Source organism: Salmo salar, chromosome ssa01 (genome assembly GCF_905237065.1).
Source record: "Salmo salar chromosome ssa01, Ssal_v3.1, whole genome shotgun sequence".
Classification (NCBI taxonomy): domain Eukaryota; kingdom Metazoa; phylum Chordata; class Actinopteri; order Salmoniformes; family Salmonidae; genus Salmo; species Salmo salar.
In genome coordinates, this window is record NC_059442.1 from 57,069,516 (window position 1) to 57,181,702 (window position 112,187).

Genomic DNA, 112,187 nt, shown 5'->3' on the forward strand with positions numbered 1-112,187 from the left:
AACAGACAAGCGTTTCGGGCCAGGTGGCTTTAGACGGGGGGGGAGGGGGGGGGGGCATATCCGTCCCCTCATATTCGGGAGTCATTCAATAGCTCCGCTATCAAGGTCTCTCCATGCTGACAGATAGCCTCTCGCACCCCGCATTGTGTCCAGATTACTAGCGGTTAAGGGAGAAAGCATCTCACAGCTGCACCGCCTGGTTCAATGTGTTACCTTTCAACCCCCCTTAAATGGGCGGCTATTTCAAAGTCACCACTGGGCATGAGCAAATTTAGCGCTCCTCAGCCAACGTAACAATGAGCCCTGGGATTAGGTTACAACAAACAGGCCACATCCCCTGGGACACCATCCCGCCTCTGCCTCGGGCAGGGGACGGGCAACACATTTGCCAGAATGCAGCAGGGGGACACTGGCACGTCCGGCCCACCTCAAAGTGACAGGAGCGGAGCATCCCAGCAATGGAACGTTAATTCTCGCTCCCTGCTTGTAGCACACAGGGGGACGGAGGGTGTTAATGACTAGAGTGATATCTCCTTTCAAAACAAATATCTGGAAAGAGCAAAGAAGAACGAAAACTGGCCACTCGGACTTGTTGCATCAAAGTTGTTGGCCACTGTGTCTCAAGTGTCTTTCAGACAGTCAGGTGACTACTTCAGGCTGTGCATCTCTCTGAAGAGGACCTTACCTGAGCTCTGTGGGGCAACCGAATGTGAGTTCAGCTGCTCTCGCTCCGTCTATTCGGTTTCAGCTAACAGAGTGGTATGGTTGCACCTATCCAGGAGGGCTTACAGAGGGATCGGGACAAAGCGGATAGTCAGATGTCTGGCAGATTAAGAGGGCTTCGGGACCTCTGCTTTTTTTGGGGGAGTGACCCGTGTAATAAAAAGTGATTCCTGACATCAAGGCCAGTAAGACAAGCTTGAGTCTCTCTGTTGAGGTGATGCTGAACACCTTTTTCCTTTCCTAGAATGAACACTGGACCTGGCTTTGGAAAATGTTAGAGGTTTAAACTGAGGTTTCTCTGTGGTTTGGCGCTGATAGAAAAACACTTGCCGGGTGTTTTATGGACAATAAAATATCCACACAACCAGCTTAGCTATCTGATATTCCATACAGCCGCCAGAGCAGTCTGACACAGAATCAATCTGAGAACGTGTTTGGGAAGAGTTTTAGGACTCTGTGCACAGGAAAGGAAGAGTGAGTGAGTGAGTGAGTGAGTGAGTGAGTGAGTGAGTGAGTGAGTGAGTGAGTGAGTGAGTGAGTGAGTGAGTGAGTGAGTGAGTGAGTGAGTGAGTGAGTGAGTGAGTGAGTGAGAGTTACAGGATAGCGAATAGCGGAGTCAGTGAGTGAGCACTTATCGTCCGTCCTCGGGGACAGAAACTTTCCACCAGCGCAATCCAACAACTTCTGTTCAAAGACCCCGAGAGCTGGTGGCTGCTGTCTGTTTTCTCTCTCTCCTTCTCCTCTCAATTTCTTCCACTTGGAGGGGCAATAAATAGCCACAGGTGTGTGGAACTGCTATCTAATCTGAACTTCATTTAACACTGCTACAAACAAGATATCCGGCAAAGGCGATAGAAAAAAAGCTGTGACCCTCCCTCACTCTCTGTCGCGCTCTCTCTCTCTCAGCTCAATGAGGAAGTGAAACGAGTGTGTGGCCTGGAGAGTCAGGTCTACACCCAGAGGAGAGGGTGAGGCGTGGAGCAGCCAGAGAGGGTGTGAAGTGGGGTGGACGTGTGTCTCCTTGTCGTCCAGCTAGAGGGGGAGCAGTGGCTTCTCCAGCCTGTCTGCAGCTCACCACACATTAAAATAACCCAACACCCACCAGAGGGGAGGCTGCTGACCAGCCGGTGTGAGGACTGGACACGCTTCAAGAGAGGAGCCCACCACCAGACTGATAGATTGGAGTGTAGGAGCACACTACGGGAGAGCTTTTCTATACTTTTACAGAGTGAAGGACTGAGAGGAGTTTATTTGCCAAACAAGGTAAGAACTGAAATCCTTTCACATAGAATACGAAGACATATTTAATGTAGATCATTGTGTTTTGCTTGCAAAAGTGTCTGTGGGCAAAAGGTTGAGAGCAACCTACTAAGTATATTAAAGGGAGAGTTCACCCAAATTACAAAATGGCGTATTGGTTTTCTGTACGCAGTCTATGGACAAGGTATGACAACAATCCAAGTTTTGTTAACCTGGCCACTGTGTTAAATGCTAACTTTTTAGCATTTGTGACAACAATCCAATGCATGTCAATGGTACCTACAGTTGAAGTCGGAAGTTTACATACACTTGTATGTTTTTCAACCACTCCACAAACTTCTTGTTAACAAACTATAGTGTTGGTAAGTCGGTTAGGACATCTACCTTGTGCAATTTTTCCAACAATTGTTTACAGACAGATTATTTCACTGTATCACAATTCCAGTGGGTCAGAAGTTTACATACACTAAGTTGACTGTGACTTTAAACAGCTTGCAAAATTCCAGAAAATTATGTCATGGCTTTAGAAGCTTCTGATAGGCTAATTGACATCATTTGAGTCAATTGGAGGTGTACCTGTGGATGTATTTCAAGGCCTACTGTCAAACTCAGTACCTCTTTGCTTGACATCTTGGGAAAATCAAAAGAAATCAGCCAAGACCTAAGAAAGGAAATTGTAGACCTCCACAAGTCTGGTTCATCCTTGGGAGCAATTTCCAAACGCCTGAAAGTACCACGTTCATCTGTACAAACAATAGTACGCAAGTATAAACACCATGGGACCACGCAGCCGTCATACCGCTCAGGAAGGAGACGTGTTCTGTCTCCCAGAGATGAATGTACTTTGGTGCGAAAAGTGCAAATCAATCCAAGAACAGCAGCAAAGGACCTTGTGAAGATGCTGGAGGAAACAGGTACAAAAGTATCTATATCCACAGTAAAATCAGTCCTATATCGACATAACCTGAAAGGCAGCTCAGCAAGGAAGAAGCCACTGCTCCAAAACCGCCATAAAAAAAGCCACACTACCGTTTGCAACTGCACATGGGGACAAAGATAGTACTTTTTGGAGAAATGTCCTCTGGTCTGATGAAACAAAAATAGAACTGTTTGGCCATAATGACCATCCTTATGTTTGGAGGAAAAAGGGGGAGGCTTGCAAGCCGAAGAAGACCATCCCAACCGTGAAGCACGGGGATGGCAGCATCATGTTGTGGGGGTGCTTTGCGGCAGGAGGGACTGGTGCACTTCACAAAATAGATGGCATCATGAGGCAGGAAAAGTATGTGGATATATTGAAGCAATATCTCAAGACATCAGTCAGGATGTCAAAGCTTGGTTGCAAATGGGTATTCCAAGTGGACAATGACCCCAAGCGTACTTCCAAAGTTGTGGCAAAATGGCTTAAGGACAAGAAAGTCAAGGTATTGGAGTGGCCATCACAAAGCCCTGACCTCAATCCTATAGAAAATGTGTGGGCAGAACTTAAAAAGCGTGTGCGAGCAAGGAGGCCTACAAACCTGACTCAGTTACACCAGCTCTGTCAGGAGGAATGGGCCAAAATTCATCCAACTTATTTTGGGAAGCTTGTGGAAGGCTACCCGAAATGTTTGACCCAAGTTAAACAATTTAAAGGCAATGTTACCAAATCCTAATTAAGTGTATGTAAACTTCTGACCCACTGGGAATGTGATGAAGGAAATAAAAACTGAAATAAATAATTCTCTCTATTGTTATTCTGACATTTCACATTCTTAAAATAAAGTGGTGATCCTAACTGACCTAAGACAGGGAATTTTTACGAGGATTAAATGTCAGGAATTGTGAAAAACAGAGTTTAAATGTGTTTAGCTAAGGTGTACGTAAACTTCCGACTTCAACTGTATATTAACATGTTTGGCTTTATGTCCAAATCATCCTAAAGTATCTAGAAATTGATTGTGTGACTCAATTTAGATACTTGAAGATGATTTGGACGAAAATACTAATGAAAATACTAAAGTTTCAGGTATTTTACCCTGTTGAGACATGCTTTTGGTTCCTGGGGTCGAGTTATATTTTAAGCTCACTGACTTGCTCTGCTCACTTGGGATTCATTGTCCAGATCGAAAGCCACAGGCAAACAAATGTGGTGTCCATAACAAGGAGACTTCAGTGGCCAGTAAATCAGTTAATAAATACTTTCTAATAAAAAGGCAACAAGAGTCTATAATCTGCTTTCACTGGCCCTCATAATGCATTCTCTGGAACCAGACTAGGAGTCGGGGCGACACGGCTTAGTGTAGACAGGTGTGTGTGTAGCCTACAGATGCGCGTGTCTGTTTGGGTGTTTGTGAGAAGCGCTGGTGAGAGAAAGACTTTGTATTTATGAGAAAGTACTTCATAGTTGTCTGCAGCAGCGGTTCCCTTTTCTGTTCAAGGGACAACCAAATCATGTCAAAAGCTCTTTTGAGGACCACCATTCGCGGAGTCTCGGAATTCGTTTAACATAAAATACTGTATCTTGGTGATCAAATTTAGTACATTTTTCCAGTGAATGTAACAAATTAAAGGCATATTTTTATAATTATTATAAACAATTTGCATTGTGAAAAGTATGTAAAACTCCTTATAATACCTACTACCAACTGTTATTATTGTTGCATGATTTTAGTTTATTTATTTTATCAACAAAGAAATGCAGACCACCTGCAGAACCCCCACAGTTTGGTAACCACTGGTCTACAGCATATGTGAGATAAGGACACTTCCTGTTCTCACAGATCTTGCGTCAGCCCACTTGCTTTTGATTTAATGTCCTTCAATTAACAGCAACGTAGACATGCAGGGCACATCAACAGAAATCCTGTATCAGAGACACTCATTTGCCAAGGCTCTATCATGTTATATGCTGGCGGAAACAGTGCAGGGCTGGATATCCTCTATCCTCCTTCACCGTCACACAATCCCATCTCTCTGCCTCCTATGCTCTACAGATGCTTCCTAGTGATTTGTAGGAGCTGACAGAACCCAAGCCAGGGAGTATGTAACACACTTAGGGGTTGTTATTGGTAATATCAGTCCCAAAGGATTCTCGGGCTCAGCCATTGACATGTCAGACTCCAAGTCTGTAGGACATTACTATTACAGCTTTATGAAAATGAAGCAGGTGAAAGCGAAATGACTCATTGTGCACCACATGCCCTGCGATGAGGCAATATGCTGAAGACCCTTGTGGAGATTGGCCAGAAAGCCCTCTCTTTCGCACTGCCTCCCAAATGTTAGCAGCATCGGTCCTCTGTTTCCATAGCAGCCATTGACCCCTGTGAAGATCAACCAGTGTTCTGGTGGGGTTCCTAGTAACTGGATTATTCACTTCCAGGGCTCATAGCACGTGAGAGGCCTTTCAAGGCACTCCTGTTCTGATAAAAGGAGGACGAGCCACACTGCCCAAACAATAAAGACAAATATTCAGTTTACGCAAGAAGCCTTTTCCTCCCTCAGACGCTGTATTCTCACTCCAAATCCAAAATAAAGGAAAAAAAGGTGGCAGTGCAGTGACTCATACTAAAAAGCTGAGTAGAGTTACCTTTCACAACAGACCCGTGCGTAACAGGGCAGGTCTATAGAGTTAGAAATTACAAAGGAGAGGCAAACTCTTCATGTTCTGCCTTGGGCCAATGGTAGTGCTCCAAGAGCATGTCACAAAGTATATACAGTTGAAGTCGGAAGTGTACATACACTTAGGTTGGAGTCATTAAAACTTTTGTGATACATTGAATTATATGTGGAATAAACAATTGTCGGAAAAATTACTTGTATCATGCACAAAGTAGATGTCCTAAACGACTTACCAAAACTATAGTTTGTTAACAAGACATTTGTGAAGCAAGGAAAGGAAGAAGCCACTTCCTCAGCAAGGAAGAAGCCACTGCTCCAAAACCGCCATAAAAAAGCCAGACTACGGTTTGCAACTGCACATGGGGACAAGATCGTACTTTTTGGAGAAATGTCCTCTGGTCTGATGAAACAAAAATAGAACTGTTTGGCCATAATGACCATCCTTATGTTTGAAAGAACACCATCCCAACCGTGAAGCATGGGGGTGGCAGCATCATGTTGTGGGGGTGCTTTGCTGCAGGAGGGACTGGTGCACTTCACAAAATAGATGGCACCATGAGGTAGAAAAATTATGTGGATATATTGAAGCAGCATCTCAAGACATCAGTCAGGATGTTAAAGCTTGGTCGCAAATGGGTCTCCAAATGCACAATGACCCCAAGCATATTTCCAAAGTTGTGGCAAAATGGCTTAAGGACAACAAAGCCAAGGTATTGGAGTGGCCATCACAAAGCCCTGAACTATAGACAATTTGTGGGCAGACCTGAAAAAGTGTGTGCGAGCAAGGAGGCCTACAAACCTGACTCAGTTACACCAGCTCTGTCAGGAAGAATGGGCCAAAATTCACCCAACTTATTGTGGGAAGCTTGTGGAAGGCTACCCGAAATGTTTGACCCAAGTTAAACAATTTAAAGGCAATGCTACCATATACTAAATGAGTGTATGTAAACCTCTGACCCACTGGGATTGTGATGAAACAAATAAAAGCTGAAATAAATAATTCTCTCACATTTCACATTTTTTAAATAAAGTGGTGATCCTAACTGACCTAAAACAGGGATTTTTTACTAGGATTAAATGTCAGGAATTGTGAAAAACTGAGTTTAAATGTATTTGGCTAAGGTGTATGTAAACTTCCGACTTCAACTGTAATTCCATAAACATTGATTTGTATTCAGTATTTTTTGGGGGACGTTACTGTTGCTTTTGTAATGCCTAGAGGATTTAGAGGCCTGACAAATGTCTTTCCATTTTCCTGAGCTTGACGCCATGTGTAACCAGAACACATCTTGATTTGAATAGCTCTGGGCAGAGAGTACAACTTTAAAAGCCAGAGTAAACCAGAAAGATCCTTCATCATGTACAAAGAACATATGGGAAAATGTATTCAATAAAGTCAAGTATTCTGGTGAAGTCGAGTTACATAACAGGACAATAGCATGTGAAGGTCTATTCCAGTTTTCCCACTGGTGTTCTATCAGCCTAGTCTGAATGATAACAATTGTAATTCCAAGACAACTGTGGGAAAAGCACACAGACAGTAGCCGCTCAACTTAACATTTTAACCATTGATGATGTGAAGGTTCGTACTTCTCTCAGTGATACATTTTGTCCCAGAAATTTGCGCAAAACAATGTGATTTCAGTCAGAATCAAAGCGGGTAACAGCACAATATATTGGACACACATAACGCGTGTTTTCCTATCTAAGCTGATTAGGAATGACAACAAAATGACCATATTTTCATTTGGAGGCATTACACTGAGAAAAACAAAACAAATGACAACAAACTTTTGTAATCTCTCTTTTTGTTGTGTGTAATGCATGCAAGTGTTCATTTAGCAATTTTCTAAATTGCAGTCATTGACATCAAATGTGGTTATTTTGAATCGATGGGGTTTGGCAGGCTTATTAGAGAATAAAAGACTAACAGAAGCCATATACTCTCTGAAGAGAGCTACAGAGTGAATGCAATTACTTTTGTTTTTCATGTGGAGCAGATGCATCATAATCATGCTGTCTGAAAAGGGAGTCACTCAAATGTACATATCAAAATGCCTGGTCGGAGGGGTACAACAATAGGCATGCCATTATCCCAATATAAACACAATGTAGGCAGGCAGCAGAAAGCAGAACAGTTGAGTGCGCTTCTCCATTCATCTGAATTTGGAGGATATTATTTGTACACGGAGAGGGAGCCAGGACAACACTAACCCACTGAGCACAGATGTGAGTTCAACGTCTTGTTTTGATTTACATTTGGTTGAGTTTTCAACTCGCATGAATTCAACAAAAAATGGCAGGTTGTCATTGGATTTAGGTCAAAAGTTGGGTGAAAAAAAGACAACAATTACCTTAAGTTGCTGACTTTTTGCAAATCCACTCAATTTTCGTCATTGCATAGATTTTTTGGGGTTGAAATGATGTGGAAACAACATTGATTCAACAACCTTTTGCCCAGTGGGAAGGCTGTTTGGGTTGAGTGAAGTGGATGAAATTCATTGATGTGTCACAGGAGCTGTTGTGGGCTCCAGGAGTCAAATTCCATTTACAGCAGATGTGCAAGCTACACACCCAGGGTGACTGGCTTTATAATGTGGTTTATTTCATTTATATACAGGCTTTCAGGGCTTCTTACAAGTGAAATGGGACTGCAGCCACTTGTAAAAACATGCGCCTGTAACCATTGTCTCTTAAAAACAATGATTTGCCGTCGTTAGCTGGACTAAACCAGACAGTAAAGTTAACACGAACGGTGCAACAGAATTCTGATTGACATGGGAGATAAAATACATATTTCGGGTAAATGTTCTTTCTTTCACAATATGCAGTAAAACACAAGTACAAAGACACACTGTCAACAGGCAGTCACGCATTTACAATAAACACACGCAGACGTACACTACGTGCACATACACACACAGGCAGACGTACACGACGTGTGCACGTGCACACACACACACACACACACACACACACACACACACACACACACACACACACACACACACACACACACACACACACACACACACACAGGCAGAGACGTCCACTACGTGCGCACGCAAACACACACACACACACACACATCAGCAGAAGGCAGTCATCCAGGCATGTAGGTGCCTGTTTTCTAAGGCACACAGTCGTGATATTGTGGAGATAATCCTCTGAAAAATGATCCTTTTCTTACTATCACCTGCAGTGGAACGTGTGGGCACAGCAACCGTCCAACCTCAGGAGCCTGATCTGTCGCTACAGCAACAGGCATCCACTGACAAGCTCCCCATTTCTAGGAGGTACAGAATACCAAGAAGAACACACAAGGGAGCTTGCTCGATACTCATCTCAAATGTGTTTCTCCAGTCTAGGAGGTTGAGATTTTGAGAAACAACGACAGAGATCGATCACTCAATCTATGTTTGTGAGTCCATTGTCGAGTAGAAAGACAGGTGATTATTAGACGTGATGGCTGTCTAATGGATATAGACATTAATGGTGCCTGTCTCTTTAAGAGTTGGTCCTTGGCAGGTCTGTGCTGTTAAGTGGGGAGGTGGATCCCTGCCTGTCTTTATTCTGCCTCTTGTTTCTCTGACAGGCTTTTTGATCAACAAACTCCTCCGTGCTGCCTGCTCCTGAATGTGTGTCTGTGTAGCTCTAACATGTGTTTTTTACTGTTTGTGAGAGCACGTGTACCTACTCGCTCTACCCGAGGACTCTTATTCAGTGGTGAGGTGACCACCTTCAGCACAGGTGTGTAACATACGTACAATGTGTGTGTGTGTGTGTGTGTGTGTGTGTGTGTGTGTGTGTGTGTGTGTGTGTGTGTGTGTGTGTGTGTGTGTGTGTGTGTGTGTGTGTGTGTGTGTGTGTGTGTGTGTGTGTGTGTGTGTGTGTGTGTGTGTGTATAGGTCATTTTAACCTTCTTTAGGCAATATATTGTATCGTTTAGCAAATTAACCAGAATCAGAATTGCTGATTAGGGTTGTGGCATACAGTACATGAAAATGTGTGTGGGCATCTTGGTGAGTTATCTAATCTTGGTTAGATGGTGATTTTATGTTTATGCTAAATTGTGGCCTGCAATTTGCATATTTAAAGAACATCTTGTTATCTTCTTTTTGTCTTAAAACTGAATTAAAAACATGTTTGCCACAAACCTACATGGAAAACGCACATTTCAAGTACAGTAATGTAATAAGTAAGATCGAATGAGTAAGACTGAATGAAACAAAACCAAGTGCATCCTTATTTTGATTCGACGCCTACACAGTGTGGGTTTGATTGAATTCGACACAAAGTGGTGGAGTAATCAATGACAGTTAGCATTTGAAAATCAGCCTCGATGGTCTTGTTATGATTCAATTTACCATGTACGCAATATGGTCAACAATTATCAGTGTTGGATTACAGTCAGTATTCTGAATACTGCGAGGGATGTTCTTTCTGGATGTTTTATCCTCGACACTCCATTGGTGGTTCAGTGACATAAGGACGTACTTCCAAATAGCCTAACACAAATAGCACTTCCAATAAAGGGTTAATTGTGAAGAAAAAATATGATGGTGCCAAGAATATCACAGGAGATCCTAAACTCCCACCTCGGCTATTTCCTACAGACGCACCGTAACGACAATCAGTAATTTACAGTCGCCACAGTGATAGAGCAACATTTACCTAAGAATACTATATAGTGAGAACAGGAGCGGGTGAGGTGAAGTACAGGTAAAGTGTTTTTGATTCCTGTGATAGAATTTAATTCAGCAGTTGATCACAAAACATTTATGTTATAGCCAAAGGAGAAAAGGGACAGAAGGTAGGTCTTAATCAAGATAGCTGCACTCAAGTATCTACTTAAAGCAGGTAACAGAGTAATCTTGTGGAAGGTCTATTGCAGTCGGACCTGTATCTGATTGATGAAGAGCCAGGCTGAGACGTGCTGCCCGCTGTTAGAATGTGTCCCCTGCTCTAGCTGTGAGCCCACAGGAAATACCCTCACATCTCTCTGCCAGTCTCTATCAATGTACTGAGAGAGATGGGCCCTATCCAAATCCCTGTGGGAAACACATAGGGGACATTGAAAATGTATCTTCAGAAAGGAGAACAAGTGAGAAATGGAAGGATCTAATTGTCATAGATGTAGATTTTGTGTCAGAAAGGCCAGTACATGTTACATTTGACGTACATTCCCGGTCAAAAGTTTTAGAACACCTACTCATTCGAGGGTTTTTCTTTATTTTTTACTATTTTATACATTGGAGAATAATAGTGAAGACATCAAAACTATGAAATAACACATACGGAATCATGTAGTAACCAAAAAAGTGTTAAACAAATAAAAATATATTTTATATATGAAATTCTTCAAATAGCCACCCTTTTCCTTGATGACCGCTTTGCACACACTTGGCATTCTCTCAACCAGCTTCATGAGGTAGTCACCTATAATGCATTTAAATTAACAGGTGTGCCTTCTTAAAAGTTAATTTGTGGAATTTATTTTCTTCTTAGTGCGTTTGAGCCAATCAGTTGTGTTGTGACAAGGTATACAGAAGATAGCCCTATTTGGTAAAAGACCATGTCCATATTATGGCAAGAACAGCTCAAATAAGCAAAGAGAAACGACAGTCCATCATTACTTTAAGACTTGAAGGTCAGTCAATACAGAACATTTCAAGAACTTTGAAAGTTTCTTCAAGTGCAGTTGCAAAACCCATCAAGTGCTATGATGAAACTGGCTCTCATGAGGACTGCCACAAGAAAGGAAGACCCAGAGTTACCTCTGCTGCAGAGGATAAGTTCATTAGAGTTACACTGTCTGTGATTTATTTAGAATTCAAGGCACACTTAAGCAGCATGGCTACCACAGCATTCTGCAGCGATACGCCATCCCATCTGGTTTGGGCTTAGTGGGACTTTAATTTGTTTTTCAACAGGACAATAACCCCACACACACACCTCCAGGCTGTGTAAGGGCAATTTGACCAAGAAGGAGAGTGATGGAGTGCTGCATCAGATGACCTGGCTTCCACAATCCCCCAACAACCAAATTGAAATGGTTTGGGATGAGTCTGACCAGAGCTCTAGAGGCTCCTGTGGTGGGCCGAGCGAATGGTGCGCCTGGCTTCCGGGTTAAGCGAGCAGTGCGTCAAGAAGCAGTGTGGCTTGGCAGGGTCATGTTTCAGAGGAAGTATGGCTCTCAACCTTTGCCTCTCCCGAGTCCGTACAGGAGTTGCAGTGATGGGACAAGACTAACTACCAATTGGATATCATGAAATTGGGGAGAAAAATGGGTAAAAAATCTAACAAAAAAGAATAGGGCCCATCTTGGCTCTCATTAGCAGCTCACAAAGTTCCAATAGGCTATAGCGGGAACAGGGAAGGGGCCAGTTGTTGCCCAGCAGCCACATTCACAACGGCAATTCAATGGAATCCCAGAATGACAATTGGGAGATTACTGAGAAGTATATGAAAACTCCAGCCAAGTGTAAGGCTGAAAGGTATAGCTCCCGACCCCTTGCTCTTAGTTTGCTCCATTCCAGGGAAAGCTGGAAAGGTCAACTTGCCATTGCATAGAAAAGTGAGAACAGCACCTTCATCTGGATAAGACATTTAGATGGACCTGGATAGGGTCGAGTCAGCTGACTGCCAAGTGGATATCAAAAATGTTCAAGTGCTGTGTGGCGGCAATGCAAATGTGATATACCTGAGTCACTGCATACTCTAGCCATTTAAATGGTTTAGCAGACTGCTGTAAGCAAAGAGAACACGGTCACATGTCAGATAGGTAACTAATAGCAACGATACAACACGGTTGGAGGAGCAGGTCTATGCAGTAACCTTGGATGCAGTATCACTGCAATAATCTCAAGAAGACGTAATGGTAAGTGGGTAGATTTGTATGTTGGGTGGCGCTGAGAGAGAGAGGTGGCACTGGAGTGGTGTGGTCTTGTTGTAAATGTCCAGTGTTAAAGATTCACACAATGTTGTAAATTATTGAGTGAGTGTCAGTTGCCTGTCGAGGTGATCGGGTTTCTTTCAGTTTGATCTTTGGAGGAGTTGGAGGAGTGTTTCAGCACTCCTGACTTAACTCCTGACTAACAGCATGCTTAATTTTGATACTGAGCATGCAAAGACTGAGTAAGCAAAGCCCCTCTTCTGAGTTCTGGAACTACTGAGAAATAAAGCTAAGTAGTATGGGGAAAGAGATGACACTAGGTTTTGTTGGCATCAACCGTTGGAACTGTTTCTCTCCAGGACCAACACTTGTCCTTGAATGCCATCATGTCTGAGCTGATTTATAACTGGGACACCTGGTTAAGTGTCCTTTATCGAAACGATGACAGCAGAATAAGAGTTATGAGCCGAGATGTAATAAACCTGCAGGCCTCCGCGACGGAATGTCTCACTCTTGTTCTGTAACCTTCGGAGACCCCTTTGTGGCCACAAAGCATGTTTACCTTATGGAAGAGTTGGGACGATAAACCGACACCGACCATACTGATCACTTTTTGCAGGCATTTTGCTGATATCGTTCATTACGATAAGTAGCCTGTACTAGAGAAATGTGAACTATACTACAGAAATGTGAACTTTGAAAGGAAATAAGTTCGCTAATATGGGTGGTTGTTAATGGGACAATTGATGGCTACAACCATCAAATTAGAAGTAGTAGTTTAAAGGATAAAAACTGTGGTGCACATTAACGTTATAAACGTATCGTTCTATTTATCGTTATCGCATCAATTCATACAATTTATTGCAATATGTATTTTTGTCCATATCGCCCAGCTCTATCTTATGGTAGAGATTTATGTCATGCCAAAGATAGATGTCCCTTCATTCGAGTCCTGTGTATCGGCACAAGGTTAACCTCCTAAAGCCTAAGGAGGAATCTTCTGTGCTCCATTTCAGATCCCCTTTGCACCATGCCTCTGAGAGACTCAGTCACGCTGCTGCTCTGGAGTTGCTGCGTAGTACTGCTTGTCCACCAATGCGAGGGTCAAGGTAAGGCATTTGCTGCATGTCAATCGGTGCCCTACATCCTATAGTACATACAGTGGGTTCCGAAATGATCTATATGCAAATAGACCATTGCCATATATGGATCTGTGCCATTCACTTTGAACTGGACTGTTTTTACAGCATGAGCGGTCATGAGTAGATGCACTTGTTTTGAGATCAAAACGAGAGCTAAATGTAGCGACGTGTGCACATTTGTACACATGTTCATATCCTTTGCTAGTTAGTGAGTTATTAGCCCAGTTTGTAGTCCTCAATGATTGCTTCCTACAAGAGCACAAAACGTGTACATTTCTAGACAGCTTTGAAAAGTGAGTCAGGTAAAGAGTTGTATTTTTTATTTTATTTTTGTCTTAAAGGGGCATTGTTGCATTTTGAGACAGGCTTGAATAAGCTAAGTAGCCAATATGCAGAGGGTAGCATAATTTGACTCATTCTCTGTAATAATTGTATTGGAATAATGATGCATTTACTTTTTGTAAAGTGGTTTCATGCATCAAACAACACAACATTTTCAGTCACCTCCTTGTCTGAAGGACAAGTGGATAAACAGGTTAATGTCAAGCCCTGCATGTTTTTTTCAAACGTCACATGGGCCTACATTGAACATCACACATTGGCTGCTACTGTAGGCTGAATGAAAGAACAGCTGTTTCCATGTTAAAATGTTATGGGATGCATTTTCTCCATTGTTTTTGATGGTAGGCCACTCTGGTAGGCCTACATTATGATCAAATAGTCACAGTAGCCTACTTGACCACTGTTAAACTAACTTAAAGCAGGTACAACCTCAGTGTTCACAGTAAACGCGCCCGGAAGTTGCACAGAATAGTCACAATGTTCAAGTTTGCACTCAGCAGACCTGAAATTAGCTCAGTGCCAACATTTTTTTGAGAGAACATTGATTGTATGCTAAATCGATTGTCATTTGGCCACAAAATTACTAAAATATATATCTCAAAAAGATAGGGGTCAAAATGAATCACACCTGTTTTCAATACCTCACCTGCGAGGATAACGGCACTGAGCCTTTTTCTAGAATGTTTTATGAGTTTGAGAACACACTGGGAGGGATCTTAGACCATTCCTCCATACAGAATCCTTCCAGATCCTTGATATCCTTCGTCTGGACTGTCCTCTTCAATTCAAACCACAGGTTTTCAATGGGTTTGAAGCCTGGGATGGCCATTGCAAAATGTTGATTTTGTGGCCAATTAACCATTTCTTTAGCATACAATATAGCTCAGTATTTGAATTATTTATTTTATCCAGTAATTTTTTGCTCATCTTTATCAAGGATGTCAATAATTTCGAACCCTACGGAATATGTACTCCTAGACAGAGAGCCCTGGCAACTGTGCATGTGAGTGCATCTGATACTGTATGCTGGGTAACTATCAGGTTTAAGCCAAAGGATCAATACAATTCCTGCTGATAAAAGTAAACAAAACTCTGTTAAAACATACATCAGAAGTAGTTTGATATAGAATTATTAAATACAACATTTAAATCAAAAGAAACAAGCACACTTTATCATTTAAAAAAAGAAAACCGTTGTGTGTAACAGCGAATGTGTAGACTCAATAAAACATTGTTTAAAGCACGAAGTACAGAGATTCAATTTATGCATTTCAATTTAAACTTTGAACATTTCTGTCTGTGCATGAAGAATCATGTTCTTGAATCAGTCATAATCTGCCCTCAGTACGGAGTGCAATATCACAAACAGAGATGCTTTTTCTCTCCTTCTCCCTTCGCTGTGAAATTCCTGTCTGGTTAAAGAATGTGATTCATTTTTGCATCGCCCCCTAGGGTGAGAAGGGAAGCCGTGATGTGGTAGGAGGCATTGTGACAAAAGGTGTAACACGTGTGTCAGAAGACAGGAATGCCCTCTGTGTTACAGCAGTAGTCAATAGCCATGGGGTTTGCTTTAAGGATAAAGGGTCATAGAGCCTATCCTGGCCTGTCTACCTCTTCAGGCCTCGCCAAGAGCCTCGGAGCCATGGGATAAGGCAGTTGATGATCCCTGCTCGACCGTCCTACCTAAATATTTTTCTAGCAGCACAAGCAGCTGGAGTGGATACAGAGATTGAATGATCCTTAATTTCTCAAGGATCTGGTTACGATTCTCTCAGCTCCTTCAGACGCTGGTGCCCCCTCGCACATCCCTCCTCACCCCCTTCCTCCTTAATCTGGATTTAGGGCATGCGGGCTCGTGGGCTGGCGGCCGGCACGCGGCCCGTCTTGGGATCAAAATGGAGGAAACCAAAACCTGTGCTGCGTGTATAACTGGCACCAAAGCACTTGCTGAGGCATGGAGCAGGGGAGGATGGGAGGGGGGGGGATAAAGTTTCATGGCCAGGAGTAAATTTAGATCCCTCTGGTTTTAACATGAAGAGACTCAGTGAGGCCCGGTGTGTAAAGTACCCCTCCAGAGGAGCACTGGGCAGACTGGGGAAGAAAACAGCACCTGTCCCCCCATGATTAGATGGTAAATCAGAAGCTCTTAAAGAACACTGCTCCAAACAAAGGACAGTGTGTTTAACAGTTGGTGGTCCAGTCATTATTTCCCATGATTATCTGGTGATACATAAGCTAGTGACAAGGCCCTGGTCCAAAGCCTGGATACATACGATATCACCACCCAGCATTCTATGAATGACAAGTTGACAACTGAATAAGTTACTACAATACTACAGTATACTGTATATACACAGTTGTCATTGTTAATATTCTGGCAATGTTTATACTGTATAGAATTTTTTGTTATCTTGCTCAATAATCAGTCAGCTGGGGGACTTCGTACTGATTAGTTTAGGACTATTTTTCCTGATTCCAAGTCTTCCGGGATGTATTCTGTTGCCGATTCTCAGCCCTGGGTCTAGTTGGGGCATGTGTGTCTTCATGGTTCCAGAATTATCAGAGCTGGAGGGAACCTACTACAAACACACAAAGCCCACCACAGGGACAGGGAATGGGGCTGAACAGACAGGCTTCCCTGGCAGACAGTGCTTGGGACTAGTCTTCTCTGACTTGCTGCAGGGCCAGCAGCAGGAATGAGAGGCAGGCGGGAGGGCTGCTGTACTTTCCTGGACCTCTGAGAGCAGGCTGACTTGTCTCATCTGTCTGTCCACACTCTGCAGTGATCAGACGGCTGTTTGTCCGTCTACCCTGGCATGCTCATTCCCTCCCTACGGACATGTGCATGATATGTGCAGTATGGCTACCCAAGCCTTTGGCGCATGTCCATCCTGCATACTCCTTCTCCTCTCTGTCCCTCTCACTCTTCTCACTCATTGTGATGCTCACTGTGGTCCAACTCAAACTGCAGGCTAGTTCCACTTCCATCCCCTTAAATTCTCAATGTGTCTTTCTTCCTACCAGATATAACACACTTCACACAGCGCTTCAAGAGCCTTTGAAGTTTACTCTAATAAACCATGCAGAAAAAAGTTGAGGAAAAAAAGGGCCTCCATGCAACTTTACCACTAGGGATGAGAAATTACAGAAATATTCTCATCTAAACCTGAGGAACTGGCAGCATGGGGTAAATGGCACCTGAAGGATTGTTGATGGTGTGTACTGTGACATCCTCCATGCCGTTTAATGACACCGTACAGAACAAGCAAATGGCTGGATCAGGGCTCAATTAAATTGTTCTTGCTTTGCGTACACAGTAGCATTTTCACATATTTCTTTCCGGTGGTCATATAAAATTGCAAAACGGTCCTGGACAGACACGGATATATAATGGAAGTTTTATTTAAATTCAGCCTTAAGTCATATAAGATGCGACAAGTGTGTTGTTATATTCAACGAAACATGCTTTTAAAAGAGCACAGTTTCATTTTTGCATGTCAAAAAACATAAATTAGGTCTCTGAAAATAACAGCTTACTGCAATATTCCCATTGTCTGTGGGATTTCTTATGTTTTTTTATAGCTTCCCTGTTTAGAATACATGAGCTAACGCATTTCATTGTTCAAGGTCCGCTTTGTTGCCACGGACACAGGGCTTACTGCAGCCAACTGTCGTGTTGTTTATGGAAAATGCCTGCAATTCCACATCAATCCAATGACTTTCTGCAGCATTGTATGCATTCACAACTGAAGGATATCTCAATTGTCTTACGGTACATATAACTGCCAAAGCTACACTATTCTAAATGTCGAGATGTGAAGACGCAACAATAAGAAATATAGTCAGTTGAGCTGAGAAACTAAAGCTAACAGACTAGGCTATACGAGAAAATGTACTATTGTATATCAAAGAAAGAATTTGTATAAAGTACTGCTCAGGTAACAAAGAGAATAGCTGTTTTACTGTAAGAACTCTGCTCTACAAATCTCTCTGTATAGTGACAGGGTTCGGGTACAGTACTACAGTGTGGGAGGCGAGACAAGGAGGGATTGTGAATTCCAGTGGTGTTTGGGCAGAGTATATGCGGGCGGAGACATGACTGTACGGCATTCCTCTCCTCCCACCGCACGCGCTCCCCTCGTGCGGCTCACCGCTACCACACGCACCCCACACACCCTACCTGGCAAGCCCCCATTATTTACTACAGCCAAGTACAGACAGTACATAGGTATGCCTAAGGCCGGCCAAATCAACTAGTAACAACAGCTGATGACAATAAGAGATTAATCACATATCCCTTTAGTAGTAAATTCTTGCCAGTTCATGGGGATGTTTAATAACTCAGCAATGCAGCTTAAGTTACCTTTCTGAAACCAATAGCATATAATTCATAGTCAGATACAATCATATAAAACCCCAAGTGAAATCAAAGTGTGTGACTCATCATGTGGGCATTCGTCTATCCGTCCCCACTCCCAAGGTTTCAAGTTTCAAGTTTTATTAGTCGAATGTACAGGATACACATGGTATACAATGTCCAACGAAGTGCTTATTGTAGGTTCCTTCTTGACAATGCAACGACAATAAGAAATTTATAAAAGATAAGAACACAAACATGAAGTAAACGGCTCAGTAGAAGAAACATTTTAGCATAAGTATAATACAGGAAGGCACAGTTTACAGTACAATTGTCACGGCTGTCAGAATGATCGGACCAAAATGCAGCGTCGGTTTCGTTCCACATATTTATTTAGATTGTGAAACTTAATGCAATACAAAAATAAACTGAAGGACAAAACAACAAACCGTGATGCAGGAGAAACAAACACTACTCACAAAATATAATCACCCACAAAAACAGGTGGACAAACATCAACTTAAATATGACCTCCAATTAGAGTCAACGACAACCGGCTGCCTCTAATTGGAGGTCATGCCAAACAAAAACCAACATAGAAATACAAAACTAGAAACTGAACATAAAAATAGAAAAACAGACAAACACCCCCTGTCACGCCCTGACCTACTCTACCATAGAAAATAACAACTTACTATGGTCAGGACGTGACAACAATATTTACATGTATCAGGGATGGGGGGATTGGGGGGAAAGTGTTTAAATTGAACAGTATTAGCAAGAGTAAATGAGTGGGTGTGTGCGTGTGTTCTAAGGTGAGGAAAGTCAGTGCAGGTGGTTAGTCCAGTTTAAGTGTTCAGCAGTGATGGTTTGTAGATAGAAACTGTCTCTGAGCCTGTTGATATCAGACCTCATGCTCCAATACCATCTGCCCGACGGCAAGGGAGTGAACAGCTCATATCTACGATGATGATGCAGGACTTCCTCAGGCACTGTTTCAAGTGTATGTCCTGGATGGGTGGGTACACAGCCCCAGTGATGTACTGGGCTGTCTTCACTACTCGCTGGAGGTCCTTGCGGTCGTGACAAAGCAATTCCTGTACCAGGCCGTGATGCAACTGGTGAGGATGCTCTGTATAGTGCAGCGGTAGTATTTGGAGAGGACCCAGGGTGATATTCCGAATTTCTTCAGCAGTCTTAGGGAGCAGAGGCGCTGTTGCGCCCTCTTGACTAGAGTGGTGGTGTTGATGGTCCATGTCAAGTCATCGGTGACGTGGACACCAAGGAACTTAAAACTGCTGACTCTCTCTACTGCAGTCCCGTGGATGTGGGTCGGGCGTGTTCCCTCCTCTGCTTCCTGAAGGCAAAAATCTATTGCTGATGTTGAGGAAGAGGTTGATGTCCTGGCACCACAATGCTAGTTCCCTTACCTCCTCCAGCTCGTCGTTGTTGGTTATCAGGCCTACAACCGTGGTGTCGTCAGCAGACTTGATGATGGAGTTGGCGTCGTGCAAAGCCACACAGCCGTGGGTGAACAGGGAGTACAGCAGAGGACTGAGGACACACCCCTGGAGAGTCAATGAGAAGAAGGTATTGTCTAGATGGCGCCAACGTAGAGAAGGGCGACATCTTACGAGTTCCAACCCATCGTTGCTATTTAGTGACTTCTTTCATGTTAATATTTATGTTTTTTTGTGAAGAAAGTTCATACTATTATCAAATATGACGCCATGCACTTCTGGACATCAGATCGACAGTTACTAACCTTGATTTTGACTTCAAATCCGACTTGAGAAATGGGTCCTTGGCGCCCTCCAGCCAGTGTCTACACTCCTCTAATGCCAACTTCAATGCCAGGAGCTCCCAATCGCTAGTTCCCCTCTGCAGGAGACAGTTTCTTTGAGTAATATGCACATGGATACAATTTTTGTGGATTACCTTGTCGTTTGGACAGGAAAGCCCCCAGGCCCACTTCTGAAGCGTCCACCTCCACCACGAATGGCAGCATAGGATCTGGGTGTTTGAGCAACGGGTGGAGGTGAAACGTTCCTTCAGTCGGTGGAAGGCTTCGTTGGCTGCAGAACTCCACCCCAACTTATGGTGACCACCCTTGAGGAGAGAGGTAAGAGGATAGAGCTATAGGCGATAGAGCTAAAGTTATTGATGAAACGGCGGTAGAAGTTGGCAAACCCCAAAAACCGTTGTAACCCATTTATGGTGGTTGGGACTGGCCATGCTCTGACAGCATCTACCTTTTTACCGTCCATCATCACTCCTTGCGGGCTGATCTGGTAACCCACAAAGGAGACAGCTTCCTGATGGAATTGACACTTCTTTGCTTTGAAATATAATTGGTTAGTATACCAGCGAGGTCAAGCGCCGGAGTGGAGGAGCGGGAGTAGACGTGACAGTATGGAACATTTCTTGGATCTTTTATTTCAGCTCATGAAACATGATACCAACACTTTACATGTTGAGTTTATATTTTTGTTCAGTGTAAATATATTTATAAACCTGGTGGTTTGAGCCCTGAATGCTGATTGGCTGATATATGGTCTGATATACCATGGCTACCACGGGTAAGACAAAAAATGTATTTTTACTGCTCTAATTACATTGGTAACCAGTTTATAATAGCAATAAGACACCACGGAAGTTTGTGGTATATCAAATCAAATGTTATTAGTCACAGGCGCTGAACACAACAGGTGTAGACCTTACTTACTTACTTACAAGCCCCTAACCAACAATACAGTTTTAAAAAATTGCCTTAAGAATAAGAAACAAAAGTAACAAGTAATTAAAGAGCAGCAGTAAAATAACAATAGCGAGACTATATACAGAGGGTACCGGTACAGAGTCAATGGGTGGGGGCATCGGTTAGTTGAGGTAATATGTACATATAGGTAGAGTTATTAAAGTGACTATGCATAGATGATAACAACAGAGAGTAGCAGCGGTGTGAAAGAGGGGAAGGGGGGGGCAATGCACATAGTCCAGGTAGCCATTTGATTAGGTGTTTAGGAGTCTTATGGCTTGGGGGTAGAAGCTGTTTAGAAGCCTCTTTACCCGAGACTTGGCACTCCGGTACCGCTTGCCATGCGGTAGCAGAGAGAACAGTCTATGACAAGGGTGGCTGGAGTCTTTGACCATTTTTAGGGCCTTCCTCTGACACCGCCTGGTATAGAGGTCCCGGATGGCAGGAAGCTTGGCCCCAGTGATGTACTGGGCCATTCGCTCTACCCTCTGTTCTGTAGTTCCTTGCGGTCGGAGGCCGAGCAGTTGCCATACCAGGCAGTGATGGAGCCAGTCAGGATGCTCTCGATGGTGCAGCTTCAGAACCTTTTGAGGATCTGAGAACCCATGTCAAATCTTTTCAGTCTCCTGAGGGGGAATAGGTTTTTTCGTGCCCTCTTCACGACTGTCTTGGTGTGCTTGGACCATGTTAGCTTGTTGGTGATGTGGACACCAAGGAACTTGAAGCTCTCAACCTGCTCCAGTGCAGCCCTGTTGATGAGAATGGGGGCGTGCTCGGTCCTCTTTTTCCTGTAGTCCACAATCATCTCCTTTGTCTTGATCACGTTCAAGGAGAGGTTGTTGTCCTGGCACCACACCTCCTCCCTTTAGGCTGTCTCGTCGTTGTCGGTGATCAGGCCTACCACTGTTGTGTCTTCGGCAAACTTCATGATGGTGTTGGAGTCATGCCTGGCCATGCAGTCATGAGTGAACAGGGAGTACAGGAGGGGACTGAGCACGCACCCCTGAGGGGGCCCTGTGTTGAGGATCAGCGTGGCGGATGTGTTGTTACCTACCCTTACCACCTGGGGGCGGCCCGTCAGGAAATCCAGGATCCAGTTGCAGAGGGAGGTGTTTAGTCCCAGGGTCCTTCGCTTATTGATGAGCTTTGAGGGCACTATGGTGTTGAACGCTGAGCTGTAGTCAATGAATAGCATTCTCACATAGGTGTTCCTTTTGTCCAGGTAGGAAAGGGCAGTGTGGAGTGCAATAGAGATTGCATCATCTGTGGATCTGTTGGGGTGGTATGCAATATGGCCAATATACCACAGCTAAGGGCTGTATCCTGGCACTCCGCGTTGTGTCGTGCATATGAATAGCCCTTAGCCGTGGTATATAGGTCATATAACACACCCACATGTGTCTTATTGCTTAAATATACACAATATTTTGTTGCACCCCCTTTTGCCCTCAGAACAGCCTCAATTCGTTGGGGCATGGACTCTAGAAAGTGTCGAAAGCGTTCCACAGGGATGCTGGCCCATGTTGACTCCAATACTTCCGACAGTTGTGTCAAGTTGGCTGGATGTCCTTTTGGTGGTGGACCAGAAACTGTTCATTGTGAAAAACCCAGCAGCGTTGCAGTTCTTGACACACTCAAACTGGTGCGCCTGGCACCTACTACCATACCTCATTCAAAGGCAAATCTTTTGTCTTGCCCATTCACCCTCTGAATGGCACACATACACAATCCATGTCTCATTTGTCCCAAGTTTAAAAAATCCTTCATTAACCTGTCTCCTCCACTTCATCTACACTGATTGAAGTGGATTTAAGAAGTGACATCAATAAGGGATCATAGCTTTCACCTGGATTCACCTGGTCAGTCCATGTCACGGAAATAGCTGGTGTTCCTAATGTTTTGTACACCTGTGTGTGTGTGTGTGTGTGTGTGTGTGTGTGTGTGTGTGTGTGTGTGTGTGCGTTCAGAAGTTTGGGGTCACTTAGAAATGTCCTTGCTTTTGAAAGAAAAGCACATTTTTTGGTCCATTAAAATAAGATCAAATTGATCAGAAATACAGTGTAGACATTGTTAATGTTGCAAATGACTACTGTAGCTGGAAACAGCAGATTTTTTATGGAATATCTATATAGGCATACAGAGTCCCATTATCAGCAACCATCACTCCTGTGTTCCAATGGCATGTTGTGCTAGCTAATCCAAGTTTATCATTTTAAAAGGCTAATTGATCATTAGAAAACCCTTTTGCAATTATGTTAGCACAGCTGAAAACTGTTTGTGCTGATTAAAGAAGCAATAAAACTGGCCTTCTTTAGACTAGTTGAGTATCTGGAGCATCAGCATTTGTGGGTTCGATTACAGGCTCAAAATGGCTAGAAACAAAGAACTTTCTTATGAAACTCATCAGTCTATTCTTGTTCTGAGAAATGAAGGCTATTCCATGTGAGAAATTGCCAACAAACTGAAGATCTCATACAATGCTGTGTACTACTCCATTCACAGAACAGCACAAACTGGCTCTAACCAGAATAGAAAGAGGAGTGGGAGACCCCGGTGCACAACTGAGCAAGAGGACAAGTACATTAGAGTGTCTAGTTTGAGAAACAGACACCCCACAAGTTCTCAACTGGCAGCTTCATTAAATAGTACCCGCAAAACACCAGTCTCAACGTCAACAGTGAAGAGGTGACTCCGGGATGTTGGCCCTCTAGACAGAGTTCCTCTGTCCAGTGTCTGTGTTCTTTTGCCCATCTTAATCTTTTATTTTTATTGGCGAATCTGAGATATGGACTTTTATTTGCAACTCTGCCTAGAAGGCCAGCATCCCGGAGTTGCCTCTTCACTGTTGAGGTTGAGACTGGTGTTTTGCGGGTACTATTTCCAGCTACAATAGTCATTTACAACATGAACAATGTCTACACTGTATTTCTGATCTATTTTATTTTATTTTAATAGACAAAAAAAAGTGTTTTTCTTTCAAAAACAAGGACATTTCTAAGTGATATACACACACACACACACACACACACACACCAGTCGCGGCCGGTGGTAAAAGACCAAGTCCATATTATGGCAAAAACAGCTCAAATAAGCAAAGAGAAACGACAGTCCATCATTACTTTAAGACATGAAGGTCAGTCAATCCGGAACATTTCAAGAACTTTGAAAGTTTCTTCAAGTGCGGTCACGAAAACCATCAAGCACTATGATGAAACTGGCTCTCATGAGGACCGCCACAGGAAAGGAAGACCCAGAGTTACCTCTGCTGCAGAGGATAAGTTCATTAGAGTTAGCCTCAGAAATTGCAGGCCAAATAAATGTTTCACTGAGTATAAGTAACAGACACATCTCAACATCAACTGTTCAGAGGAGACTGCGTGAATCAGGCCTTCATGGTCGAAATGCTGCAAAGAAAGCACTACTAAAGGACACCAATAAGAAGAGACTTGTTTGGGACAAGAAACAAGAGTCCTTTGGTCTGGAGTCCAGTTTTGGTTCCAACCAGAATAGGTGAACGGATGATCTCTGCATGTGTGGTTCCCACCGTGAAGCATGGAGGAGGAGGTGTGATGGTGCTTTTCTGGTGACACTGTCAGTGATTTATTTAGAATTCAAGGCACACTTAACCAGCATGGTTATCAGAGCATTCTGCAGCAATACACCATCCCATCTGGTTTGCACTTAAAGGGACTATCATGTTTTTTCAACAGGACAATGACCCAACACACCTCCAGGCTGTGTAAGGGCTATTTGACCAAGAAGGAGAGTGATGGAGTGCTGCATCAGATGACCTGGCCTCCACAATAACCCAACCTCAACCCAATTGAGATGGTTTGGGATGAGTTGGACCGCAGAGTGAAGGAAAAGCAACCAAAAAGGGCTCAGCACATGTGGGAACTCCTTCAAGAGTGTTGGGAAAGAATTCCAGGTGAAGCTGGTTGAGAGAATGCCAAGAGTGTGCAAAGCTGTCATCAAGGCAAAGGGTGGCTACTTTGAAGAATCTCACATATAAAATATATTTTGATTTGTTTAACACTTTTTTGGTTACTACCTGATTCCATATGCATTATTTCATAGTGTTGATGTCTTCACTATTATTCTACAATGTAGAAAATAGTAAAAATAAAGAAAAACCCTTGAATGAGTAGGTGTGTCCAAACGTTTGACTGGTACTGTACATACACACACACAAACAAAAAATGTTTTAAAAAATGCTTAGGCGGCCCGGCTAAGGATTTCAACGGCAGAAAAATCCATGATGTTGTAAGGAAACACCACACACGTGGACAACCGTCCGCCTAGGGTTAGAGGTCATAGTGCCATTAACATCCCATCGAGCCCTGAAATCCCTCAAATACACAACCGGCTGTCATACAGACACGCTTATTCTGACTTGACAATTACTGAACCACCAGTATACTTCTCAGCAATTGTGGTAGAATTGTGAGGAATAAACTCCCTGAATTAAAACATTCTGTTGACCTGCCTATATCACAAATACTGTTTCAAATACAGCACTGTCATGATCTCAATTAAGCTTTATAGTGCATAACATTTTGTTGTTTCCAGCTGCTGCTGGAGGAATAAAGCTGTGGGGTATATGCTTACAAAAAGTTGAAATATTACAGATAAGGAACATTCATCTGTTCAATGAATAGGCATATCTAATTAATGACAACTATTAAGTCTGAATGTCGGGCAATTACTGGTAAATCTTGGATCTGTCTCTGAAGCAAGTGTTTGCTTTCTCTTACAGCTCTAAATTGCACGTGTAATGTGACCAACAGTCGGTGTGACGAGAATGCGGTGTGCAGGTGAGGTGAAACACGATGCTGAACGACATCTGAACAGTGATATGTATCTTACTAAAGCATGTTTCTAAAAATAGATATTTGAATATGTTGACAGGGTAAAAGATGGTACACTGGTAGTGATGACTCCATCGTATTTCAGATATGAATATGCTAACTATGTCAAGCATACAGTATATGACAATACCCTGCTGTAGACAGCTTGGCTGTCGAGACGTTGTTATTCAATTATTGCATCCGAGTTCCTAGAGAGTACGGTTCTCTTTTTCTTTTTCGAGCATATATGACAAACCTATAAAGCCATCGTTCAGGCCCACAATTTTCTGGTGTCATGCCTATGTCCTTATCACTCCCTAGAGAAGGTCACACTCAAAATATATGAGTGTTTCTACAAAATAACAGATAAAGTACCGTACAGAGCGGGGCATTGCAGAAGTTATTTTGTTAAGTATGGGCGCCCTCCTGTGTCCATCGTGGAGCGGCTCCGCATTATTTGATAATGCCACTGTATATAAGAGAATATCTCCCTTATCATGAGGCTGTGTCGGCTACAGAGTTGAGACCTGATCTAATTGGCTGCGCTGTATTCCAGCTGTGACCCGGGTTGGGAGGGGCAGCAGTGCGGCGTCTGTGTTAGAATGCCAGGCTGTGTCCATGGATCATGTCACCAACCCTGGCAATGCACATGCGAGCCGGGATGGACGGGACGCTTCTGCGACAAAGGTGACAGAAAACATTTGTATGTATCCGACAATCATAATCTTATTTGTTGAGTGAGTGGTAGCGCAGTACTTATTCACCACTTCTCTCCTCTGCTTCAGATATCCATGTGTGTACAAATGAGGCACCTTGCCAGAACGGCGCCACTTGTTACACGAACATTTCAGGCGAATACTCCTGCCTCTGCCCCAGTGGATTTTACGGGAGGAACTGTGAGCACAAGACAGGACCCTGTCATAAGATCGGCAGGTGAGTTCTATGGAACAATTTTCTCTCTGGCCTACTGCTTCTGTCTTAATCAAAACAAATCACTGTGAACTAAAAGGTCAAACCCAACCAGTGGCTCAACATACACGTTTATAGGAATGAGTGGACATTTCAGACTATCACACGGGAAACTAGCTGCACTGTGTGTGTGAATTTCGATAATCAGTATTTCTCTCAGAGCCTGTTCGATGAGTGTGTTTCAGTGTGTGTGTTAGGTGTGTGTGTGTGTGTGTGTGTGTGTGTTTTGACTGTGGCATCCCAGCCGGCCCCCTGATGGCAGTCAAACACATGCAGACTGGCACTGGCCGTGTAGCAGCCTGTTCAATTTGTATCCACTGGAGAGCAATCATGTGAGTTAATGGGCTCATTGTCGGCCAAGTGAGTGGCCTCTAGTACTAACAAACACATTGTAGCAAGTTATCTACACTACAGCCTCCATGGAGTCCCCAAATCACTGGCTAAGCGGTTACCAGGGAAACCATGCAGGCCAAAGCGCAGACTCTGGGGTAGATTTGTCTTAACGTGCCAAATCAATGCCTGATTGAATGTAAACAGTGATTCTCACAGAGCAAGCTCCACACATTTACTTACAAATCAGTTGGAGGCCCAGGTCCATATGAAAAGGCTTGGGTTGAGGAATCAATTCAGCATTGAAAATCTATTCAGTTATTCAGAACATTCCCTCTTGGTTTTTAGTGCTTCTGTTTTTATTTTTCAGGTCTCCATGTAAGAATAGAGGGCAGTGTGAGGACAGTAGTGGCTATGCACCGGAACTCTCCTGCCGCTGCCTGGCAGGCTTCAGCGGGCCGCGTTGCGAGACCAACATGGACGACTGCCTGATGCGTCCCTGTGCCAACGGTGCCACCTGCCTGGATGGCATCAACCGCTTCTCCTGCCTCTGTCCAGAGGGCTTCACGGGCCGGTTCTGCACCATCAACCTGGATGACTGTGCCAGTCAGCCCTGCCTCAACGGAGGGCGCTGCCTGGACCGCGCAAGCACCTTCCACTGCCTCTGCAAAGCTGGGTTCACTGGCAGGACCTGCGAAGTTCCCCTACGGAGCCCAGAGAGCCAAGCACCCATCAGGAGCTCCCATGGCTGGGCTGGGGGAGGAGAGGGCTGGGGCAGGGTGACTCAGGCCAGGCCAGACCAGATCACAACAGGGGGGAACCATTCTCAGGGCAGCAGTAACAGTAATAGTGGAGACAGGCTGCTGAAGATCTCTGTGAAGGAGGTGGTGACCCAGTGGGGGTCGTCTGGCCTGTCGGAGGTGCAGCTCATCACCTTGCTGGTGCTGGGGGGCATGACACTGGGCGTGGTGGCGCTCACAGCTAGCCTGGTGCTGAGGGGGCATTGGCAGGACCGCTGTGCCAGCTGCCAGTGCGGTCCCACCCCCCGCCTGCACCCACTAAGACACAGAGACCGCCAGCCGACCCCGCAGAGCCACCTAGTCACAGTGGAGCAGGAGTGTAAGATCAGCTTCCTGCACACGCCCACGGCCCCCGAACTGGAGAAGAAGAAACTGAACACTGAGGTGATTTAGGCTAGATATACCATCTCCACAGCCCTGAACACAGGACAGGAGCAGAGAACAGACTGCTTTCAGCAGAGGGAAAGCCATGCTCTAAATCCCAGCCCTGCCTCCATGACTGATTGTCTTCAGTACTGACAGTCAAAATACAGACAACATACCAATCTAGGAATCGATACCTAGAAAGACGCAGGACCAAGAAGAGACCAGTGGGTATGTTCAAGGAGAAATGCTAGGAGAACGTGTTTGACACTCCTAACAAAAAGAGCATGGTCCTAATATGACGGATTATTGCTTGACCACAGGGGTAAGAGGTGCATAACGATAAAGTATACTCAAGTTTTTTGGTGACATTTGTCACGGACAATTCATGTGTAATTTGTCCATTCTCCAAATCTGCTGTTGCGGTTACTTGGCATGAACTGCATGTAAGATAGGCGTACTGACAAGACAGCTTTGGAATGTTAGCCGAGACAATGCCCTTGCCATGTCAACCAAATTGGTGTACCGGTATTTGTCAATGCTGTTGTAGTCACAATATTTGGCCAAAATGTTAGACTTGAATGCAGATGTGCAATCCGCCCATATATTTCCAAATGGGCTCAGACATCACAGCCTCTGAACAAATTCCCTGCTTACAGCTCCGCAGCGTGCAGAATTCAGACAGAAAGAAATATTACCTGAGTTCATGTCATGTTTCAACATTGTACTTTTTATATGATTGGCTAAAGAACTGCAGCATATACTTTGTTAAATTATAATTGTATTATTTTGTAAAAAGTAATGTCTATTATGTCAACATTGAAACCTAATTGTAATCTGCTATTGCTGTATGATGGTTACAGATGTAGGATCTTAATTTGAGCCAGTTTGCTACAGTAGGAAAATAATCCTGCAGCATCAAGAAATGTGAATTATTATGTGGATTATAATTAATGGACATTTTTGTAAGGGAAAATCAACTCTGAAATTACTAAATGGAAATTAAACTTCTGACGCCTATTTAAACTTCAAATACACACGTTTTACATATCCTGCGTTGCAGCAAAGTTCCCCAAAAACAGGGTAATCAAATTCCCTTCCATTTCCTAAATTAAGATCCTAAATCTGTAATAGCGAATAAGAATATGGATTTGCGCAACTGTATTTTGAAGTTGTAAATGTAATTTATTGTCTGCAATTTATTTGTGGAATGTGTACGTGTTCTTTTTTGCAATGAGTCTTATTTTTTATACTGAATTGTGTGCAATAAAGTTGTGAACTATTTCCTGTACAGTGCTGGTATAACTGCCCAAATGCTTCCACTTCAGTGTAGATATGATACAGACAACAGGTAACAGTTACAGAAGATCTAAGAACACGTACCTGTCTTTATCCCTAAATTACATGACCACTGCGTGACAGCTCAATTCAATCAAGCAATTGAAAACCACAAATGTATTGTCCATTTACCTTTGACACAAAACAGGTTTCCATCCAACCCTTTTATGGGAGTAAAGTACATGTAGGATAAAAAAAAATGTCACGACAGGCCTGATGGAAACAGCTCATTTTGTCGGTAAACTTTCCAAATGTCGACAAAACTAAAACGCTAGACAAGGTGGGATGCTGGGTGGTCCTCTCACTACAACTCAGGAAAGCATACAGTTTATTAGGTTACAGATGAAACAAGTTAAGATGAACTTCACAGGGTGGTGAAAGTGCACGGTAGTGAGCTTGATGCTCCTTTCCAATAAATAGCGATGGTTTTATTCTGCTGACATGATGATAGATGCTTGGCTAAGGTTTGACAAAGAAAAATCTCGCTCTTTTTGTCCACAACGATCTCATTATGTGTAGGTTATACCCGCACTGAATCTGCGAGCTGTTGCCTAGAGCGCACGTGCCAAGACCAGAGTGGGCATATTCACTATATAGAATTTAAAAAGTGACAAAACGATCAGTAGAGTTGAAAATGCGATTTAAGTGTGTTTTTATTCGGTACATGGGAATTTAACCGCAAAAGTGATTTTATGTGCACTACAATATTAATGCACAGCCTTTTATACACAAGTCAATTTGATGGAAACTTTTCTGCTGGGAAAGTGCGCATACTGTTTTTGTCGATTTTTGAATATTCACATGAAAATCTGTCGCCAATTGGATGGAAATCTAGCTACTGTCCCTTTGCTACGTAGTGTGAAATATAAAAACAGAATTCTGAAACTATTTTCCAGGAGACAACCACCAATGGTTCAGACTCAGCTCCTCATGCCACTACTGTAATAGGTGACCTGCAGTCGTTTTTACATCATTTTCAAGACCCGTGTAGCTTCCGTGAATCTCAGCGCTCTTATCCCACCATCAACATTTCCTCAACTCCCAAACACCTTAATTTGCCAAATCATGCCTGGTGAAATGTGACCTGACCCCACCCTGGCATAATATCCAACAGAGGAAGTTATGGAGATCCCAAGAATAACCTGAAACTAGAGTCCTCACTTCCTGTAGGAAAGAGCTCCAGACAGTTTCCCTCCTCAGGTTCACCACACAAGAGAGTGAGAGCTACTCTGTAACATGCATGTCATTGCAACACAAGTTACAAGATAGCATTGTTGCAACACACCAAAATGAATATAATTTTACCAATTGAAAAGTCAGGGATCGAACCATACAAAAAGTATATATATATATTTAAAAAAAATGGAACAACATGAGAATCCCTAAACTAGCAGCCGCACAAGGTAGTGGAGTTGTCCTTACTCTCATTGAGGTTCACTGACCTAAGGCCAGATATTCTGTGCCTAATCACCGCCGATGAGGATTTATCCCTGAAGCAGATGGTTTGCTACGTGAGCCTAATGGTGTGCCTCCAACTGGGTACAGCCTCATCACTGTGCTCTGTCAACTGGTGCTGATGTGATACAAATGGGAACTGTTTACTGATGGTCCATAAACAGCCATTGCATTCAGATCCCATAAAATATGAGCGAGTGAACCTGAGAAGACCAATCAAGTTGTTTTAGGAGAGAGGTGCAACATCCCTCCTTGGCTGATATTACTCCTCTAAGGCCTGTTATTGGCAGCAATGAAAATGAATGTCTTAACTTTGTAATAAACACAAACAGTTATGATACTCAAGATTGCCAGAGACAGGCCTAGTGTGAACCAAAAACTATTTCTTCTTTCTCTAAAGCCGGCTGGTTCCTAGGTCATCTGTCACAGTTTAGGGATGAAACAAGGACTTGGAGAGGATTATGATACAGTTTCAGAGGTGATGGAAGTGCAGAGTACTGACAACTCGGTCTGTGTGGGCAACAACGCTTGTGCCACAATGGCAGCTGCCTCTTTAGGGACATATGGCAGAAATGTATTCCCCTGTGTAGAAAGGCCTCTGCCATCCTTCCACAGCTCCGCTGCCTGTTAACATTCAAGTCAAGCTGGCACCACTCCACTATTAAATCTATCCTTATAGGAATACAGAGCTATAAGGTAGTAGACTAAATAGAGCCCAAGCTTGAAATACTGAATGAATCATTCACCTGCTCTGGTACTAAACACATTTTCTTGTTGTGTCAGTGAGAAATAGCTCACAAAGTCAATGTGTCAACCATCTGTCCATTTTAGGATATCATGAATTTTTCTACGAAAGAGCCCTGCTTGGTTTTTAAAAGGGAGCAAGTGACACCCAGTGGACAAAGAGGTACCCGCATCTACTGATTACCACAACGAGCAAACCACAACGACCAAACCACAACGAGCAAAAAAGCCCATGCGCCATGGATGTGAGCTTTATGATTTAGGTTTACAAGCCTTCAAACAAAGTGTCATGAAATCAGTAAAAAGACAAAACATGCACTTACAGTATGTAGAACATATATTCATAATACGTCATATGTATAAAATCTCTACAAAAACCTTGATTCATAAAAAAATTTGAGAAACCATTGAGAGACAGCAAAGTGGGAATTATAACTATATATTTTCTTATACTTTGACGGCACCTTAGATGTGCAGTTTGACTGTCTCAGACTTTGGCGAGTCTGTTTAAGTACTCTTCCAGGGTGCCTTCCACCTCCTCCTCATTGTAGTCTCGCACCCGTCATCGGCCCCTCTGATCATGCCGCTGGACATGAAGATATGTCTTCTATCATACATGGTCAAATCAACATAAAGTTGTGACTGTTTCAAATGTGTGATTGTTTAACTGTTTACAGCTTGCCGTGATATTTATTATATCATTAAGTTACACATAATGATGCTAATTTTAAATCAACGACGCACCAAATACTAATCGTTACTGGTTACTAGGTATTTTTTCTCAAAGTCTTACTGTAATCTTACATTTTCCAGAAGGAGGGTCGGGCAAAGACAGAGGATCTTCTTGTGCATGTCCAGTGCCCTTCCCAGCTCGTACCCAAATCCAAGAGAGGGCTGTGTCACTTCAGCTATTATCACTCACATCAGAGAAGAGTGAAGTTTAGCTTGCTTTGAACCATTTACTTGCAACTGAATGATAGAGCCAAACTTTGCTATTCTGAAATAAATCTCTTTAAATTAATACTGACAGAGTAGATTACTAATGCATGCACATTCAATAAAAATAAAAAAGACCGACATTGAAATATTTTCATTTTAGGCAAACTTGTCCTCACCACCAGACATCACAAGCCATCTCATATCGTGTTGTGGATCAACTTCTCTCCATCCTACACAGCATCCTCACTTAGGACGATCTGGGCGCAAGGTTCAAACAAATGTTGACAACTTCATAACCACCACAGTACACAGTTAAGTCATAATGCAATAAATTAGTCAAAAGAAATACTTAACTGTCCAGAAAACAACAAGCAAGTTGAGCTCAAGGTGGTAGCAAACTACACAAATCCTTACAGGAAAATAAAGAATACATTTCTGTCAGACATTTGTGGCATAGATAATTAAGATGTCTTATCTACATAATATGCTTATATGATTGAACTGTTGAACTCTTGTCATTAGAATATATCTCTTCGGACTCTGGCGTTGGCAGTTGCACTTCCTCCCTCATATGGGCCTCAGTCACCTGGGGCCCAGAGAGGGGAGAAGTCAGGCTTGTCTTTCACATGTCCCTGGTGCTATGCAGAATATCAGAAAGAGAAGAGGACAGGAGGGAACATTGTCTTCATATGTGAATGTGTCTTTACCCATTTTAAACCATGTGATTCATGGGGAACCAATTACTTGTCTCCACAATGTCTGTGCGCCATTCACTCCCTCCTTTGGACTTGGGGGAGATGTGGTGGTTAATTTCTTTACTATCAAAATAGGAGAGACAAACTTATCACACAAGTCAGAGTTAGCCCCGAGACAAAAGTACAAAGGCATTTTATAGCCAAGATACACCCCTTTCAACCTACATGACGAACAACAGATGTATAAAATGGGTCACAAGGTTAAGATTTGTATGAAAGATACTTATAATTCACAGCAGACAGTATCTGCTGTGTCAACAGTTTTCTTTCATTGTACATACCAGGGTATGGCCCTGGGGTCATCTCTCCCTGGTACTATAGAGAACAGAAACATTAACTCATGCTCTGGAATGCGGTCTCTTTAGGTTTTATCACCCAAAAGACATTGTAAATCTCCTGGCAGTGTTATCTCCCAGAGGCCCATCCTCAGGAGAACTCACACACAGATGAGCGTTCTAACAACCCCTTATTTTGTTGCATAAAGCAATCATTTGATGCAATCCAAGTATTATAACATAATCTTGCAATTTTCCACCATAGAGATAAATTCTGAGATAAGATGTGTGGGGGAGTGTCTGGAACCATTGTACGTCATCTCTGATGTAGCACCTATCCTCGGAGTGTATTTTTATCTCATCCATATAATATATTCTTATTCCATTCCTTTACTTAGATTTGTGTGTATTAGGGTTCTGTTGTGGAATTGTTAGATTACTTGTTAGATCCTGCTGCACTGTCGGAACTAGAAGCATATTCATTTCGCTACACTCGCAATAACATCTGCTAACCATGTGTATGTGACCAATACAATTTCACGACTGCCTTGGTGTGTTTGGACCATGATAGTTTGTTGGTGATGTGGACAACAAGGAACTAGAAACTCTCGACCCGCTCCACTACAGCCCCGTCGATGTTAAATGGGGGCCTGTTCTGCCCGCCTTTTCCTGTAGTCCACGATCAGCTCCTTTGTCTTGCTCACATTGAGGGAGAGGTTGTTGTCCTTGCACCACTTGCCATGTCTCTGACCTACTCCCTATAGGCTGTCTCATCGTTGTCGGTGATCAGGCCTACAACTGTTGTGTCGTCAGCAAACTTTATGATGGTGTTGGAGTCGTGTTTGGCCACGCAGTCGTGGGTGAACAGCGAGTACAGGAGGGGACTAAACACACATCCCTGAGTGGCGCCAGTGTTGAGGATCAGCGTGGCACACGTATTGTTGCTTACTCTTACCACCTGGGGGGGGGCAGCCCGTCAGGAAGTCCAGGATCCAGTTGCAGAGGGAGGTGTTTAGTCCCAGGGTCCTTAGGTTGGGGATGAGCTTTGTGGGCACTATGGTGTTGAACGCTGAGCTGTAGTAAATGAACAGCATTCTCACATAGGTGTTCCTTTTGTCCAGGTGGGAAAGGGCAGTGTGGAGTGCGATTGAGATTGTCATCTGTGGATCTGTTGGGGCGGTATGCGAATTGGAGTGGGACTCGGGCATCCAGAATGATGCTGTTGATGTGAGCCATGACCAGCTTTTCAAAGCACTTCATGGCTACCGACGTGAGTGCTACAGGGCGGTAATCATTTAGGCAGGTTACCTTTGCCTCCTTTGGCACAGGGACTATGGTGGTCTACTTGAAACATGTAGGTATTACAGACTCGGTCAGGGAGAGGTTGAAAATGTCAGTGAAGACACTTGCCAGTTGGTATGTGCATGCTTTGAGTACACGTCCTGATAAACCCTTCTGGCACTGCGGCTTTGTGAATGTTGACCTATTTAAAGGCCTAGCTGACATCGAATACCGAGAGCGTTATCACACAGTCGTCCGGAACAGTTGGTGCTCTCATGCTTGCTTCAGTGTTGCTTGCCTCGAAGCGAGTATAAAAGGCATTTAGCTCATCTGGTAGTCCCACGTCACTGGGCAGCTCGCAGCTGGGTTTCCCTTTGTAGTCTAATGGTTTGCAAGCCCTGCCACATCTGACGAGAGTTTGAATCGTACTACATCAGCTCTATCGTAGTCCTGTATTGATGCTTTGCCTGTTTGATTGTCCGTCGGTGGGCATAGCGGGATTTCTTATAATCTTCCGGGTAAGAGTCCCGCTCCTTGAAAGTGGCAGGTCTACCCTTTAGCTCAGTACGTATGTTGCCTGTAATCCATGGCTTCTGGTTGGGGTATGTATGTACGGTCACTGTGGGGACGATGTCCTCGATGCACTTATTGATGAAGCCAGTGACTGATGTGGTGTACTCCTCCATCAGAAGAATCCCGGAACATATTCCAGTCTGTGCTAGCAAAACAGTCCTGTAGCTTAACATCTGCTTCACCTGACCACTTTCTTATTGACCGAGCCACTGGTGCTTCCTGCTTTAGTTGTTTGTTTGTAAGCAGGAATCAGGAGGAAAGAATTATGGTCAGATTTGCCAAATGGAGGGTGAGGGAGAGTTTTGTGTGTGGAGTAAAGATGGTCTAGAGTTGTTTTCCCTCTGGTTGCACATTTAACATGCTGGTAGAAATTAAGTAAAACAGATGAGTTTTCCTGCATTAAAGTCCCCGGGCAATAGGAGCGCCGCCTCTGGGTGAGCATTTTTCTGTTTACTTATGGCCATATACTGCTCATTGAGTGCGGTCTTAGTGCCAGCATCGGTTTGTGGTGGTATGTAGACAGCTCAGAAAATACAGATGAAAACTCTCTTGGTAAATAGTGTGGTCTACAGCTTATCATGAGATACTCTACCTCAGGCGAGCAAAACCTAGAGACTTCCTTAGATTTTGTGCACCAGCTGTTTACAAATATACATAGACCGCCACCCCTTGTCTTACCCGAGGCCGCTGTTCAGTCCTTTCAAAAAAGCTTAAAACCCGCTACCCGTATGTTTTTCTTGTTGTCTTTCAGCCACGACTTGGTGAAACATAAGATACAGTTTTTAATGTCCTGTTGGTAGTATATACACGTGATCATAGTTCGTCTATTTTATTATCGATTGATTGTACATTGGCTAATAGGACGGATGGTGAAGGTAGATGACCATCTCGGCGGCGGATACTAACAAGGCACCTGGATCTTCGTCCACGATACCTCCGTCTCTGTCTCCTGCGAATTACGGGGATGAGGGCCTTGTGGGGTGTCTGTAGTAAATCCTTCCCGTCAGACTTGTTGAAGAAAAAGTATTCCTCCAGTATGGGGTGAGTAATCGCTGTTTTGATATCTAGAAGCTCTTTTTGGTCATAAGACACGGTGGCAGAAACATTATGTACAAAATAACTTCCAAATAATGCGAAAAAAACATACACAACCGCACAATTGGTTACAGGATCGTAAAACGGCAGCCATCTCCTTCGGCGCCATTTTTGTCACAAAGGGTGATTAAAAAAAAAAACTCTCGACCAGTTAAATAGGTCCTAAACCAATTTAGAACTGGACCGCAGATGCCAACCCATTACTCCAGTCTGTCCAAAAGGACATCATGGTCAATAGTGTCGAATGCGGCACTTAAATCCAAGAGTACAAGGACAGGGATTTGTTTGGCATCTGTGTTGGCTCTAAGATCATTTACCACTTTAACTAAGGCTATCTCTGTGCTGTGGTGGGCCCGAAAACCATATTGGAATTTTCCAACAACTAAAAAAATCAAATACAGTTGGCACTTAAATAATTTTGCTGTTCGAAATCAAATTTCTCCAGAATTTTGCTTAAGAATATAAGGTTGGAGATTGGCTGAACATTGACAAAAGCTGAAGAATCTAGGTTTCTTTTCTTCAGAAGGGGTTTCGCCATAGCAGTTTTTAGGGAGTGATTAACAAGGGCGTGATTAACAAAAGCTTACACTTCTTCAGATATGCAATTAAAAACTGGTGGGGATAGGATTGAGAAGGCAGGTTGAAAGCTCAAGTTGTGATATCACTTTCCTGAGCATGTCCGTATCAACCAGGGAAAATAAATCCATAGTGCTTTTGCGTGGTAGGCTAGGACACATATCAAACTTCACATCAGGTCTTGCTTGACTGATAAAATAACAAACATTAGGCGGGTTATCTCTGAAATATGCCGCAAACTTAAAAGTTCACATAGGTTTGCGGGGTTAGGATTTATCAGGTCATCAATGTGTTTGGTTACTACAGGCTTTTTGGACCGTGAAGACCTCCATCTAGTCTGTTGTCCCCTGCAGAAATTGGACAGTTTGACGAGCTGAGCTGGTGATCCCTCTTCTCTGCGTCTGGGGGCATAGTGTGCATAAACAGGGCACACATCAACAGCCTGAGGAAGGAGGAGAATATGGTCAGAGGGAGAGTTACTGGGTGAAAAGGGGTTTCCCTAGCCAATTGTGTCAAAATATATTGGATGGGAATTTTGACTAGACGACGCCATTGTAAGTAAGTCAAACACTTGTGCAACTAGAGAGATATATAACACATGCATACATTCCCTATGTTTACCTTCTGAGCTGCCTTGTGGACAGGGTTGAAGGCTCACTTGTCTGTGGCATTCACACATTCATTGAACTTGATCAGGAGGCCATGTGCTGTCGAAGAGACAGAGAGAAGAGAAGACAGAAGAGACACAAGTGACAGAGAGGAGAGCAGCGAGAGAGAGAGAGAGGAGACATGACACTCACGCCAATGAGGAAGTATGGTAAAAATCATCCCTCTTTGCAGGGCTTCCTCCTGGGCGGCACCCTACCGTTGTCTCTGTATTCTCCATTCTTATTGCAGATAAGATACCAACCAATTAAAGGCCGCCAGGTGGGTAGGGCTGACATGCTGCCTCCGAGTCAGGTCACCTGAATATAACGAACTATATCAAAACGCAGCACACCCAGTGGCACACAATAACATTAACACTGGAGCAGTATTTAGAGTTCAATTCACACTCAATGTCCAATAACTACTCGTGATGAATAGTTATGTTGCAGCTGCGACAGTCACACCATACAGTAAGTAGTCCTGCAGAAGGGAGAGGGAAAGGGCACACGCACACAGGTGATTATCTGAGCATTTTAAAATAAATGATAAATGAATGGTCTGTCTTGGTTTGAAGCCCCTCACCACGTCAAGGTAAAGGCCATGAGTGGGTCGTTAGGAGACAAAAACTAAATGTTAGTTAAGAACCACAAGGAGGTTGGTGAGGGGAGGACGGCTCAAAATAATGGCTGGAATGGAGTAAATGGAATGGTATCGAACACATGGAAATCATGTGTGTGATGTGTTTGATACCATTCATTTAACTCCAGCCATTACTAGGAGCCCATCCTCCAATGTGCCACCGGCCTCCTGTGTTAAGAACATTGATGCGGCAAAGCGATTCATCAAATCAAATGTTTCCAGTTTGTCTCCTACTGACCTCAAGTTACACTTGAGTGTTCTGGGTGATTCCATCACAGTGTAGTTGTGTTCAGCATATGGGGAATCCAGAACGGCATAACCACGATCAATAGTCTGACGCCACACTTTACTCACATACGTCCACCTTCACAGCTATATCATTGTGATGTAGGCCAACATCTGTATTAAATAAGCTAGAAAAGGAAGCAATCCTTTTTGTTATTAGTTGCATAGCTGTTTCAATTTATACTAAACATTTCACAAAGAAAGGCCAACCTACCTGGTGACAAATTAAACCAACAGTGAAATGGTTACCAGTACAAGTACAGTGTCTTCAGAAAGTATTCATAGCCCTTGATTTATTCCACATTTTGTTGTGTTACAGCCTGAATTCAAAATGGATTACATAGATTTTGTCTCACCCATTTACACACAATACCTCATAGTTAAAAGGTGAAGGCATGTTTTTTGAAATGTTTGCAAAAAAAATTCTAATTTACATAAGTATTCACAAAAAATCAAATCAAATTGTATTGGTCACACACATTTAATAGACGTTATTGCAGGTGTAGCGAAATGCTTGAGTTCATAGCTCCAACAGTGCAGTGGTATCTAACAATTCACACAAATCTAAAAGTAAAAGAATTAAGAAATATATAAATATTAGATTGCTCAATGTTGGAATGGCATTGACTAAAATACAGTAGAATACAGTATATACATATGAGATGACTAAAGCAGTATGTAAACATTATTCAAGTGACTAGTGTTCCATTATTAAAGTGGCCAGTGATTCTAATTATATGTAAATAGGGCAGCAGCCTCTAATGTGCTAGTGATGGCTATTTAACAGTCTGATGGCCTTGAGATAGAAGCTGTTTTTCAGTCTCTCGGTCCCAGCTTTGATGTACCTGTACTGACCTCGCTTTCTGGATGATAGCGGGGTGAACAGGCCATGGCTCGGGTGGTTGATGTCCTTGATGATCTTTTTGGCCTTCCTGTGACATCGGATGCTGTAGGTGTCCTGGAGGGCAGGTAGTTGACCCCCTGTGATGCGTTTGGCAGACTGCACTACCCTCTGGTGAGCCCTGCGGTTGCGGGCGATGCAGTTGTTGTATCAGGCGGTGATACAGCCCCACAGGTTGCTCTCAATTGTGCATTTGTAAAAGTTTGTGAGGGTGTTAGGTGCCAAGACACATTTCTTGGCACCTAACACCTTTCTTGGCACCTTTCTGTTGCACCTTCTTCACCTCACTGTCTGTGTGGGTGGAACCTTTCAGATCGTCAGTGACGTGTACACCGAGGAACCTAAGCTTTCCGCCTCCTCCACTGCGGTCCCGTCGATGTGGATAGGGGCGTGCTCCCTCTGCTGTTTCCTGAAGTCCACGATCAGCTCCTTTTGTTTTGTTAACGTTGAGTGAGAGGTTATTTTCCTGGCACCATTCTCCCAGGGCCCTCACCTCCTCCATGTCCACACAGTCATGGGTGAACAGGGAGTACTGGAGGGGGCTGAGAATGCATCCTTGTGGGGCCCAGTGTTGAGGGTCAGCGAAGTGGAGATGTTATTTCCTACTTTCACCACCAGGAAGTCCAGGACCCAGTTGTACATGGCGGGGTTGAGACCCAGTGCCTTCAGCTTAATGATGAGCTTGAAGGGTACTATGGTGTTGAATACTAAGCTATAGTCAATGAACAGTATTCTTACATAGGTATTCCTCTTGTCCAGATGGGATAGGGCAGTGTGCAGTGCGATGGCGATTGCATCGTCTGTGGATCTATTGGGGCGGTAAACAAATTGAAGTGGATCTAGGGTGTCAGGTAAGGTAGAGGTGATATGATCCTTAACTAGCCTCTCAAAGCACTTCATGATGACAAAAGTGAGTGCTACAGGGCGATAGTCATTTAGTTCAGTTACCTTTGCTTTCTTGGGTACAGGAACAATGGTGGACATCTTGAAGCAAGTGGGGACAGCAGACTGGGATAGGGAGGGATTGAATATGTCGGTAAACACTCCAGCCAGCTGGTCTGCGCATGCTCTGAGGACACGACTAGGGATGCCGTCTGGACCAGCAGCCTTGTGAGGGTTAACACGCTTAAATGTCTTACTTACTTACAGAGAAGGAGAGCCCACAGTCCTTGGTAGTGGGTCACGTCGGTGGCACTGTGTTATCCTCAAAGAAGGTGTTTGTCTTGCTTCCAGACAAGCTATCTGTGTCCGCGACGTGGCTGATTTTCCCTTTGTATTCCGTGATTGCCTGTAGACCCCGCCACATACGTCTCATGTCTGAGCTGTTGAATTGCGACTCTACTGACGTTTTGCCTGTTTGGTTGCCTTACGGGGGGAATAACTACACCGTTTGTATTCGGCCATATTCCCTGTCACCTTGCCCTGGTTAAATGCGGTGGTTCACGCTTTCAGTTTTGCGTGAATGCTGCCATCTATCCACGGTTTCTGATATGAGTCAATACAATACACCTGAGTCAATACATGTTAGCGATTTACAGCTGTGAGTCTTTCTGAGTACGTCTCCAAGGGCTTTGTACACCTGGATTGAACAATATTTGCACATTCTTTTAAAAATTGCTGATTGTTGATCATTGCTATACAACCATTTTCAAGTGGTCAAAACAGTAACTAGGCCACTCAGAAACATTCAATGTCTTGGTAAGCAACTCCAGTGTATATTTGGACTTCTGTTTTAGATTATTGTCCTGATGAAAGGTGAATTAGTCTACCAGTCTCTGTTGGAAAGCAGACAGAACCAGGTTTTCCTCTAGGATTTTGTTTGTGCTTAGCTCTTTTCCATTTATTTTTATCCCCCCCAAAAAAACTCTGTAGTTCTTGCCGATGACAACCATACCCATAACATGATGCAGCCATAACCATGCTTGAAAATACGAAGAGTGATATTCAGTGATGTGTTGGATTTTCCCCAAACATAAAGCTTTGTTTTCAGGACATAAAATAAAAGAAATGGCCAATTTTTTTGCAGTTTTACTTTAGTGCCTTATTGCAAACAAGATGCATGTTTTAGAATATTTTATTCTGTACAGGCTTCCTTCTTTTCTCTGTCAATTAGGTTAGTATTGTGGAGTAATTACAATGTTGTTGATTTATCCTCAGTTTTTAAAGTCACCATTGGCCTCATGGTGAAATCACTAAGCGGTATCCTTCTTCTCCGGCAGCTGATTTAGGAAAGACACCTGTATCTTTGTAGTGACTGGGTGTATTTTTACACCATCCAAAGTGTAATAATTTCCCAATGCTCAAAGGGTTATTCAATGTCTGTTTTTTTTATTTTGTTTCCCCCGGATCTACCAATAGTTGCCCTTCTCTGCGAGGCATTGAAAAATCTACCTGGTCTTTGTGGTTGAAATTCACTGCTCGACTGAGGGACCTTATAGATAATTGTATGTCTGGGAGAGAGATGGAAGATGGAAATAATGTTAAACAAAATTATTGCACAGAGTGAGTCCATGTAACTTATTATGTGACTTGTTAAGCCAATTATTACTCCTGAACTTATTTAGGCTTGCCATAACAAAGGGGTTGAATACTTATTGTAGCAAGACAATTCTAAAACAATTTCACTTTGAAATTAGGGGGTATTGTGTGTATGCCAGTAACACAAAATCTTAAATTAAATCTATTTTAAATTCAGTCTGTAACTAGGGCTGGGCGATATATCGAATTAATTCTAATTTATGTTTTTGTCCTATATTCCAAATGCCTGTACCGCAAGAGTCAAGGTTTTGTTATTTTTCGTTTATGTCAACTTGCTTCTGTTGGGCCGGCAGGTATCCTAGTGGTTAGAGCGTTGGACTAGTAACTGAAATGTTGCAAGATCGAATCCTTGAGCTGTCAAGGTAAAAATCTGTCGTTCTGCCCCTGAACAAGGCAGTTAACCCACTGTTCCTAGGCCGTCATTGAAAATAACAATTTGTTCTTAACTGACTTGCCTAGTTAAATAAAGTTTAAAAATAAAATACACATCTCCCTGGGATATTACATCATTTATGCAGCAGTATACAAGACATTTGCACTCACCGTTGTTGTGCTGTGCTCTCGAATGTGGCGCGGCGGTCCTTCTTGTGGGCAAACTTTGTGATTAACCTGGCATTCTCTGGATTGATGGTGCTTTCAAGACAACTGGGAACTTGTAAAAAAACAAGATCGAATCATGACATCAGTGATCTTCATGACGGCGCTCTAAAAAAGAGGTCCGAGTTCCCGACCTGGAATTCCGAGATGGATGACCGTTCTAACCGTTCAGCACGAGCTTGTTTTTTTACAAGTTCCCAGTTGTCTTGAACTCACTGAAGTCTGAGATTTCCCAGTTCCGAGTTTCCAGTTGTTTTGAACACGGCAGAAGTCATGCTGTCTTGAACACGGCAGAAGTCATGCTGGATTGACAGCATGGCCAATGTATAAAATATTTTCTGTCCCGTGGTGTTGTGTGTAAATGTTTATACTTTTAAGTTTGGAAAAGAGAGACCCCTTCAGACAGATGTTTTAAATCCTTAAACCCTGCTTGTCTGGCTTGCTAGCTAAGATTGTGAAAGTATGACGTTGACATGATCCGTCCAATCAAAGCTACTGTAGCTATAACGTGATTTGACCTCATTTATCTGTGGCCAATGACCTTGAGCCTTCTTGGATGGGCACTTCTAATGTAAATCTATGGCAGCACCCACGGGGGCTTGAACTGCCTAGCTCTCCCTGTAGATTTGGCAGTGATGTGGTGTCCCAATAAGCGACAGAACACTGAGCCAATCACAGCGCAACTAGAGAACATTACCAACCCCTACGCTCTGTATTTTCCGCTGGCTGCCCCACCACCACAGAAAGCACTGAGCTAGGCTGAAACACCTCCATTTTGGAGCCGCCTTAAGAAAGAGATCATGTTTGTATGCGGCTTTATTAACTCAAGGAAAATTATTATTATTCTTTTTATATTGTTTGCAAATTGATGTGACACAAATGAAAGCCAAAATAACAGGCAAAAAATAATAATAATATATATATAAACTCAGCAAAAAAAGAAATGTCCTCACTGTCAACTGCATTTATTTTCAGCAAACTTAACGTGTAAATATTTGTTGAATCTTGTTATGTTCATACAACTGAGACATGTGACTAACAGCAATGGCATAATGCGTCCCTGAACAAAGGGGGGGGGGGCACAAGCTGCAATAAGTACTGCAGTGCATCTCCTCCTCATGGACTGCACCAGTTGTGCCAGTTCTTGCTGTGAGATGTTACCCCACTCTTCCACCAAGGCACCTGCAAGTTCCCGGACATTTCTGGGGGGGAATGGCCCTAGCCCTCACCCTCCGATCCAACAGGTCCCAGACATGCTCAATGGGAGATCCGGGCTCTTCGCCCCATCACCCGTGGTGAGACAAAACCGTGACTCGTCAGTGAAGAGCACTTTTTGCCAGTCCTGTCTGGTCCAGCGATGGTGGGTTTGTGCCCATAGGCGACATTGTTGCTGGTGATGTCTGGTGACAACCTGCCTTATAACAGGCCTAGAAGCCCTCAGTCCTGCCTCTCTCAGCCTATTGCGGACAGTCTGAGCACTGATGGAGGGATTGTGCGTTCCTGGTGTAACTCGGGCAGTTGTTGTTGCCATCCTGTACCTGTCCTGCAGGTGTGATGTTTGGCTGTACCGATCCTGTGCAGGTGTTGTTACACGTGGTCTGCCACTGCGAGGACGATCAGCTGTCCGTCCTGTCTCCCTGTAGCGCTGTCTTAGGCGTCTCACAGTACGGACATTGCAATTTATTGCCCTGGCCACATCTGCAGTCCTCATGCCTTCTTGCAGCATGCCTAAGGCACATTCATGCAGATGAGCAGGGACCCTGGGTCTCTTTCTTCTAGTGTTTTTCAGAGTCAGCAGAAAGGCCTCTTTAGTGTCCTAAGTTTTCATAACTGTGACCTTAATTGCCTACCGTCTGTAAGCTGTTAGTGTCTTACCGAGTGGATGTTCATTAATTGTTTATGGTTCATTGAACACGCATGGGAAACAGTGTTTAAACCCTTTACAATGAGGATCTGTGAAGTTATTTGGATTTTTACGAATTATCTTTGAAAGACAGGGTCCTGAAAAAGGGACGTTTCTTTTTTGCTGAGTTTAAATATTATAATTCTTTGCAAAACAAGTCCTGAATGACGGGTCGCCTCTGATTGTATAAATGTGCAATAAGCATAAAACAATTATATAAGGAATTGGAACCTCATTCGCATTCTGAGAAATAAGGTAGGCCACTTGATTTCAACATCTGAACAAAGTGGACAGGCTAACATGCTTTTCAAACAGTTGGAAACAGACAGAAGGGTGTGTTCATACTGTTCAACCTTGTTAGCTTGCAAATAGATCCAAGTTGGCTAAACTTGAAATATAAAGATTAGCTGGCTAATCACTAGCACGTGGGCTTGAGATATTGTTGATGAGACCGGTGTTAATTTTCCATAGCCTCATGCCTGCTACAAGAAGTTATCATTATTAGTGAATGTGCATTATGCATGATTCTACACTGAACAAAAATACAAACACAACATGCAAAGTGGTGGTCACATGTTTCATGAGTTGAAATAAAAGATTCCAGAAATGTTCCATACGCACAAAATGCTTATTTCTCTCAAATTTTGTGCACAAATTTGTTTACATCCCTGTTTGAGAACATTTCTCCTTCGCCAAGATAATCCATCCACCCGACAGGTGTGGCATATCAGCAAACTGATTAAACAGCAGGATCTTTACAGAGGTGCACCTTGTGCTGGGGACAATAAAAGGCCACTCTAAAATGTGCAGTTTTGTCACGCAACACAATGCCACAGATGTCTCAAGTTGAGGGAGTGTGCAATTGGCATGCTGACTGCAGGAATGTCCACCAGAACTGTTGCCAGATAATTGAATGTTCATTTCTCTACCATAAGCCACCTTCAACGTCCTTTTAGAGAATAGGGCAGTATGTCCAACAGGCCTGACAACGTCAGACCACGTGCATGGCGTCGTGTGAGCGAGCGGTTTGCTGATGTCAACATTGTGAACAAAGTGCCCCATGGTGGCGGTGGGGTTATGGTATGGGCAGGCAAAAGGTACAGACAATGAACACAATTGCATTTTATCCTTAGCAATTTGAATGCACAGAAATACCGTGATGAGTTCCTGAGGCCCATTTCTTTTAAGGTATCTGTGACCAACAGATGCATATCTGTATTCCCAGTCACATGAAATCCATAGATTAGGGCCTAATGAATTTATTTCAATTGACTGATATTCCTCATATGAACTGTAACTCAGTAAAGTCCTTGAAATTGTTGCATTTTGTGTTTATATTTTTGTTCAGTATAGTTACATTTGTAACAAAAAGGGCATTTTCATAGACAGACTTGAAGGCCAGATCAGTGATTATTGCAACAACAAAAAAAGCAGGTTAAACTATTTTGATAAAATAATTAGTGGGTCTTATGGTTGTGGGAGGCTTATATTTAGCCTAGGTATAACTTCACAAGCCTTGAATTCATTAGATTATTGCTGACCGTTTGAAATTCAGTGTATTTGACCTTTAATCGTACAACACTTATTTAGAGTAAACATAACAAATAAAATAAAAACAAGGTACTGTGTGATTTTTAGGCCTTATTGCCCAGCCCTACCTGTAACACAACAACATGTGGAAAAAGTCAAGGGTTGTGAATACTTTCTGAAGGCAGTGTCCAAACATAAAATAATGAAACAAGAGTGCGCATTCTTCAAGTGTAAGAGGTTCTTAATTGACACCAAAAGGCCTATACTAAAAGGCCCATTCTACACCCATTTGAAGAGGAAAAAAAGCCCCCCACCACATCATTTGTGACCAAGATTTAATCTGATTTGTCTCAAATAACTTTCCTGTCAGGCAATGTAGACACAATGATCAATGTAGCTAACTACACTCAGCCCAAGTGTCATTAATATTAACGAGCTAGCTAGACAGGAAGAAATTAATGGTGTTTACATCGCAAGCTTGTGAACGCTAACGATATTTAGGTAATGCAAATTTGAAGTAGGCTACCAGCTAACGTTTTCTAGCTAGCCAGCTATCCTCAATGACCTTGAATGTGGACTAACCAAGTTAGCTACCTATAGCAAATCACAAGGCAAACTGACAAGATAGCTAAAACCAACTTCATATTCAAGATGAAGTAGCTAGCTAATTAGTTATTTATTACTAAAATCCTAACTACAAATCAATTACCAAATTACTTGAACTGTTAATGTAATGATATCATTTTAATCCATTCACTTTAGTCAGTCTTTGGCAGCATTCCAAACACTGAAACGACACACCCTATCCCCTCAACCCTCAAATGAAGTGGACACTTCTGATGACGTTTCCATGACGTCTGACGCGTATACATTAACAAGGAAAGGGAGGAAGGAATGATTTTTAAATGGACCGCCCTTGCCCGGAAATTCGTCACTCGTTCATCCCGCGATGATCGTGTTTTCAGCCACCGGTAGCTTGTGGGTGCTTTATATGCGCTACAGACAATTATGTTTGCGTGTCTACTTATATTAACTATAGACTTATTAATATACGCCGACTGTATGACAGCTAGCAAATTAATTAGTTAACTAACGTTAGCCTGCCTAGCTGGAACTTCTGAAGAATGAAAATGTTTTATTTCTACAATTTCCAAAAACGAACCAAACAAAAACATAATTACATTTACGAGACATGTTTGTGCCGTCATGTGCATTAGTAGCACAATTTCTAACCGTTTTACTTACACTTGTATGTTGAATAATCAATATAGAGGTTTTAAGTTTCGTCAGACTTTTGTTAGCGGATGTACAATTATTGCGAATTGAATTATGGGGCGTATCAGGCCCCGAAGTGAACATAATTGTACACTCGCAAACTCCATTAAAACGAGGGCTGAGGGGCTTACGTTGCAGACTTCCTTTGTTTGGCTAATCGTTTGGACCAACATCCAAGATGGTAACCCCCAAGGGTTTAAGGCGAGGGGAAATGGACGAGGATGTGTCTTTAATGAGTTTGAAACGCAGCCAAGGTCACAGGGTGAATGTTCAACGTTAACTTCTGCTGTGAGTGCTGGGGGGAAAAAATCTACATCTTAGACAGCTCATGGAAACATTCTATTGATATTTTTGGTACAAAGGTGATAACGAAACTGTCGTTTTGGGAATTTTGAAAATTGTCTTCTCTAATGGGGACGTCAATTGGAATTGTCTTTCTGTGCTCGGCGTTAGTTAAACTGCAGTACCGCCAGTCTCCTCTGGGTACATGGGATGGCGTACTTCCCAACCGGAACCCTGGCCCCAAAACGTGATGACTTCAAATCCGCTTCGATTTCCGTTTCATTGACATACGGGAACAGGAACCACAACAGTAGCTGGCTGGTGGCCCAAAACATTGAGAAAAATCTCACTTTCAAAGGTTAGTGAAATGGGGGTTTATAATAATCTCACCTGCATGTGGTGTGTCCCTCATCGGGCAGTCTGTCTGTCATCCTATATGAGCTAGCTAGCCGGTTAGCTAATGACGTCTAATAAAATCTATCGTCTTTAGCTTGCAGTCTAACTAAATCAGTCTTATTTAGCTATTCGATAACAGCAGGTAGATGGAGATGGATTGAGAGAACTTGGATTAGCATCTGTATCCATGCTCGTGCATGATTCCCTTCGAGTCAATAAATAGCCTCAGGTCCGGATTTTTATGGAACAGAAGGTGCACTTGCCCTTTAACATGGTCGCAGGTTGAAGATCCGTTCCGGCTGTTCTTTCAGTAGTTTCGGATGCTTTGGTTGATATGATCATTTGATTTAAGTTTCATACAGCAGCAAAACCATAGCTAGTTAAGTTAGTCTAGTAGTCACAAACTTTAATACAAGCCACACGTCCCTTAGTTCCATTAAACATCCATTGCAAAATTACAAGCCGCAGGCAGACAGTAAGTACTTTATATCACCGCTGTGCAGTGTCACAATAACACTCTCTACCCCACCACATCCAGGGCTTGTGCCTGAGTCCGACCTCCGTGGATGGAAGTGGAGATTGCGTTGGAGATGGGTCCTGAGAGAATCTTACCGAACTCTGAGGAGGAGCTAGGTCAGGAGCGGCCGTCGGACGCCGGGGTGCCTGAGGTGGGCGGGGGGTGGAGTGGAGAGGACGAGGGCGGTGTGGGAGACGAGGATGATAATGGAGGTTACTATTACCAGCCACTAAACCAGGACCCTGATGGACTAAATGCTGCACCAGGGGACCATCCTGAGGATATGCCCCCAGTAGCAGAGCAACTGCAAGAAGTCCAGGAGAGAATAGAGGTATTGAACCCTATATCCTGAATATGATCAGTTTTAGTTTTTCAATCAGTGTCATGTGTTTATCATCTCTATAAAGACAAGTCAGTGAAATGTTAGCTGTCATGTTGCTTGTCAAGACATTTATCAAACTTGATTGATTTCTCCACAGTCGATGGGCTTGCATCTTCCCCAGCCCCCTCCCCCAGACAGTGATGAGGACCCAGAAGGAGCACAGTGCAGCACAGTCTCCATCCCCATGGATGAAGGTGAGGACGCAGCCTTGCTTAGTTTATCCACAGTACCCCTACATTCAGGGGGATACTCATACTGCCTTAGGATTGATCGTAGCTCTTAGAATCATGAAGTTTTAATTTAATGCTCTCTGAATGTAGTGCCTTGTACTGATGTCCATTCCTCTCCTTCAGACCACGTGGAGCTGGTGAAGAGGACCATGGCAGCGGTGGCCCTGCCCTCTCTGGCCATCCCAGCCTGGGCTCAGGAGATCTCAGACGACCAGTGGAAGGACATGGTCCAGCAGACGCTCCAGACTCGCCAAAGCTCAGAAGGCCTGAGGCTAGAGCGCAAATAAGACTGAATTGCCTCCTTCCCTCAGTCTGTCTGTAACTCTGCCCTGCATTTCACCAACACACTTACCCGAGGTCCTCTCTGAGCCGAGGTCCTCTCTGAGCCGAGGTCCTCTCTGAGCCGAGGTCCTCTCTGAGCCGAGGTCCTCTCTGAGCCGAGGTCTTAGGTGTCTCACTTCTCAAAAGATTGAACTCCTCTACGTCCAAGTCTTATTAGATGATATCTCTGATGAATATTTGTTTTTCAAAGTAGGCTCTTGGTACCTACTACACCTAACCTGCTGCTTAAGGTCATTTGTAGGGTTTAAGGTGAAGGAGTTCGAATGACTATAGTATATTTTGTCTCTCAGATCAGGCAAACTCTTACGGTTTCTGCTCTGGAAGAACTTGTGCACTGGAGTACATATGAGGCTGAATGACAGATAAAGCCAGTTGGCCTTGAGTACAGAAGCACTATTATCCCCCCCCCACAAAAAAAGCTTCCTGAGACATTCCAGTGTATAGTCATACCATCCTTTCCAACACCAGATCGCCTTTGTTTTGTTTTTAATGTGATTCCCATATTGTAATACTATTAAATCAGTCTTTGTTGAACGTAATATATACACGCTGTCCAGTTTATTAGGTACACCACCCCGTTCACGAAAATGTATAATTTCTACAGACAGTGAGTCATGTGGCTGTGGTTTGCTATATAAAGCAGGCAGACAGGCATTCAGTTACTGTTTGATTAAATGTTAGAATGGGCAAAACGAGTGACCTAGAGCGTGGTATGTTCGTAAGTTCCAGTATCTCAGAAACTGCTGCCCTCATGGGCTTTTCACGCATAAGTGTTTAGGGCTTACTGAGAATGGAGCGACAGTCCTTTGTGCGAAAACATCTCGGAACACACAACTCGCTGATCCTTGTCATGATGGGCTATTGCAGCTGACGACCTAACCGGGTTCCACTCGTATCAGCTAAAAACAAGTGGCTCCAGTGGGCACATGATCACCAACACTGGACAATTGGTGAGTGGAAGAATATTGCCTGCTCCGACGAAACCTGGTTCCTGTTGCGTCATGGTGTAAGCATGAGTCCATGGACCCATCCTGCCTGGTGTCAATGATAAAGGCTGGTGGCAGTGGTGTGCCGCCATCCAATCTGAAGCAACTGCATGATGCTATATCGTCAGCATGGACCAACTTCCCTGTGGTACGTTTCCAACTCGTAGAATCCACCCCCAGAAGAATTCAGGCTGTTCTGGAGGGAAACGGGGCTCCGACCCGGTACTAGATGGGTGTACCTAATAAACTGGCCGGTGAGTATATGGCCATAACAAATTAACAATGGAAATTTCCCAGTCTTTCTTGTACCATGAATTTTGCATAGGGTCATTAGTTAGTTCAATCAATGGATATTGTTTGTGAGGATAACAGATTCCCAAACTCAATGGATGTCCACTATTTTTGACTTTATTTTGTTCTGTACATACATGAACATCTGTACAAAATATGACTTTCATACTATGTAATGCTCTACCTAATTAAAGTACAACATATGTACATATGACCTGGAAAGCAGCTTAAGATTAGTGTCAGATCTGGGCAGGAGGGGGGGGAGTGGTGTAGAGAGACCCTTTGTTTAAGAATGTCCTCTTCAGTTTGTGTGTGGCTGCTGGACAAACTGAGCCGTTTCCTGTCATCACTCAACACCCAGCCATGGCATTGTAGTGCCCTGGTACAACGCTACCCATCTCTTGTAGTCTGGAATGTCTCAACAGCTACCTTTTGGAAGCATGGTCAATAGGAATGCATGTGCCTTGCTCAGTCAGGTGAGAGAAGAGTAATACATTATTTCTATTAAGAATGGATATTTAAAACTATATTGCGACTTATTGATATACTTGTTTAAATACAAATGTCTCACGCACAGGTAACATTTTCAAACCTCACCAGAAGACAATTTTAGAGCATAGGTCTTCGGTGCAGACAAGACTTGGCAAATCCAATCTGAGCTGATGAGATTTTTATTCCACCGAGGGAGAATGTAGAGGTTATCGCCACTGTGATTACAAAAAAAAGTGTATTTTTATGTGTAAGTATAAACAGATTTACATGTTAGGAATCCAACTCAGATGATATAAAAAGCAGCTCCAAATAGCTTGGATTTAGACTGCTCTAACATTATTACTGTAAGGTCATGTTGAGGGAGGGAACTCTTTGGCAGCCAGCCTCTAACTAAGCATGTGTGAGATGACGACTCATTTTGCCCAGCAGCCTTAGGAGTGAGTAATTCCCCACTGTTGGGAGTGATTGACAGACAACTCAATAGACGAGACCATACGACAAAGAAATTACCTCACGCAGCAAGTGGAAGAAAACAAACCAGAAACAAAAGGAGGGAGGAGTAAGGGGGGTGAGTGGTAAAGCGATAAGTGGGATAAACCTACAGGACAAGGGGGTGGTAGGGGTGCAACCCTAAGCAATATACATTACAATATACAGTACACATTTGCAACAGTAACCGCAGCCTTTCCTTTTTCCCATATGTGCTGGTAAAGCAATTATATATATTTTTTTATCTGTAGATAGTCCTATGAGGAGGATTGTTTTGCGCACTTCCATACACCATTCAAGTGCATGAGTTTGTTTCTTCAACTAAAAATATTGCTTAGGCTAGGAAAGAGACCTATAGAATCAAGCCGGTTTAGAGGAGAAAGGGGAATAGGATATTTTGTAGAGATTCCCTACACTTGAACTGGAATAACCCTTTCCTTTCCACAATGAGGCTACCTCAACAGAGGTGCATTTTCATCAATAAGAAACATAAATCCACAAACACATAAGATGGAAAGGCCAGAAGATGGCTACAGAGGAATGACTAAAGAGGCAGAGGGGATGTTACCCATTGGGACAGAAACATTAATAAACACAATATAATTATGAAGGAAGGAATGACAGTCAGAGTCTGGACAGAGCAGAGTGAGAAGGTTATCTTTAAGGAAACTGAGAAAAGGATGGACGGACACTGCAGCAGCTTATGGTTACCTTTCCTAAAGAACAATATTACCTGGACATCCGATCTTATTCTTATTGTGTTACTTTTGATTTTTGCCTACTTGGTAAACATTTTCTTCTTGAACTGCACTGTTTGTTAAGGGCTTGTAAGTAAGCATTTCACGGTAAAGTCTACACTTGTTGTATTCGGCGCATGTGGCAAATAAAGTTTGATTTGATTTAACTGAATTATTTTCTGAGGTTTCTTTTTGACACAGCGACATGATTTGTTTTTGAGCTACACCTCTAGTTATAAAAATACAGGAAACATTTTTCAACGGGAGCTCTATTATTGTTTTCTCATTGAGTCTGACATATGCCGAGGGCCAGCCCGAGCCTTTTGGGGGAACTAGGCGAGGTTTGGTAGGGGGGGCACCTCGCAGGCAAAACAATTTTATAACTCATTTCACTCTTTTTGCCATGGGGCAGAGAGAAATTTGCAATTTTACAGCTAATTTCCTGCAATTCTACACATTTTGCCATGTTAATATGATATCTATAGTTAGGGGGGCCCCCTTGAGGTCAGGGCCCCTAGGCAAGTGCCCTTCATGCCTGGTCTGTAATTTGGCCATGATTACTACAAGTTTAGATAGATTGGTAAATTAGTCTACCCAGCTAAAAAATGTTTACGGACATGGGCTAATTGAGTGACTGTCAGTGACAGACATAAGCGGAAAACTGCCAATGCACAACCAAATATCTCAATTGCACCTTGTGTATTCTACTATTCTAACACTCAACAGTAAATTGAGACCCGGACTGACTGCCCTGCATACACCAATTATCTAGGCTTACAATCATGCTATTAGCTTACGACTAATCAACAGGGAGAATGTCATTCAACAGATGCTGTAAGGCCATGATTTAATGACGCAAAGAGGTGACTTCATGAAGCTACAACTACAGTACAAAAGAGTGAGAAAAACTGTTTCATGGAAGAGACTGACAAACAGTAATTAAATTAAGATAAAGGCAGCCATCTTGATTCCTAGTCCTCTCATGTCATTGCTTTGCCTTGTAAGCTTTGTGTCCCAGACTTCGCTTCTCCAAAATATACTATGCTGCCTGGACATGATCTGACAGCGAGGTATTTTTATTTTTATTTTACAGAGCAGAACCACTAGTTCCATCAGACATCCAGCTAGACTAGAGCATGGCCCTATTATCCACCAAACCAATCAGATAACCCACACCCCCTCACTCCAGACAAGCTAGCGGGACCACCACTCACTCGACTGCCCTCTATAGGTAATGTTCCCTTTCAGCACAGCAGATCACAGTAAGCGGGAGGAACATGAGGACAACCAAAACCAATCCGAAAGGAAACAGAAACAAAACAAAGAAACATGCGTCACGGATGCTTAATACTACAGTTGTATAATGGTTGTCCTCGTGCAAGCTAACAAACCGGCCCACTGTAGTCACGTATACGTGAGTATTTGGAAGTTGGAACAATTTGTATGTCTGTGTGTATATCTGTACGTTCCTATATGTGCGTATAGGAGTGTGTGTGTGTTCTTGTCTAACTCTGATGGCCCTGGTTTTCTGCAGATGGCGCTCTCCGGCAGAGATGGAGGGGTGGAGGGGGAGGAGAAGCGGAGGCGAAGAGGGGGCTGTCAGGTGTACAGTAGGCGGCTGTTTGGACGAGAGACGGACAGGAGGGGGGTGGGTTGGGGGGAGTTAGGCATGGAGGGTGCCACTGCTCCCTGGTCAGAGGGCCTCCTCATTGGCCGTCAGGTACTCCTCCGCTCGCTTGTGTTGCTCCAGGGCTTTTATAGTGTACACGTCCTGCGGCAGCTCCGACTTCCGCCGCATCAACACCTTGTCTTTCTTGATGTCCTTCATCCCCTACGGAAGAATATATACGTAGAGCAGAGTGAGACTGTTAGTTCAAGGCCATATCCAACACAGCAATGAAACTTCTGAAACGGACAGACGGGGACTGGTTCATTCTGAAACTGACATGAGTTGAAGAATTCGTTTACAACTTTAAAAACGTAGAAAGACAAAAAGAAATGAACATGTGCAACGAAAGTGTTGATTTTTCTTGATTCATCGATTGCTGGTAGGTGTATTAATACTAGGCTGGGACAACAGCCTGCAGGGTGTACTGTATGTGGCTACGGGGGGGTGTGAGTACATACCTGTGATTCAACAAATGAAGGCCTTGACGATTCATTGATTAGTAAGTAGGTGTGTTAGTAAGTTACTAGGCTGGGGAAAAAGCCTGCAGGTGGGCGTACGTAGAGAGTGGTGTACCTCGACGTGTGCTGGTAGTTGTACCTGTGTGGCCTCTGTCTCGACAGTCTTCTTCAGCAGCTGAATGTCCTCAGCAGTTGGCGTCTCCGTCTCCATGGAGTACAAGGGCACCCCTCCCGGACTCTCATTGTACATCATGTACTGGAAAATCACAGATAGAAACAAATGAGTTGGATCTGGTCTGGATACCGACTGTGAAACACAGCCACGAATGTACCAAGATCAACGTCAGACAGCATATTGAATTCAGTAAGAAAAGAAGCAGACCTCTTCTTGCGGGTGGAGACCAGGTCGGAGTTTGGTAACCTGCAGATAAAGCATAGGTTAAAAGACAGATATTTCCTCTCTCACAGTCAGACACTAGGCAGATTTCCATTGACCCAGGTTTATTTGACAAACGCAATGTCGCAACAGCAAAGAAACATTGCGACGTGTAATGCAAACAGCAGCTATCGGAGAAATGTTCTATCCGTTGTTTCCATTTGTCAAACTTTCCTTATTGCGACAAATGATGGAAAGTGTTTTGCAAATAAATGATGATTGCTGAATCATTTTTGAAGGGACGCAGGGCACGTCAGCACGTGATTATAAAGCTCCAATCCACATTTATTTTCTAAATGCCTACTGCTTTCTAAATCTATATTTCCACTCTAAAAATGATGTTTCCATGCAGGACAACGATTGTCTTGACTTTCAAGAATGCCCGAATTGCTTTGCCTTGCTTTTCTGATTTGGCAGGATGCAAGTTTCACCATTTAATTATATCAGATCTACAGTAGTGGAAGTCTCACCATGCCACGGAGCGATGCCACACGTTGGCACATTACAATTATTAGAATATGGCAAATATTAGTCAATTCTTGCATTCTATCCATGCTGGCTTTTGCGGGCTACGTGACATGAAACAGATAGGTGGGAGGGCATACAGGCTGTTGCCAATTTATGAATTGCCTAAATGGATAATAGAAACACTTCAACTCATTTTGTATTTGAAAATCTGGGTTTTTGCTGATTTTGTTGTTGTTGTGGGGGTGACGTCATTACATCCAGCTGTTTTTAATAAACACAAGACAGTTAAATGGAAACACACCGTAGCAGGCAATTGTGGCATCTATTTTCTATGCGAACTTTCGAAAATGTTAATGGGACACAGATCGACACACACACCTATCTGTGATACATTCACTAAAGCCCAATTCCTCTTAATTAAATATTCAGCTCTTTGTTCCTGAGCCCTTGGAGCTGGGAATCAGTCACGAGAGATGATCAATGGTGATAATTAGATGTGTCTGGAACAAAAGGACTTTAGAAAGTCAAATTAATTCAAGCATAACCCTGTTTAAAACCCCCCAAAATCCCCTCCTCCACCTCTTACTGTACAGACAATTTCACACACAACCATAGCAACATAATTACTGAGGACTGGAGGTTTTTTTTCTCCCTTTCGGTTGCTCCTGGCGACAATGATATTATGGAATGTATTTGGAGAATAATGAGACAGGAAGCGTGTTGCTAGGGACCATTAATTTGATACTACATACAACACACTTAAAAAAAAAAAAAAATGATGCAGTGTCCATCTACAATGTATGTAATGTGGAAATAAATAGCATAGTCTGGTTTCCTGAGCCTACTCCCTGGAACAGTGTGATGTGAATGTTCCATAATGCATGGGGATGGGGTGTTTCTGGCATCCTGCAGTAGGGATCACCTGAGGGTTATGCTTGGCCAGCTCCTCGATCTTGTGCCAGACCTCCTCACGCTCTTTCAGCTTGTACTTCTCTCTGAAAACACATCAGCAACAAAAACAACTTTGAGTCGGAGCCAACCAGGAAATTAGCTGGCTTGGCATTTTACTGTGCTTTGAGGGAGAGGATCAATAGTTCTACATAGGAATAAAGGGAAGATGCTGATTTAATAGAGGACCATGCAGATCTCCGAGCACACCCAGTGGACTCACTTCTGTTTCTCAGCCTTGTACTGCTGGGTGCAGTCATCAAACAGCTTCTGGTTCATCTCCATGAAGAGCTTCAGGGCGTTGTAGATCAGCCCATGGATTGTCCTAGACATAGGAAGGGCGTTTAACACAATGCAATATGTGCAGGTTAACATCCAATGAATCATTGAAATGCATCTTTCAGAGAGTGCTGGACATCCACTTTTTTCCTGGATTATATTCAAAAGGATCCAGTATCCCATTTTTTAGGGGGAGAAAAATATTTCTACACAAAGCGCATTATCTGTTCTTCCATTACAACAATGAATTGATTTCTTCTCTCAAAATGCGAACCCAGCTATGACAAATAGGCACATCAGTTTAGCAGGAGGATTGATCTTTTAAATTGACTTGGATGCAGGGGTCATACTTGTTCCAGTGGCTCTTGGAGTTCTTGTAGAGAGCAGGGAACATGATGGGGAGGATCTTGGCGGCGTTGTCACTGATCAGACTCATGATGTACTCGTTGTTCCAGTAGTACAGCGCCCTCTCTGCCACCTTGAGCACCCAAAAAAGGAGGCCATCAGACAATACGCCCCTTGTAATCTACCAAGGCAGTCTTCTTCCATTGTGGGTACGGTATAGTTCCTGCGCTTGTTCACGACAGAATATCACACATGATTCTAAGACAAATTACTTTCAAATTGGCAAGATGTTATTTTTTCCTTCCTGAAGGCAATGCCATATTCTGTTATGTTCGGGCCAGTGAAGCTGAATGAGTAAACACAGCAGTGTGCGTTAGCATGAGGCAGGTGTAGTGTACCTGGAAGTGTGGACTGGAAACACACTTGGCCAGCTGTCTGAACAGGGGCTCCATGACCTTGACGAACTCAGACGGCTCGATGACGTCCAGGATCTCCTCCAGCTCGTTGAGGAACATCACCTCTTTGGGGCTGTGGGTCTTAGGCCAGAACTTCAGCAAGCCCATGATCACCTGGGGGGGTCAAATCATTTACACAACATTAACATTCACTCTGTATAAAACCATATATTACCCAGCTAAGAACCTTTGGCTGACAATTCCCATTTGAAGACATGCCAAACTCACTGGTTCAGTTAGACTGCTGTCCTTTTCCAAGAACTGCACGACGCAATACGCCAGCTGTGGAGAGAGAGAGACAAGTTGTGCGAGTGGGAGCATTTCAGCAGGAGCTGATATAGGAGAGTCATGTCTGACCCTCACACTCTGAGGGAGGGGGGCCTTTCAGAGCACTATGGTACCTGTGGGTGGTAGACGCTGAGTGACTTCACTTTGTGAAGCGGCAGCAGCACTCGAATCAAGAACATTTTGTGCTCCTCTTTCAATGGCAGGGCAAAGCCGTTGATTATGCTGGGGATAAGGGACAAGGGAAGACTTGTGTAAGATTATTCTTTTTTTAATTTGTAAAAGAGATGATGTGTTGACGGGATAGTTCACCGTGCACTCACCTTCCTAAGATTTCTAAGAGCTCGGCGATTCCATTGTGATGCTCGGTTTCATATATAAACCTGCGATATGAGAGCAGGCCAAGGTCAACTAAAATGGCACAGACAACAGATACACTGACACATTTTCTACATGCAACCTCATCATTTGACAACCATGCGGGTCTTCTGTGTTGCAGTTACATTATCTATTCTCCACAAGAACTGACAGACGCATAGAAATAGAATAACTAAAAACAGGCATCCCCCCCAAACAAGCCAACGTCCTGCGTCAGGTGGACCGCCAGCCACATGGAGTGTACCTGTAATTCCATTTCTATGGACCGACATACCTGGGGTGGAAGGAGGTATAAAAATCCATATCTCTCACCTGTAGAATATGTTGTTGATCTGTCTGCGGATGTAGGCCCGGAGACCCAGGAACTTGCCGTAGATCCTGTGGAGGATGGTCTTCAGGAAGTCCCGCTCCCTGGGGTCTTCACTGTCAAACAGCTCCAGTAGCTGTGGGGAGGAACATCAATGCACCGGTATTCGAGAAACTAGCACTGTATTCAATACAAAAGATACAAATGGGATGCTTGCAATTGTAGGAGTAAAAATACTCATGATCAGACAAAACACACGCGACTTTCATGGACCAACACGCTGAAGTGTTCAAGACAACGTAGCACACAGTATCAGGTGGTGCGGTGAAAACAAAATTAGATCGCTACGAGATTTCATAGCGGCTGGGTTTCCCCATAACACAATGCAAAGCAATGTGTGTTTGGAGCCCAGGCCGGCACTCAAAGTGAGTAGGCCGACTAAAGTCCTTATTAATATCCATTCCCAGCGGCGGTGGATGGGAAGCATCATGTGATCAGATGGAGCAGAGTGATCCCTGCTAATTCCCTCTCAGCTCTCATGTCTCTCTACTGTGTGGGAGGGAGACGGAGGCTGGCCAGGGTATGAGTAAACACACAGACACATAGACATTCTACACACACATCACTAGATGTCTACCACCCGGTTCCTCAACCCTGCACCTTTGAGGCTGCTTCCCTATATACATAGAATCACTAGTAACTTGAATAAATGGAACACTAGTCACTTTAATAAATGTTTACATACTGCTTTACTCATTTCTAATGTGAATGCTGTATTATATTCTACTGTATTTTAGTCAATGCCACTCCGACATTGCTCGTCCCTAATATTTAGATATTTCTTGTATCGTTGTGAACTATAAATACTACTGCACTGTTGGAGCTAGCCTTTCGCTACAAGCCTTTCGCTACACCCGCAATAACATCTGCTAAATATGTGTGACCACTAAAATGGGATTTGATTTCACACACACGTAAACAGCACCATTCCTGACTGCCTGGGCGCTAGGATTTTACTCATACTGCCAAGTAGTGGCAGATTTTGTCATTGATAAGTCGCCTAAATTGGAACGCAGTGGCTGTACAGTAACATGTTATAAATGACGTCAGAGCTCAGGCTCTGCGCGTCACAGCGCGGTGTGCGTTTTGACTGACAGCCGTTCTGAACCTGAGCCCAGCACGCGACAAGTAGTTCCCATCCCTCCCGTTAAATTGGACAACTTTTGCAAATCTTTTGTTGAAGTGAGAGAAATGCTGTAAATTAAGAGGACTCAATGGACTTTGAAAGATGAGACGTTGAGGATTACAATAAATACCGCTTTGATGTCATACAAGCGAGCCAAAAGCTCTTCACATTTCCATATCATAAAACTCATGTCGTAACGTTTTCGATCACTATGCTTGACGTACAGTTTACACAATGACATGGCGTCATACCCTGAGTAGTTCTGAACGGAATGAGCCCGTTTGTCTTCTGTGAAGAAAATTTGCAGCAGAACACACACCTGAATGCACTCATGACTTTTGCTTCTATTCGCACCAAAATTACAATCTGTTTCTCTGAATTGTCTTTTGAAAGCCTAACACTGTAAGATCTAGTCATGTTGGCAATAGAACAAGCTTTTAAACGATGCCCACCTGACCCAGATCGCCGTTTTTGGATTACGTAAACAACAGTGATTGTGTGATGGCGGGGATGCAGGGTTGTGTTCCAAACAAAACAATATAAGTGTGCTTGCTCTAGTTCCTCAACGGCACAGCCAGGAGAGCTCAAAAAAGCACCTTATAGTTGAAGACTGTTCTTTGAGTCATAAGTGCATTGAAGTTAGCTTAGGAACTGTGCACACTTTGGAGAGGTGTGTGGCCATTTGGAAACACCAGTTAGACCTCTCACTCAAACCCTTGTCATTTTTTGGTCTTATGTTGCACCTACACCAAGTTTTCAGAGAATATTCTTATCATGTTACTGAATGTCTCCAGAGTATTTTCAGATTTTGTTATCAACAAATGTGGCAAAAAGTGCGGTAAATGTAAAATGCACATACAATCAACAGTGTAATGTTTGGATTCCCTGTTCCGGTTGTGTGCTCAACTTTTGTCTAACAATTTCCCCATAATCTCCAAACTGTTCCCTTTCAATTGATACCATGCATATGCATTTCATATTTATTTTGTAAAAAAAACATTTCAATTTAGCCCCATCCATATAGGTCAAGTCCCACGAGTGTAAAGGGTTAGCTATTTCAACAGCTCAGCAGTTACAGGGAGCACAGTTTGTGTTGTAACCAGAGGGATACTTACAGACAGTACAAACTTTTGGTCAATGTATTTTTTGGCGACATTAGGCTGGAAATCAGGGGACTCCAGGAATCGTAAGAAGAATTCGTACACCAGCTGGAGAAGAAGCAAAAGAGGACAAACGTTGGTGTGATTTGAGGCTGACAATACTGCATGGAAATAACTTCTTAAAATTCCAAATTCAAGAAGAAGAAGAAAGGTCACCTGTAGGTGTGGCCAAGCAGCCTCCAGTGTGGGCTCGTCCTCTTCTGGGTCAAACTCAGCCCCCGTGGGGTTGGAGGATGGTGGTAGGGTCCTGAACAGGTTGACTGAAAACTGAACAAGGCAGAGGAGAGGTTGTCAGTCAACATGGCAACAATCAACAACGCTAAAGCTATCATCCGAAAACACAGCACAATCCATCTGATAGTCTTATGCCACACAAAAGGAATGGCATTCATTGGACCAGAGCACAAATCATTTGACAAACGGGTGGTGTCGAGAGAGGACCCAAGTGGGCCCTGGTAAAAGCTGTTTAGGTTAGCCCTGTTAACACTGCCACGGGGAGAGCTGCAGCTGAGCAGCATCTTTTTGCCAGCATCCCTGCAGCTGACATAAAGCAACGCTTCCCCAGCACCTACTTCCAGGTCTGGGTCTGAGGCTGCCACCACACAGAGCCCCTCTGGCACTGAGGAAAGAGAGATGCTGGAAATAGCCTGCCTGGATCCACAGCTCCAGAGCCGCACCTCAGCATCATTACAGAACACTCACACCGGGAGAGGGAGAGACGACAGCAGCACGATGAAAGGGAGAAGGTGGTGGATAATTGATCATTCCCCAGCGCACACTTATTACTCGTTGAGCACAGCGCAAAAATGTGTCACAAGCGGAGAGGGAGAGAGTGCCTCAGAGGTAGACAGGGCTCTAACTCCTCTAGCTCCACAATGAGATAGGGTGCAGGCCAGGCAGCAGGCTGTTAGCCAGCCTGTACCACCCAAAATTGCCCTCCCTGGAAGCCTGCGTTTCAGACATAAGGAAGTGGGTGGCGGCAAATGTTTTACTTTTAAACTGGGACAAAACAGAGATGCTAGTTCTAGGTCCCAAGAAACAAAGAGATCTCGTTTTGGATCTGACAATCATCTTGATGGTTGTACACTCAAATGAAACCGTGAAGAACCTCGGCGTTACTCTGGACCCTGATCTCTCTTTTGAAGAACATATCAAGACTGTTTCAAGGACAGCTTTTTTCCATCTACGTAACATTGCAAAAATCTGAAACTTTCTGTCCAAAAACGATGCAGAAAAATGTATCCATACTTTTGTCACTTCTAGATTAGACTACTGCAATGCTCTACTTTCCGGCTAATGGGATAAAGCACTAAATAAACTTCAGTGATCATATTACTCCTGTGCTAGCCTCAGGCTTCCTGTTAAGGCTACGGCTGATTTCAAGGTTTTACTGCTAAGCTACAAAGCATTACATGGGCTTGCTCCTTCCTATCTTTCCAATTGGTCCTGCTGTACATACCCACACGTACGCTACGGTCACAAGAAGCATGCCTCATTGTCCCTAGAATTTCTAAGCAAACAGCTGGAGGCAGGGCTTTTTCCTATAGAGCTCCATTTTTATGGAATGGTCTGCCTACTCATGTGAGAGGCGCAGACTCGGTCTCGACCTTTAAGTCTTTATTGAAGACTCATCTCTTCAGTAGGTCCTATGATTGAGTGTAGTCTGGCCCAGGGTTATGAAGGTGAACGGAAAGGCACTGGAGCGACGAACCGCCCTTGCTGTCTCGGCCTGGCCGGTTCCCCTCTCTCCACTGGGATTCTCTGCCTCTAACCCTATTACGGGGCTGAGTCACTGGCTTACTGGTGCTCTTCCATGCCGTCCCTAGGAGGGGTGCGTCACTTGAGTGGGTTGAGTCACCGATGTGATCATCCTGTCCGGGTTGGCGCCCCCCCCCTCGGGTTCGTGCCATGGGGGAGATCGTTGTGGGCTATACTCTGCCTTGTCTCAGGGTAGTAAGTGGTTTGAAGATATCCCTCTAGTGGTGTGGGGGCTGTGCTTTGGCAAAGTGGGTGGGGTTATATCCTGCCTGGTTGGCCCTGTCCGGGGGTATCGCCGGATGGGGCCACAGTGTCTCCCGACCCCTCCCGTCTCAGCCTCCATTATTTATACTCCAGTAGTTTGTGTCGGGGGGCTAGGGTCAGTCTGTTATATCTGGAGTATTTCTACGGTCTTATCCGGTGTCTTGTGTAAATTTAAGTATGCTCCATCTAATTCTCTCTCTCTCTCCCCGTCTGAGGACCTGAGCCCTAGGACCATGCCTCAGGACTACCTGGCTGATTGACTCCTTGCTGTCCCAAGTCCACCTGATCGTGCTGCTGCTCCAGTTTCAACTGTTCTGCCTGCAGCTACGGAACCCTGACCTGTTTACCGGACGTGCTACCTTGTCCCGGACCTGCTGTTTTCGACTCTTTCTCTCCACCACACCTGCTGTCTCGAACTCTGAATGATCGGCTATGAAAAGCCAACTGACATTTACTCTTGAGGTGCTGACCTGGTGGACCCTCTACAACCACTGTGATTATTATTATGTGACCCTGCTGGTCATCTATGAATGTTGAACATCTTGGCCATGTACTGTTATGATCTCCACCCGGCACAGCCAGAATAGGACTGGCCACCCCTCAGAGCCTGGTTCCTCTCTAGGTTTCTTCCTAGGTTCCCACCTTTCTAGGGAGTTTTTCCTAGACACTGTGCTTCTACATCTGCATTGCTTGCTGTTTGGGGTTTTAGGCTGGGTTTCTGTATAGCACTTTGTGACATCGGCTGATGCAAAAAGGGCTTTATAAATACATTAGATTTACTGAGGGGAGGAGTGAACTACAAGGGGAAGGAGGGATGTAGAAAATACCTCAGTAGGGAGGAGAGAGGGAGAATACCCCAGGAGGTAGGATAAAATACCCCAGCAGGGAGGAGTTAGGAAAGAATACTCCAGGAGGCAGGAGAGAGGGTAGGTGTAACTCAGAGGGGAGGAGAGAGTAAGAGTGTATGACAAGGGGAGGAGAGAGGGAGAGATGCCAGGCTTAAAGGCTTCCGGAGGGATTTGGCTCGATCTGACTCATCACCAAAATAAATAATGGACTTTGGAAGCTCCTCAAGGGTTTGATGTTAATTCTCTCCCCTCACTGTGCTGGGTGGAATCCTGAGCGAGGCCAGGCAGAAGTTATTATAAAGTCAGGATGTAGCATGGTGAGGTGACAGCATGTTTACACCCACATGTGATTAAATGTGGGCCCTTCCACACTGTCAGAATGTACAGTGTATTCGGAAAGTATTCAGACCCCTTCCTTTTTTTTCACATTTTGTTACGTTACAGCCTTATTTACAATGGATTAAATACATTTTTTCCCCTCATCAATTTACACACAATACTCCATAATGACAAAGCAAAAACAGGTTTTTAGACATTTTTGCAAATTAATACCAAATAAAAATAAAACGGAAAAATCACATGTACATAAGTATTAAGACTCTTTACTCAGTACTTTGTTGAAGCACCGATTTACAGCCTTGAGTCGTCTTGGGTATGACGCTACAAGCTTGGCACACCTGTATTTGGTAAGATTCTCATTCTTCTCTGCAGATCATCTCAAGCTCTGTCAGGTTGGATGGGGAGTGTCGCTGCATAGCTATTTTCAGGTCTCTCCAGAGATGTTCGATCGGGTTCAAGTCTGGGCTCTGGCTTTTCAGGCTTCCTCCAGGCGTGACGCTTGGCATTCAGGCCAAAGACTTCAATCTTGGTTTCATCAAAGCAGAGAATCTTGTTTCTCTGGTCAACTCCAAGCGCGCTGTCATGTGCCTTTTACTGAGGAATGGCTTCTGTCGGGCCACTCTACCATAAAGGCCTGATTGGTGGAGTGCTGCAGAGATGGGAGAACCTTCTAGAAGGACAACCATCTCTACAGAGGAACTCTAGAGCTCTGTCAGAGTGACCACTGGGTTCTTGGTCACCTGCCTGACCCGATTGCTCAGTTTGGCTGGACGAACAGCTCTAGTAATTTTTGGTTGTGTCTCGACACAATCCTGTCTCGGAGCTCTACACACAATTCCTTTGACCTAATGGTTTTGCTCTGACATGCACTGGGGCAAAGGTTCACCTTCCAACAGGACAACAACCCTAAGCACACAGCCAAGACAACGTAGGAGTGGCTTCAGTACAAGTCTCTGAATGTCCTTGAGTGGCCCAGACAGAGCCCGGACTTACCCCGATCAAACGTCTCTGGAGAGACCTGAAAATAGCTGTGCAGCGACCCTCCCCATCCAACCTGACAGAGCTTGAGAGGATCTGCAGAGAAACATGGGAGAAACTCTCCAAATACAGGTGTGCCAAGCTTGTAGCGTCATACCCAAGAAGACTTGAGGCTGCAATCAACAAAGTACTGAGTAAAGGGTCTGAATACTTATGTAAATCTAAAACAGTTTTTGCTTTGTCATTATGGGATATGGTGTGTAGTCCAAAAAATATATATTTAATCAATTTTAGAATAAGGCTGTAACGTAACAAAATGTGGAAAAAGTCAAGGGGTTTGAATACATTCCGAATGCTCTTGTGACTGTGGTGTGACTGCTTGCATGTTCACTAGAGTTTGTGTGTGTGTGTGTGTTCTCTTCTTACCATGATGACACCCTCGGGATAGATGGACTCGGTGACCACGTCGCGGTTGTGCGTGATGTACTCCACCATCTCATTCAGACCAGCACGCTTCACCTCCTTGTACTTCAGGTCGCTTAGGGGGTCCGTGACAAAGTCAAAGAGTACGCAGCACTGGCGCAGCTTCTGCACAAACAGCTCTTCCCGGTCGATAAGAGGTGCATCTGAGGATGAGAGAGAGAGAGAGAGAGAGAGCAGGGGGTGAGATCAATGGTATGCTGCATGTCTGGGGGTTAGGCTAGATCAGGGCTCTCCAACCCTGTTCCTCGAGAGCTACCGTCGTGTAGGTTTTCGCTCCAACCCTAATTTAGCACGCCTGATTCTAATAGTTAGCTGGTTGATAAGCTAATTCAGGTTAGTTACAACTGGGGTTGGATCGAAAACCGACAGGAGGGTAGCGCTCCAGGAATGGGGTTGGGGAGCCCTGGGCTAGCTAGTGATTCTTAACTTCAGAAAACATTATACACTTGGGCTGTCATTTTGTGATCCCATCATTTTGTCCATGGCTAACATTGAGGATAAAGTGTCAGAGTCATACACCCCCCCCCCCCCTCCCCCTGGACAATGAACATCAAGGTCTCCTGTAGTTGTCAGCCCCTTCATGGACCTGAGAAAAATGCCACGTCTCTAACGCAGAGGGCCCCACACTGTACCATGTAGGAATTCAGTCTATCTAGAGATGGGATGTCAAATTCATTCCATGGAGGGCTTAGCATCTGCTGGCTTTTTGTTTTTTCCTTTCAATTAAGACCTAGACAACCAGGTGAGGGGAGTTCCTTACTAATTAGTGACCTTAATTCATCAATCGAGTACAAGGGAGGAGCGAAAACCCGCAGAAACCCTCCGTAGAATAAGTTAGACACGTGATCTAGAGTGTGTGACTAGTGTGTTGTTGCATAATGGTAGCCCTTCACACTTTAAAAAAAAAAATGCAGATTTGGGCACTGATAAGCACCTAAATTGGAATGCGAAGCTGTACAGTAACATGCTATAAATGAAGTTCGAGGTCAGGCTCTGCGCTTCAAGGGTTTTGACTGACAGCCGTTCTGAACTTGAAAACCGCACGCGACAAGAAGTCGCCCTTCACATTTCCATATCATGAAACTCATGTCATATACTGTGTCAACATTTATGATCATTATATTTGATGTACAGTTACAAGATGACATGGTATAATACCCTGGGTTGTTTTGAACAGAATGAGCCCGTTTAGCTAAAGTGAAAAAAGTTTGCCACGGAACACACACCTGAATGCACTCATGACTCCTACGCACACCAAAATTATGATCAGTTTCTCTGAATTGCCTTGTGAAAGCCCAACACCGTAAGATCGTATTTTATAACTTAGCAAAGTCACGTTGGCAATATAGCAAGCTTTCAAATGATGCCCACCTTACCCAAGAACACATGGGCTTGCTCTAGTTCCTAAAAAGCACAACTAGGAGAGCTCAAAGAAGCATTTTACAGTTAAAGACTCTTCTTTGAGTCATAAAAGTGCACTGAAATGACCTATGAACTGTACACCAGTTTAGTCCTCTCACACAAACCTTGTCATTTCTTGTGTTGCACCTACACCACATTTTCCAGGAATAGTCTTACCATGTTACTGAATGTATCCAGGGTATTTTCAGAATTCGTGATCAACAAATGAGAGTACAGTAAATAAAAAATGCACATAAAATCAACAGTGTAATGTTTGGATTCAGCCTTGTGAACTGTTGTGTCTTCAACTTTGGTCTAATAATTTTCCCATAATCTCACTTTTAATTGCTACCATGCTTACGTGTTTCATACAGTATTTCTTCTGTAAGAAACATTTCAATTCAGCCCTAACCATTTAGGCCAGCGTTTCCCAAACTAGGGGTTGTGACCCCATGTGTCGCCTGCAGGGCCTAAAATTAACATGTTGGTCCACCAGCCACTGTGGCAGGTAGACTCAAAAATCTATTAGCCAGATATTTTGGCAGACAAAATATTTCTTTGCAATAATTACATTAAAAAAAAGATGACTATGCTTTGTAATGTTTCTAAAACAAGAAATGTATTAGTAAGAAGTAATGTAGCATATTGCTCAATTTCATTTCATTTGTGACTGGAGTCTTTTAATCAAAATATCAGAGACAAAATGTTCAGCCCTTTAAGGGTGGGAGGTTACCGTGGTAACGGGGGTCGGGAAGTCAATTGTTCATTTTCTCAAAATCTAAAGGCACAACCTAGATTTAGTTCAACATGTTATTACAGCTACCTCGTGAAAGACACGTTTTCATTTTCATCAAAAAAAGCTTTATGTCGAAGGCAGTAGCGGTTTGTTGGTAAAAAAATGAAAAATGAATTTTAAATAATTTACTAGGGATCCTAAGTCCTGTTCTCGCCATGCCATTACTGACCCCTGAAGGAGACGCCCCAGAACCGCGCCAGAACCCTATTTACATGTCTGATGAGGACGATGATAATACAGAACGCTGAGGTGAAAACATTGACTCAAATGGTGCAGCATGTCCATAGGCCATGCCCACGATACAGGTTCTGAAAAATGGTGCCACTGCCATCATAGTGACCATTATGATAATGAATTGCACTGTGTGAAGGTTTGAAACTCAATGACAACGGGTAATTTACGATTGTAATGTAATAAGTGTAAGAACATCTAACCTTTTCCCTCATGTTAATGCTTGTTTGATGAAAATGCTTGGAAGTCATTTTCCTTTAGGTTGAAACGGGGAGGAAATGTGGTGGAAAATTACAAATTAGACAAGCTACGCTGTTTTTTACTTAGAGAACTGTCTCGTTATATGCTTATGTTTGTTTCTAACCAGATACAAACTTGTCTTTGTGTGACTTAATCATAAGACTGGGCATACAGCTAAGAACCGTTTGGGTGCAACCGTACCATGTGACACATCCAGTGTTTTACTATCTGCTAACTGCCACGTATAGAAAGAGGTTGTACTTTTTTTTATAAAAGCCGAGAGCCAACTCTGTTCGTTGGGCTCTTAACTCTGTACCATTGAGTGATTGTTAACCGCTCCATTTTTGCAAATCTTATAAAGTTGTTGTTTGAAGAATATACAGTCTCTCTTCCTTTTGGTTAGAATTTCCACAACAATCCGCCCATAAGGCGCTACAGAGGGTAGTGCGTACGCCCATTACATCACTGGGGCCAAGCTTCCTGCCATCATGGACCTATATACTAGGCCGTGTCAGAGGAAGGCCCAAAAAATTGTCAAAGACTCCAGTCACCCAAGTCATAGACTGTTCTCTCTGCTACCGCACGCCAAGAGGTACCGGTGCTCCAAGTCTAGGTCCAAAAGGCTCCTTAACAGCTTCTTCCCCCAAGCCATAAGACTGCTTAACAAATTAATTACAAAAATGTATCAAATGGCCACCCAGACAAATTACATTGTAAAAATAAAAGGGGGGTGGAATCAGTCTTGCTACTCGCTGTTAATTATCTATGCATTACCCCTACCTACATGTAGAAATTACCTTGAATATAGCCTCGTAATTGTTAGTGTTTCTTTCGATTACATTTTTTTACTTTAATTTATTTAGAAAATATTTTCTTAACTATTTCTTGAACTGCATTGTTGTTTAAGGGCTTGTAAGTAAGCATTTCACGGTAAGGTCTACACCTGTTGTATTCAGCACACGTGACAAATAAAATGTGCTTTGATTTTAAGTAGAAAAACATGTTGATTCACCCTACTTGTAGAGAAACGTCAACGCCATCCTCCTCTCGTTAATGTTGATGACACGGTCTATCACGGTCATACCATACACACTTAAAAATATTTGATGTCTGATGTCTACCTGGCTAAAATGCTTGCTCGCTAGACTAACTTCTGTTCATGGGCAACGTTAGCTAGTTAACATTAGCCCTCTACATCAACCTACATATGGAACTTCCATCCTCTAAGGCCAGGGGCACAACTACATATGAATGAAATGGTTGGATCAGAATTGCCGTTATAATCATTGGCCAGTACGGAAAATTAAGTAAAACCACAAGTCCAAATCCCTAAGGGACAATTTTAGCTACCTGGTTAACTAGCCACTGGAGGACAACACAACAAGATGCAACAACTCAAGTTTTTCTGTCAAATGACTAATGCTGTCAATGGGATTTGAAAGGAGTGACGCCAAATCCAAGCTGACTTCCTTTGACACTTTCTTTTGGTGCGCCAGGACCCTTCACAGCTGAGCTCGCTCAGTTTAGCTCAAAGCAGATAAAAATAATTGCCTATACATGTTTTGACAAAGGAGGCCAGATGTTCGCTGGCTTCACTTACCTTAAATGCTACAGGCTGCAACAAATGTCAAACTCGTTTAGACTAGGCAGCATCAGATAGATGGCCAAAAAGTAGAGAGACAGAGGGGCGCCGTTTCGCTAGCTCTTGATACTTTCTCCGGGGAGATACCGTGCATTCGGAAAGTTTTAATTAAAAAAATATATATTTCACCTTTATTTAACCAGCTGGCCAGTTGAGAACAAGTTGTCATTTACAACTGCGACCTGGCCAAGATAAAGCAAAGCAGTGCGACAAAAAACAACAGAGTTACACGTGGGATAAACAAAAGTACAGTCAATAACACAATAAAAAAATCTATATACAGTGTGTGCAAATGGAGTAAGGAGGTAAGGCCATAGTAGCAAAGTAATTACAATTTAGCAAATTAATTCAGACACATTTACTTTTTCCTCATTTTGTTACATTATAGCCTTATTCTAAAATTGATGATTTTTATTTTTTTTACCTCAATCTACACACAAATCCCCATAATGACAAAGGGAAAACAGCTTTTTAGAAATGTTCGCAACTGTATAAAAAAACAAAAACAGAAATACCTTATTTACATAAGTATTCAGACACTTTGCTACGAGACTCAAAATTGAGCTCAGGTGCATCCTGTTTCCATTGGTCATCCTTGAGATGTTTCTGCAACTTGATAGGAGTCCACCTGTGGTAAATTCAATTGATTGGACATGATTTGGAAAGACATACACCTGTCTATATAAGTTCCCACAGTTGACAGTGCATGTCAGAGCAAAAACCAAGCCATGAGGTCGAAGGAATTGTCCGTAGAGCTCAGAGACAACAGTGTGCCGAGGCACAGATCTGGGGAAGGGTACCAAAACATTTCGGCAGCATTGAAGGTCCCCAAACTGAGCAATCAGTGGAGGACGGCCTTGGTCAGGGAGAAACTGATGGTCACTCTGACAGAGGTACAGAGTTCCTCTGTGGCAATGGGAGAACCTTCCAGAAGGACGACCATCTCTGCAGCGCTCCACCAATCAGGTCTTTATGGTAGAGTGGTCAGACGGAAGCAAATCTTCAGTAAAAAGGTACACGCAGCCTGCATGGAATTTGCCAAAAGGAACCTAAAGGACTCTCAGTCCATGAGAAACAAGATTCTCTGGTCTGATGAAACCAAGAGTGTACTCTTTGGCCTGAATGCAAAGCATCACGTCTGGAGGAAACCGGGCTCCATCCCTACTGTGAAGCATGGTGGCAGCATCATATTCTGTAGATTATACGATAAAATATAATCTATGGCCGGATTGAAATGTACTTTTTTCAAAGCTACAATCATTTGACAGGCTTAACTTGAATGATTGTCCCTCTTTCTTCAAATTAAAGGCCTCGTCTATGATAGGCCTATTCATATTTGTATGAATATTTTGCTATAGCCTATAGGCCAGGGATGATCAACTAGATTCAGCCACGGGATGATTTTGTCTTGAGGATGGTCGGGGGGCCAGAAAATAATTATAAATAATTTGTAGACTGCAAATTGACAACAAAAAGCCCAAACAGATATAACGTTTGACTAAAACATAATAATTTAAATCCTTGCTTACATTTGTATACAATCACACGTCTCTCTATTATGCGTAGGAATACTTCAACAGATTTCTGGAATTAAAATCACTTGGAGCTGATTTCCTGGTGTTTTTTACCGTTTTAAAATGTTTAAATAAGTAGACTTTTGAGGGATCAGGAACGCTTGGGGGGCCAAACATGGAAACCCTGCTATAGGCTATTGGATACCGTCAGGTAATGAACACATTATACATACAAATTTAATTTGATTACAATTATTTCTTGTCAATAATTATTGAATTAGAAAAACAAATATTCTACTTTATTGCCCTATATACACACACACATAAATTAAGTTTTACCCTGTAGATGATAGGGATTGGATTGCACTTTTTCCAGTGCTGCATTCACTTGACAGACCTAACTTGAATGATTATATACAGTAGCCTATCAAGTGTGGTCTATGATAGGCCTTTTCATATTAGCTAATATTTTGTTAAAGCTTAGTTAGGCAATACATTTAAGTAATTAACTGATTATACATTTAGTACATTTGTTAATAATGCTGCTATTTGTTTGGTTATCAGTAAAAAGTTCAGAAAAAAAAAAACTGACAAGATAGTGCCTATGATTATAATAATTAACATTATCCACATTCTTCCTAGCGTAGGTTTTCACTTGGATTAATATAACTCTTGAAGCAAACATTAGGCCCAGAGCTTGCACAGGTGCGTATTACAATGTGGTAAATAAATTATTTATTCCTTCTTCACTATTTATGAAAAACCCTCTCACTTGGTATCAATTTGGAGTCCATTTTGTTTTAGGGGGGGATTTATTTGTCAATTTTTTTGATCACCTCACTTTTCTAGTAAATAAATCAATCAATTAAACAGTAAATAAACGTTGTTCCAGCTTTAGCAATCTAGCTAAATGTTTTGAGTTCCCATTTCCTCAGGTGGTGAAAAATATAGCCTATAGCCCAATATACACAAAGATGTCGGCAAATTCTCAGAGGAGCCAAAAATAAATATGATCATTCTGGATCCTATTTTTACAGGTTGCACATCAAAATATCAAATCATGCATTCCCTGGATATGTTAGATGAAATTGCATTCTATTTTTGCGTTGTATTTATTGTCCATATAGCAAGAAAATTGTGAATTTATCACAATATAGATTTTTCCCGTGTCGCCCAGCTCTAACACAAAATACACACGCGCGCAAGGGCTCTGGGGAGGAATGTAGCGTAACACACCAATGTGACCTCTGGCCTATATGGGCTGAGATCTCAGGTGCTCGGAGAGATCAGCAGTATGGATCAGTTACTGTATCATAAGTAATCCTAGTTCACTCCCTATTCTTTCACAGAATTCTCTGAAACGCATAATGCACTCCAAGTGCCTTGCTAAAACAACCAATAGGACCTATAATTTATTCTCTGCATGCATTTGCATCCAAGCTTCAAATCCTCTGTGATCTTTGAAATACAACTGTAGACTTTAATATGCATGCCATGGGAAGCTGCGATCTACTCTTCCCTTAAACATATAATTAAACATACAATTATAATGCGTGTTATCCTATAGCACTTCAACACTTGGCAGCACACAGTTCATCCAATAGGGTTAATCCCACTTCCCAGAATATCCACATTTTAACATTCCCAGAAAAACCGAGCTGCTGCCGAGGTCGACGGGTCACATACCCAAGACGTTCAACAGAACGTGCTGATCACGAGCCAATGGGAATAGAGAGGGAGAGGGAGTGTCTGTAGGGACATGTGTAACACAGCCTCAGGCACTAGACAGACACACACAGCAGCACAGAGCCTCTGGACAATATCACTGTCTGTTGGGAAAAATAGTCCTAATGCAAAACCCATGGCTGAATCGCCCTGACGAGGAACAGCAAACAAACACTGACCTTTCTCTGTGAGATTACTGTCATAACACTGCAGTGTAACGCAGATCTTTGTGATCAATAAAGAAAATCAATAGTGCTTATGAAGGGCTAAAGCGACACATAACGCTACAGCAATAAAGTCTCTACTGTACATGCATTATCACCATTTCTTTGACTACAGCTATAAGTGAATCCATCACAAGCCCGAGGCAGAAGCGTGTGACCGATGTTGACTGCACATTGTGTATGGAACAGGGAAATGTCTGCCGCCACATCCAAACAACAAATCTTAGACTGAGAAACAAGCATCTACTACAGGGTTAAAACATAATAATAATAAAAATAATACATTTATTTAAAAAATGTTTGACTTATTTTTTTTTCTCAGTTGAACTGTTGCGAGGTAGAATAGTAGAATACACAAGGTGCAATTTCAAAATGTGGTTTTGCAGTCACTGATCGACACTCCATTAGCCTGTCTGCTAACATTTTTTAGATTGGTAAATTAGTCTAGCAGCCAGCTAATTTACCAATCTAATCTTGTAGTAACCAAGGTCAAATTAGAGGAAATGATGAGTACAGATTTTTTGTGGCCCCAACCCCAAAGTTTCCCATCCCTGATCTACTACAAACCACACTTACACATTTTAGTATTTGTTTTTGTTTTCTAAAAAGAGACACCGTGGGCTTTTACTATAGGCTATGCACTTTTTCTATTTGCTGGTTAACAAATCATTTTCATATCAAATTCAATTGCGGTGGCATTTACCTTGAACTAAACTCATAATTCAACAAAATATGCAAATCTTCAGGTATTTGTCAAAAAGACAAAGTTGTAGAGTGAATGTGAGAGTGAGAAGCGGCTCTGCCTAGTCTGCCTGCATTAGGGTTGAATGGCGGGAAACCCGGTTACTGAGATTTACTACCCAAAACCACTCCCTTTTCCCGGGATAAATAACTGCGAAAAAACAGTAAATTATAATAAATTATTTATATTAACAGCATGGCGTGAAATGGAACTGTTAAATTATATGCGATGTCCACATCTGCCTTCTCTACGGCCTTTGCATGACGATTCAAAGCTCAGCGTCAAGACAGACAGCCCATCTCAGTATGGAGCACAGTTCACAATGCATGTAGACCTATCATCACATCATGGTAACTTATTTTGTGACAGACAGACCTACATTTGCTGCAACATAGCCTATGCTACAGTAACAAAGACCGAATGCTGTTCTAATTTACCCATCCCCATCTGGCTTTCGGGGGTCACATTTTTTTCATTGCAGCTGCAGAGCGCTCTCTCGCAGTTTCTCTCGCTCCCCATCAACTCCATTCAAATCGCATCCAAAAACAGATAATCCTGTTCTAGATTGATATATAGCCCTAATATATACAGTACCAGTCAAAAGTTCGGACATACCCACTCATTCAAGGGTTTCTCTTTATTTTTACTATTTTGAACATTGTAGAATAATAGTGAAGATACACTATAAAATAACACACATGGAATCATGTAGTAACCAAAAAAAAGTGTTAAACATCTGAAAATATATTTGATATGTTTTAGATTCTTCTAAGTAACCACCCTTTGCCTTGACAGCTTTGCACACTCTTGGCATTCTCTCAACCAGCTTCACCTGGAATGCTTTTACAAAAGTCTTGAAGGAGTTGCAGAGTTGCATATGCAGAGTACTTGTTGGCTGCTTTTCCATCACTCTGCGATCCAACTCATCCCAAACCATCTCAATTGGGTTGAGGCCAGGTCATCTGAATGAGTAGGTGTGTCCAAACTTTTTACTGGTACTGTATGTCCTTGTCTACCTTTCAGGTAATAGATTCAATGCAGTATTAGCTAATTAATGATGGGTTATTCATAATAAGCATCTAACTTATAGCCTCCGTCTCTTGCGCAATATGCAAGCACCTGTGCTCCGCTGGCCTCTCCTTAAAAAAACGCTCCTAAGCTCTTGGAGTCCCATGCAGGAAATATCTTGCTGGACATCATTTTTTAAAGCATTTTTTCCACAAAAAGATTATTAAGGAGGGGTTTTTTTAAAACTCAGGTAGTTTGAAAGAAGAGCGAACACACGATGGCGGTAGGCTATAGCAGTTATTCATTCAGACCAATAACCATTCAATCTTCATGAAGAGAAGTGAAAGCTTTCTGCCTCTGATTCTAGTCCTATATTATTCAAGGATGTCATTAGAATGATGAAGATAAGGACAACAAAAAATATTTCATTTAACTGTGTAAAGCGAAGAAGGAAAGAAGCAATAATAAAGAAAGAGGCGGTAGGCTAATAACATTAGGGGAACTATTATGAAAGGTATATATATGCGTCAGCCTACTAAATTATACAAATATGCGCTATTATATTTAAAAACGTTAATCTAATTCGCTCGCCTATACTTGTAACTTAGTAAGATGCATGTGCTGCACCAGAATTGCATGTTCTCTTCTGCTTTATCATAGTTAGAAAAAAAATAAAAAATAAAGAGCAGCAGTAAAATAACAAGAGGATATTAAAGAGCAGCAGTAAAATAACAATAGAGGATATTAAAGAGCAGCAGTAAAATAACAAGAGGATATTAAAGAGCAGCAGTAAAATAACAAGAGGATATTAAAGAGCAGCAGTAAAATAACAATAGAGGAAATTATAAGGGCAAGCGGTAAAATAACAAAAGAGGAAATTATAAGGGCAAGCGGTAAAATAAAAAATAGAGGATATTAAAGAGCAGCAGTAAAATAACAATAGAGGATATTAAAGAGCAGCAGTAAAATAACAATAGAGGATATTAAAGAGCAGCAGTAAAATAACAATAGAGGATATTAAAGAGCAGCAGTAAAATAACAATAGAGGATATTAAATAGCAGCAGTAAAATAACAATAGAGGATATTAAAGAGCAGCAGTAAAATAACAATAGAGGATATTAAAGAGCAGCAGTAAAATAACAATAGAGGATATTAAAGAGCAGCAGTAAAATAACAAGAGGATATTAACCTCTCTGGGCTAGGTGGCACCAAATCGTCCCACCTACGTAACAGCCAGTTGAATCCTGTGGCGCGATTTTCAAATACCTTAGAAATGCTATTACTTCAATTTCTCAAACATATGACTATTTTACAGCATTTTAAAGACAAGACTCTCGTTAATCTAAACACACTGTCCGATTTCAAAAAGTCTTTACAACGAAAGCAAAACATTAGATTATGTCAGCAGAGTACCCAGCCAGAAATAATCAGACACCCATTTTTCAAGCTAGCATATAATGTCACAAAAACCCAGAAGACAGCTAAATGCAGCACTAACCTTTGATGATCTTCATCAGATGACACACCTAGGACATTATGTTATACAATACATGCATGTTTTGTTCAATCAAGTTCATATTTATATCAAAAAACAGCTTTTTACATTAGCATGTGACGTTCAGAACTAGCATACCCCCCACAAACATCCAGGGAATTTACTAACAATTTACTAAATTACTCACGATAAACATTCACAAAAAGCATAACAATTATTTTAAGAATTATAGATACAGAACTCCTCTATGCACTCGATATGTCCGATTTTAAAATAGCTTTTTGGTGAAAGCACATTTTGCAATATTGTAAGTACATAGCCCAGCCATCACGGGCTAGCTATTTAGACACCCGGCAAGTTTAGCCTTCACCAAAATCAGATTTACTATAAGAAAAATGTTATTACCTTTCCTGTTCTTCGTCAGAATGCACTCCCAGGACTTCTACTTCAATAACAAATGTAGGTTTGGTCCCAAATAATCCATCGTTATATCCAAACAGCGGCGTTTTGTTCGTGCGTTCTAGACACTATCCGAAATGGTAAATAAGGGTCACACGCATGGCGCATTTCGTGACAAAAAAATTCTAAATATTTCATTACCGTACTTCGAAGCATGTCAACCGCTGTTTAAAATCAATTTTTATGCAATTTATCTCGTAAAAAAGCGATAATATTCCGACCGGGAATCTACGTTTCGGTAAATAGAGGGAAAAACAGAAAGACGGGGGAGGCCAGTGCACGAGCCTAAGCCCTTTGTCCTCTGATAGACCACTTAGCAAAAGCGCTCGTGTGTTTCAGCCAGGGCTTTGAATTACGTCATTCAGGTTTTTCCCGGGCTCTGAGAGCCCATTGGAGCCGTGGGAAGTGTCACGTTACCGCAGAGATCCTTTGTTTTGGGAAGAGATGTCAAAGAAAGCCAATAAATGGTCAGACAGGCCACTCCCTGTAAAGGAATCTCTCAGGTTTTTGCCTGCCATATGAGTTCTGTTATACTCACAGACACCATTCAAACAGTTTTAGAAACTTTAGGGTGTTTTCTATCCATATATAATAAGTATATGCATATTCTAGTTACTGGGTAGGATTAGTAACCAGATTAAATCGGGTACGTTTTTTATCCGGCCGTGTAAATACTGCCCCCTAGCCCTAACAGGTTAAAGAGCAGCAGTAAAAAAACAATAGAGAGGATATATACATGGGGTACTAGTACAGAGTCAATGTGCAGGTGCACCGATTAGTCAAGGTAATTGAGCTAATATGTACATATGTAGGTAGTTATTAAAATGACCGTGCAAAAAATAGAGAGTAGCAGCAGCGTAAAATTGGGCAATTCAAATAGTCTGGGTAGCCATTTGATTAGATGTTCAGGAGTCTTATGGCTTGGGGGTAGAAGCTGTTTAGAAGCCTCTTGGACCTAGACTTGATGCGCCGGTACCGCTTGCCGTGTGGTAGCAGAGAGAACAGTCTATGACTTGGGTGGCTGGAGTCTTTGACAATTTTTAGGGCCTTCCTCTGACACCGCCTGGTATAGAGGTCCTGGATGGCAGGAAGCTTGGCCCCAGTGATGTACTGGGCCGTACGCACTACCCTCTGTAGTGCCTTGCGGTTGGATTGGCTGAGCAGTTGCCATACCAGGCAGTGATGCAACCAGTCAGGATGCTCTCGATGGTGCATCTGTTGAACCTTTTGAGGATCTGAGGACCCATGCCAAATCTTTTCAGTTTCCTGCGGGGGAATAGGTTTTTTCGTGTCCTCTTCACAGCTGTCTTGGTGTGCTTGGACCATGTTAGTTTGTTGGTGATGTGGACACCAAGGAACTTGAAGCTCTCAACCTGTTCCACTACAGCTCCATCGATGAGAATGGGGGCGTGCTCAGTCCTCCTTTTCCTGTAGTCCACAATCATCTCCTTTGTCTTGATCACATTGAGGGAGAGGTTGTTGTCCTGGCACTACACAGCAAGGTCTCTGACCTCCTCCCTATAGGCTGTCTCGTTGTCGGTGACCAGGCCTACCACTGTTGTCAACGGCTAACTTAATGATGGTGTTGGAGTCGTGCCTGGCCATGCAGTCATGAGTAAACAGGGAGTACAGGAGAGGACTGAGCACACACCGGAGGGGCCTCCGTGTTGAGGATCAGCGTAGCGCATGTGTTGTTACCTACCCTTACCCCTGGTGGCGGCCCATCAGGAAATCCAGGCTCCAGTTGCAGAGGGAGGTGTTTAGTCCCAGGGTCCTTCGCATATTGATGAGCTTTGAGGGCACTATGGTGTTGAACGCTGAGCTCTAGTCAATGAATAGCATTCTCACATAGGTGTTCCTTTTGTCCAGGTGTGAAAGGGCAGTGTGGAGTGCAATAGAGATTGCATCATCTGTGGATCTGTTGGGGCGGTATGGAAATTGGAGTGGGTCTAGGGTTTCTGGGATAATGGTGTTGATGTGAGCCATGACCAGCCTTTCAAAGCACGGGTCGGTAGTCATTTAGACAGGTTATACAGTAGTGTTCTTGAGCACAGGGACTATGGTGGTCTGCTTGAAACATGTTGGTATTACAGACTCTGACAGGGAGAGGTTGAAAATGTCAGTGAAGACACTTGCCAGTTGGTCAGCGCATGCTCGGAGTACACATCCTGGTAATCCGTCTGGCCCTGCGGCCTTGTGAATGTTAACCTGTGTAAAGGTCTTACTCACAAGGGGCTCCCGATTGGCGCAGTGGTGTAAGGCACTGCATTGCAGTGCTAGCTGTGCCACTAGAGATTCTGGGTTCGTTCCAGGCTCTGTCACAGCCGGCCGCGACTGGGAGACCCATATATTTAAAAAAAAAAAATAAGAAAAAAAAAGGTCTTGCTCACATTGGCTACGGAGAGCATGATCAAACAGTCGTCCGGAACAGCTGATGCTCTCGTGCATGTTTCAGTGTTACTTGCCTCGAATTACGGGGAGAAAAATGTATGAAATATGTATGCATTAACTACTATAAGTCGCTCTGGATAAGAGCGTCTGCTAAATGACTAAAATGTAAAAATGTAAAATGTAAGTGAGCATAGAAGTCATTTAACTCGTCTGGTAGGTTCGTGTAACTGGGCAGCTCGCGGTTGTGCTTCCGTTTTGTATTCTGTAATAGTTTGCAAGCCTTGCCACATCGGACTAGTGTGGTTCGTCAGAGGGTATAGCTGGATTTCTTATAAGCTTCCGAGTTAGTCCCGCTCCTTGAAAGCGGCAGCTCTACCCTTTTAGCTCAGTGTGGATGTTGCCTGTAATCCATGGCTTTTGGTTGGGGTTTGTACATACAGTCACTGTGGGGACGTCATCATCAATGCACTTATTGATGAAGCCAGTGACTGATGTGGTGTACTCCTCAATGCCATCGGAAGAATCCAGGAACAAATTTCAGTCTGTGCTAGCAAAACAGTCCTGCAGCTTAGCATCTGCTTCATCTGACCACTTTTTTATTGACCAAGTGGCTGGTGCTTCCTGCTTCAATTTTAGCTTGAACGCAAGAATCAGGAGGATATAATTATGGTCAGATTTGCCAAATGGAGGGAGAGCTTTGTACACATCTCTGTGTGTGGAGTAAAGGTGGTCTAGAGTTTTTTCCCTCTGGTTGCACATTTAACATGCTTGTAGGAATTAGGTTAAACAAATTTAAATTTCCCTGCATTGAAGTCCCCGTCTCCTAGGAGCGCCGCCTCTGGATGAGCGTTTTCCTGTTTGATTCTGGCCGTATACAGCTCATTGAGAGCGGTCTTAGTGCCAGCATCGGTTTGTGGTGATAGACAGCTACGAAGAATATAGACAAAAACTCTTTTGGTAGATATGATAAGCAGTAGACTACACTGAAATACTCTACCTCAGGCGAGCAAAACCTTGAGACTTCCTTAGATATCGTGCACCAGCTGTTGTTTACAAATATACATAGACTGCTATGTACTGTACAATACAGTAATACAGTTCACACTCAAAAAGGTTAGCCTCCTGGAGCTAGTTTCATTTATTTACACAAGAGAGCATAGGCTATAGCAAGCTACATCGATGGGCTTTTATGTCTTTCTGCCGTGCGTAATGTGCAGTAGCCTATATCATACTGTATATGCATTGGATAATGGCACAATAATTTGGGCTTTTTTGGGCTCATTAAATGTCATTAATGTAGAGCTCATAAAATGTATTTAATATATGGCTCATCAGGCTCAGGTAGCATCAAGTTAGAATGTTAATTACGCATAATTAGTTAAATAAAGTCCACCTGTGTGCAATACCCTGATGAAGACAGCTTCGCTGTCGAAACGTTGGTTATTACATTTTTGCATCTGAGCTCTTAGAGTGTGCGGCTTTCCTTTATTTTCTAGTGTTCTACTCCGCTAGCCAGCACCTCGCCTTTATAGGTGTGCGTTTCTTTTTTCTAGATTGCAATCTAAGTGTCACATGATCTGTCACATGATCTCAGGATATATACACCTGTTCTGAAAGGCCCCAGAGTCTGCAACAGCACTAAGCAAGGGGCACCACCAAGCAAGCAGCACCATAAAGACCAAGGAGCTCTCCAAACAGGTCAGGGACAAAGTTGTGGAGAAGAACAGATCAGGGTTGGGTTATAAAAAGAATATCAGAAACGTTGAACATCCCACGGAGCACCATTAAATCCATTATTAAAAAATGGAAAGAATATGGCACCACAACAAACCTGCCAAGAGAGGGCCGCCCACTAAAACTCACAGACCAGGCAAGGAGGGCATTAATCAGAGAGGCAACAAAGAGACCAAAGAGAACCCTGAAGGAGCTGCAAAGCTCCACAGCGGAGATTGGAGTATCTGTCCATAGGACCACATTAAGCCGTACACTCCACAGAGCTGGTCTTTATGTAAGAGTGGCCAGAAAAAAATAAGCAAACACGTTTGGTGTTCGCCAAAAGGCATGTGGGAGACTCCCCAAACATATGGAAGAAGGTACTCTGGTTAGATGAAACTTTTTGGCCATCAAGGAAAACACTATGTCTGGCGCGAACTCAATACCTCTCATCACCCCGAGAACACCATCCCCACAAAGAAGCAATGGTGGTGGCAGGATCATGCTGTTGGTATGTTTTTCATTGGCAGGGACTGGGGAAGTGGTCAGAATTGAAGGATGGCGCTAAATTCAGGGAAATTCTTGAGGGAAACCTGTTTAACCTGTTGGGGCTAGGGGGCAGTATTTTCACGGCTGGAAAAAAAAAAGTACCCGATTTCATCTGGTTACTAATCCTACCCAGTAACTAGAATATGCATATACTTATTATATATGGATAGAAAACACCCTAAAGATTCTAAAACTGTTTGAATGGTGTCTGTGAGTATAACAGAACTCATTTGGCAGGCAAAACCCTGAGACATTTTCTGACAGGAAGTGGATACCTGATGTGTTGAATTACCTTTAAGCCTATGCCATTGAAACACACAGGGGCTGAGGAATGTTTTGGCACTTCCTATTGCTTCCACTAGATGTCACCAGCCTTTACAAAGTGTTTTGAGTCTTCTGGAGTGAGATCTGACCGAACAAGAGCCATGGAACGGTGATGGCCCATTAGACACCTGGCGCGCGAGTTCATGTTGGGTACCCTCGTTCCAATACGTTATAAAAGAGAATGCATTCGTCCACCTTGAATATTATTCATGTTCTGGTTAAAAAAGGCCCTAATGATTTATGCTATACAACGTTTGACATGTTTGAACGAACGTAAATATATTTTTTTCCCCTCGTTCATGACGAGAAGTCCGGCTGGCTTAGATCATGTGCTAACAACACGGAGCTTTTTGGATATAACCTGTTGGGGCTCGGGGGCAGTATTGAGACATTTTGAAAAAAATATGTGCCCATTTTTAACTGCCTCCTACACCAACTCAGAAGCTAGGATATGCATATTATTAACACATTCGGATAGAAAACACTCTGAATTTTCTAAAACAGTTTGAATGGTGTCTGTAAGTATAACAAAACTCATATTGCAGGCAAAAACCTGTGAAAAATAGATTAAAAAAAATGTGACTGTACTATTTAGTGTCATTGTTTTATAGATACCATAGTGAGAAAGGATTCATTTCGCAACACCTACGGCTTCCACTAGATGTCAACGATCTTTATAAAGTTGTTTGAAGCGTCTATGATAAACAGAGAGCAAATTAGAATCCAAGGAAGTTGACATGTCATCACTTCATTTTTTGCGCCTGCGCATAAATCTGAGAAACGTGAGTTTTGTCTTCATTGTTTATCTCGACATAGGATAGGTTGTGTGAAAATATTACTGATGTTTAACGTTAAAAATGGACCAAAAGATTAATGCTAAACAACATTTGACATGTTTGAACGAACATAAATAGATTATTTACTAGGTTTTTTTAGCTTTTCGGCGTGATTTTACAGTCCCCCACCACGTTTTGTGGGAGCATAATGAACGCTAAGTACTTGGTGTTATTTGGACATAAATTATGAACTTTGTCAAAAGAAACCACATTTGTTCCGGACCTGTGATGCCTTCCGGACCTGGGATGCCAGTCTTCTGATGGAGATAATCAAAGGTAAGGGGATATTTACAATGTTATTATCGATTTTAGATGATGCTAACTGTATAGCATAGCCTGTTGTTCTTAGCATAGCACCCCGTTTATTGCAAAAATGTGATTTCCCAGTAAAGTTATTTTGAGATCTGGCCATTCGGTAGAAATTACGAGATGATAATATATTATTCTTTGAATGACAATATTATAATTTACCAATGTTTTCGAATAGTAATTTTGTTATGTTCACCGGAAGCATTTCAGAGAAGAAAAGAATCTGAATTTCACGCTACTGTAAAATGCTGTTTTTGGATATAAATATGAACTTGATGGAACAAAAAATGCATGTATTGTATAACATAATGTCCTAGGAGTGTCATCTGATGGAGATTGACAAAAGTTAGTGCATAATTCAAGCTGGTTTCTGCTTTTGGTGACGCCTGACCTTGAATTGAAAATGGATGTTTGTACTTTTGTGGCTATGTACTGTCCTAACATAATCTAACTTTATGCTTTTGCCGTAAAGTCTCTTTGAAAATCGAACAATGTGGTTAGATTAAGGAGATGTTTATCATTTAAATTGTGTAAAATAGTTGATTGTTTGAGAAATTGAAATTATTAGATTTTTGATGTTTTGAATTTCCAGCCTTGTTAGCAATCCCGGCTCGGGGTTCATTGCTAACCTGTAGCCCCAACAGGATAAATGATGAGCTTTTTTGAACAAAACTACATTCGTTATGGACCTGGGATTCCGGGAAGTGACATCTGATGAAGAGAATCAAAGGTAATGGATTATTTACATAGTATTTTCGATTTTAGATCTCTCCAACATGGCCGTTTGTCTGTATAGCAAAGCATATTTTTCTGGGCGCAGTGATCAGATTATTGCAAAGTGTGATTTCCCAGTAAGGTTATTTTTAAATCTGGCAAGTTGATTGCGTTCAAGAGATGTAAATCTATAATTCTTTAAATGACAATATAATATTTTACCAATGTTTTCTAATTTTAATTATTTAATTTGTGGTGCTGACTTGACTGCCGGTTATTGGAGGGAAACGATTTCCTCAACATCAATGCCATAGTAAAAAGCTGTTTTTGGATATAAATATGAACTTGATAGAACTAAAAATGCATGCATTGTCTAACATAATGTCCTAGGAGTGTCATCTGATGGAGATTGTAAAAGGTTAGTGCATCATTTTAGCTGGTTTTATGGTTTGGTGACGCCCGTCTTTGAATTGACAAAACATTACACACAGCTATTGTCAATGTACTCTCCTAACATAATCTAACTTTATGCTTTCGCCGTAAAACCTTTTTGAAATCGGACAACGTGGTTAGATTAAGGAGATGTTTATCTTTCAAAGGGTGTAAGATAGTTGTATGTTTGAAAAATTTGAATTTTGACATTTATTTGGTTTCAAATTTGCCGCTCTTGAAATGCACCTGCTGTTGATAGGGTGCACCACGGGTGGCACGCTTGCGTCCCACATAGCCCCAAGAAGTTAAGTCTTCAAGAGATATGAGACAGGGACGGAGGTTCACCTGCCAGCAGGACAATGACCCTAAGCATACTGCTAAAGCAACACTTGAGTGGTTTAAGGGGAAACATGTAAACGTCTTGGAATGGCCTCGTCAAATTCCAGACCTCAATCCAATTGAGAATCTGTGGTATGACTTAAAAATTGCTGTACACCAGCGGAACCCATCCAACTTGAAGGAGCTGGAGCAGTTTTGCCTTGAAGAATGGGCAAAAATCCCAGTGGCTAGATGTGCCAAGCTTATAGAGACATACCCCAAGAGACTTGCAGTGGCTCTACAAAGTATTGACTTCGGGGGGGGTGAATAGTTATGCACGCTCAGGTTCTGTTTTTTTGTCTTATTTCTTACACCCCAAAATATATTTTGCATCTTCAAAGTGGTAGGCATGTTGTGTAAATCAAATGATACAAACCCCCAAAAATCCATTTTAATTACAGGTCTAAGGCAACAAAATAGAAAACATTTCAAGGGGGTGAATACTTTCGCAAGCCACTGTATATGTTTTATAATGCGAGAAACACCGGCTTACCCAGGAGAAAAGTGATTTATTCTCAAGATGGAACATTTGTAAAATATCGGGAAAATATGAAACCCTAGTCTGCATGGTGTGTTATGGCGAGGTTTCACTGTCCTACTCAGTGCAGACAGACACTTTCACTGCTGATCCAATACCTGTATTGCAATATTTTTCGATGGCAAAAAATGAAAACACGAAGCAGACAACTTTCTGGTCCTTTAAAACCCTGCTGTATGTAAAACAAAAAAAAGTATGTACTATACTATATCTTGGGAAATAAATACATGTGACTATGGATGGGAGCATAATGATGTTTGTTTCCAACATTAGGGCTGTCTTCCTAAAGAAGCGAAATCTCCTTCGTGTTTTGTTTCCTTGCCACGGTACTAACGAGTATCGCGATACTGGCATCGCCCCGGTCCTATCCAATTAATGCCGGCAATGTGTCATGTGGTACCTCTGCTGTGCCTCTGTCTGGCCAGACAAGGGGAGACTCTCAATGAGAGGAGAGCCCAGAGCCACAACAGGAGGGAGAGCGAAAGAGAGCAAAATGGATGTGGTCATTGAGAACTGGGTTTTACAGTAGCTTATGTGCCAGCACCTTGGACTTTGCCTGTAATAAGTAACCACGCTTAACATAAAGGCAATAAGGCATCCATCTTCATTTAATCAATACCATACCTTATGAGTTATACGAGTACAAAAGGCATTTCTGAGTCTCAAATCCCATTGTTTTCCAATAATAACCAACTTCTTACACAATAACCTAGCATTTCATGAACATTCTGGTGAAAATAGTGCCTTCAGAAAGTATTCATACACCTTGACTTATTCCACATTTTGTTGTGTTACAGCCAGAATTCAAAACGGATAAAACATTTTTTTTTTTTAATCTCACCCATCTACACACAATACCCCATAATGACAAGTGAAAACATGTTTTTAGAAATATTTGTGAATTTATTGAAAATGAAAATACAGAAATCTCTTATTTACATGAGTCTTCATACCCGAGTCAATACATGATAGAATTACCTTTGGCAGCGATTACAGCTGCGAGTCTTTCTGAGTAAGTCTCTAAGAGCTCTCCACACTTGGATTGTACATTATTTGCACATTCTTTTTAAGATTCTTCAAACTCTGGAAAGTTGGTTGTTGATCATTGCAATAAGCCATAGATTTTGCCATAGATTTTCAACCAGATTTAAGTGAAATCTGTAACTAGGCCACTCAGAAACATTCATTGTTATCTTGGTAAGCAACTCCAGTGTATATTTGGCCTACTGAAAGGTGAATTTGTCTCTCAGCGTCTGTTGGAAAGCAGACAGAGCCATGTTTTCCTCTAGTGCTTAGCTCTAATAAAAAAAGTTTTATCCTAAAAACACCCTAGTCCTTGCCAATGACAAGCATACTCATAACATGATGCAGCCACCACCATGCTTGAAAATATGTAGAGTGGTATTCAGTGAGGTTGTATTTGCCACAAACATTATGCTTTCTATTCAGGACATAAAGTAAAACATTTTGCCACATTATTTTGCAGTTTTACTTTAGTTCCTTATTGGAAACAGGATGCACGTTTTAGAATGTATTATTCTGTACAGGCTTCCTTCTTCTCCCTCTGTTAATTAGGTTAGTATCGTTGAGTAACTAAAATGTTGTTGATCCATCCTTAGTTTTCTCTTATCACAGCTAATAAACTCTGTAAAAATTTTTAAAGTAACCATTGGCCTCAAGGTGAAATCCCTGAGCAGTTTCCTTCCTCTCCAGCAACTGAGTTAGGATGGACGCCTGTATCTTTGTAGTGACTTGGTGCATTGACACACCACCCAAAGTGTAATTAATAACTTCACCATACTCAAAGGGAAATTCAATGTCTGCTTTTTTTTTTTTACCTATTTACCAATATGTACCCTTTGAGAGGCATTGGATAACCTCCCTGGTGTTTGTGGTCGTATCTGCTCGACTGAGAAAACTTACAGATTATTGTATGTGTGGGGTATAATTTTACTCCTTAAGTTATTTAGGCTTGCCATAAGAAAGGGGTTGAATACTTATTGACTCAAGACATTTCAGCTTTACATTTCTTATTAATTTATTTAAAAAATCTCAAAATATAAATTACATTATGGGGTATTGTGTGTAGGACAGTGACAAGAAAACTCAATTTAATCCATTTTAAATTCAGGCTGTAACACAACAAAATGTGTCCAAAGTTAAGGGATGTGAATACTTTCTGAAGGCACTATCCGTGTGATTAATTCGAGGGAATACATACAGTCCTGCCTTTTGAAGTACTGGTATGAAAGGGCCTACATCCATGTACATCATATTCCATGACTGATGCAAGTGGTAGGGATCTGACGAAAACATGCAGATAAAATCTATTGCCAGTAGGTATTCATAGAGATGCTAAATTATCAACATTGCTTATGTGTACCTCCCTGATCATCAAAGCCACCACAGGTGGAACAATACGTTCTGGATGGAGTGAGGGGAGAGGATGTAGGATATGTGGGTGTCTATGAATAGGACACAGTGATTGTGTCCCCAAGCTTGCATTGTACACTTCCCATCATGAATTTAAAAAAATGGTGGAAACCTCCTCCAGACAATGTTTAGACCAAGCCAACGCTTTTAAATCTGTGAAGGGAACAGCACAATTGAGGAGAAAGGTGGAGAATCAGGATGCAGCCAGAGAAGCTGGTGGGTTAGTTGGTGATACCTTTGAGGGCAGGAAGTTTCTGCAGCTCGCGGTTCTTGGCGAGGTTGAATCGTGACGAACTCTGGCGACGCTCCTTCTTGACGATCTGGGGACCGCTAGAGTACTTGATCTTGTTGAGCTGAGTGGGTGGAGGGGTGCTATTGCTGGGACGCTTGCTGGCAGTCTGCTGCTGCGCCGCCTGTGGACAAGACACACAAAATCAAAATGAGCTCGTTGAAGTATGTTGAGGCTTGGAAAAGTTTAAACCACTGAAAATGAAATGCAAGATAGAGGTTAATGCCAACTAAATGCATAATATTGTCCTCCTGAAACTTTGAGTAAAACATCACTGCCATTTCTTGGGAGTGACATTTACTATCAAAGTAGCTCAATCTAGTAGATAAAAAAAAAAATACATATCTGGTATAGTGTTTCTCACTAGCTGCGTGCCCATATTACAGTCACCATGCAGAGAACAGTAAATGACTCCACAGAGACTCATTGGCTTGGTCTAATGATGCCATTATCCTGGGGTTCTAAAGCGAGCACACAGAGAGACGACTCGAACATGTGACTGGTCATGCTGTTGAGAATGAGAGAGTGATGAACTAGAGTGTCAAATAAGACTCATGGGAGGGCTTCTATTCTGTCAAACGCTTCAAACACTACAATTCCATGTCCAAAAGGTGTAACGTTTCTCTACAGCTGTCCTCTGGGACATTATAGATTAGAAGGAATACAGTGGTATAGTCAATGACGTCCCGATTTAATGAAATCAAATTTGTTATGCTTCCTTCATGTCCATGATTCCATGAATAGAAGTTAATCTTAAACCTCAAGGGCACTGCAGAAACTCCCCTGACATAACTGCAGTCCTCCTCGAGGATTATATTTTATTTACAGAAGTAAAATCTTAATTTGACCAGTATTGTCACAACAAAAGAATCCTGCAGCGACAGAACGTTTAATCCAGACTTTGAAATGATGCTTCATCTGTGGTTAGGCTATTAGCTGGCCAAAATTAGACTTCATAAGAGTACAATGCTGTGTCTTAGTGCAGGTTCGGTGAATTTATGTAATTCCTGCGGTGCAAGAAAATTCTCCGTGACAACAGAGTGATCAAATTAAGATCCCACAACTGTACATGTGTGGAATCACAGGAAAGAAGAAGGGATTTGTTTTTTACATCACTATTATTTTCCCCTCTATAATGCCCAGGTCATAAAATTTACTTTTTGGTCCACCAGCCACTGTGGCAGGTAGATTAAAAAAATTGACCAGCCACTGAGATTTTTTCTCCCGATAACGTTTCACAAACAAAATCACACAAGAAAACAGATGAGCATGCTTGTAACGTTTCTAAAACAATAAATGCATTACTATTAGAAGTAATGTGGTATATTGTTTAACCCTTGTGTGGTGTTCAGGTCTGTGGGAGCCATTTTCAATATTTACTAAAAGAAAAAAGATACAATTAATTATTTTTTCAACCTGAGACTCATTAGCATTGGCTCATTTTCTGTGAAGAACATGTAAAAGAACACATTTCATTAGGTGCTCTCTGTGCACCCCCTACACATTTATATTACATACGTGGTGTTCGGTTCCACTGGACCCGAGAGTAATAAAAGTTTGGAAAAGTGTGTGTGTTGGTGAAAACAAGTAAAAAATTTAACAAAAAAGGTTTGCTGTGTGCCTTCACTATGACTTCCTCCTCCCTGGGCCTGCTGTTTCAACATAGGTTCTTGGTGTTGTCCGTTTCCCTGCCCTCTCACGCTTTTCTCGCACTCTTTACCCTTTGTAGTGTGTGAAACTACACAATGTCTAGCGGGAACCTGCACAATGTTATTACAATACATTTTCCCACACTCTACCCCAGCCAGGTGCAAATTGGGGGAGGGACACAACAAATAAATTGCTTTGCATGTGTGGCTCTTTACCACAATCAATCAGTATGGCAAAAATAATCTCTGCTCAGAGGGTCTGAGAAATCATTTTTGCAGAGAGAGAAGCTAGTGTGGAAAGAGTTTTCCGAGGATCATGTCTCTGTCAATTCAGAGTCTGACAGTGAGTTGGAAGAAGAGAATGAGATTGACCCTCAGCCAGCCCCAGGACCAGCCCATCAGCAGCCAGCCCCAGGACAAGCCCGTCAGCAGCCAGCCCCAGGACCAGCCAGCCCCGGGACCAGCCCGTCAGCAGCCAGCCCCGGGACCAGCCCGTCAGCAGCCAGCCCCGGGACCAGCCCGTCAGCAGCCAGCCCCGGGACCAGCCCGTCAGCAGCCAGCCCCGGGACCAGCCCGTCAGCAGCCAACCCCGGGACCAGCCCGTCAGCAGCCAACCCCGGGACCAGCCCGTCAGCAGCCAGCCCCGGGACCAGCCCGTCAGCAGCCAGCCCCGGGACCAGCCCGTCAGCAGCCAACCCCGGGACCAGCCCGTCAGCAGCCAGCCCCGGGACCAGCCCGTCAGCAGCCAACCCCGGGACCAGCCCGTCAGCAGCCAACCCCGGGACCAGCCCGTCAGCAGCCAACCCCGGGACCAGCCCGTCAGCAGCCAACCCCGGGACCAGCCCGTCAGCAGCCAGCCCCAGGACCAGCCCGTCAGCAACTAGCTCATCAGCAGCCTGCAGGAGGACAAATATATGGACGCCCAAAACATTGTGAAAGTGAAATGGTCTTCTTGCCCAAGGAATGAGCCACCCCGCATGGCTGCCAATGTGATAAGGATGCAACCAGGGCCGACGCGGATGGCGGTTACTCATGTGCAGGACAAAGTCTTCATTTGAACTGTTCATCCCAGACACCATCCAGAAAATCATTCTGGACTGCACTAATTTGGAGGCAAGGCATGTTTCTGAAGAGAGATGGAAGGAGATGGACCAAACTCATTTGGGGTTCTTGTCCTTGCTGGTGTTTTCAGGTCCTTGCTGGGAATCCACAGAATCCCTGTGGGATGCAGAAACTGGCAGAGAACTTTCCGTGCAACAATGTCTCTGGAAAACTTCCACTTTATTTCCAGGATTATCCGCTTCGATAACTGAGACACCAGACCAGCACGGCGGCAGAGAGACAAGCTAGCTGCAATCAGGTCAGTGTGAGACCAGTGGGTGGACCACATTCTCCTGTTTTACAACCTTGGGCCCAACGTTACTGTTGATGAACAGCTTATGCCATTTAGGGGCCGCTGCCCCTTCAGGCAGTACATACCGTCTAAACCCACAAAATATGGAATCAAGATCTGGGCTGCCTGTGATGCTGCTTCATCATATGCATGGAATTTGCAAGTCTATACAGGGAAGCCAGATGGAGGAGCCCCTGAGAAGAACCAAGGGATGCGGGTTGTCCTGGACGTGACACAGGGAGTCTGTGGCCACAACATCACATGCAATAACTTTTTTACTTTGCGCAAGCTGGGACAGGAGCTCCTCAAGAGGAAGCTAATGATGGAAGGAACAGTACAAAAAAAACAAGCCAGAGCTGTTGAATACACGGAACAGGCCTATCAATTCCTCTAAGTTTGTGTTCACGGCCGAACACGTCCCTAGTGTCCTACGTGCAAAAGAAAGGCAAAAATGTGGTACTCATGAGTACGCTGTATAGGGATGGAAGAATCTGTAGCCAGAAACATTAAAAAAAAACAGATATCATAATGGATTACAATGACACAAAATTAGGGGTGGACAATTTAGACAAGCTGGTGACTGGCTACAGCTAGAAAAGAAGACCCCTACGCTGGACACTTGTGATATTCTTCAACATCTTGGACATCTCAGTGTACAATGTTTTTGTCATCTGGATGGCGTTGAACCCAGATTGGGACAGCGGGATTTGTGTTTAATGGGGCTCATTTACCATTTCCATAAAATACTGTATGTAAAATGTGTTATTCCAATGTTCAGTTCAAAGCAATAAACATCAATAGTGATGAAAACCTTGTTTATCTTGAAAAAATGTAAACGATACATGATTTATTCCACCCATGTCTTGATTACAATTGATTTGTTTACAAAAATCACAGAGCTTTTATTGATAAATGTGATCTAGCAGAGGTAAACGGCAAATATTAACCATGTATGCTGTCTATATTGCTTGTAAATGATATGTCAACATCTAAGTATTTTTAGGTAAATTGCTATGGCTGTATTGCTTTAAAAACTCAATAACGTTGTGTGTCCATCAGACCCGCGAACATTGGGTGAACCTGCGTCTTTTAACCAAAACGTCACAGACGAGACAAAAACATTAACCTGCCCCTTTAAAGGGCGGGAGGTTACCATGGTAGCGCGACTAGAGCCATGTTTGTGACTGCGCTATTGAGTCTGACTAGTAGAAGCATTGTCTTCTCTTCCCTAGCAGTTGAAACTCAAACATAGAAAAACAACCTAGCTTGTGAACAAAGCAATGCCAAGAAACACGAGGACAAAGTCACACTTCAGTAGACTTTCGTTTCAAGTAAATTAGACCATTTTTTGGGTTATGCCTGTGGTGTGGCCAGCACACCTAAAAATGAATATTTCACTCTCACCCCCTGGCAGGCACTGTTGCAGCGCAAGGTGGAATAGGCTATATAGGATTCGGAGTTGACTTTGTGCGATTAATTTACCAGCTATGAAGCGAAGTGGCAAAATACTTTGAAAACAGCAACTGACGCATTTATTTTACTATAAAATGTATTCATACTTTAAAAAAATTCATTAACAAATACAAGTGAAATGCTCACGTTGTGGATCCCTGACCACCCGCCAACGTGGCTGGTGAAATAGACATCTTACCCAAAAATCGACCCGCATTTGGCTTGTAACAGGTGTTCATTTTAACCCAATATTGGGAATTGAATTTAGGCCCTGATAATGCGTCTTGGAAATTGTAGTTCTATGCTAACCTAAAATTCTCTATTCGCATATAATTCTTAGACAAGCTTGTCATTGGATATGCAGGTGCTCTTGTAAATAGAAGGGGAAAAAAGTAAATAGGTTTACTGCTCTCATATGGTCCATGCTGACTGACTGGTCCAGAAACAAGTGGACAATCACATCTTTCTACTTCATTTGGACTCGATTATGCATGAGTAACACAGGGCTCCATTCAGGAGTAACATCAGCAGCTCCTTTGTAATATTAAAACAGTTATGTGGCGGTTAAACTGTAAGTCTCTTGGCTTTACAAACCATTTGCAAGGCCCCTGTTCCCATAAAGGCCAGTTCTCCATCCCTTACATCCTTGCTAAGCCTGCCCAGTGGTTGTGCCGTGAGTGTTAAACTCTCTCTCTCTGCCATCAGGCTCACAGGGGCATTTCCTGTCTAGTTGAGACCAGGAGAGGAAGTTACCTCTATGCTTAAAAAGGTCATTCCATTTAATAAATTCACGGTAGTATCCTGTTGAAATAGAAATGCATTCAGTTTCAAAAAGGTCCCATGTTGCAGGTAAAAGCGGTCTCAATAGTTGAGTCAAATGACACTCCAGTCGAAAGGTCTGGGTAAAAATAAAAAAAGTTAATGTACTGTAAAAAGGTGCAGGTAACGTTACTCAAGCAACTGCAGTACTCTCATTGAAGTACAGTAAAAGGGATGTGTACTATTGATTAGCTTCTGAAACGGCTTCCCCCTTCTTACGAGACCATGGGAACGGATCAATCCAGAAGTGAATAATAACACCACAATCAAAGGGCGGTTCTTCATACTCAAGACAGTGTAAAATACCAATCCAACTAAGCAACACATGTTATATATTGGCCTGCAAAGATCAAGTATGGTAATTAAGCCAGATTTATACATTTTCAATTACAACTGTGCATGGTTTCATTTAGGCCTACATCTATTGATTTATCGTTATCATGACCAGACAGACATGTAGACAAATTCTAAACAGCAAATACAACAATAATGGTATAAGCACTGGGTCTGTCTTCCAATACTCCAACAAGGCATCCTTTTCCTCAGCTCCTTACTCACATTACCTTTTGACAGGTGGAGATACTGGATACGTTTTCACTATGGACCTATCAAGATCAATGATGCAGACAGAAAGGAAATGGAAAAAGGTTGCCTTCTAAACGGATACTGTATAATGTTTGAGAGTGCAAAGTCTGCATGCAGTGCATTCACACATCTGGGCAGGTTTTTGAAAACCTGGGTAGTGATTGTTGTATGTTACGGACCATTCCCATCAGACACAGTTTGGCGCTTGCCCAAGGCATGGCAGAGATGGCCTGAATAGGCGGGTTTGCATGACTGAGCCGATCTCAAAATAGACCCAATCAATAGCCTTTCACCCCACGCAAAGTCAAACCCTAAGCGCCCTGAGTTTCCTGTCATCAATACCGTTCTCTGGACTGTGGGATGTTTTGAAAGCGCAAACACTATCGTTTGTTAAGGTACACACGCTTATACGAGAGGTTAACAAACCACAGCGACTAATGGAGTGTATCCAGTGTCTAGCCAATGTTAATGAGGTGTAAAGTTCCAGGACATGGTGATACAATACTTGCTTATACTATACAGCCGTGTTTTTCAAACCATTTCCTGTGCACCCAAGTTTGTGCTCACATTTTTCTTCTAAACGAGCACTAACACATGATTCAACTTATCAACTAATTACTAAGCCCTGGATTTGTTGAATCAGGAAGTTGATTAGTTCAAATCGGGTGTGGGTCATCCTATATGATTGCAATCACTTTCTGACTGCACCCCTTTCGATTTGAACGAAACCTTTGCCCATTGTGGAAGTGGTCAGAAGGTGACTTTTTGGAACTGAATGACAAAACATTCAGGAGATGAGTGCTCAAAGTTGATCCATTTTGTATACCCCACCCTACCATGAGAGGCCCATGTCATAAATCACTGAAAAAGATAGAATGGTTGAGTTTGATATAATTTGAAAGCTTACAAAAAACAGGTTTGTCAAACTATTCTATGATTTCTTGAGAATGTTTATTTGTATATATGTAATTTAAGCTTTAACATCAACTATCTAAAAATCTCAATTGGTTGAGGTAGGGTGATTGTGGAGGCCAGGTCATCTGATGCAGCACTCTATCACTCATTCTTGGTCAAATAGCCCTTATACAGCCTGGAGGTGTGTTGGGTCATTGTCCAGTTGAAAAACAATGATAGTCCCACTAAGCCCAAACCAGATGGCATGGCGTATCGCTGCAGAATGCTGTAGTAGCCATGCTGGTTAAGTGTGCCTTGAATTCTAAATAAATCACAGACAGTGTCGCCAGCAAAGCACCCCCACACCTCCATGCTTAACGGTGTGAACCACACATGCGGAGATCATCCGTTCACCTACTCTGCATCTCACAAAGACACAGCAGTTGGAACAAAGAAATCTCAAATTAGGACCAAAGGACAAGTTTCCTCCGGTCTATTGCTCGTGTTTCTTGGCCCAAGTAAGTCTCTTCTTCTTATTAGTGTCCTTTAGTAGTGGTTTCTTTGCCGCAATCCAACCGTGAAGGGCTGATTCACACAGTCTCCTCTGAACAGTTGATGTTGAGATGTGTCTGTTATTTGAACTCTGTGAAGCATTTATTTGGGCTGCAATCTGAGGCTGGTAACTCTAATGAACTTATCCTCTGCAGCAGAGGTAACTCTGGGTCTTCCTTTCCTGTGGCGGTCCTCATGAGAGCCAGTTTCATCATAGCGCTTGATGGGTTTTGCGACTGCACACAAGAAACGTTAAAAGTTAACAGATCGTCTTAAAGTATTGATGGACTGTCGTTTCTCTTTGCTTATTTGAGCTGTTCTTGACATAATATGGACTTGGTCTTTTACTAAATAGGGCTATCTTCTGTATACCACCACTACCTTGTCACAACACAACTGACTGGTTCAAATGCATTAAAAAGGAAATAAATTCCACAAAATAACAAGACACACCTGTTAATTGAAATGCATTCCAGGTGACCTCCTCATGAAGCTGGTTGAGAGAATGCCAAGAGTGTGCAAAGCTGTCACCAAGGCAAAGGGTGGCTACTTTGAAGAATCTCAAATATAAAATATATTTTGATTTGTTTAACACCTTTTTGGTTACTACATGATTCCATGCGTGTTATTTGATAGTTTTGATGTCATCACTATTATTCTACAATGTAGAACATTTTTCTAAAAATAAAAGTAAACACTGGAATTAGTAGGTTTTCAAACTTTGACTGATACTGTATGTGACCTGTTTCATTTGAACATTTTCTTTTTGTTGCCTTTTTTAAAATCAAAATGTGTTTTTATGCAGAAATGCCTTCTGGAAAATGTTGACTTTCATGTGCCTTAATAACACACTTGTATGCCATCTGTAATTACAAATCCAATTGTTAAATTACGAGCCTAGTAGGTTTAGCCACAGAAAAATACAGGATCCTTCTCGCTAGCCATGATGGCTGATATAATGGAGGGGTTGGACATGCTGACAGAGTCAGTTCAGATTGGTCTGCGTTGTAACATGCTTCTGTCTATAACATGAGCTGCTCAGTATGTGTATAATCCTGTCTTCCGCAGCTTTTTTTTAAGATATGAAGACCTGAAAAAAGGTTTTGCAACTGCTCACAACATTGCTGCCTTAAGTTAATAGCAATTCGACAAAGCTCATTCGGAAAAAGTTGTGATGGACTACTTTCTGGAGGATGATTGTGCCATGCTGACTTTGAAAATGAAATCAGACAATGAAGAAATCCTTGATTTAGGGAAATACATTTTAATTCAACCAGACATTGTAGAGTCTTCTGATGACAATGGTGGGAAGAAACGGTGTCGTTGTCACGGTAGAAGTTGACCGAGATTTGAAATCAGTGGAATGCCCGGTGGAAGCAGAGAGATGATTGTCAAATGCGGAGAGTCCAAAAAGAGAACACAGAAATAATAAGGATGTTGTAGTCTGGAGAGAGGTGTTTCATCTTCAAACTAAGGGAAACCATGGCATCCATGTCAGAGGGAGAGAAACTTTCGTCCATGTATACGGGTAAGAGTCTAGCTAAATTTTCAGATATAGGTTTGAAATTTAGTCATAAAGTCGTTTACATTGAAAATGAAAGTGCCCTGTTAGCTAGCTAACGTTACGTGAATGATATGTGTAGTAATATTATTTGCATCTCAGAAAGCCATTTTCATTGCTAGTTATAGCTTAATGTTAGCTAACATTGAAACTAATTGGTTAGCTTTAGCTACCTGCAGATTTATGCATTGTAGTATTGCCGCGTCCAAAACAAATGGGAACTCTGAAATATACGAGGTCAAATCATGATGTCAGTAATCTTCAGGTCGGAAAGTCGGAGCTCTAGAAAGAGATCCGAGATCCCAAAGATGGAATTCCGAGTCAGATGACCGTTCAAAACGATTTTTCCCAGTTGGAGCTAATTTTTTTTCTTCTAATTCCCAGTTCTTTTGAACTCGGCATTAGAGTTGGGATTATGGTTCATTGTTAGCTAGCTAGCTACAGTTGAAGTTGGAAGTTTACATACACCTTAGCCAAATACATTTAAACTCAGTTTTTCACAATTGCTGACATTTAATCCTAGTTAAAAAAAAAAAAACTGTGTCTTAGGTCAGTTAGGATCACCACTATTTTAAGAATGTGAAATGTCAGAATAATAGTAGAGAGAATGATTTATTTCAGCTTTTATTTCTTTCATCACATTCCCAGCGGGTCAGAAGTTTACATACACTCAATTAGTATTTGGTAGCATTGTCTTTAAATTGTTTAACTTGGGTGAAACGTTTGAGGTAGCCTTCCACAAGCTTCCCACAATAAGTTGGGTGAATTGTGGCTCATTCCTCCTGATAGAGCTGGTGTAACTGAGTCAGGTTTTTAGGCTTCCTTGCTCGCACATGCTTTTTCAGTTCTGCCCACACATTTTCTATAGGATTGAGGTCAGGGCTTTGTGATGGCCACTCCAATACCTTGACTTTGTTGTCCTTAAGCCATTTTGCCACAACTTTGGAAGTATGCTTGGGGTCATTGTCCATTTGGAAAACCCATTTGCGACCAAGCTTTAACTTCCTAACTGATTTCTTGAGATGTTGCTTCAATATATCCACATAATTTTCCTGCCTCATGATGCCATCTATTACGTGAAGTGCACCAGTCCCTCCTGCAGCAAAGCACCCCCACAACATGATGCTGCCACCCCCGTGCTTCACGGTTGGGATGGTGTTCTTCGGCTTGCAAGCCCCCCCCTTTTTTCTCTAAACATAACGATGGTCATTATGGCCAAACGGTTCTATTTTTGTTTCATCAGACCAGAGGACATTTCTCCAAAAAGTATGATATTTATCCCCATGTGCAGTTGCAAACCGTAGTCTGGATTTTTTATGGCGGTTTTGGAGCAGTGGCTTCTTCCTTGCTGAGCGGCCTTTAAGGTTGTCGATATAGGACTGATTTTACTGTGGATATAGATACTTTTGTACCCGTTTCCTCCAGCATCTTCACAAGGTCCTTTGCTGTTCTGGGATTGATATGCACTTTTTGCACCAAAGTACGTTCACCTCTAGGAGACAGAACGCATCTCCTTCCTGAGCGGTATGACGGCTGTGTGGTCCCATGGTGTTTATACTTGAATACTATTGTTTGTACAGATGAACGTGGTACCTTCAGGCGTTTGGAAATTGCTCCCAAGGATGAACCAGACTTGTGGAGGCCTACAATTATTTTCTGAGGTCTTGGCTGATTTCTTTTGATTTCCCCATGTTGTCAAGCAAAGGCACTGAGTTTGAAGGTAGGCCTTGAAATACATCCACAAGTACACCTCCAATTGACTCAAATGATGTAAATTAGTCTACCAGAAGCTTCTAAAGCCATGACATCATTTTCTGGAATTTTCCAAGCTGTTTAAAGGCACAGTCAACTTAGTGGATGTAAACTTCTGACCCACTGGAATTGTGATACAGTGAATTATAAGTGAAATAATCTGTCTGTAAACAATTGTTGGAAAAATTACTTGTGTCATGCACAAAGTAGATGTCCTAACCGACTTACCAAAACTATAGTTGTTAACAAGAAATTTGTGGAGTGGATGAAAAACGAGATTTAATGACTCCAACATAAGTGTATGTAAACTTCCGACTTCAACTGTACATATCCTAACAAAAGACTCCACTATGCAAGTAACCATTTCACTGTACCGTTTAAACCTTCTGTATCCTGCGCATGTGACAAATAAACCTAGATTTTATTTGATGTTGTGTGTGTGTTTACGAGAGACGGTAATGTGAAGAACAACATTACCTGCACCAAAGTCAGATTAGGATAACGGCCAAGGACTAGACAAAGTGTATTTTTACTACTACTTTTGGTACAACTTTCACAACTTTTAGTCTTGAAATCTTTGGTTGTTTACTACACTGTGAATCCTCAAAGAGATGGGTGGGGCTAAGGCTTAAGCGGGTGTGAACGATGCTGAATGGGTAGAGCATGAACCTGCAGGAGTGGGTCACTGCTTTGATGTTTGCAGAGAATGTCAGGGTGTTGTCCAAGGTCACGCAAAGGTTCTTTGCACTCTGGGAGGGCAACACTGTGGAGTTGTCAACCGTGATGGAGAGGCCTTTGAGCGGGCAGTCCTTCCCCAGGAGGAAGAGCAGTTCAGTCTTGTCGAGGTAGAGCTTGAGGTGGTGGGCCGACATCCACGTTGCGATATCTGCCAGGTACGCAGAGATGCGCATTTCCACCTGGGTGTCAGAAGGGGGGAAGGAGAATAGTAGTTGAGTGTCATCCGCATAGCAATGATAAGAGAGACCATGTGAGGATAAGACGGAGCCGAGTGACCTGGTGTATAGAGAGAAGAGGAGGAGAGGGCCTAGAACCGAGCCCTGGGGGACACCTGTAGTGAGAGTATGTGGTGCAGACACAGATCCTCTCCACGTCACCTGGTAGGAGCAGCCTGCCAGGTAGGATGCAATCCAAGAGTGTGCAGAGCCTGAGACGCCCAGCCCTGAGAGGGTGGAGAGGAGGATCTGATGGGCCACGGTGTTGAAGGCAGAGGATAGATCTAGGAGGATGAGAACAGAGGAGAGACAGTCAGCTTTGGCAGTACGGAGAGCCTCCGTGACACAGAGAAGAGCAGTCTCGGTTGAGTGACGCGTCTTGAAGCCTGACTGGTTAGGGTCATGAAGTTTGTTTTGAGGGAGATAATGAGAAAGTTAAGAGAGAGCACCCTCTAGTGTTTTGGAAAGAAAAGAAAGAAGGGATACAGGTCAATCGTTTTTGATGTCAGATGAGTGGAGTGTTGGTTTCTTGAAGAGGGAAGCAACTCAGGCAATTTTGAAATCAGGAGGGGATGCAGCCAGTGGTCAGGGAGTTGATGAGGGAAGTGAGGAATGGGAGAAGGTCTCCCGAGATGGTCTGGAGAAGGGAGGAGGGGATGGGGTCGAGCGGGCTGGTTGTCGGGCGGCCAAACCTCACTAGTCGCAAGATGTCATCTGGAGAGAGAGGGGAGGAAAGAGGTCAAGGCGTAGGGGAGTTCTGTGTGAGTGAGAGCAGTGGACTCAGTAGTCTGAGTGAATGAGTAGCGTATAGCCTATAGAAATGTTACGCAACATGAGCTCATGGGCTCTCATGAAGTGTATGATTCGATTTTTTAATACATTTGCATTGATGTCAGGGTGATTAGAGCAAGTTTGGTAGGTTACTAATGACCATCAGCAGCAGCAGAGCTTGGAGAAGCCTAATTACCGTGACTAAACGGTCACAGGGAATTTGACTGCCATCATGACTCGTGACCACGGGTGTGGCGGTAATTTGGTCCCCTTAACAGCCCTAGCTGGAACTGTCAGTGAAAAGTAGAGCGGCCCAGTCAGGCATATCGCAGTATTTCTAAATTAAATTACTGGAAAAGCAAATGGCTACTGTAAAGAGAAGACAATGAAAATACTAATCTGTCTTTTAGTTATCAAAATTCTCAACTTAAATTGGGCCTATAGCCTATCTCACTGGTACCAGTGGAGCGCGCACATTCACTCTTTATCGTTGGGTCAGTGCCACTTAAAAGTTTGTTTTTGGACAATATTTTTTTCCTCCAGTTTAGATGGACGTCATTCTATTTGTGTCTCCCCTTCTAGTAGGCCTATTATATGGACAGCATTCTTTTTATTGCTCCGTTTGTCACTGTCAGCAGAGTAGGCTAATTTGTAGTATTCAAAAATATTATGCCTCCAGTCACATAGTGTAGTAGAATTGCATGAAATATGGTTTTCCAGTGCAAAGAAGAAATGTATCGGATATAGCCTACAGCCCAGGACACTATGCGCTCAGCAAAGACTTTTTCACAATTGAGTTATACGATTAGACTGAATTATGACCATCCAATCTACTCTTCACATTACGTGTAGTAGGTCATCTTACATAAGTCTGCAAATCCGATGAGGCATGGAATGTTTTATTATAAAAGGTGCATTTTTATGGTGAAAATTTCATTCTCCTAACTTGAAACTTATGCGCCACCTATGAGTAGGTTAGTGATTATGCTGTTCGTTACTTGTTTTGTTGGCTGAGGAAAATTTAATTGTGGACAGTTATTCTAACATCTTCAAAGTGCATGATGGTAATGACACGTCATTGCATTCTTGACTTGCATGTTCTGTAAAGATGAATTACCATAATCTAAATGTGATTCCTGTCATTCTGAGCAGCGTGGGTGGAGGCCCTAATCAGGTTACACACCTAACGCATATGGGTCCGGTACATTTTTCAAATGTCTGGTCAATTATAATGCTGCCGGTCAAATGTCCGGTGCCATATTTTCATAACGGAAACCCTGGTCTCATGGTAGCGCGGGGTATGCAAAATGGGTCAACTTTGAGTACCTCTATGTCCTGAATGTTTTGTCATTCAGGTCACTTTTTTGACAACTTCTACCATGGGCAAACATGTATGGAAGGTTTCGTTCAAATCAAAAGGGGTGCAGTTAGAAAGTGATTGAAATTATATGGTGTGTTAGGGCTGCACTGAGAAAGAATTATTTTTTTTAAAACACTGCAAGATCAAAGTAATATACACTGCCTTCGGAAAGTATTCAGACCCCTTAATTTTTCCACATTTTGTTATGTTAAAAGCCTTATTCTAAAATTGATTAAATAATCAAATAAATCCTCAGCAATCTAAACACAATACCCCATAATGACAAAGCAAAAAGTTGTATTTTATTTTAGCAAATGTTTTCAAAATAAAAACATACCTTATTTACATAAGTAGACCCTTTGCTATGAGACTCAAAATTGAGCTCAGGTGCATCCTGTTTCCATTGATCATCCTTGAGATGTTTCTACAACTTCATTGGAGTCTACCTGCGGTAAATTAAATTGGTTGGACATGATTTGGAAAGGCACACAACTTTCTATATAAGGTCCCACAGTTGACAGTGCATCACTGAGCAAAAGCAAAAACCAAGCCATGAGGTCAAAGGAATTGTCCGTAGAGCTCCGAGACAGGATTGTGTCAAGGCACAGATCCGGGGAAGGGTACAAAAAAAAGTTCTGCAGCATTGAAAGTCCCCAAGAACACAAAGGCCCCCATCATTCTTAAAATGGAAGAAGTTTGGAACCAATAAAGACTCTTCCTAGAGATGGCCGCCCGGCCCAACTGAGTAATCTGTGGAGTAGGGCCTTGGTCAGGGAGGTGACCAAAAACCCGACTGTCCCTCTGACAGCGCTCTAGAGTTCCTCTGTGGAGATGGGAGAAACTTCCAGGAAAACAACCATCTCTGCAGCACTCTACCAATCAGGCCTTTATGGTAGAGTGGCCAGACGGAAGCCACTCCTCAGTAAAAGGCACATGACAGCCCGCTTGGAGTTTGCCAAAAGGCACCTAAAGAATCTCAGACCATGAGAAACAAGTTTCTCTGGTCTGATGAAAGCAAGATTAAACTATTTGGCCTGAATGCCAAGCGTTACATCTGGAGGAAACCCGACACCATCCCTACAGTGAAGCATGGTGGTGCAGGTGTGCCAAGCTTGTAGCATCATACCCAAGAAGACTCTATGCTGTAATCGCTGCCAAAGGTGCTTCAACAAAGTACTAAGTAAAGGGTCTGGATATTTACGTAAATGTGATATTTCTGTTTATGTAATAAAAGTGGATCATTTTCTATAAACCTGTTTTTGCTTAGTCATTATGGGGTATTGAGTGTAAATTGAGGGGGGAAACTATTTAAATACATTTTAGAATAAGGCTGTAATGTAACAAAATATGGAAAAAGTCAAGGGGTCTGAATACTTTCCGAAGGCACTGTATCTAGTTGAAACTAACAGTTACATTTGTTTCTGTAGGGACCCAGGTGGCCATAAAGCATGTGCCTACATTGTTATCTAGGAGTTATCTGTGGGCACTATATCCTAGAGACCTGCTGTCACAACAGCGATCGTTTGCACACTGAGTGCAAGGCCATTTGAAACACTTAGAGGCAAACAGGTCAGTGTTTGTCTACAAAGATGAATGATCTTATTTATCTGGCTATACCAAATCAGATATAAACACTCAGATCAATTATATTCTGAGGTAGCTGAACTTGCACTGCTGCCTCTTCTGCACAGTTTTTCCATCTCAGAACATGTTGGCTAACCACAACAACACAAGAGTTCAGATTAGAGGTCGACCGATTAATCGGAATGGCTGATTAATTAGGACCGATTTCAAGTTCACACAACAATCGGTAATCAGCACTTTTGGATGCCGATTATATTGCAATCCATGAGGAGACTGCGTGGCAGGCTGACCACCTGTTACACGAATGCAGGCGGCAAGGAGCCATGATAAGTTGCTAGCTAGCATTAAACTTATCTTATAATAAACAATCAATCTTAACATAATCACTAGTTAACTACACATGGTTGATGATATTACTAGTTTAACTAGCTTGTCCTGCGTTGCATATAATCAATGCGGTGCCTGAAATGGTGTCACTTCTCTTGCGTTAAGTGTAAGCAGAGTCATGCAGCAGGTTGGGTCGCCTGGCTCGTTGAGAACTGTGTGAAGACCATTTCTTCCTAACAAAGACCATAATTAATTTGCCAGAAGTTTACATAATTATGACATAACATTTAAGGTTGTGCAATGTAACAGGAATATTTAGACTTAGGGATGCCACCCGTTAGATAAAATACGGAACGGTTCCGTATTTCACTGAAAGAATAAACGTTTTGTTTTCGAATGGATAGTTTCCGGATTTGACCATATTAATGACCTAAGACACGTATTCCTGTGTTTATTATATTATAATTAAGTCTATGATTTGATAGAGCAGTCATTCAAACTGCACTTTTCTCCATTTGCCAGCAGCTTTTCGCAATGCTTGAAGCACAGCGCTGTTTATGACATCATGCCTATCAACTCCCGAGATTAGGCTGGCAATACTATAGTGCCTATAAGAACATCCAATAGTCAAAGGAATATGAAATACAAATGGTAGAGAGAGAAATAGTCCTATAATAACTACAACCTAAAACATCTTAACTGGGAATATTGAAGACTCATGTTAAAAGGAACCACCAGCTTTCATATGTTCATATTCTGAGCAAGGAACTTAAACATGAGCTTTCTTACATGGCACATATTGCACTTTTACTTTCTTCTCCAACACTGAGTTTTTGCATTATTTCAACCAAATTGAACACGTTTCATTATTTATTTGAGACTAAATGTATTTTATTGATGTACTATATTAAGTTAAAATAAGTGTTCATTGTTCATTCAGTATTGTTGGAATCGCCATTACCACACACACACACACACAAAAAGTCGTCCGATTAATCGGTATCGTTTTTTTTTGGGGTCATCCAATAATCGGTATCGGCGTTGAAAAATCATAATCGGCCGACCTCTAGTTCAGATTCAAGGATGTTTATTTAGATTTATCAAACAAAATTTAAAATAGGCAGGTCTAACTTCTACTTTGATAGGACACTTTATTGGGCCGTAAACGATGGAGAAGTTACAGCCTCTACGGCGGTCTATGCAAAGAGCTCAGCTGCATACAGAGAGGTCTGTCCACAGAGGACAGTCACTCCATTCCTGATAAAACGGCTGGAGTCTGGATCCAACACAAGCGCCATAATAAATAGCCCCCCTTAACAATGTTCCAAAGGAACTCAACTGTGAACTCAACCAGCAGGCCTATACGGCTGAAAAGACATCGGCCATGTGCCATTATGCAAAGGCCTAACATTATGTTTAGCTCCTCTCCGTTATGTTGGCCTAACCAAGATGAAGGAAAAATATTGACACTGATGCAATATTATCCATGTAGCATTGAAGAAAAGAAACAAGATTAAGAAACAGGAAATAGGGTGTCAAATAAAATTCCGTTGGGTGCATACATAGGCCCCTGATCCAAATAGACAGTTTATAATACCTCAAAATAAACCCTAATTATAAGTTGATAGACATGAATAAATCTGAAAAATCCATCTTCACAAATAAACTGCAGGCTACAAATGAAAAAAGAAATACTGCCAAACAACCATTTGGATCTGTCATGTTAATCAAAGAATATCTTACCTCATCTGCATTTTCAGTTCCTGTGTCTTTCCCACTAGTGGCATTACTGTTTTTAGTGCTGATTTTGGCAGATTTGGTTGGTTCCTGTGAATGACAACAAGCCATAGTTATCTTACCGTATTCACTACAAACACAACTGTTGTAGGACCATACTCAACTCACATCCTCTGTTCTATGGAGTTATTGTACACTACACATAAATGTCATTTCCGTGGTTATTAAATAGGTCACGATGGTAGGGTGGCTACAATTACCGTGATTGCCCTACCTTAAAAAAAAAAACTGTTGGAATGCATTCGTGTGGCCTTGACTGTCGCATTTCTATGACAGACTGTATGGAACTAGACTTAAATGACCCCTTAGTGGAAAAAGACAGAAATTACAGTCTGGTCAAATTAAGCACAAGCGAGAGACGATCAAGCGAGAGACGATCTTAAAACATTGTAGCAAGCCATTTGACAAGAGTGTATTATCTTATGAAGAACGAGACTAAACTAAATTTAACTTGTAACTATCAACTTGATAATCGTACGTTTATTAACGAATGTAGTTAAACTCACTATCAGCGAGAACTGCCTAGGCTCACGCTCGTGCACCTTTGCAGTTCATATTCATTAAACAATACGCCATTTCAAAAAAAAATAAAAAATCGACATTATTTTACGACATCAACAGATTTGAGAATATAAATCATGTAAAAAGTTAAAACGCATTGTTGCTGTATAGGCTAGTGTATCGGTAGCTCTCAAGAACCCAAGTAGGGTATACCCAGTTTACAGGCGGCCCTCCTTGTGTTGTGATCACAGCTGGCTCCTGATCACAGCTGGCTCCCTCATGAATAGCTACATATTGTATGCCACATACGTGATAACCATGTTTGCATTACTGGTCAGCTTATACAAAAAGCTTCCATAGATGTTACAATTTACCTGCTCTTGGCGATAGTCTTCGTACTCGATTCGGGGAAAAAGGTATCTTATAAAATGTCCGCGTCCAGTTGCAGGTGGTTCTACAAAAACCAGACAAAACTCAACGGTATTACACCCATTTGGTCACACTGTGCTCTACATGTGGCCGCGTCGCGTAGATAGATGAGTTCCTGCAAAGATGATGGAAAATAAATGTGCGGTAGCTAAAATGGCAAGGAACCTCCTGGCGCGGTACAAAACATGGACTTTTGTCTGGTTTTTGTAGAACCACCTGCAACTGGACACAAACATCTCGGGTACATTTCCCCCGAATCGAGAACCAAGACAGCATCGCCATGAGCAGGTTAGTTGAAACATCTAATTGCGGCGTTTTCTATAAACTAACCTGTAACGCCCAGTAATGGAAACATAGTTATCACATCTGTTTTACAATCACAACACTTTGTCTGAATTTAAAATAAAGTACACCTCACATCCGATACGGTTTGGGAAATCTTTGGAATTTAACATTCATATAAGCGTGAAAGAATCTTTAAATGACTAAAGATACACATATTGTGTGCAGTTTAGCAAAGTTGCACCTGACTTTTTTTCCTCTCACCACCTCGGCTATGACATCCCCATACCTTGCCCTCTCAATTCCACTGCGACTATTCCACATGTCCTGTGTTTCTCAAAATACATATGGGTGCAACTTTCCTAAACTGTGTATACGGTAAGTGTATCTTTTGTATTTTAACTGTGAGGCGTATTTGAGTTTAGACAGAGCATGTGGGCAGCGTCGAAACATCGGCGAAATCCCCTCAGGCGGCAAACAGCTTTGTCAATAGACGGTATAACGTTAAGATTTACCGTCTATTTTAATAGGCTTGTCTATCGTTGTTAAATCAATTTAAGATTTTAATATACAGGGTAATGTAAACAATGGTAAGATCACATATGTTGTTGGCTGCTGATGTCTTTGCATAGTCTGAAAATGCATCTGCTCTGCTAGGCCTAACGATAATAGTACAACATCTAGTTGGCGTATTAGAATACAATTACGAGATACGGTCTACTTCCTCTGAATATTTGGCAACAATATTTGTATTGTTGCGATCAGTACGTTACCTTTTCCTTTTTAGTTTTATTCGGCATGTTGTGGCTGTTGATCTTTTTCACGGTGACTCCGTGACAGATTTCCCCGGGACTCGATCGCTGCCACTCGGTTACCTTCAACTCCCTGCGCCCTTCTAGGCCAAGAAAAAGATAATTGGCCAGCCACACGTTATACTGCCTAGTGACGGGCCACTGTAATTATTTCATTGGGTGGTTATAGGATGGGCGGATTGTACTCCTCGTCTAGGCTGGAGGCGTTGAATGATGCACTTTTGCCCTAGCAACAATTCATGAATGAAGCTCTTCTTCTTCTTCAGTATTATGGTGGTCCGCAAACAAATGTTATAGGTTAATGCCGCCACCTACTGTACAATCCATTATACATGGTGATACAAAAAAGGGAAAATTTAATTAATGCCTAGTACCACACATGTAGCACTATATTGGATCATTGGCTCAAACATTGGATCAAACATTTCTGCAGCATTGAAGGTCCCCAAGAACACAGTGGCCTCCATCATTCTAAAATGGAAGAATTTTGGAACCACCAAGACTTTTCCTAGAGCTGACCGCCCAGGCAAACTGAGCAATCAGTGGAATAGGGGCTTTGTCAGGGAGGTGACCAAGAACCCGATGGTCACTCTGACCGAGCTACAGGGTTCCTCTGTGGAGATGGTTATCCTTCTGGAAGGTTCTCCCATCTCTGCAACCAATCAGGCCTTTATGGTAGAGTGGCCAGATGGAAGCCACTCCTCAGTAAAAGGCACATGACAGCCCGCTTGGAGTTTGTCAAAAGGCATCTAAAGGACTCTTAGATCATGAGAAATAAGATTCTCTGGTCTGATGAAACCAAGATTGAAGTCTTTGGTCTGAATGCCAAGCGTCATGTCTGGAGGAAACCTGGCTACGGTGAAGCATAGAGGTGGCAGCATCATTCCGTGGAGATGTTTTTCAGCAGCAGGGACTGGGAGACTAGTCAGGATCAAGGCAAAGATGAACAGAGCAAAGTACATACATAGAGATCCTTGATGAAAACCCGCTCCAGAGCGCTCAGGACCTCAGACTGGGGCAAAGGTTCACCTTCCAACAGGACAATGACCCTACGCACACAGCCAAGATAACACAGAAGTGGCTTCAGGACAAGTCTCTGAATTTCCTTGAGTGGCCCAGCCAGAGCCCGGACTTGAACCCAATCGAACATCTCTGGTGAGACCTGAAAATAGCTGTGTAGCAACACTCCCCATCCAACCTGGCAGAGCTTGAGAGGATCTGCAGAGAAGAATGGGAGAAACTCCGCAAATACAGGTGTGCCAAGCTTGTAGAGTCATACACAGGAAGACTCAAGGCTGTAATCGCTGCCAAAGGTGGTTCAACAAAATACTGAGTAAAGGGTCTGAATACTTATGTAAATGTGACATTTCATTTTATATATATATATATATATATATATATATATATATAACTGTTTTTGCTTTGTCATTATGGGGTACTTTGTGTAGATTGATCAGGATTGTTTTTAAAAAACATTTTACAATAAGGCTCTAACGTAACAAAATGTTGAAAAACTGAAGGGGTCTGAATACTTTCCGAATGCACTGTAAGTATCATGATAATATCATATTGTGAGGTCCCTGGCAATTCCCAGACCTAGTAGTTAAGGTTACGTAACCTTATTTAGTCCTACCTGCTATGGTGGGTTTTAAATGAATTGGTATTCACGTTTGTTTTTTAGGTAGAATTACTGTCATGGGCATCCCGAGTGGCGCAGCGATCTAAGGCACTGTATCGCAGGGGTTCGATCCCAGGCTGTGACCGGGAGTACCATAGGGCAGCGCACAATTGGACCAGCGTCGTCTGGGTTAGGAGAGGGTTTGGCCTGGGGGCTTACTTGGCTCATCGTGCTCTAGCGACTCCTTGTGGCGGGCCAGGCGCCTGCAGGCTGACTTCGCCTCTCCCGAGCCCGTTGGGGAGTTGCAGCAATGAGACAAGATCGTTATCACGAAATTGGGGAGAAAAAAGGGGTAAAAATTGCAACAAAATAAATAATTACTGTTATTGATGCCAAATTGCAAACCTTATTTGCACCTTCTGTATTCCAAAACCAATGGGTGTGCCTGAGTCTTATCACCTCTCAACTTGGTAAACTATTTCAACCTCGATCACTATTCTTTGGTTTGGTTCAGTCATTGCAGGAAGTCCTGAAGAGCAGGAGTTTGAAGGCTTTTGTCCCAGCCCAGCTCTAACACTTGATCAACATAGTCCATTGACCATAATGTCAGGGGGATGAGGGGGATTCATTTTGATGGTATTGATATATAACGCATGCTCCACTCTCAAGTTGGACTTATTGACTGATGCCAAGGCGGCGGTTGCTAAGAAGAAAGGAGCAGCTGCGAAACAGAAGATTGCAGCCAAGGCAGCACTGGTCCACACCTGCCTTGTCTGTCGGGTGAGTAGTATTGGTTGGTAATGTATGTGCCTTTTAGGTTCCTCTCCATGTGTAGGGTATTGTTCTGGCCTGTGTGGTACAGTTTTTCATATTTGTGGTAGTTTGTTGCATCGTATTGTTTAGTTTATAATTTGTGTCAACTTTGAATTCAATCTAAGCCACAGATTTCCTCCATTTTGTACTTGACCTTTATAGACGCAGACCTGAAGACATTCAAGCAGCACTTTGAGAGCAAGCATCCCATGTCTCCAATGGTCCCAGTACCGGTTGATGTGCAGACATAAGTGAACACACACTCAAATGGACCTATAGCTGGGGTAGATTCTTCCATCATTCGCACATAGTAGATATTGTGTAAAGCACCATGTTGTCAACAAAATGCTGTCCTCAATGCTTAAGTTGTATTGTCTATGGCTTAATTTGTGGAAATGCTGTGATCACTCATCGCCTTTAATGTTGTGATTCACAGACACATGGTGACCACGATTTGAATGCTTACAACTGAGACGGAATGACGTGACCCCGTGAATGACTGGACATGGGCTGGATATTTGTGACAACAACCTAAAAGGGGTGCAGACGCACACTAGCATCCCATTTTATGTTTATTCCATAGCCAATTATATCTCTAGCTAACTCTTTATTCCACACTATGCCTTTTATGCCCCGTGGTCCCTCAACTTCTAACACTTTGTAACTCTCCATTTTATCTCTATAAACCCACGCTACCTCCACCCATTTTCCCTATACTGCTTCCTTCACTTATTATTCTCCTGATTTGATAACATTTAGACTCAATAACATGTTTCAAGGTGCTTAAACATGGGCGGTGGTAAGCGGCAATTGAACCACGAGAATATCCGCCCACCGTGTGTTCCACTGCCCACCAGTGATCCAGGTTGTTGTCAGCTTGAATGTTGTCATTAAAACATTGTTTGATTGGTTGACAAGATGAACTCTGCTCATTGGTCAACCATGCGCGGCGGCAGCTCAGGACTTAAGCTAATGACATCTTTTGGTGCCTTGAGCTCCGAGCCAGCTTCGCCGTTCATGGGAGCAAGCACCACGAACAGGGCCGCTTGCAAAACTGCTTGCGTTTCGCCGCCAACCGCTCTACTCCAATTGAAGTCTGTAACCCTTGCCACTTACCGCGGCCTTGTACCTTTTTGTGGTGTACTGTTTTTGCTACCTTCAGACTGAATGCAGTGGTAAATGTGTTGCTCACAATTGACAGCCGCAATATGGACCTGTTAAATTGACAAGGGTGTTGATATAGTTGACTTTAGGCATGGCTTCCTTGTTTTGAGTCTGTTAAGTTTGTTTCTCATTGACCTAGTATTTTGACCTAGTATTTTCTATCAAATCAAATTTACTTATAAAGCCCTTCTTACATCAGCTGATATATTAAAGTGCTGTACAGAAACCCAGCCTAAAACCCCAAACAGCAAGCAATGCAGGTGTAGAAGCATGGTGGCTAGGAAAAACTCCCTAGAAAGTCAGGAACCTAGGAAGAAACCTAGAGGAACCAGGCTCTGAGGGGTGGCCAGTCCTCTTCTGGCTGTGCTGGGTGGAGATTATAACAGAACATGGTCAAGATGTTCAAATGTTCATAGATGACCAGCAGGGTCAAATAATAATAATCACAGTGGTTGTCGAGGGTGCAACAGGTCAGCACCTCAGGAGTAAATGTCAGTTGGCTTTTCATAGCCAATCATTCAGAGTATCTCTACCGCCCCTGCTGTCTCTAGAGAGTTGAAAACAGCAGGTCTGGGACAGGTAGCACGTCCGGTGAACAGGTCAGGGTTCCATAGCCGCAGGCAGAATAGTTGAAACTGGAGCAGCAGCATGGTCAGGTGGACTGGGGACAGCAAGGAGTCATCAGGCCAGGTAGTCCTGAGGCATGGTTCTCAGGACTATATATAAAACCTATATATCTGTCACGACTCCCTCCGAAGTCGGTCCCTCTCCTTGTTCGGGCAAACGTTCGGCGGTCGACGTCACCGATCTTCTA

The 112,187-nt window shown here is 42.7% G+C and overlaps 3 protein-coding genes and 3 long non-coding RNA genes across 14 annotated transcripts; 3 read left to right on the top strand and 3 right to left on the bottom strand.

Annotated features, from left to right (window-relative positions):
* Window positions 1-401: 401 nt before the first annotated feature.
* LOC106605853 (protein delta homolog 2) lies at window positions 402-29,677 on the top strand. Of its 6 annotated transcripts, none has more exons than XM_045720150.1 (6): window positions 402-1,986; window positions 13,495-13,587; window positions 25,834-25,891; window positions 26,481-26,627; window positions 26,710-26,857; window positions 27,594-29,677. In XM_045720150.1, exons 3-6 carry the CDS (start codon window positions 25,879-25,881, stop codon window positions 28,414-28,416), a joined length of 1,131 nt encoding a protein of 376 aa, XP_045576106.1. In that variant the 5' UTR covers window positions 402-1,986; window positions 13,495-13,587; window positions 25,834-25,878; the 3' UTR covers window positions 28,417-29,677. The 6 variants fall into 6 exon arrangements, with proteins under 6 accessions (XP_045576106.1, XP_014057315.1, XP_014057346.1 ...); XM_014201840.2 differs by having other exon boundaries at window positions 405-1,986; window positions 26,481-26,611; XM_014201871.2 differs by lacking the exon at window positions 402-1,986 and adding an exon at window positions 8,687-9,333.
* Window positions 18,968-34,387, bottom strand: LOC106605882 (uncharacterized). The gene is made up of 3 exons (XR_006770191.1): window positions 32,728-34,387; window positions 20,085-20,200; window positions 18,968-19,887 (listed from the first exon to the last, which is right to left on the bottom strand). It is a non-coding gene; the product is annotated as an uncharacterized lncRNA (long non-coding RNA).
* A 1,662-nt stretch (window positions 34,388-36,049) lies between these two features.
* Window positions 36,050-43,476, bottom strand: LOC106605896 (uncharacterized). 2 transcript variants are annotated; one of them, XR_001328956.2, is made up of 5 exons: window positions 42,972-43,476; window positions 38,943-39,117; window positions 38,283-38,382; window positions 38,039-38,124; window positions 36,050-37,859 (listed from the first exon to the last, which is right to left on the bottom strand). It is a non-coding gene; the product is annotated as an uncharacterized lncRNA (long non-coding RNA). The 2 variants fall into 2 exon arrangements; XR_001328957.2 differs by lacking the exon at window positions 38,943-39,117.
* Window positions 43,477-48,175: 4,699 nt separating this feature from the next.
* LOC100286665 (male-enhanced antigen 1) lies at window positions 48,176-50,421 on the top strand. Of its 2 annotated transcripts, XR_006770708.1 has the most exons (5): window positions 48,176-48,373; window positions 48,950-49,259; window positions 49,408-49,504; window positions 49,664-49,897; window positions 49,949-50,421. XR_006770708.1 is itself a non-coding variant. In NM_001146605.1 (4 exon segments), coding segments are annotated over 3 exon segments (543 nt in total). In that variant the 5' UTR covers window positions 48,314-48,373; window positions 48,950-48,977; the 3' UTR covers window positions 49,828-50,419.
* An 839-nt stretch (window positions 50,422-51,260) lies between these two features.
* LOC106605890 (serine/threonine-protein phosphatase 2A 56 kDa regulatory subunit delta isoform) lies at window positions 51,261-108,005 on the bottom strand. The gene is made up of 17 exons (XM_014201887.2): window positions 107,740-108,005; window positions 105,701-105,784; window positions 88,252-88,429; window positions 65,865-66,064; window positions 61,408-61,518; window positions 61,207-61,299; window positions 58,911-59,041; window positions 58,544-58,603; window positions 58,337-58,445; window positions 58,164-58,217; window positions 57,879-58,049; window positions 57,486-57,613; window positions 57,080-57,181; window positions 56,831-56,903; window positions 55,387-55,425; window positions 55,144-55,260; window positions 51,261-54,708 (listed from the first exon to the last, which is right to left on the bottom strand). The coding sequence occupies exons 1-17, from the start codon at window positions 107,764-107,766 to the stop codon at window positions 54,571-54,573; spliced, it is 1,815 nt and encodes a 604-aa protein (XP_014057362.1). The 5' UTR covers window positions 107,767-108,005; the 3' UTR covers window positions 51,261-54,570.
* LOC106605907 (uncharacterized) lies at window positions 106,753-111,628 on the top strand. Of its 2 annotated transcripts, none has more exons than XR_001328964.2 (4): window positions 106,753-106,972; window positions 110,066-110,176; window positions 110,372-110,493; window positions 110,646-111,628. It is a non-coding gene; the product is annotated as an uncharacterized lncRNA (long non-coding RNA). The 2 variants fall into 2 exon arrangements; XR_001328961.2 differs by having other exon boundaries at window positions 106,779-107,344.
* The last annotated feature ends 559 nt before the right edge of the window (window positions 111,629-112,187 follow it).

What these genes read in the sequence shown, in the direction of transcription:
- LOC106605853 (XM_014201832.2), top strand. Translation starts at nt 9,243, where the DNA reads ATGTGTTTTTTACTGTTTGTGAGAGCACGTGTACCTACTCGCTCTACC. An exon ending in GGTGACCACCTTCAGCACAG is followed by an intron (nt 9,334 to 13,494) that starts GTGTGTAACATA and finishes GCTCCATTTCAG; the next exon opens with ATCCCCTTTGCACCATGCCT. An exon ending in GACGAGAATGCGGTGTGCAG is followed by an intron (nt 25,892 to 26,480) that starts GTGAGGTGAAAC and finishes GCTGTATTCCAG; the next exon opens with CTGTGACCCGGGTTGGGAGG.
- LOC106605890 (XM_014201887.2), bottom strand. Translation starts at nt 107,766, where the DNA reads ATGCCGAATAAAACTAAAAAGGAAAAG. An exon ending in GAACTGAAAATGCAGATGAG is followed by an intron (nt 88,430 to 105,700) that starts GTAAGATATTCT and finishes TCTTGTCCACAG; the next exon opens with GCGGCGCAGCAGCAGACTGC. An exon ending in CTCTTAGAAATCTTAGGAAG is followed by an intron (nt 58,446 to 58,543) that starts GTGAGTGCACGG and finishes CCTTATCCCCAG; the next exon opens with CATAATCAACGGCTTTGCCC.